The 144,179-nt window shown below is 38.3% G+C and overlaps 1 protein-coding gene and 2 pseudogenes across 2 annotated transcripts; all 3 read left to right on the forward strand.

Moving 5' to 3' along the window:
* The first annotated feature begins 8,717 nt into the window (after nucleotides 1-8,717).
* LOC122118339 (calcium-activated chloride channel regulator 1-like) lies at nucleotides 8,718-47,658 on the forward strand. The gene is made up of 7 exons (XM_042692299.1): nucleotides 8,718-8,810; nucleotides 9,626-9,652; nucleotides 9,866-10,090; nucleotides 10,801-11,062; nucleotides 11,575-11,742; nucleotides 14,263-14,502; nucleotides 47,345-47,658. Exons 1-7 carry the CDS (start codon nucleotides 8,718-8,720, stop codon nucleotides 47,656-47,658), a joined length of 1,329 nt encoding a protein of 442 aa, XP_042548233.1.
* Nucleotides 47,659-49,767: 2,109 nt separating this feature from the next.
* LOC122118340 lies at nucleotides 49,768-80,216 on the forward strand (annotated as a pseudogene).
* Nucleotides 80,217-119,846: 39,630 nt separating this feature from the next.
* On the forward strand, nucleotides 119,847-121,341 carry LOC122118350 (annotated as a pseudogene). Its single transcript, XR_006149335.1, has one exon. The product of XR_006149335.1 is annotated as a tubulin alpha-1B chain-like (transcript).
* Nucleotides 121,342-144,179: the final 22,838 nt, after the last annotated feature.

Consider the following 144,179-nt stretch of genomic DNA (forward strand, 5'->3'; position numbering starts at 1 on the left):
TTTTCTGGTCTCTTTTCATTCCCCTTTCCCTTTCTTCTTTTTCTCTCTCTCTCTACTTACATCCTACCCAACCTATTTCCTGCATTGTGATTAGGACATAGTTAACCCTCCCTGTGCCTCCCCACACCAATCTATTCCTATTTTTTACCCACATCTCTCCCTAACCCTAATAATTTCTGGTTTTCCAAATTCTTCTCTGCGGTTCGAAGTCCTTTAACATATAGTTGTTTGATGTCGAATAGATGTATCTGTTGAACTAGATTGTATCTGTAGACTATTGACTGTACAAATGCAAACTTTGGTTGATGGTTGCCTTAAGATAGTGTTCTAGCACAAAACTGGTGCTATCTTCATCTCAAATGGGCAGAGTAAGCCGGAAAAACACAAGAAAAATGGCAAATTCGGGAATCTCAATTCCCAATCCTGATAATCAGGGGTTAGAACAGATAATGAATAATCCAGAGGAGAGTTCCCAAACAGCTCTACAAACACTGCTGGCAAACATGATAAATGAAAAGTTTGACAACGTACAAAGGACTCTGTATGAGCGTGATAGGGAGAGAGAGGAGGCATCCCAGAAGTTTATACAGGAATATCATAAGCGTGAGGAAGCTACTCAAAAACTGATACAGGATTTGCGTGAACAACTTGAGAATACTCAAAGAGAAAGGGAGGAATGGCGTGAGCAGGCTGAGAACACTCAAAGAGATCTGCAGGAATCCCACGAACGGGAGGAAGCTAATCAAAGAGTAATACAGGAATTGAGAGACCAGGTAGAGAACACACAAAGATCACTAAAGGCATTCATGGAATCCATTAACAAAGAGCTGAAGGAAGTCAGGGAGACCACAAAGGGAATGCTGAATGGAACCCAACAGAAGGAATGGGAGCCCAAAGAAACCATAACCAATCAACTAAGTGATTTGAGGACAAACACTGAACACCAAATTAAGGAAGTAAAGAAATTCATACAAGACCTAAAACAGAGCTTCAACAAAGAACTTGAAGCCATCAAAGCTGACCAACTAGAAGGAAAAGAGATAAAAAACAAAGTAGAGAGTCTTGACAGCAGGTTAGACCATGCAGAAGATCGAATCTCAGGGATTGAAGACAGCCTAGATATTATAGAGAAAGAACATACAACCATCCAAGACAAGTCCAAGAAATATGATAGATCTATCCAACACCTGGAAGACACCATCAGAAGGCCTAATCTAAGGATAATGGGTGTAGAGGAGCACCTAGAAACAGAAGTTAATGGTCTAGGAAATCTGTTTAACAGGATCCTAGCAGAGAACTTCCCAAACATGCAAAAAGATAGGCCTGTCCAGATACAAGAAGCCTTTAGAACCCCAAATAGACCAGACCAGAATAGGACATCCCACCGTCACATTATAATCCACACAGGATCAACTCAGAACAAGGAAAAGATCCTTAAAGCTGTCAGAGAGAAAAGGGTAATCACTTATAAAGGGAAACCAATTAGAATCACCTCAGATTTCTCAGCAGAGACAATCAAAGCAAGAAGAGCCTGGAATGATGTATGCCATGCCCTAAAAACAAACAACTATCAACCAAGAATACTGTACCCAGCTAAACTCTCCTTCATAACTGAAGGCCAAATAAAAACCTTCCATAGCAAAGAAAAATTGAAACAATACATCTCCACCAAACCAGCCCTACAAAAGATTCTTAAAGATGTCCTACACATAGAAAACCAACAAGACCGCAATAAAGGCCAAGAAACTGCACCCAAACTGAGAATCCAAGAACCATAGGAAGAACCCAGTTTTCGCATCCCCCAAGAAGGTAGATAACATGGCAGGAACTCCCAAATACCTCTCAGTCCTATCTCTTAATGTTAACGGACTGAACTCTCCAATTAAGCGACATAGATTGTCTAGTTGGATTAAAAAACAAGACCCTTCTATCTGCTGCCTGCAGGAGTCACATCTTGCCCGTAAAAACAAACACATTTTCAATGTTAAAGGCTGGAACAAAATCTACCAAGCAAACGGACCGCATAAACAGGCGGGAGTTGCAATCCTAATATCAGATAAAATAGATTTCAAATTAAAATTCGTGAAAAGAGATAAAGAAGGTCGCTACATACTAATTAAAGGATCTCTCCTTCAGGAGGATATTACAATTCTAAATATCTATTCGCCAAACAATGGAGCACCCAAATTTATCAAAGAAACACTACTTTCCCTCAAATCCCATATAGATCCAAAGACATTAATCGTTGGGGATTTTAACACACCACTCTCCCCACTAGATAGATCAACTCGGCAAAAACTCAACAGAGAAACCGCAGATCTAAACAGCTGCATAGATCAACTAGACTTAACAGACATTTACCGAACATTTCACCCAGCAGCATCAGAATACACGTTTTTCTCAGCAGCACATGGAACATTTTCTAAAATAGACCACATTTTAGGCCACAAAGCAAACTTGTCTAAATTCAGAAACATTGAAGTTATACCTTGCATTCTCTCTGACCACAAGGGAATAAAGTTAGAACTCAACACCAAAAGCCACCAAAGGAAGTCCGGTATCACATGGAGGCTGAACAACACACTGCTGAATCATGAGTGGGTCATGGAAGAGATTAGAAAGGAAATTCAAATGTTCATGCTATTCAACAAAAATGAACACACAAAATACCAGCTCCTCTGGGACACAGCAAAGGCAGTACTCAGAGGCAAGTTTATAGCTCTGAGCTCCTACATCAACAAATTGGAGAGATCTGAAACTAACAATTTAATGACACATCTAAACCTCCTTGAAAAAGAGCAGCAAGATAAACCCCAATCCAGTAAACGGAAAGAAATAATCAAAATTAAATCAGAATTAAATGAATTAGAATCCAAAAAAACTATAGAAAGAATCAACAAAACAAAGAGTTGGTTCTTTGAAAAACTTAACAAAATTGACAGACCCTTAGCAAATCTTATCAGAAAAAGAAGAGAACACACCCAAATTAATAAACTCAGAGATGAGAATGGAAACATCACCACGGAAACAAGCAAGATTCAGAACATTATAAGGGAATACTTCTCAAAACTTTATGCTAATAAGTTTGAGAACTTGACAGAAATGGACCTCTTCCTAGCAAATATTGACATGCCAAAACTAAACCAAGATGAGGTAAACTATCTTAACAGGCCCATATCAAGCATTGAAATAGAAACAGCAATAAGAGGCCTCCCAGCTAAGAAAAGTCCAGGACCAGATGGTTTTACAGCGGAATTTTACAAGGCCTTCAAAGCAGAGCTCACACCAATTCTCCTCCAACTCTTCAATGAAATTGAAAGAGAAAGCTCACTACCGAACACATTCTATGAAGCCATCATAACCCTCATCCCAAAACCAGGCAGGGACTCATCAAAGAAAGAGAACTATAGACCCATTTCTTTGATGAACATTGATGCAAAACTTCTCAACAAAATTTTGGCCAACCGACTTCAACAATTCATCCAAAAAATCATACACCACGATCAAACAGGATTCATTTCAGGGATGCAAAGCTGGTTCAATATACGCAAATCAATTAATATTATTCATCACATCAACAGGAGCAAGAATAAGAACCACATGGTTATCTCAATAGACGCAGAAAAAGCATTCGACAAGATCCAACACCCCTTTATGATGAAGGTTTTGGAAAAATTAGGAATCCATGGAACATTCCTCAATACAATAAAGGCTGTATATGACAAACCTACAGCCAGCATTATACTCAATGGTGAAAAACTAAAGCCATTTCCTCTTAACTCAGGAACAAGACAAGGATGCCCACTCTCTCCACTTCTCTTCAATCTAGTATTAGAATGCCTAGCTACAGCAATAAGACAAGATGCAGACATAAAGGGGATCCAAGTAGGGAAAGAAGAAATAAAACTCTCCCTCTTTGCAGATGACATGATCTTGTATTTAAAGAATCCCATAGACTCCACTCCCAAATTACTCAAGCTGATTCAAAACTTTGGCAAAGTAGCAGGTTATAAAATTAACCCCCAAAAATCAATGGCTTTTCTGTATGCCAACAATGAGAAAAGTGTGGCTGAAATTAGGAAAGCAACTCCATTTGTAATAGCCCCACAAAAAATAAAATACCTAGGAATTAACTTAACTAAAGAAGTGAAGGACCTCTATGATGAAAACTTTAAAATCTTGAAAAAGGAAATCAACACAGAACTTAAAAAATGGCAAAACCTCCCATGCTCCTGGATTGGAAAGATTAACATCGTGAAAATGGCAATACTTCCCAAGGCTATCTACAAATTCAACGCAATACCTATCAAAATTCCACCCTCATTCTTCAAGGAAATAGAAGAGGCAATCCAAAAATTCATATGGAACAATAAAAGACCCCGAATAGCAAAAACGCTCCTCAACGGAAAGAACACTGCTGGAGGAATATCAATACCAAATTTCAAACTCTACTATAAAGCCATAGTAATCAAAACAGCTTGGTATTGGCATAAGAACAGACCTCAGGACCAATGGAATAGAATTGAAAACCCAGAAATGAACCTACAGACCTATAGCCATCTAATCTTCGATAAGGGAGCTAAAACAATAGAATGGAAGACAGACAGCCTCTTCAGTAAATGGTGCTGGCAAAACTGGTTAACTACATGTAGAAAACTAAAGCTAGATCCTTATATATCACCCTGCACCAGAATCAACTCCAAATGGATCAAAGACCTTGAACTCAAAGCAGACACTCTGAAAACATTACAGGATGGAATAGGAGAAACCCTGGGTCTCCTTGGCTCAGGCCGAAATTTTCTGAATAGAGACCCGGAAACACAACAAATCAAAGAAAGGCTGGACAAATGGGATTGTATAAGGTTGCAGAGCTTCTGCAGGGCAAATGACATAGCTAGCAAGATCAATAGAAAGCCCACGGACTGGGAGAAGATCTTTACTAGCCATACAACGGACAAGGGTCTCATATCTAAAATATACTTGGAACTCAAAAAATTAAACCACCCAACAACAAATCCTCAAAGAAACAACTGCCCAATAAGTAAGTGGGCGAAAGACTTAAAGAGAAGCTTCTCTGAAGAAGAAAGAAGGATGGCCAATAGACACATGAAGAAATGTTCAACATCCCTAGCCATAAAAGAAATGCAAATCAAAACAACATTGAGATATCACTTCACTCCAGTTAGAACAGCAAAAATCAAGAACTCTAACAACAACAGATGCTGGAGGGGATGTGGACAGAAAGGAACCTTACTTCATTGTTGGTGGGAATGTAAACTTGTTCAACCACTTTGGAAAGCAGTATGGAGGTTCCTCAAAAGACTCCACATAGAGCTCCCCAACGACCCAGCAATCCCACTTTTGGGCATTTACCCAAATGATCACAAACAAGGCCACACTAAAGCTACCAGCACAACTATGTTTATTGCAGCATTATTTACCATAGCTAAGACATGGAACCAACCCAGATGCCCCTCAGTAGATGAATGGATCAAGAAGATGTGGTATATATACACAATGGAATTCTATGCCTCCATCAGAAAGAATGACATTTCCCCATTTGTTAGGAAATGGAAAGGCTTGGAAAAAATTATATTAAGTGAAGTAAGCCAGGCCCAAAGAAACATAGGTCCCATGGTTTCCCTTATTTGCAATATCTAGTATAGGTATGAGTCAAGCGGAAAAAGTCAGATAATGTGATGTTAGGAAAACGAAACCTCAAATATGTATTTTAATGTTTTTGTTTCTTTCATGCATGTGTTTCTAACGCATTTATAAGATTATTTCTTTGTTGCTTTGTATGTCCCTCCCCCACAGTGTAACCCCCGCTTTCACTATATTTGATGTCAGTATAACATGTGGAGGAGATGGGGACAAACAAGTCGTTTAAGGATTCAGGTGGACCTGTTGCAACAATGAGAAGTACAAAAAGTCATGTCAAAACCAGCTTTACAATGTCGGTGGGGGGGCAAGGGAGGGTATGATTGGGTGGGAGGGAGGGGGGAGGCTGGGAAGGGAGGTGAAGGGTAAACAAAGGAGGAGGCTGCAATGCTTGGTAAGAAATGTATGCATTATCCTGCCCATGTAATTGTAACCCCTCTGTACAGTATGTTCTCAAATAAAATAAAATAAAATTAAAAAAAAAAGAAATGAATTGAAAAAATTAAAAAAAAAAAAATAAGATGATGCTAAGGGAAATGAACCCCAAGTTAGGGACACAGAAGTTTTATCTTTCTTGCTGTTGTTTTTAATGTATTTATACTGTACAGTGTGATTTTTTTTGTTTCTTTTGTATGTTCTTCCCCCATGGTTTAACCTCTGTATTCACTGTATTTGATTCTGGTGCCCTGCATCTTGTTTGTACATTTTTCTAATTTCGAGAGGGAAAGGGAAATAACAAAATGCTGAAATAAGGATACAGGTTGACCCATTGTAACAATGAGATGTACATGATACTATGGTGAAAACGAACTTTACAACTTGGGGGAGGGGGAGCAGAGAGGAGTTGGGGAAGTGGGGAGGGAAGAAATGGTAGGGGAAAAACAAAGGAGGTAAAAATGCTCGATAGGAAATGTACTCATTACCTTACTCATGTAACTGTAACCCTTCTGTACAGTGTCTTTACAATAAAAATATGTAATTAAAAATGTAAAAAAGGGAGGGTGGATAAATACAGTACTAATATCCAATGTACCTATGTTTTAAAAAAGAGAGAACAGGGAAAATGTAGATAAAAAAAAAAAAGAAACAAGGAAAAGCACTGAACATCTATTTTTATATGCATTTTTATCATCTTTAAATAATTGTACAAAGGAGTTTCCATTCAGCAAAGCAGTTTATGGACACAATGCATATTGATCAGTGTCAGCCTCCTTTCAATGTTCTCACCCTTCCCTCTCAACAGGCCACCTTCCCTCACTTTGCACAAGTTTGGAGAATTTGTTTTGACCCTTGTGACTGTATTCTCCCCCATCCTCTCTTCATTCATCTACCCACCCTTCCATTGAGCCCATCTTACCCCTTTCAAATACAGGTTTCCTGGTTGAACTATGAGTTAGACTTTCTAAGGAATTACACAGTTTGAGTTTTCTCCATACTCAATAAGCATTCATTGTGAGTCTAATATGCACCAGCATTTACAAGTATTTTCCCCATGTTCTTGTATTTAATTTGACCAACAGTCCTTCTAGTTATTATTTCATTTTATAGTTAAAGAATCTAAGATTGAGAAAGATTAAACTCAGAAAAAAAAATTCTCCCTCCAAGAAAGGAAACAAGCTACTATGCATATCAATAATAACAAAAGCAAGACTGGATGCGGGGGCTCGCACCCATAATGATAGCCACACAGGGGGCTGTGGGTAGGAGGACTGCATCCAAGCCTGGCTGGAGTGACATTGTAAGACCCTCTTTGAAAGTTAGCTAAAGCAAAAAGGACTGGGAATATGACTCAAGCAGTAGTTTACGTAGCAGCACAAGGCTCTGAGTTCAATGCCCCAAGTGCTAGTAATAAAATAGTAAATTACAAGAGCAATGCAGATGTTAGGCACAAACAAGTTCAAAGGAAATATATATTACTTTTCATGTGGATGGCTTAGTACATTTTTACAGATGAGGCTGTTCTTAGGCTGGAGCTGCAAGGGCACAGCAAGAAAAAAATGAAAGAGCATTCCAAAAAGCCTATGGTTTCAGTGTGCCAGACAGTTCTACCTCTAGTCTTAGGCATACACGGGCCTTACAATAAAACATTGGGAGTTTGTATTTACATGATGACAAAATAAAAGAATTAAAACAGAAATTTTAATTATCAAAGTGAATAACAAACTTGTATTGATTGTATAAATATAATGCTTACCACCAAAGTAAAATATTTAGACCTTTCATGAAAACCTTGTAGATCTGACCCATAGATTTAGAGCTTCTATAAGTACAAATTATTCTAATAGTCCAACTAAAGAAAAAGCCTAAAAAATGAACTACATAACTCTTACCAAAAAAAAAATCCCATGAGTATTAAGTGACCAAAGCAAGAAAGAGTAGGGTTTGTATTTTTCTAACTGTAGAGCCAGCTCACAATGCCATTGTACAACAAGTTCAAGCTAAGAACCATTTGTGTTTAATCAAAAAAATTTAAAAGAATGAAAGAAAACTTATCTAAAGCATATTAAGTTCCCAAGTTATGAATAAACTTAAGCATTCAATATTATTTGAAAGCTGAAAAAAACAAGTACTAATCACAGAAGATAAAACTTTTCCCACTGAACCTCAGATGTAACCCCTCTATACATCACCTTCACAATAAAATACAATTAAAAATAAATAAAAATCAAGCCCTTAATTCACTACCTCTCCCTGAAGAGCTTTTCTGTAAGGAGATCCTAAGGTCATATTTCATAGTAAGAAGGATAACTCACTTTCTACTATCAGCTTGACTATCCACACAGGGTATGCTAAGGATGTTTAGCATAATCCCTACTGCTACTTCATAACTATATCTTTAGAATGAATAAGGAAGTTCACCTAGACATTTTAGTGTATTTTACCATATCAAATTTATGCAAATAGTTTGGTCTTGATTCAAGTTCCTAAACTAATAGGCAGATACATAAATACTCTCCTTGCATTTCCAAATAATTGTAGCCTTGGCAGAAATGATGTTCAGTCTGAGGGGCATTCTATGCCTAGCTCTGCATCTCTTGGCAGAGGTAAAATGCTCAATGGTAAAGTTACCTGACAATGCATATGAAGGCATTGTCATTTCAATTAACCCCTATGTAACAGAAGATGAAAAACTCATTCAGAACATTCAGGTAAGAGAAAACTTTTATTACTCATGTATTTTTATTTTGAGAACTATTTCCACATATAAATACTCAGACCTTTACAACTTCCCAAAGTCGTTGGACAGTATTCATCATTTGTGTAAAACTGATCCAAACTGCTAGTATTCAATCTGTTTCATTTTATGATTTAGTTATGTATAAGGATTAGTAAACATTCCTTTATTGAATAATTAAAAGGCCAAACTCGTAATATTTTTTCCACTAGGTAAGCTAATAGAAAGAAAGCTATTTCAGGGACTTTAAATAATAATCTACGTTTAAGCCCCAGAGTTTGTCAGTACAATAGAAACTATTTTAATTTTAGCATAGAGTCAAGAGCAAGGAATTTTACGCTTATCCTAGAAATGAAAGAAACAAAATAGTTTGTGCAGTCATATAGTAAGTGCCAAACTTGGAATTGAAGCCAATTAAACATATGTATTAGGCCTGTCATCTTCAGCAGGCTGAGATATGAGGAGCAGAGTCTGAAGCAAGCCAGACCAGAAAATTACATGAGACTCTTTTTTTTTTTTTTGTCAGTTGTGGGGCTTGATCTCTGGACCTGGGTGCTCTCCCTCACTTCTTCAGCTCAAGGCGAGCACTCTACCACTTGAGCTACCGTGCCACTTCTGGTTTTCTAGTGGTTTATTGGAGACAAGAGTCTGACGGTCTTTCCTGCGCGGGCTGGCTTTGAACCACCATCCTCAGATCTCAGCCTCCTGAGTAGCTAGGATTATAGGCGTGAGTCACAGGCACCCGGCTCCATGAGAGTCTTATCAACAATTAACCACCAGAAAACCACAAGTGGCACTGTTTCTCAAAGTGGTAGAGCATCAGCCTTGAGAAGAGCTCAGGGACTGCACCCAGGCCCAGAGTTCAAGCCCCCCCAATACCAACAAACAAAAACAAACAAACAAATACTGGAAGTGTAGTTCAGGGGCAGAGCACCTGCCTAACAAGTTTGTGTCCCTGAGTTCAAGCTGAGGTATTGTCAAAATAAATAACAAATTGGTTTTACATGTTTCCTTTTACTGATATAACAGTTGGAAAGCAAAGCCTTGAATGTCACAGGGAAGACATGGGCCAACGGCACAGTGTCTGTGGACAGCACCACTGGAAATGACACATTGTTTGTTGTTACCTGGACAATGCAAAAACCACTAATTATTCTCCAAGATCCCAAAGGAAAAGAATATGATACCTCAGATTTCAAAGAACATAAGCAAAATAGTCGAACTTCCCATCTTCGAATACCGGGCATTGCAGAGGTAATTCTATTCTTTCATTTTCACTTTGTTTTTATTAATTACTACTTTTTAAATATGATTTTGTCTTGTGTATTGTCAATATTAAAATTAAAATAGGTCATCTGCCATAAAAATGAATGGAATATGTAATAATTCACATTCATGTTATTTACTAGTTTGTAAAATCAACTTTCAAATTGCTACTAGAGCTGAGAGTGTAGTTTGGAAAAAGACAGTTATCTAGTATAGATGAAAACAATTTCCATCCTCAAAATTACACACACTCATATATATACATACAAACTATATGCATACAACAACACATATATATACATGTGTATGTATACTTGTATATATATGCATATACATATATTTGTACATGTGCATGTATATATATAAGCTCTTTGTATTTTTAAATCAGTTTATATACCAAGGAAAGAGAGAGTTTGTTTGTTTTGTTCTTCATTCTTAGGCGCTGCCCCTGAGCTCCTTTTTGCTGAAGACTGGCACTGGTCTACTTGATCCATGGTATCAATCTCCCTTTCTTTCTGATTTAATCAGAAATTAAAATTTATTATAGATTTTCCTGCCCTGGCTGGCTTCAAACTGCAATCCTCACATCTCAGTCTCCGCAGGAGCTAGGATTACAGGTCTGAACCACTGCCACTGGGTGGAAAGAGTAATATTAACAAGGCTTTGAAGGAGGTTTTGTTTTTTCTTTTTTTTTCCAGACAGGTACTTGGACTTATAGACTTTTAAATAATGAAGCCCAACCTCAGTTACTATCAGTCACAATGACCACTGGAGCAAGAAATCCTTCCATACTTCCAGCAATGGCAGCTGCTTACAGGAGTCAAAATACAGCACAAGACATAAACCTAGGAATTTTTCATGCCAAAGTCTGGGAAGAGGATATATGTACGTTCGATATTGAAGTCGATATAACAGTAATCATTGTAGATATTGCAGTTGGACTCTTGGACAATGGTGCAGGTAACTGACATCTGCTTCATATTATGTTGGACTTAAAACATCTCCTAGAGGATCCTATGATGAAGTCATAAGATATATATGATTGTACTACATATTTCAAAGTTAAAATATTTATAACTGTTTTGCTGACTCTGACAAAGTAAAATAAAACTTTTATCTTTCAAACTCTAGAAAAATTTTATTTTTCTCATGGAATAGATGAATACAATCCTCTTCCAGTATTCTTAGTGTTAGTGTTTCAACTATAATTTCCCCAACTAGATATATTTTCTTTTTGATAAGTTTCTTTTATAAAATAATAGCAGCTAATATCAGTTGAATACATAAAATCACAGTTAGACTGTTTTCAATATGAAAAGATTAGCATGTGGCTAAGCCAAGGTTGGAATGGAGTCTAATTCCAGTGTTCATATGTGCTGTGCTATCTCCAAACTGCTGATACCATTACTGTTCCAGGAGAGAAACAGTAGACATTTGTATTTACTGGATAACTATTACATTTGAACCTAAAGGTGCTGATACTGTCAAAAATGATGGTATCTACCCCAGATATTTTAAGGAATACAATGGAAGTTGTAGATACAGTTTAAAAGTTCTTGTCCAGGCAAGAAATCACACCGCTAGACGTAGTTTAAGACGAAAGAACAAGTCTCTGTACATACCTGGCTATGTTGTAAATGGTAAGTAGCATTAAAATTGAAATGGGTCACATGTTTTTGTACATTGCATGTGGCAAACATGGAAAATTTTATGTACTATAGAAGAGTCAAGAATACAATTATGTATTCAACTTCTCTGTTTCCAAATGATATTCATACTACAGTATGAGTATAAAATAGGTTGACACATGTTTTTTTTAATTTAATTTTATTTTTTGTGAACATACTGTACAGAGGGGTTACAATTACATGGGCAAGATAATGAGTACATTTCTTATCAAGCATTGCAGCCTCCTCCTTTGTTTACCCTTCACATCCCTTCCCAGCCTCCCCGCCCACACCCCCAACCCAATCCTCCCACCCCCAACAAAATTGTAAAGTTCGTTTTCGACATGACAACTTGTACTTCTCATTGTTGCAATGGGTCTACCTGTATCCTTAAACGACTTGTTTTTCCCCTTCTCCTCCAGAAATTATACCTACATCAAATATAGTGAAAGCATGGATTATACTGTGGGGGAGGGACATACAAAGCAACAATGGAACCTATGTTTCTTTGGGCTTGGCTTACTTCACTTAATATAATTTTTTCCGAGCCTTTCCATTTCCTAACAAATGGGGCAATGTCATTCTTTCTGATGGAGGCATAGAATTCCATTGTGTATATATACCACATTTTCTTGATCCATTCATCTACTGAGGGGCATCTGGGTTGGTTCCATATCTTAGCTATGGTAAATAATGCTGCAATAAACAAAGTTGTGCTGGTAGCTTTAATGTGGTCTTGTTTGTGAACATTTGGGTAAATGCCCAAAAGTGGGATTGCTGGGTCATAGGGGAGCTCTATGTGGTGTCTTTTGAGGAACCTCCATACTGCTTTCCAAAGTGGTTGAACAAGTTTACACTCTCACCAACAATGAAGTAAGGTTCCCTTCTGTCCACATCCCCTCCAGCATCTGTTGTTATTAGAGTTCTTGATTTTTGCCATTCTAACTGGGGTGAGGTGGTATCTCAATGTCGTTTTGATTTGCATTTCTTTTATGGCTAGGGAGGTTGAGCATTTCTTCATGTGTCTATTGGCCATCCTTCTTTCTTCTTCAGAGAAGTTTCTGTTTAAGTCTTTAGCCCACTTATTTATTGGGCAGTTGTTTCTTTGAGGATTTGTTGTTGTGGGATTTAATTTTTTGAGTTCCAAGTATATTTTAGATATGAGACCCTTGTCTGCTGTATGGCTAGTGAAGATCTTCTCCCAATCCATGGGCTTTCTATTGATCTTGCTAGCTATGTTCTTTGCCATGCAGAAGCTCTGCAGCTTCATGCAATCCCATTTGTCCAACCTTTCTGTGATTTGTTGTGTTTCTGGGTCTCTATTAAGAAAATTTTGGCCTGCGCCAAGGAGACCTAGGGTTTCTCCTATTCCATCCTGTAATGTTTTCAGAGTGTCTGCTTTGACTCCGAGGTCTTTGATCCATTTGGAGTTGATTCTGGAGCAGGGTGATATATAAGGATCTAGCCTTAGTTTTCTACTAAGGTAGTTAACCAATTTTGCCAGCACCATTTACTGAAGAGGCTGTCTTTCTTCCATTCTATCTTTTTAGCTCCCTTATTGAAGATTAGATGGCTATAGGTCTGTAGGTTCATTACTGGGTTTTTGGTTCTATTCCATTGGTCCTGAGGTCTGTTCTTATGCCAGTACCAAGTTATTTTGATTACTATGGCTTTATAGTAGAGTTTGAAATTTGGTATTGATATTCCTCCAGCAGTGTCCTTTCCGTTGAGGAGCGTTTTTGCTATTCGGGGTCTTCCATATGAATTTTTAGATTGCCTCTTCTATTTCCTTGAAGAACGAGGTTGGAATTTTGATAGGTATCACATTGAATTTTTAGATGTCACATGTTTTGTTAACATCTACCATGGTTGATTTCAATTACAATGAAAAATTTTGGACTGAGCATCTGGTATGAGGCCAGCACTATAGCAGATGCTTGCTACAAAAATGCATGACACATAATCCTTGTACCAGGCTCAGGTCTCACACTAGTTATAGTAGCTAGTCTGGAAGAAGAGATGGGCAGGATTGCAATTCCGGGCAAGCTGGGGCAAAAATTTCCTGAGACCTCCCTCACAACAAAACGAAGGGCATGATGGGCATCTGTGGGAGCCTAATTAGGAAGCTGGCAGACCCAGGCTTGCCTGGGTAGAAACCTTGATACCATATCCAGAAAAGAGCATAAGGAAACCCAGAAGCTCTGAAGCATAGCTTAAGTGATACAGTGTCTAGCCAGTAAGAATGGGACCCTGAGATCAAAAGGATCTTTGCCCTCAGAGAATTTCTAGTCAAGCAGTTAATAAAGATCAAAGATGGTTTTATCATACCATAATATCTCCTCATTCATTTCAAAGTTGTATTAAAACAAGAGGGTTGTTTTCACTAAAAATTGTCACTTTTCTGTGTCTGCCATTAAGTTTTAACTTACCCCTCTACAAGATGAAGTATCCACATGACAATATGAAAAGTTACAAAATTACTATTTTGGGTAGGTGCAATTGGACTGAACCCACCCAGACCTGAAGTTAAAGAAGACTTGGCAGAAGCTCAACTGGAAGATGTCAGCAGACTAACTTCAGGAAGGTCATTCACTGTATCAGGAGCTCCTCCTACTGGTGATAATACTCCGTTGTATGGTCCCAGTAAAATCACAGGCTTGGAGGCTGAGGTTCAAGGAGGTGGTGTTCACCTTTCATGGACTGCCCCTGGCAGTACCCTTGATAAAGGCAAAGGTAAGCTTGGCATTAAGCTTTTACATTTTCTGAAAGAATGTCCATTAGCTTTCATTTTCTAATATCTCATTTATAAATAGTTTTTGTGGGTGTCTACCTGGGCCATTATTCATTTGATTTCAGATGTGAAACCTGAAGGACTAAGAGATAGAAATTAGGCCAAGTTGTATCTATAACCCAGAATTCTAACCCATTCTTGCCATGTCCTTTTGTATCAAATTGCTTTTCTGAGTTTCAACCATCCTAAACTTGATTGGGGAGGCCTGAATAACTGCTTCCTGTGCCTGGCAAGGAAAATCATTTTTCTAAGCATTCTCTACTTGTATAACTGTATTCATTAATCATTGAGTTTAAAACTACATGAGATTCCTAGAAACTATCCCTCTTAAGACAATGACCATAAAAGACACATGACCAGACAAGTCATTTCACAGTACTAAAACATGGAATGCTAATGGCATCTCACTTACTAAATAGAATTTTCAAAGCCATATTTGTAGCCAGGCACTGGTGGCTCAGGCCTGTCATCCTAGCTACTCAGGAGGCTAAGATCTGAGGATCTCAATTCAAAGCCAGCCCAGGGAAGAAAGTCTGTGAAACTCTTATCTCCAATAAACCACCAGAAGACCAGAGTGGCACTGTAGCTCAAGTGGTAAAGCACTAGCCTTGATATGAAGAGCTGAAGGACAGTGCTCATGCCGAGAGTTCAAGCACCATGACTCTCTCTCTCTCTCTCTCTCTCTCTCTCTCTCACACACACACACACACACAGAGCCATATTTGTTTGGGCATCCTTGATTTATTTTTATTCTTGGAATGTTTGATTTATTTAAAAATAAAAAAGACTTGTAAGCCAAGAAAAGAATAGAGCATCCACCCATACTTTTGCTACAATGTTGAAAACAATCACTATGACCACTTTGGAAATACATCATTTTCTCATAACTTTTCTGTAGATAGCATAATCAAATCAAATATTAGTATTGCCACTAAAAACACCAAGAAGGAAATCATATAATCAAATATTTAGCTCTAAATTATTTTGGTAAAATTGGAGCATTCAGTAGTACACTGGTCTCTTATAAAATGTCCTTTGTGCTATTACAGAAAGTAAAAGGAGTGATGTGCTACGAGTAGGCACTGGGGAATTATCACCCTGTACTTTCTTCTGAAGGGCAGGAAGGATAATTGTGGCTGGCAAGCATTAGCCTTAAACATCATAAAATACCTTTAGAGCAGAGCAGTATAAAAAATAGTCTGTTCTCAAGAGCAATAGAATCTCATCAGAATGAAAATTTAAGCCAGAAAATTTGGAAAATACCATTCCATGCAGTAGAAGTTCATGGAAGAAAATATCAAGGCTGATAAATTACTTGAGCAAGACTTCATGAGAAAGAAGTCTTGTCTGGGCGGCTGATAAATTAGTTGAGCAAGACTTCATGAGAAAGAAGTCTTGTCTGTGTCTTGAAGAACAAGATTTCCATATAGAGGGCTGGGAAGGTGGTTCAGTGTAGAGTGCATGCATGAAGCCCTGGGTTCAATTCCTCAGTACTACATAAACAGAAAAAGCTGGATGTGGCACTGTGGCTCAAGTGGCAGAGTGCTAGCCTTAAGCTGAGGAGCTCAGGGACAGCGCCCAGGAGCAGAGTTCAGTCCCCACAACCAAGAACAACAACAACAAAAATTCCATATAGAGATAGAGAAAAAGAAGCCATTGAAGGAGTTGAAATCCAATGACATCATCAAGGTCAAGAAAGGAAAAGTAGCTTGTCATAGTGAGCCTTGCCTATACTTCCAGCTAATGAAGAGGTAGGAAGACTGCAGGATGACTACAGCACAAAGAAAAAGTTAAAATTCCCCATCATAACACACCAAAGGAGCTACACATGGGGGAGGTGAGCCTGCAACCTCAGCTGCTCAGGAAGCAAAGGCAGGAGGATTGTGGTGATGCTCCAAGACTGGTGCAAGGCAAAAGTGAGGTCCTGTCTAAACATGAAACTAACAGCAAACACAGGCTGGCAGTGTGTCTCAAGTGGTAGAGTGCTTGCCTAGCACGTGCAAGACCAAGAACTCAAACCCAAGGCCTGCCAAACATTACAATAAAGAAGAAAACCTTCATAATATTTGGGTTAAACTATGGGAGGAAGGAAAGGGAGGGGAAAGGGTGGAGGAGGGAAAGGGAGAAGAAGACTTACCTCAGTGGAACAGAAGGTTATGTGCAGAATGGTAGAGTATGCCAACAAGGCTTTGTATAGAGAAACTACATGTTAATCTTAACTTAGCCTGGTCAGGTGCTGATGGATGACTGCTATAATCCTAGTTACTCAAGAGTCGGAGATCTGAGGATAGTGACTGATCTGAAGCCAGTGTAGTCAGGAAATTCCCTAAGATTCTTATCTCTAGTAAACTCATAAAAGCTGGAGGTGTTGCTGTGGCTCAAGTGGCAGGGCCTTCAGCAAAAGAAGCTCAGGTCCAGAGTTCAAGCCACAAGACCGGCAAAAAAATCAAAATAAATTTAAAAAACAGTCCAAAAGTTACTTACCTCATTCTTAAAATAGTGTCATCCTTTCACAAAACATAAAAAATTAAGTCTTCATCTCAAAAAAGTGCATTCGATGTCCTAACATCCAATTTCTAAACATGAAAAGCTTTTTTGTTTAGTTTTCATTTCTGTTGTTATATTAGGGATAAGGATTCTCTTAAGCATGTGATACAAGCACTCTACTACTTGAGTCTGCCCTTTTGGATTTGGTTCATTTTTAGAAAGTCTTAAACTTCTTGCTTGGACAGGCAGAAAACTGCAATTCTGCTACCTGTACCTTTTGCATAGTATGGATTGCAGGTATGTTCTACCATGTTTGTTAAGATGGGAGTCTTTATGCCCCAGCTGGTCTTGAGCAAAGATTCTTCTGATCTTCCCTTCCCCAGTAGCTGGGATTACAGATGGAAGCCACCATACCTAGCAACAAGATGTTTTTTTCATGTGGATGCCAGCTCCAGGCCTTGAATCCAGAGACTCAGCACTGTGTTTGAGCTTCTTTGTTCAAGGCTTGTACCCTATCCCTAGAGCCACAGCTCAACTTCTAGCTTCTGCTGGTTAGTTAGAGATAAGTCTAATAGATTTTCTTGCCTGAGCTACAAACCTACATGCTCGGCTCTTAGCCTCATGGGTAGCTAGGAAACAACCATGAGCCACTGTTATCATCTAGAATATATTTATATTTCCATATCTCTGGTAGAATTTTAAAAGCAGTCGGGATGAAGCATTTATGTTGGCATCCTTCTACCTTTCTTAACTATTCATAGTAGTGGCTAACATTTCAAATATTCATTCTTAATGTATTTAATTGTGGTAACCACTTCATGTACTATTGTGGAGTAGTAGATACTCAATAAATATTTGATAGAGCTTAATGACTAAATCTATATTTTCCAGGTTTGATAAGCTTCAGATGAGAAATTTGAGATAAAACATTCTATTACTTAGAAAACAGTAATGGAGATCACCAGTCAAGGTCTGCCCTAGGTCCTGAGCTTAGTACAAACTCCAGCTTTTGGGTCTCCTCCCACTCCTCTGTTCCTTGATCATCTCACTTCTTCCCCTCTCATATTACTTTCTTTCAGCTTCATAAGAAAGCACACTTGAGCATTGCTGTGCTCCCTGTTCCAAATCAAAAAGCTCATTCAGCTCTGTATATCTCTCTGCATAAACTAAATTCTGGCAGAGAGGGAGGCTCAGTGCTTCATGACAGTGAATGAAAATTTTCTGTGATCATATAATACATTTTAAAAACCTGGTGTACTTGTTAAGCTAAGGACAATGGTATAACCTGACAAATGCTGTATGTGGCATTCTCTAAACTATAGTGAGCATCTGATCGGTGCCCACCAGGCAACGTGCCTGCAGTGAGCCATCCTGTCTGTCTGTGTTCCAGCTGCCAACTGCACCATAATTAGAAGTAAGTCTTCCCAGGAGCTCCAACATGATTTTGACCATGCTGCTGATCAGACATCTAAGGAGGCTGGCTCTAAAGAAACATTTGGATTTAAAGCAGAACGTTTTAGAGAATGGCGCCAAGATCTTCATTGCAATCAAAGGCAACAATGAATCTCATGTCATCTCAGAAGTTAAACTATCAATTAGGTTCACTGCTCCTCAAGATTCCAGCATCCCTGCTCTGGGGATCAATATTTCTGCAACCAGGTTGGCTATTTGTGGGTTGGCTATGATTTTGTCTGTAATTTAACCTAGAGAATGTATTAGAAAGGAAATTTTGATTTTGTCTGTAATTTAAATAGAGAATGTTTTAGAAAGGAAATTATGATTTTGTCTGTAATATAAACTAGAGAATATATTAGAAAGAAAATTCAGTGCCATAAATATTTAGTAAGCACATTTAATTTAGTACAGAAATAATCATTTTCCTAATCACTTAATATCAATTAGCTTATTAAATGTATATCAAAATATTTTCTGTCTTTAGACAATCTATTCCTTCACTTGGTTATTGTGTTCTTTTTGCCGTTGTTCGGTTTGCTTTTTCTTTCTTACTATTCTGAATTTTAAACCCATGCTTGACAAGAGCTCTACCACTCTTTAATTTTCAACATTAAAGATGTGGACCAAAGAGAACCCTACTGCATTGGTGGTGGCAGCGGAAAGTTGTTCAACCACTTTGGCAAGTAGTGTGGAGTTTCCTCAAAAGACTCCACATAGAGCTCCCCTATGACCCAGCAAATCCGGCTTTTGGGCATTTACTTGAATGATCACAAACAAGACCATACTAAAGCTAGCAGCACAGCTATGTTTATTGCAGCATTATTTACCATAGCTAAGATATAGAAGCAACCCAAATGCCCCTCAGTAGATAATGCATCAAGAAAATGTGGTTAATATCCACAATGGAATTCTATGCTTCCATCAGAGAAAGAATGACATTGCCCCATTTGTTAGGAAATGGAAAGACTTGGAAAAATTATATTAAGTGAAGTAAGCCAAGCCCAAAGAAACGTAGGTTCCATGGTTTCCCTTGTTTGCAATAACTAGTATATGCCTGAGACAAACAGAAAAGGTCAGATAAGATATTAGGTGAAATGAACCCCAAGATAAGGACACGTGTTTTTTTTTCTTGCTACTGTTTCTAATATATTTATAAGGTGATGGATTTGTTGCTTTGTATGTCCCTCCCCCACGGTATAACCCCTGTTTTTATGGTATTTGATGTCAGTATAATTTGGGGAGGGGAAGAAAAAAAAATAGTTTAATTAGGGATACGGTTGACCAATTGCAACAATGAGATGTAAAAAATGCTATAAGGAGGGGAGTGTAGGTGTGGTGATGGGAGGGCAGGGATGGCTGGGAATAAACAGAGGAGGCAGCAACAATGCTTGATAAGAAATGTACTTATTACATTGCTCATGTAATTGTAACTCTTCTGTAGGGAATTTTCACAATAAAAATACTTATTGAAAAAAAATGAGGATGTTTGTTTCTATTCATGGCTTTTTAAGAAAGATTTTTAAAGAATTTCACAAACGTATTTAATTTATGAACCAAGTGATATTTATACAAGGCATTTGAAAAATCTATGTTTATATAGTAATACTATAACATCCCTCATTAGATTATATTATCCCACAATAAATTATGAATGAATTATCCATGTTTACAAAGTGTATAATACAAAGGACTATAAAGAAATTTTCAATACACAATGACCTAATGTGGTAAGAAAAACAAATTTGTTTTTATAATGGAAAGGATCCTCTTCTGTAGAAATAGTCGACTATCACAATAGAGTTCTATATTTCTGCATGGACCATCCTTCGATCAAGAGTATTGTTAGTCTGCCTGAGTGATCAGCCCCCTTCTGCCTGTGTTAGTCCCTGCCAGAAAATCACACAGACATCCAGAAATCTTGCTGTGGCAGACAATGTTTAGGAATATCTGCCTGTTCTCCAGAATTTATGGGTGACTCAGAAAGCACAGGGGTACCCTGGGTGGGAAGGCATCATCAGGGAAAACAATGGAAAGTCCCAGTCTGAAATGAGAGAAGTAAAGTTTGATTGAAAGGACAGTTAAGAAAATATGATGGGGTGGGAAGGTGGCTCAGTGGTAGAGCACTTGCCTTGCATGCATGAGGCCCTGGGTTCGATTCCTCAGCATCACATAAGCAAAAAGAAAAAAACTGGAATTGGCACTGTGGCTCTAGGGGTAGAGTGCTAGCCTTGAGCTGAAGAGCTGAGGGACAGCGCTCAGTCCCAGAGTTCAGGCCCCACGACTAGAACCCCCCCCCCCAAAAAAAAACATAGGTCAAAGGATTGAAAAGTGAGTAAAGAGGTAAATTTCGGGGGGCATGAAATCCACAAAGTCTCCTTTAAAAGTAAATCTGATACAAGGTCTAACAGGTGGGTGAGGTTAATAGGTTCCTCAAAGGAGAGTAATTCCCCCCATAAAGTATAGAGGAGGAGCAATCCAGAAAGGGATTTGTCAGGTCATGGTCCACAAGGTCATGGTCCATGTCACGACCGCCTCGACCCGCAAGGATGACGCAAGGATGACGGGACAACAGGTTCTTCTTTCAGGCGGTTTATTCAGGACCTTGTTTACAGCTTCTTCTCTCCTGCTTCTCCTGCCCGCTTCTTCCTGCTTCTCTTTCCCTCCGCCCCCGCGCTCCGGTTATAAGCCTCCTGGATGGCCAATCCCGAAGCGCCACGTGGCATATACCGATAGGGCTGCAAACAGGGAAGCAAACTAGGAGCCAAGTCATAGCCATATAAAGAGTTGTTTTTTACAGAGAGCACTCATCACCACGGAAGGCGGGAGCCGCGCCATCTTTGGTCGCAGCCATGCCAGCTACAATGTTGCTTTTGTGGTGGCGCCTTAGGGCCACGCCGTCTTTGGGCGCGGCTCCCGCAGCTCTCCACAGGTCCACAAGATCAGTCCAACGGAAGTGGGGGGACATTGTCGGGAAAGAGGTGAAGTTGCACATTGGTCAGTGGAGGGCTGTGGCTGTTCTCTGTGGTCTGTGCTCTGGAATGGACTGATTGATCGCCTCCTGCTGAGGGGTCTGCAATTTCTACACAGATGGGCCAGACAGTTGAAATCTCTCAGTATTTTCCTGGTTGCTTTCTCTGAGTAGACTGGCTTTTGCAGGCTGGTAACCCAGTGATTTAGGCCGTAGCCCCTGAGGAATTTACCAGAGTGTCAACCTCATTAACTAGATCTTTTCCCAATATTTTTCCAATGTTTTAAGCAGACATGGGAGACGTGTGCCTATAACCATCTCTTCCAAAAGTAGTCTCTAACTTGCCTTGGCTAGTATTTGCTATTTAGCCTTTTGGGCCTTTTCATTCTCTCCCATTGTACACCTTGAATGCTGTCTCTAAAGTCTCCACTGGGGGTGTTAAGTGTCCATTATCCAATTTTTTAAGTATGGCCTTAATGTCTGAGGTACACTGGGAGAAAAATCAATCATTAATAATATTTTTATCTATATAAACTTATCTGCAATTGTTTCATTTCTTAGCATTTGACCAATTAAATATTTAGCTAATTAGGGAATAAGCTAATTTGGAAAACCTTTAGCTAAGAAGGTGATAGTATTAGCAATGACTTAGAGAAGGCATACTCCCACTTTAGTGTACAAAAACACAAGACACTGAGTCCTTTCTGGAGGTAAACATCTTCAGATTTATAGTGTTACAAACCTCTTGGCATAGGCCCTTGTTTTAATAGTGTCTGATTTAGACTGTTAACCCTTTAGGACAATGTGTTTTTTAATTTAACAACTGATTCCAATGCTAGTGATACTGAGAAGTATGCTGTTTGTTTGTTTTTGTTGTTTTGCCAGTACAAGGGCTTGAACTCAAAGGTTCATTCTCATTGCGCTTGCTTATTTGCTTGCACAGCTGGATCCCTACCACTTCAGGCTTACATTTAGCCAAACTTTGTGTTGGTTAATTAGAGATGGCATCTTGAGAACTTTTATGACCTGGCTCAGTCCTCCAGATCTCAGTCTCGTGAGGATTAGAGCCACCATGTACCTCTAATTCGAATAGTTTTATTTTATCTGAACATCTCTATTCTAATTGTAGATGGGATGGGTTTTTCTGTCAGAGGAGATATTTAAGTGATCATGAAAGCAAGAGCAAGATAAAGGCAGAAAAGTGGTTCTTGAAGATGAGTCAACCTGTCATTGTTTTTACAATAAAGACAGTTAAATGCTACTCCAAGAAACTTCATTTCTTTTTAGTAGGGTCCCTTTGAGCTAAACAGAGAGATAACATAATATAAAATAAAGTAGGCAGAGAGCAAGTCATTGGGCAGAGAAATAGTAAAAAAAAAAAAAAAAAAAAGGTATTAAAATCTGTTTATAAAATGATAAGATAGAAATGTGAGCTGTAAAATGTTTACTAAGCAAAAACAAATATTAATATGTACATATTTGTTAAACAGATATTTTGGTATGAAAAGAACACAACAGACATCAATTCAATAACATATTTTCCTGGCAGCATATAATGCAAAACATTTTCCAGATGTAAATGTGAAATACTGAGTCATGCTTATAGGACCAAAGCTTATCTTAGAAAAAATATGAATTTTTATTTTAATGTATCAAAACAACAAGAATAACATTTATATCTACAAAAAGGTGTTGATTCTTTCAAGAATGATGGCGTCTACTCCAGTTATGTTACAGCCTATAAAGAAATGGTAGATCTAGCTCAAAAGTGTGGGGTCATGGATGAATGCACTCTGCCAGACAAAGCTTTTGGTATCCAGCAAATAGAGCTGCTGGGTAGTGAATGGTGATTCATAACATATAGAATCAAGTCATAGCTTGAATAGTATTTGCAATTTTGTATAACAAAAGCTTCAAGTATTTTACAATTTAAAAATATTGTAGCCAGGCATGGATGGCTCATGCCTATAATCCTAGCTATTCAGGATACTGAGATATCAGGATCGTAGTTCAAAGCCAGTCTGGGCAGGAAAGTCCTTGAGACTCTTATCTCCAATAAACCACTCAGAAAACCAAAAGTGGCACCATGGCTCAGGTGATAGAATGCTAGCCTTGAGCTGAAGAGCTGAGGGACAGCACCCAGGACCAGAATTCAAGCCTAAGGACTAAGAACAACAAAAAAAGTATTGCTTTTTCTATTTTGACAGTGAAGTTAGGTTAATCTCAACTTTGGAAAACTTCTTGGTATCTAGTAAGAACCAAAACATGTCAGTTAGTATTATGTTAATTTGGAACACCGTAACTATATTAGCAGTAATACGGCCAGTTTTGGGGCAGGACAAAAGAAGAAAATCTACTATGTTATGAGGTGAAGTACACATTGGCAGGATTTACCATTCAGAATACATGGCTATAAGACTGAACATTTATATAGAGGGTTTTTATTAACTCAAAACAAAAAATGACAATAAGCATTAAGGATGCAAACTTTGCTGCCTTTCCTTTGGTCCTTTTCACTTGTGACTTTTCATTAGCAATTGGAAAATAATGAGAAGTATTCCAGAGGTGATCCCAGCTACTCAGGATTCTGAAATCTGAGGATCCAGGTTCAAAGTCAGCCTTGGCAGAAGTCTGTAAAACTTTTATTTCAACACCATTTGCAGGAGGGAACAGGCCTAGTCCAAATAGTTGGAAGAGAATCTGCAATAATTTTCCCAATTATATCCTACTCTAAGAAACAATCTTAGAAGTAAAGCAATACCTTTTTTAAAGGCTCATGTTAAATTAAGTGACATTAGCCGGGCGTCGGTGGCTCAAGCCTGTAATCCTCACTACTCGGAGGTTGAGATCTGAGGATCATGGTTCAAGGCCAGCCTGGGCAGGAAAGAATGTGAGAGTCTTATCTCCAATAAACCATTAGAAAAATGGAAGTGGCACTGTGACTCAAGTGTTAGAGCACTCTCCGTGAGCTGAAGAGCTGAGGGACAGTGACCAAGAGGAGAGTTCAAGGTCCATGATTGACAAAAAAAAAAAAAAAAATGACATTATTCTCATTCAGTACGGTATTCCAATTCAATTTGTTATTCAGTTTTATCCTACACCATTCTGGTAAAGCAGTCTCCCACCAACAAAATGCTATGATTATGTGATAAGGCTTAGTAGAAATGTGACTGTATTATAGTGAAAAATCAAATGATAGAAAGGATGTATTGAGTTCTAGAAATATTAGCACAGTTTTGCCTATTTTGAACTAGTGAATTTTCAGTGCAAGAAAGGTTCAAGCAATTCCACCCAGACCTGACATCAATGAGGATGGTCAGAGAGTCTTGGAGAATTTCAGCAGAACAGCATGTGGAGGTGCATTTGTGATGTCACAAGGGCTAGGGTCCCTTGGCTGGTATGTTTCCTCCAAGTCAAATCATAGACCTTTATGCCACATTTGTAGAAGATAAAATCAGTCTAACATGGACAGCACCAGGAGATGATTTTGTTAATGGAACAGGTAAGAACAAAGTGTCACACAAAGTATCATACAAAGGTACTCATCGGAAAAGCAAGGATATGGATATGTTAGGAAAGAATAAGTTTTGACAGATGAACTTCATAATCTCATACTTTTGAATAAGTCAAATATGGCATATTTTAACATTTTCTTATTATATACAAAGTAGTATATTTGGCAGAGTTTAAAAGCCAGAATTCAATGGAACACAGTGTGGCACACTCTTAATACTAGTAGAATACTTGGGAGGGTGAGGCAGAAGAATCATGGGTTCCAAGCTGGCTTGAGTTACACAGTGATTTCTAGGCCACCTGTGAATCACAGTGATATCCTGTGTTTAAAAAGAGCAACAAATAAGAGAAACCATGGACCTATGTTTCTGTGGGCCTGGCTTACTTCACTTAATATAGTTTTTTCCAAGTCTTTCCATTTCCTAAAAAAAAGGCAATGTCATTCTTTCTGATGGAGGCATAGAATTCCATAGTGTATATATACCACATTTTCCTTTCTTTTTTGGGGGGGGGGGTCTGGTAGTGGGGCCTGAACTTGGCCTGGGCGCTGTCCCTCAGCTCTTCAGCTCAAGGGGAGCGCTCTACCACTTGAGCTACAGCGCCACTTCTGGTTTTCTGGTGGTTTATTGGAGATAGGAGTCTCATGGTCTCTCCTGCCCAGGCTGGCTTTGAACCGCGATCCTCAGATCTCAGCCTCCTGAGTAGCTAGGATTACAGGCGTGAGCCACCAGCGCCCGGCAAGAATATTAATTTTGATAATATATGATTAATCTATAGTATTTTAAGGATCATACTGTTGATACCATATGTCAAATCTTTATATAATAAAAGATGGTAATGATTTAAAAAACAGACCAAATGACAACAATAACAAATATGTTCATTGACTTTAGCAGTCAAAATTCATCATTTTTTTTTTTTTTGGATCCAGTCGTGGGGCCTGAACTCTGGGCTAGGACGCTGTCGCTCATCTCTTCAGCTCAAGGCTAGAGCTCTACCACTTGAGCCACAGCGCCACTTCCGGCTTTTTTCTTTTTGCTTATGTGGTGGTGAGGAATCGAACCCAGGGCCTCATGCATGCAAGGTAAATGCTCTACCACTGAGCCACCTTCCCAGCCCTCAAAATTCATCTTTTATAAAAACTTTCAGGCTGATATAAACATATATTTTGCCTAAACAATATTTTTTAGAATACGTAGAAATAAATTGAATATGTTATTCTAGTTACTAAAACATTGAAAACTCTTTTTTCCTTAGTTGAACAGTAGATCATAAGAATAAGTGGAAATATACTTCACCTGAGACACAATTTTGACAATGCTCTTCAAGTCACACTTCTGACCTGTTTCCAAGTGAAGCCAACTCTGAGGAGACCTTTGCATTTAAGCCAGGAAATATCTCAGAGGACAATGCTGCTCACATATTCATTGCCATTCAAAATGTAGACAAGAGCAGTTTGACATCAAAATTATCCAACATTCCACAACTAGCTTAATTTGTCCCTGATGCAGATCCGGTGCTGGTAATGCCAAGTCTGCAGTCAATGTTACCACTCTGGTGCTGTCAGTGATGGCATCAGTGGTACTTGTGTGTCTTATTGTAGGTGCCACTGCCTTCCTCCCCAAAAGAAAGTCTTCAAGAAGACCTTCAACCACACTTTTAAAAAGCAGAAACAACACAAGAAAGGACTATTCCTCTATTTCTTGTTGCTCCTATCTGGTCATGAACTTATAAAAATAATCTTAAAAGGTCTAGAAAGATTTCTAACTAAATAAAAATAGTTGTTCATGTGAATAACTGGGGATATTACAGTTTTCCATTTTATTCATTCATTTTCTTAACATAGAGATAAAGTTTTTATATTGATTCCTAGATATGTATCATTTTTGATACACATTTTGATACATATTTCATTCTGAAATGAGCTATATATGGTACTCATACCTCTAATTCCACAGTGACTCTAGAGATGGAAATGAGAAAGATCACTGTTCAAGGCCAGCCTCAGCATAAAGTCACACTTCATTACATATAATAAGCTGGGTCATTCCAGTTACAAGAAGGCATGATGATACCCACAAGACAGCATTTTGGAAATGAACTTTACAATTTTGGGTGGGGTGGGAGGGAAAGAGGTGGGGAAGGAAGGAATAGTGGTAGAACAACAAGGGAAGGGGGAACAATGCTCAACAAGAAATGTCCTCATTGCCTTACTCATGCAACTGTAACCCCTCTGCACAGCCTCTTTACAATAAAATAAAATTTAAAAAAAGAGGCCTATGAACAAGACCAGCTGGGACAAAAGCATGAAATGCTATGTAAAATATTAAATGCTGTGTCCCGACCCACAGGATGTCGACGAGGGCAGTAAACCAAAGCAAGAAGGAAAGAAGGGACAAGAGACACAAAAAATGACAGCAAGACAGGGATTCTTATCAAGCTGCAAATTTTTATTTTTCACACAGGGGTATTTATATGCTTGGAATAAGGAAGCTTTTTCATTGGCCGTTAAGGAAGCTTTTTTATTGGCCATAGCAGTGCAGGATGTTTGCTTAGAACAGGGGGAAAGGGTGGTCCTTAGCAGTTGCAGGATGTTTACTTAGGGCAAGATGAGGGTCGGATTCTGTAAACTCAGCCTCAAGATGTTCCAGTGAGATAGTCAAGCCTATTATGTTGAGAGACTCAACTTTTGGCTCCTGACAATGCTGTTAAAATTTTTAAGTGTTTTATTTTTGTAACTAAATTTGAATTCTTATTTTTTCAAGGAGCCTTATTATCAAATGGAAATATATCATTATTACATGGGTGGATTTTGCATCCTCAAATTTGCCACCTTCATTTATCTATTCTCATAGATTTTTTCTTGGTTGTTTGGGGGGGTTGAACTCTGGGCTTGGGTGCTGTCCCTCTACTGATTGAGTCACAGGACCACTTTGGATTTTTTTTTCTAGTGGTTTATTGGAAATAAGAGTCTCAAAGACTTTACTGCCAAGGCTGGCATTGAAGCATGATCCTTAGGTCTCAGCCTCCTGAGTAGCTAGGATTACAGGTGTCAGCCACCAGCGCTTGGCAATTCTCACTATCTTTTTGTTGACATCTGTAAGGTTTATAAACATTAGATATTGTTTTTTGTTCTTCTGCCAATTTAGTAGTTGTTTTTTTTATATTTATTTTATTTATTTATTTATTTTCACTGTGAAAATACTGTACAGAGGGGGTTACAATTACATGGGCAAGACACTGAGTACGTGTCTTATCAAGCATTGTAGCCTCCTCCTTTGTTTCCCCTTCCCATCCCTTCCCACCCTCCCTCCACCCGCGTCCCCCTCATCTAATCCCCCCCCCCCCCCCCCGCAATCCGCACCAAAGTTGTAAAGTTCGTTTTCGACATAACGACTTGTACATCTCATTGTTGAAATGGGTCCACCTGTATCCCTATTTAAACGATTTGTTTTTCCCCTTCCCCTCCACAAATTATACCAACATCAAATACAGTGAAAGCAGGGGTTATACTGTGGGGGAGGGACATACAAAGCAACAAAGAAATAATCTTATAAATGTGTTAGAAACAATCACATGAAAGAAAAAAACATTTGAATACATATCTTACAGTTCATTTCCCTAATATCACCTTATCTGACCTTTTCTGCTTGACTCAGACATATACTAGATATTGCAAATAAGGGAAACCATGGGACCTATGTTCCTTTGCGCCTGGCTTACTTCACTTAATATAATTTTTACCAAACCTTTCCATTTCCTAACAAATGGGGCAATGTCATTCTTTCTGATGGAGGCATACAATTCCATTGTGTATATATACCACATTTTCTTGATCCATTCATCTACTGAGGGGCAATTGGGTTGGTTCCATATCTTAGCTATGGTAAATAATGCTGCAGTAAACATAGTCATGCTGGTAGCTTTAGTGTGGTCTTGTTTGTAAACATTTGGGTAAATGCCCAAAAGTGGGATTGCTGGGTCATAGGGGAGCTCTATGTGGAGTCTTTTGAAGAACCTCCATATTGCTTTCCAAAGTGTTTGAACAAGTTTACACTCCCACCAACAATGCAGTAAGGTTCCCTTCTGTCCACATCCCCTCCAGCATCTGTTGTTATTAGAGTTGTTGATTTTAGCCATTCTAACTGGAGTGGTATCTCAATGTTGTTTGATTTGCATTTCTTTTATGGCCAGGGAGGTGGAGCATTTCTTCATGTGTCTATTGGCCATCCTTCTTTCCTCTTCAGAGAAGCTTCTCTTTAAGTCTTAACCCACTTATTTATTGGGCAGTTGTTTCTTTGAGGATTTGTTGTTGTGAGATTTAATTTTTTGAGTTCCAAGTATATTTTAGATATGAGACCCTTGTCCGTTGTATGGCTAGTAAAGATCTCCCAATCCGTGGGCTTTCTATTGATCTTGCTAGCTATGTCCTTTGCCATGCAGAAGCTCTGCAATTTCATGCAATCCCATTTTCCCAAACTTTCTTTGATTTGTTGTGTTTCTGGGTCTCTATTAAGAAAATGTGGGCCTGTGCCAAGGAGGCCTAGGGTTTCTCCTGTTCCATCCTGTAATGTTTTCAGTGTATCTGCTTCGACTCCGAGGTCTTTGATCCATTTGGAGTTGATTCTGGTACAGGGTGATAGATAAGGATCTAGCTTTAGTTTTCTACAAGCAGTTAACAAATTTTGCCAGCACCATTTACTGAAGAAGCTGTCTTTCTTCCATTCTATTTTTTTAGCTCCCTTATTGAAGATTAGATGGCTATAGGTCTGTAAGTTCATTTCTGGGTTTTCAGTTCTATTCCATTGGTCCTGATGTCTGTTCTTGTGCCAGTACCAAGGTGTTTTGATTACTATGGCTTTATAGTAGAGTTTGAAATTTGGTATTGATATTCCTCCAGCACTGTTCTTTCTGGTGAGGATCGTTTTTGGTATTCGGGGTCTTTTATTGTTCCATATGAATTTTTGGATTGCCTCTTCTATTTCCTTGAAGAATGAGGTTGGAATATTGATAGATAGCACATTGAATTTGTAGATAGCCTTGGGAAGTATTCCATTTTCATGATGTTAATCTTTCCAATCCAGGAGCATGGGAGTTTTTGCCACTTTCTAAGTTCTGTTTTGATTTCCTTTTTCAAATTTTTAAAGTTTTCATCATAGAGGTCCTTCACTTCTTTGGTTAAGTTAATTCCTAGGTATTTTATTTTTTGTGGGTCTATTTCACATAGAATTGCTTTCCTAATTTTAGCCACACTTTCCTCATAAACATTAGATATTGTTAACTAATAGTGATGACTGTAAGGTCCAGGAGCGGACCTTATAATGACTACTTCTTTCCTTGTGTTAAATAGCCATGATGAGTGAATATCTTGCCTTGTTCCAGACTTCAAAAGTCAATACTCTCTCACTGGGCTCTTATCTGATTCTAGCATTCTTAGAAATGGCCTCCCAACTGTGTTTTCTGGTCCCCTTCTGATATTGCTATATGGTATGGACTTCTAGGTTCTAAGGTCAGACAGGCTTGTATTCTAACACTTTTGCTGCTACTTAAAGCTCATTGCAAGTTATCTGCATGCTGATATGTTAAGTGCTTAAAAAGATCAAAGGAGATAATGATATTTGTAACTGGGACAAAAAGTTCTACCATTTGAAGCTTAATATTGTAAGTATATATGTTTTAATCTGGTTCCTGGGTTTAGTCTTCTTTATAATACTGTGACCTTGTCATGCCTAAACTCTCAGTACCTTTGTCATCTCTGCTCTGTGCCAGGATGAGTTATCATCTGAGTATTTGTATACAAGATGAAAAATGACACTGTAAATATCTTTTCTTTTTTTTTTTTTTGTCAGTTGTGGGGCTTGAACTCTGGACATGGGCGCTGTCCCTGGGCTCTTTAGCTCAAGGTGAGCGCTCTATTGCTAGAGCCACAGCGCCACTTCTGGTTTTCTAGTGGTTTATTGGAGATAAGAGTCTCATAGACTTTCCTGTCTGGGCTAGCTAAGAACCGTGATCCTCAGATATCAGCCTACGGAGTAGCTAGGATGACAGGCAAGAGCTACCAGAGCTTTGCACTGTAAATATCTTCACAGTCAAATGTAAACAGTTAGTGATATTAAGCATTCCAATGGAAGAATCAAGATAGGCTTACCTTGGCATTTTACGTATGCATAAGAACCACAGCTCAGATTACATACAAATATAAAAGAAAAAAAAATGGTGGTAGCACAAGTCTTTAAGCTCACAATTCAAGCTCAATATTCACCAAAAAAAGTAAAAAAATGAATAAAAACCACTTTGAAACTTTTTGCCATATCAAACTTCATCAAGCAGTTAAAACTGTCTAAGTAGTAAAAATAAAGTATAAAGTATAAAACAATATTTCAGGGATGACTCTTCTACAAATATAAATTGATAGTCATCCCTGTCTAATATTTCCAATCACACATCAAAATAATTAATGTCACATTTACTGAAATTTGTGGACATGAAATATAACAATTTAAAAAATAAAATGCCACCTTCAAACCTTAGGGACTCCTGACCTCAGTTCAAAATAAATATCTATTTCTTTTCCCTTAGAAAGCCATAACTACCCATGCATTTTCATTTTCATCTTAGGAAAAACTACTGATGGTACTGTCTATTGCCTTTTACAGAAAAAAAAAAAAAAAAAAAAAACCTCCACACATTTTAATTCATTACTCAGCGCCCTAGCCTTGGGGCACAACCATATTGTTAAGACCAATTGACAAGGAGGTGTAGGTTGAGAAGTGCATATTTACTTGAGAGACTAAATTCACAGCTTCTTCTGAATCCAAGTTTACAAGTATATGGCTTTCCTTTACTTCATATTGATTGTTTTCCTACACGGTACACAAAGATTGTTAGGATCACAATTTAGCAAACCAGAGAACTGGAGAAAAACAACACATATGATCACTTACATTCGTATTTCAAGTAGTCTTAACAGGACTTATTTGATGATTTGGAAGTAAGCCCAAATCAAAAACACATAAATGATCCTTGTGGATCCTTTTTAAGTCTTTCAACATAGACTAGACTCTTTGACCTGGCTTTTATAGTTTAAATTGAAAAGAATATCAATAAGAACAAGGGAAGAGGAAGTAAGTATTAGCTTTCTGGTGACTAAGAAGATATGACTTTGTCTCATGACATGCTGACAAAAAGGAGCTATGACTTAGGGTACTGGGACTGTGCTGTTGAAACAGAAGATCTATTGGCATTGCTGGTTCTTCTGGCAGACCCATACATGGTCAGCCAGTTCTAATGCCTTAGAATGGTAGATACAAAGAAAATATAGGGAAAGAGTGAGGGTTGAACACCTGGCCTGTTATGTGTTCAGAGGAGAATGAAGGACTGAAGTTCATTGTTGTCAACAGAAGTGTTTTGCCTGGGTCCTTCTTACCTATTCACCTCATACTTGTAAGGCAAATTCTGCCAATCTGGTTACATCCCTTCCAGATGTTCCAGTGTTCAGGTCAGAAGCATGAGCAGGCTGTTTTTCCCTAGAGCAGGCCTTGATTTAATTCCCTAATGTCTGTGGACATTAAGTACATGGTCATGAATTAGGAAGAATAAGAAAACTAAATGACATACTTGTAGTTAGAACAGGCTATCCAATTTATATTTTCCAATACACAATGAAAATGAGAGGCTTTTGTTTAAACATTAATTAGGGTTTCAAGACAGAAATGACAAAAATTAAACCATCTTCAGAGCTCTTCTCAGCACAGTGCTCTGCACATCAACATATATGGCAGTGCTAGCCCTGTCAGTAAATACTGAAGGAAAACTAGCAATAGCACCTCAAAAGTGAAGTGCTGCCATGAGCATTCAAATTAAGCCACAGGATCTAACAGTCCATCGACTAGGTCAAAAAATACTAGATTTGGGAAAGGAAGCTTAGTTCTATTACCTTTGGCAGCAAATTTAGAAAATAGTAAGTAAGCCATCCTAGGAAGGAAGAAAGGTACCCTGTGTGGAGAGACAACTCTACTCTCTTCAATAATAGTGCCTCAGGCTGACACTAATGCATACTGCTGAAAAATTTAGCCATAGTTGGTTTTTCTGTCTTCAGTGTATCCTTCCCAAGCCAAGTCCCACAATAACTTCAAAGTAATTTGGTAAAAACTACACAATATAGCTCAACTTGACTTAGACTGAACTACTTCAACATATCTCAGTGAAAGAGATATGGCCAGTTCAATTGATCCCTTATATGTCAGGTACCACAGCAGAGTAAACACACAAAAATTTGTGAGATAAATGAGCACATTATCAGGATTTTACCTCTACCTCCTCTTTTCTATGGCATCATTCCCTCTATACCACAGTTGAAATCCGTCACAGACACATGATTTCCCCCAAAGCCCATACTGTTTTATGTGTCGATGCTCTTACTAGGAACATCATGCTCTTTTCTTTCATTTGAGATTCTAACCTTTTGTCTCCCTCCTCTCTCTTCTAAGAACAACATGCTCTCTTAAAATCCTAATCCTCCTGCTCACCTCCATCCCACCTCCACACTCAGATAGAAAGGATGTCCCTCTTGGCATCACTTTTCATATAGTTTCCTGACTCCCAAATGCACTTGTTTACTATTTAACAGAAGTCCCTCTCCAAGTTTCCCTGCAGAATAAGTTATGCAACAAAGAACTGGACCTTGAGGAGAGAAAATAAGGAGAGAAACAAAAGCACTGAATGCTGAATATACTAACACATTCATAAAATGACACAGACTTTCCTATTCTTGTCACTTTATTCTCTAAACCCCATCAGTTACCAAGTCCAGACCATTCTTAATATCTTAAAACACCCGCAGTATGTCTGCCTCCCCAGTTCACACCCATCATTTCTAACCTGGATTCTCCATAAAACAACTCCCCAAAAAGTTCAACTATGAACTCCTGTTTGAGGTATGTCCTACCTGGAGGCTCTTGAGTACAAAGAGTAGAGTCTAATATCCAGTCTTAACTCAGTTTTTAGGACCCTAGATGGGTACTGTTTAACAACTTGTGTGCCAAAAAAAAAAAAAAAATCAGTGCTAAAAATCCAGTTCTGCTTGTGACCACTATTGACCTTATAGTCCAAGTCTTTTCTAAAATTCAATCTAGTTCTGTCCTTTTCCTCTCTAAAAATCAGTGACTCTCCTTTGCACTCTGACCATGTCTAAGTAACTGATAATCCCCTTAAAGTATTTCTTCCAGTTCAGCCCTCCAGTTTCAGGTCTCTCAATTCCTGATGCCATCTGTAGCTCCACCCTTCCTGAATGCCCCTAGTGCTCTGAATATATAACAGGAGCTTGGAGCCTGGGAGGCTCTTCTCATTCTCCATGAGGCCTCTCCTCAATTATGCCTCCATTTCCACAGCCTACACTTGTCTGGATAATGCATGCTTATTCTCACGTTTTAGTATAGGTGACACCCGACACCACTACCACCATCTCTTGCCTCCACTAAGTTACATTAATCTAACCTCATCTAACAACTAGTTCTTACTCCTGGTGCACACGAAACTCCTCACATCCTTGACATTTATTTGTCTTTGTTTATCTCTAGAGGGTAGGATTCTTAACAATCAGAAGTAATCTCCTATGTATCATGATAGCCCCAATGCCTGTCACCAGGCTCAATAAATATTTACCTTCCCAAGTACCAGCTGTAATGAATCAGTCCCACAACTGACCAGATGACCACAAAATGGGACCAGTAACAACCTGATAGTCAAAGCACAAGTAACAAGGAGGAAATACAGTATCTTTAGTCAGAAACACCTGAGTCACTCTGAAGACAAGGACCTGAATCATATCTTACTTTGCACTGATATTACAAACTTTGATCTCCTTCTCCTCTTCATTAATCCTCAAATTTAACAGCTGCTGAAGTGATAGGAAAAAACAAACAAACATTGATTTTTGGACTAGAATCCTGAATTAAGCCCTAGCAGACCAAATCTAACAGAAAGTCACATGATAAGCAAAACAAGTAAAATTCCCAACAGAACAGTTTCTCCTAAAATCCAAAATCATCAGAAGTGTAATCATGGGGTTACAGGCGTGACTTAGTTGGTAGAGTATTAATCAAAGAGCAAAAGAATCAGGTACTGCGTTTGAGTTCCACTCTCAGTCATAAAAATAAAGAGAATTGTTTTAAAATGTGTAGGCTACAGGGAAGTCTCTGCTTTTACCCTTAGGAGAAATATGACTTGAACTAACCAGCTATTGCTCAATCTCATTTTTTTAGTTTGGTATTTCCTTGATCTAGCATTACTAAACCCATTCTGTCAAACTGGGTGAAATATTCTTTTTATTGATACCAACTAGAAGGATGGATTTGTTTCCTATACCCACTAAAGAATTAAAAGGCAGAAAAATGTGTAAGGTAAACAGAGTAAATTTATTAGAAGTGGAAATAAAAGCCATAAAACAAGGCCCATCTTAGCCAAAAGCAAAGGACCTTATAAAACCAATAGCATGCAGTGGGGGGATTGGGAAGGAGGCTAAAAGGGAGAAAAATTCAGGAGAGGGTAACAAGTTAGACAAGAAATGTACTCTCTACCTATATAACAGTAACCCCTCTCTACATTACCTTGTCAATAAAATCAAAGCAAAATAAAATAAACCCCAAAAGCAAAGAAGACTAGAGGTCTGGCTCTATTTGTAGACTGCTTGCCTAGCAAACATGAAGTCCTTAGTTGAAACCCCTGTATAGCAACAATAAAAGTTGAGTATAGTATTATGAGAATTGAAATAATGCTTAAGCATGTTTAAAGAGTAGCAGAAAAATCAATGAAGATAATTACTACTTGCAAGGTCATTTATCAGTACCTTGAAGAAAGTTACAACTGTAACATCATCAGAGTATTTGACACAGGGCTAATGTTTATTACAGTATTTTTGTGAATGAGTAACTAAATAGATAAGAAAACTGAAGACAATATTATCAAATTTGGGGCTTGTTGACTGGCAGCAAATATAGTGACTTTCCAAAGTTATGAGATAAAAAGCAGCAGTAAGAAAGAAATCATAGGTGAAAAATTTATATGTTATGAAACGACACCAGAAGACCAACCAGGGCTGCAATGTATCTAGTGGCAATGGCTTGCCTAGCAAGTGCAGTGTCCTAGGTTGGATGCCAGTAGCAAAACAGAAAAGATAAAGAAACAAAAGAAAAAAGAGAGAAGTAATAAAGAGAATTCTAAGAGAGTGTCAACAAGGAAATGAAGATGCCATGACAGTCCACTGTTTTTGTTAGTTGCAAGATTATGTAATTGATAGTTCCAGAATAATCTCTACAGGAATTAACTATGACATTTAAGGATGCTTGTATCAGTGGGTGTGTTAGCTCATAAATCTCTGAATTAGTGAACCATATCCACAGGTAAGCCTTGAATATTTCCTTGTTTAGATCACATGCTTGTATTTTGCTTTTCTGAAGACAATTTAACTATATAAACCAATGGGCTGTTGCTACAATACTTGCATGCTTGTCATATTATATCTTTTCATCTAGTAAATCTTTTCATCATTCAGGAAGATGATCCAGGGAGAAATGAAGGAATCATGTCAATAAGAACCACTTAAATCCCAGTACTAGTGGCTTGTACCTGTAATCCTTGCTACTTGGGAGGCTGAGATTTTGGGTGTCTGTTGGAGGGCAGCCTGAGCAGAAAACTACCTGTGAGATTCTTACCTCCAATTAACCACTCAAAAACTGGAAGTGGAGCTGTGGCTCAAAGTGGTGGAGATCCAGCCTTGAGGAAAAGAGCTCGGGTATAGCACCCTGAGTTAAAGCTCCACAAGTGCAAGGAACGAAGGAAGGAAGGGAGGAGGGAAGAAAAAAAGGAAGGAAGATTGGAAGCAAGCAAGCAAAAAAATTGAAAAAAAGAAAAGAAAAGAAAAGGACACACATACATGTAAGACAACTTAGTTGAAGACTACATTCTAGAATATTGTGACAATATGATTTTTACAGCTTTTGTCCACTTCAATTTAAAATGACTCATCTTGAAACAAGATAGAAATTCTTTTGTCTGATACAAAATTAATGGTAATAGTCTAGAAGCCTGGCTCAAGTGTTAAATCACTTGTTTAGTAAGTGCAAGGCCATGTGTTCCTATCCTAAATCTCAACAATTCACTTTCTCTAGACTCTTCTATTGATGACTACTGTTTATCAAAGAAGCTACTTTCCAAATATTTTTCAAGCCTATACTCTCTCATCATCCTTTTCAAAAGTACTATAAATGGTATATATTTGAAAACAGACTGAGGGCTGGGGTATGGCTCAGGGGAAGTACTTATCTAGCATGCATAAGGCTCTGGAATTGATTACTAGCATTGCTAAGAAGAAAAAAAGAAAAAGGGTGGAAAAAGAGTATGCTTAAAAAAATGTAAGCTCTTTCTGCCTGGCAAAGGACATAGCTAGCAAGATCAATAGAAAGCCCTCGAATTGGGAGAAGATCTTCACTAGCCATACAGCGGACAAGGGTCTCATATCTAAAATATACTTGGAACTCAAAACATTAAATCCCCCAACAACAATTCCTCAAAGAAACAACTGCCTAATAAATAAGTAGGCTAATGACTTAAACAGAAACTTCTTTGAAGAAGAAAGAAGGATGGCCAATAGACACATGAAGAAATGCTCAACCTCCCTAGCCATAAAAGAAATGCAAATCAAAACACCATTGAGATACCACCTCACCCCAGTTAGAATGGCAAAAATCAAGAACTCTAACAACAACAGATGGTGGAGGGGATGTGGACAGAAGGGAACCTTACTTCATTGTTGGTGGGAGTGTAAACTTGTTCAACCACTTTGGAAAGCAGTATGGAGGTTCCTCAAAAGACTTCACATAGAGCTCCCCTATGACCTAGCAATCCCACTTTTGGGCATTTACCCAAATGTTCACAAACAAGACCACACTAAAGCTACCAGCACAACTTTGTTTACTGCAGCATTATTTACCATAGCTAAGATATGGAACCAACCCAGATGCCCCTCAGTAGATGAATGCATCAAGAAAATGTGGTATATATACACAATGAAATTCTATGGCTCCATCAGAAAGAATGACATTGCCCCATTTGTTAGGAAAAGGAAAGGCTTGGAAAAAATTATATTAAGTGAAGTAAGCCAGGCCCAAAGAAACATAGGTCCCATTGTTTCCCTTATTTGCAATATCTAGTATATGTCTGAGTCAAGCAGAAAAGGTCAGATAAGGTGATGTTAGGAAAATGAACCCTTAGATATGTATTTAAATGTTTTTTCCTTTCATGCATTTGTTTCTAACACATTTATAAGATTATTTCTTTGTTGCTTTGTATGTCCCTCCCCCACAGTATAATCCATGCTTTCACTATATTTGATGTCGGTATAATTTCTGGAGGAGAAGGGGAAAAACACCCTCCCCACCAAAGTTGTAAAGTTCGATTTTGACATAAGGACTTGTACATCTCATTGTTGCAATGGGTCCACTTGTATCCCTATTTAAGTGATTTGTTTTTCCCCTTTCCCTCAACAAATTATAACGACATCAAATACAGTGAAAGCAGGGCTTATACTGTGGGAGAGGGACATACAAAGCAACAAAGAAATAATCTTATAAATGTGTTAGAAACAATCCCATGAAAGAAAAAAAAATTGAATACATATCTTAGGGTTCATTTCCCTAAGATCACCTTATCTCACCTTTTCTGCTTGACTCAGGTATATACTAGATATTGCAAATAAGGGAAACCATGGGACCTATGTTTCTTTGGGCCTGGCTTACTTCACTTAATATAATTTTTTCCAAGCCTTTCCATTTCCTAACAAATGGGGCAATGTCATTATTTTTGATGGAGGCATAGAATTCCATTGTGGGTATATACCACATTTTCTTGATCCATTCATCTACTGAAGGGCATCTTAGCTATAGTAAATAATGCTGCAATAAACATAGTCATGCTGGTATCTTTAGTGTGGTCTTGTTTGTAAACATTTGGGTAAATGCCCAAAAGTGGGATTACTGGGTCATAGGGGCGCTCTATGTGGAGTCTTTTGAGGAACCTCCATACTGCTTTCCAAAGTGTTTGAACAAGTTTACACTCCCACCAACAATGTAGTAAGGTTCCCTTCTGTCCACATCCCCTCCAGCATCTGTTGTTTAATTAGAGTTCTTGATTTTAGCCATTCTAACTGGAGTGAGATGGTATCTCAATGTTGTTTTGATTTGCATTTCTTTTATAGTTGGCTTTCTACTGATCTTGCTAGCTATGTCCTTTGCCATGCAGAAGTTCTGCAATTCCATGCAATCCCATTTGTCCAATCTTTCTTTGCTTTGTTGTGTCTGGGTCTCTATTAAGAAAATTTCGGCCTGTGCCAAGGAGGCCTAAGATTTCTCCTATTCCGTCTTGTAATGTTTTCAGAGTGTCTGCTTTGAATGAGTACATTTTTTTTTAAAAACACTGTTACCCCTTTCCTTATTTTCCCCTGCTTATAACTTCTCACTTCGATTCCCACCCTCCCAGTTGTGAAGTTCATTTCCAACATAGTGCCTAGTGACTACATTGTTGCATTAGTTCTTCCTTTGTCCTGCTGTTTCTATGATTCCCTTTCCCTTCCACAAATTAGATAAGCAACATCCCTGGCCAGAAAAGAAATGCAACTCAAAACCACACTGAGATTCCCCCTTACCCCAGTCAGAATGTCCTGAGATTCAATACCAAAGGTTTCCTTTTTGGAAAGTATAAGCTCTCCATTCCTCAATCTCCCAAAGAATGACCTGCTCCCAAAACCTTCCGGAATCCCTTCACCATAAATTGTTACCTAAGTTTGGCTCTCTACTGATGAGATTTTAACTTTCCTATCAAATTGTTCTTGCCCTATCTTGTGTTGTTGGGTTTTTCTTCTTTTTTTCAACAATTCTAATCTACAGAAGTGATTTTAATTTCTCCATCAGTAATGTTATATGTAATCATCCTGTATTTGCTCAAGAGTAGAGCATTGGATGGGGCACCTAAATGCTTTCATATTTTTTTCATATAAAAGAAACAAGGAAAAGCATCTATTTTAATATGCATTTTTATCATCTTTAAATAATTGTACAAAGGAGTTTCCATTCAGCAAAGCAGTTTATGGACACAATGCATATTGATCAGTGTCAGCCTCCTTTCAATGTTCTCACCCTTCCCTCTCAACAGGCCACCTTCCCTCACTTTGCACAAGTTTGGAGGATTTGTTTTGACCCTTGTGACTGTATTCTCCCCCATCCTCTCTTCATTCATCTACCCACCCTTCCATTGAGCCCATCTTACCCCTTTCAAATACAGGTTTCCTGCTTGAACTGTGAGTTAGACTTTCTAAGGAATTACACAGTTTGAGTTTTCTCCAATCTCAGTAAGCATTCATTGTGAGTCTCATATGCACCAGCATTTACAAGTATTTTCCCCATGTTCTTGTATTTAAACTGCCCAACAGTCCTTCTAGTTTTTATTTCATTTCATAGTTAAAGAAGCTAAGATTGAGAAAGATTAAACTCAGAAAAAAAATTCTCCCTCCAAGAAAGGAAACAAGCTACTATGCATATGAATTATAACAAAAGCAAGACTGGATGTGGGGGCTCACACCAATAATGATAGCGACACAGGACTGCAGTCCAAGCCTGGGTGGAATGAAATTGAAAGACTCTCTCTGAAAGATAGCTAAAGTAAAAAGGACTGGGAGGATGAGTCAAGCAGTAGTTTACCTAGCAGCACAAGGCTCCCAAGTACTAGTAATGAAATAGTAAATTACAAGAGCAATGCAGATGTTAGGCACAAACAAGTTCAAAGGAAATATATACTACTTTTCATGTGGATGGCTTAGTACATTTTTACAGATGAGGCTGCTCTTAGGCTGGAGCTGCAAGGGCACAGCAAGAAAAAATGAAAGAGCATTCCAAAAAGCCTATGGTTTCAGTGTGCCAGACAGTTCTACCTCTAGTCTTAAGCATACAGGGGGACTTGCCATAAAACATTGGGAGATTGTATTTACATGATGACAAAATAAAAGAATTAAAACAGAAATTTTAATTATCAAAGTGAATAACAAGCTTGTATTGATTTTATACATATAATGCTTACCACTAACGTATAATATTAAGACCTTGTATGAAAACCTTGTAGATCTGATCCATAGATTTAGAGCTACTATAAGTACAAATTATTCTAAGAGCAAAACTAAAGAAAAAGCCTAAAGAATGAACTACATAACTCTTCCCAAAAATAATCCCCTTAGTATTAAGTGACCAAAGCAAGAAAGAGTAGGGTTTATATTTTTCTAACTTTTGAACCAGCTCACAATGCCATTGTACAACAAGTTCAAGCTAAGGACCATTTGTGTTCAATCAAAAAAAATTTAAAAGAATGAAAGGAAACTTATCTGAAGCATATTAATTTCCTAAGTTATGAATAAACTTAAGCACTCGGTGTTATTTAACTGAAAAAAAAAACAAGTACTAATCACAGAAGGTAAATCTTTTCCTACTGAACCTCAGCTGTAACCCCTCAATACATCACCTTCACAATAAACTAAAATTAAAAATAAAATCAAGCCCTTAATTCACTACCACTTCTTGCCTCTCCCTGAAGAGCTTTTCTGTAAGGAGATCCTGAGGTCACATTTGATAGTAACAAGGATAACCACTCACTACTATGAGCTTGACTATCTATACAGAGTATGCTAAGGATGTTTAGCATAATCCCTGCTGCTAGTTCATAACTACAACTTTTTTTTTTTTTTTGGTCCACTCGTGGGTCCTGAACTTTGGGCCTGGGCACTGTCCCTCAGTTCTTCAGCTCAAGGCTAGTGCTCTACCACTTGAGCCACAGCGCCACTCGACACTTTTTTCTTTTTGCTTATGTGGTGCTGAGGAATCGAACCCAGGGCCTCAGGCATGCAAGGCAAGCTCTCTACCACTGAGCCACCTTCCCAGCCCCCTCAAAACTACATCTTTAGAATGAATAAGGAAGTTCAACTACACATTTTAGTGTATTTTACCATGTCAAGTTTATGCAAATAGTTTGGTCTTGATTCAAGTGCCTAAACTAATAGGCAGATATATAAATACCCTCCTTGCATTTCTGTCTGTAGCCTGGGCAGAAATGATGTTCAGTCTGAGGGGCATTCTATGCCTAGCTCTGCATCTCTTGGCAGAGGTAAAATGCTCAATGGTAAAGTTACCTGACAATGCATATGAAGGCATTGTCATTTCAATTAACCCCTATGTAACAGAAGATGAAAAACTCATTCAGAACATTAAGGTAAGAGAAAACTTTTAACTCAAATATTTTTATTTTTATAACTATATCCACATATAAAATACTCAGACCATTACAACTTCCTAAATTTGTTTGGACAGTATTCATCATTTGTGTTAAACTGATCCAAACTGCCAGTATTCAATCTGTTTTGTTTTATGATTTAATTATGCATTATTAGTAATCATTCCTTTATTGAATAATTAAAAGGCCAAACTCTTAATATTTTTTCCACTAGTTAAGCTAATAGAAAGAAAGCTTTTCTCAGGGACTTTAATTAGTATCTATGTTTAAGCCTCAGAGTTTGTCAGTACAATAGAAACTATTTTAATTTTAGCATATAGTCAAGAGCAAGGATTTTTACTCTTATCCTAGAAATGAAAGAAACAAAATGGTTTGTGCAGTCATATAGTAAGTGCCAAACATGGAATTGAAGCCAATTAGACATATGCATTATGCCTGTCATCTTCATCAGGCTGAGATATGAGGACCAGAGTCCAAAGCAAGCCAGACCAGGAAATTACATGAGACTCTTTTTTTTCTTTCTTTCTTTCTTTTTTATTTTTGTCAGTTGTGGGGCTTGATCTCTGGGCCTGGGTGCTGTCCCTCACCTCTTCAGCTCAAGGTGAGCATTCTATCACTTGAGTTACCGTGCCACTTCTGGTTTTCTAGTGGTTTATTGGAGATAAGAGTCTCATGGTCTTTCCTGCCCGGGCTGGCTTTGAACCACAATCCTCAGATCTCAGCCTCCTGAGTAGTTAGGATTACAGGCGTGAGCCACCAGCACCTGGTTCCATGAGACCCTTATCGATAATTAACCACCAGAAAACCACAAGTGGCACTGTGTCTCAAAATGGTAGAGCATAAGCCTTGAGAAGAGCTCAGGAATAGCACCCAGGCCCAGAATTCCCCAATCCCAACAGACAAAAACAAACAAACAAATACTGGAAGTGTAGTTCAGGGGCAGAGCACCAGCCTAACAAGTTTGTGTCCCTCAGTACAAGCCCACACATTGTCAAAATTAATAACAAATTGGTTTTACGTGTTTCCTTTTACTGATGTAACAGTTGGAAAGCAAAGCCTTGAATGTCACAGGGAAGACATGGGCCAATGGCACAGTGTCTGTGGACAGCACCACTGGAAATGACACATTGTTTGTTGTTACCTGGACAATGCAAAAACCACTAATTATTCTCCAAGATCCCAAAGGAAAAGAATATGATACCTCAGATTTCAAAGAACATAAGCAAAATAGTCGAACTTCCCATCTTCGAATACCGGGCATTGCAGAGGTAATTCTATTCTTTCATTTTCACTTTGTTTTTATTAATTACTACTTTATAAATATGATTTTGTCTTGTGTATTGTCAATATTAAAATTAAAACAGCTCATCTGCCATAAAAATGAATGGAATATGTAATAATTCACATTCATGTTATTTACTACTTTGTAAAATCAGCTTTCCAATAGCTATTAGAGCTGGGTGGTGTAGTTTGGAAAAAGAAAGTTATCTAGTATAGATGAAAACAATTTCTATCCTCAAAATTATACACACTTATATATATACATATAAATTACATGCATACAACAACATATATATGTACATGTATATGTATACTTGCACATATATGCATATACATATATATGTACATATGTATGTATATATATATATATATATATATATATATATATATAAGCTCTTTGTATTTTTAAATCAGTTTATATCCCAAGGAGAGAGAGAGTTTGTTGCTCATTCTTAGGCGCTGCCCCTGAGCTCTTTTTTGCCCAAGACTGGCACTGTTCTACTTGGTCCATGGTATCAATCCTCTCTTTCTTTCTGATACAATCAGAAATTAAAATTTATTATAGCTATTCCTGCCCTGGCTGGCTTCAAACTGCAATCCTCACATCTCAGTCTCCGCAGGAGCTAGGATTACGGGTCTGAACCACTTCCACTGGGAGGAAAGAGTAATATTAATAAGGCTTTGAAGGAAGTTTTGTTTTTTCTTTTTTTTTCCAGAGAGGTACTTGGACTTACGGACTTTTAAATAATCAAGCCCAACCTCAATTACTATCAGTCACAATGATCACTGGAGCAAGAAATCCTTCCATACTTCCAGCAATGGGAGCTGCTTACAGGAGTCAAAATACAGCACAATACATAAACCTTGGAATTTGTCATGCCAAAGTCTGGGAAGAGGATGTATTTATGTTTGATGTCGAAGTAATAATCATTGTAGAGATTGCAGATGGACTCTGGAACAATGGTGCAGGTAACTGGCATCTGCTTCAAATTACATTGGACTTAAAACATCTCGTAGAGGATCCTATGATGAAGTCATAAGATATATATGCTTGTACTACATATTTCAAAGTTATAATGTTTATAACTGTTTTACTGACTCTGACAAAGTAAAATAAAACACTATTATCTTTCAAACTCTAGAAAAATTTTATTTTTCTCATGGAATAGATGAATACAATCCTACTCCAGTATTCTAAGTGTTAGTGTTTCAACTATAATTTCCCCAACCAAATATATTTTCATTATGATAAGTTTCTTTTATAAAATAATAGCAGCTAATATCAGTTGAATACATGCAATCACAGTTAGACTGTTTTCAATATCGAAAGATTAGCATGTAGCTAAGCCAAGGTTGGAATGGAGTCTAATTCTAGTGTTCATATGTGCTGTGCTATCTCCTAAACTGCTGATATCATTACTGTTCCAGGGAGAAACAGTCGCCATTTGTATTTACTGGGTAACTATTACATTTGAACCTAAAGATGCTGATACTGTCAAAAATGATGGTATCTACCCCAGATATTTTATAGAATACAATGGAAGTGGTAGATAGAGTTTAAAAGTTCTTGTCCAGGCAAGAAATCACACTGCCAGATAGATTTTTAGATGTTGTAAATGGTAAGTAGCATTAAAATTGAAATGAGTCACATGTTTTTGTACATTGCATGTGGCAAACATGGAAAATTTTATGTACTATGGAAGAGTCAAGTATATAATTATGTATTCAACTTCTCTGTTTCCAAATTATATTCATACTATTGGGTTGAGTATAAAATAGGTTGTCACATGTTTTGTTAACATCTACACTGGTTCATTTCAATTACAATGAAAAATTTTGGACGGATCATCTGGTGTGAGGCCAGAACTATAGAAGATGCTTGCTACAAAGATGAATGAAAGATAATCCTTGTACCAGGCTCATGTCTCACACTAGTCATAATATTTGGGTTAAGCTAGGGGAGGAAGGAGAGGAAGGGGAAAGGATAGAGCAGGGAAAGGGGGAAGAAGACTTCCCTCAGTGGAACACAAGGTTTATGTGCAGAATGGTAGAGTATGCCACCAAGGCTATGTATAGAGAAACTACATGTTAATCTTAACTTAGCCAGGCCAGGTGCTGATGGATGACTACTATAATCCTAGATGCTCAAGAGGCAGAGATCTAGGATAGGGACTGATCTGAAGCCAGCACAGTCAGGAATGTCTCTAAGACATTCATAAAAGCTCATAAAACACATAAAAGCTGGAGGTGGTGCTGTGGCTCAAGTGGTAGTACCTTCAGCAAAAAGAAGCTCAGGTCCAGAGTTCAAGCCACAAGACTGGCAAAAAATCAAAATAAAAAAAAACAGTCCAAAAGTTACTTAACTTGTTTTTAAAAAATAGTGTCATCGTTTCACAAAACATAAAAAATTGTCTTCATCTCAAAGAAGGGCATTCGATGTCCTAACATTCAATTTCTAAACATGAAAAGCTTTTTTGTTTAGTTTTCATTTCTGTTGCTATATTAGGGATAAGGATTGTCTTAAGCATACGAGGCAAGCACTCTACCAATTGAGTCTGCCCTTTTGGATTTGGTTAATTTTTAGACAGTCTTAAACTTCTTGCTTGGACTGGCAGAAGACTACAATTCTGCTACCTGTACCTTTTGCATAATATGGATCGCAGGTATGTTCTACCATGTTTGTTAAGATGGGAGTCTTTATGCCCCAGCTGGTCTTGAGCAAAGATTCTTCTGATCTTCCCTTCCCAAGTAGCTGGGATTACAGATGGAAGCCACCATACTTAGCTTCAGGATATTTTTTTTCATAGTGGATGCCAGCTCCGGGCCTTGAATCTAGAGATTCAGCACTGTTTGAGCTTCTTTGATCAAGGCTTGTACCCTATCCCTAGAGCCACAGCTCAACTTCTAGCTTCTGCTGGTTAGTAGAGATAAGTCTCATAGACTTTCCTGCCTGAGCTTCAAACCAACATGCTCAGCTCTTAGCCTCATGGGTAGCTAGGAAACAACCATGAGCCACTGGTATCTCTAGAATATACTTACATGTCCATATCTCTGGTAGAGTTTTAAAAGCAGTCGGGATGAGCCATTTATGTAGACATCCTTCTTTCTTTCTTAACTATTCATAGTTGTAGCTAACATTTCAAACATTCATTCTTAATGTATTTAATTGTGTAACTACTTCATGTATTACTGTTTATAATTCTCACCAGTGGAGTAGTAGATACTCAATAAATATTTGATAGAGCTGAATGACTTAATCTATGTTTTCCAGGTTTGATAAGCTTCAGATGAGAAAGTTGAGGTAAAACGTTCTATTACTTAGAAAACCAGTAATGGAGATCACCAGTCAAGGTCTGCCCTAGGTCCTGAGCTTAGTACAAACTCCAGCTTTTGGGTCTCCTCCCACTCCTCTGTTCCTTCATCATATCACTTCTTCCCCTCTCATATTACTTTCTTTCACCTTCACAAGAAAGCACACTTGAGCATTCCTGTGCTCCCTGTTCCAAATCAAAAAGCTCATTCAGCTCTGTATAAATTAAATTCTGGCAGGGAGGGAGGTTCAATGCTTCATGACAGTGAATGAAAATTTTCTGTGATCATATAATACATTTTAAAAACCTGGTGTACTTGTTAAAATAAGAACAATGGTATAACCAGACAAATGCTGTCTCTGGCATTCTCTAAAAAATAGTGAGCATCTGATTGGTACCCACCAGGCAACGTGCCTGCAGTGACCCATCCTTTCTGTGTTTCAGCTGCCAACTATACCATAAGAAGTAAGTCTTCCCAGGAGCTCCAACATGATTTTTACCATGCTGCTGATCTGACATCTAAGGAGGCTGGCTCTGAAGAAACATTTGGATTTAAAGCAGAATGTTTTAAAGTAGAGAATGGCATCGAGATCTTCATTGCAACCAAAGGCAACAATGAATCTCATCTCATCTCAGAAGTTAAACTATCAATTAGGTTCACTGCTCCCCAAGATTCCAGCATCCCTGCTCTGGGGATCAATATTTCTGCATCCAGTTTGGCTATTTGGGGGTTGGCTATGATTTTGTCTGTAATTTAACCTAGAGAATGTTTTACAAAGAAATTATGATTTTATTTGTAATGTAAACTAGAGAGTGTTTTAGAAAGGAAATTATGATTTTATCTGTAATTTAAACTAGAGAATAATTTAGAATGGAAATTCAGTGTCATAAATATTTAGTAAGTACATTTAATTTAGTACAAAAATTCCATTTCCTATTCACTTAATATCAATTAGTTTATTAAATGTATATCAAAATATTTTCTGTCTTTACACAATCTATTCCTTCACTTGGTTGATTGTGTTCTTTTTGCCATTGTTCGGTTTGCTTTCTTTTCTTACTATTCTGAGTGTTAAACCCAAGTTTGGCAAGAGCTCTACCACTCTTTGATTTTCAACATTAAAGATGTGGACGGAAGGGAACTTTACTGCATTGTTGGTGGGAGCGTAAACTTGTTCAACTACTTTGGAAAGTAGTGTGGAGGTTCCTCAAAAGACTCCACATGGAGCTCTCCTATGACCCAGCAATCCCACTTTTGGGCATTTACTCGAATGATCACAAACAAGACCATACTAAAGCTAGCAGCACAGCTATGTTTATTGTAGCATTATTTACCATCGCTAAGATATGGAACCAACCCGGATGCCCCTCAGTAGATAATGCATCAAGAAAATGTGGTTAATATCCACAATGGAATTCTATGCTTCCATCAGAGAAAGAATGACATTGCCCCATTTGTTAGGAAATGGAAAGACTTGGAAAAATTATATTAAGTGAAGTAAGCCAGGCCCAAAGAAACATAGGTCCCAGGGTTTCCCTTATTTGCAATAACTAGTATATGCCTGAGACAAACAGAAAAGGTCAGATAAGATGGTATTAGGTGAAATGAACCCCAAGATAAGGACACAAGCGGTTATTTTTCTTTCTACTCTTTCTAATATATTTAGAAAGTGATGGTTTTGTTGCTTTTTATGACCCTCCCCCACGGTATAATCCTTGTTTTAACGGTATTTGATGTTAGTATAATTTGGGGAGGAGAAGGGAAAAAACCAAATTGTTTAATTAGTGATACAGTTGACCGATTGAAACAATGAGATGTCCAAAATGCTATAATAAGGCGATAGTAGGCGTGGTGATGGGAGGGCAGGGATGGTTGGAGAAAGAGGAGGCAGCAACAATGCTTGATAAGAAATGTACTTATTACATGTAATTGTAACCCCTCTGTATGATATTTTCACAATAAAAAAACTTATTGAAAAAAATGAGGATGTTTGTTTCTATTTATGGGCTTTTTAAGAAACATTTTTAGAGGATTCCACAAACTTATTTAATATATGAACCGAGTGAAATTTATACAAGGCATTTGAAAAATCTATGTTTAGACAGTAAAACTATAACATCCCTCATTAGATTATATTATCCCACAATAAATTATGAATGAATTATCCATGTTTACAAAGTGTATAATACAAAGAACTATAAAGAAATTTTCAATACACAATGACCTAATGTGGTAAGAAAAACAAATTTGTTTTTATAATGGAAAGGATCCTCTTCTGTAGAAATAGTCGACTATCACAATAGAGTTCTATATTTCTGCATGGACCATCCTTCAATCAAGAGTATTGTTAGTCTGCCTGAGTGATCAGCCCCCTTCTGCCTGTGTTAGTCCCTGCCAGAAAATCATATAGACATCCAGAAATCTTGCTGTGGCAGACAATGTTTAGGAAGATCTGCCTGTTCTCCAGAATTTATGGGTGACTCAGAAAGCAGAGGGGTACCCTGGGAGGGAGGGCATCATCAGGGAAGACAAAGGGAAGTCCCTGTCTGAAATGAGAGAAGTAAAGGTTGATTTAAAGGACAGTTAAAATATGATGGGATGAGGTGGTGGCTCAGTGGTAGAGCGCTTGCCTTGCATGCATGAGGCCCTGGGTTTGATTCCTCAGCACCACATAAGCAAAAAGAAAAAAAGCCAGAATTGGCAATGTGGCTCAAGTGGTAGAGTGCTAGCCTTGAGCTGAAGAGCTGAGGGACAGCGCTCAGGCCCTGAGTTCAGGCCCCATGACCGGACCCCCCACCAAAAAAAAATATGTGAAAGGAGTGAAAAGTGAGTAAAGAGATAAATTTCAGGGGGCATGAAATCCACAATGACTCCTTGTAAATGTAAGTCCTGTTCCAGGTCTAACAGGTGGGTGAGGTTAATAGGTTCCTCAAAGGAGAGTAATTCCCCCCATAAAGTATAGAGGAGGAGCTAGAAGTAATCCAGAAAGGGATTTGTCAGGTCATGCACAAGATCAGTCAATGGAAGTGGGGGGGGGGGGAAATTGTCGGGAAAGAGGTGAAGTTACACATTGGTCAATGGAGGGCTGTGGCTGTTCTCTGTGGTCTGTGCTCTGGAATGGACTGATTGATCGCCTCCTGCTGAGGGGTCTGCAATTTCTACACAGATGGGTCAGACGGTTGAAATCTCTCAGTATTTTCCTGGCTGCTTTCTTTGAGTAGACTGGCTTTTGCAGGCTGGTGCCCCACGGATTTAGGCCGTAGCCCCTGAGTAATTTACCAGAGTGTCAACCTCATTAACTAGATCTTTTCCCAATATTTTTCCAATGTTTTAAGCAGACATGGGAGACGTGTGCCTATAACCATCTCTTCCAAGTGCAGTCTCTAACTTGCCTTGGCTAGTATTTGCTATTTAACCTTTTGGGCTTTTTCATTCTCTCCCATTGTACACCTTGAATGCTGTCTCTAAAGTCTCCACTGGGGTGTGAGGTGTCCCTTATCCAGTTTTTTTTTTTTTAATTTTTATTTTATTTTAATTGAGAACATACTGTACAGAGGGGTTACAATTACATGGGCAGGAAAATGCATACATTTCTTACCAAGCATTGCAGCCTCCTCCTTTGTTTACCCTTCACCTCCCTTCCCAGCCTCCCCCCTCCCCCCCTCCCAATCATACCCCTGCTCCCCCCCCCCCCACACCGACATTGTAAAGCTGGTTTTGACATGACATTTTGTACTTCTCATTGTTGCAACAGGTCCACCTGAATACTTAAACGACTTGTTTGTCCCCATCTCCTCCACAAGTTATACTGACATCAAATATAGTGAAAGCGGGGGTTACACTGTGGGGGAGGGACATACAAAGCAACAAAGAAATAATTTTATAAATGCGTTAGAAACACATGCATGAAAGAAACAAAAACATTAAAATACATATTTAAGGGTTCGTTTTCCTAACATCACATTATCTGACCTTTTCCGCTTGACTCATACCTATAGTAGATCTTATCCAGTTTTTTAAGGGTGGCCTTAATGTCTGAGGTACACTGGGAGAAAAATCAATCATTAATAATATTTTTATCTATATAAACTTATCTGCAATTGTTTCATTTCTTAGCATTTGACCAAATAAATATTGAGACAATTAGGGAATAAGCTACTTTGTAATACCTTTACCTAAGAAGGTGATAGTATTAGCAATGACTTAGAGAAGGCATACTCCCACTTTAGTGTACAAAAACACAAGACACTAAGTCCTTTCTCTAGGTGATCTGGGAAATTTGTACAGGTAAACATCTTCAGATTTATAGTGTTACAAACCTCTTCGCATAGGCCCTTGTTTTAATAGTGTCTCATTTATACTGTTAACCCTTTAGGGCAATGTGTTTTCTAATTTAACAACTGATTCTAGTGCTGGTGATGCTGAGAAGTATGCTGTTTGTTTGTTTTTGTTGTTTTGCCAGTACAGGGGCTTGAACTCAGAGGTTCATTCTCATTGTGTTTGCTTATTTGCTTGCTCAGCTGGATCCCTACAACTTCAGGCTTACATTTAGCCCAACTTTGTGTTGGTTAATTGGAGATGGCATTTTTTATGCGCTTGCTCAATCCTCCAGATCTCAGTCTCTTGAGGATTATAGCCACTATGTACTCTAATTTTTATACAGGTTTATTTTATTTTGAGCATCTCTATTCTAAAAGTAGATTGGATGGGGTTTTCTGTTAGAGGAGATATTTAAGTCATCATGAAAGCAAGAGCAAGATAAAGGGAGAAAAGGGATTCTTTTTTTTTTTGGTCGGCTGTGGGGCTTGAACTCTGGGCCTGGGCGCTGTCCCTCAGCTCTTCAGCTCAAGGCGAGCGCTCTACCACTGGAGCTACAGCGCCACTTCCGGTTTTCTGGTGGTTTATTGGAGATAGGAGTCTCACGGTCTCTCCTGCCCGGGCTGGCTTTGAACCACGATCCTCAGATCTCAGCCTCCTGAGTAGCTAGGATTACAGGCTTGAGCCACCAGCGCCTGGCAAGAAAAGAGATTCTTAAAGATCAGATACCCTGTCCTTTTTTTTTTTTACAATAAACATGGTTAAATGCTACCCCAAGAAACTTCATTTGTTTCTAGTAGGGACCCTTTGACCTAAACAGAGAGCTTACATAATATAAAATCGAGTAGGCAGAGAGCAATTCATTGCGCAGAGAAATAGTAAAAAATGGGTATTAAATTCTGTTTATAAAATGATAAGATAGAAATGTGAGGTGTTAAAATGTTTATTAAGCAAAAACAAATATCAATATGTACATATTTGTTAAATAGATACTTTGGTATCAAAACAATACAACAGACAGCAATTCAATAACATATTGTCCTGGCAGGATATAATGCGAGATATATTCTAGACACAAATGTGAAATACTGAGTCATGCTTATAGGAGCAAATGCTTATCTTAGAAAATATATGAATTTGTCTTTTAGTGTATCAAAACAACAAGAATAACATTTATTTCTACAAAAAGGTGTTGATTCTTTCAAGACTGATAGTGTCTACTACAGTTATGTTCCAGCCTATAACCCAAGAAATGGTAGATCTAGCTCAAAAGTATGGGCTCATGGACAAATGCACTCTGCCAGCAGAAACAACAAAAGAAAGAACTATTCCTCTATTTCTTATTCCTCCTATCTGGTCATGAACTCATAAAAATAATCTTAAAAGGTCCAGAAAGTTTTCTTACTAAAAAAAAATAGTTGTTCATCTGAATAACTGGGGATATTACAGTTTTCCATTTTATTCATTCATTTCCTTAACATAGAGATAAAGGTGTTTATATTGATTCCTAGGTGTGTATCACTTTTCATACACATTTTGATACATATTTCATTCTGAAATGAGCTATATATGGTGACTCATACCTCTGATTCCACAGTGACTCTAGAGATGGAAATGAGAAAGATCACTATTCAAGGCCAGCCTCAGCATAAAGTCACACTTCATTACATATAATAAGCTGGGTCATTCCAGTTACAAGAAGGCATGATGATACCCACAAGACAGCATTTTGGAAATGAACTTTACAATTTTGGATGGGGGTGGGAGGGAAAGAGGTGGGGAAGGAAGGAATAGTGGTAGAACAACAAGGGAAGGGGGAACAATGCTCAACAAGAAATGTCCTCATTGCCTTACTCATGCAACTGTAACCCCTCTGCACAGCCTCTTTACAATAAAATAAAATTTAAAAAAAGAGGCCTATGATCAAGACCAGCTGGGACAAAAGCATGAAATGCTATGTAAAATATTAAATGCTGTTAAATTTATTCGTCAATGTTTTATTTTTGTAACTAAATTTGAATTCTTATTTTTTTTTATTTTTATTTATTTTTTTTATTGTAAAGCTACTATACAGAGGGTTACAGTTACATGAGTGAGGTTATGAGTACACTTCCTCTTGAACATTGTTACCCCCTCCATTGTTTTCCCCCTACCATCCCCTCCCTCCCTCCCTTCCCCGAGGTTCTTTTTTTTTTTTTTTTGATTGTGATTAAATGATTACATAATTTCAAAGTCACAAGTTCATTCTAACTTCCCTGGAGCAGATTGTCTACCACAGTCTGTAATATATAACAGTGTTCACATGTTATATACCATATTTGTGATCAGCAGCATGAGGATATTTAGTAGTGGTTCAACCAGATGAGCGGGAGTTCTTTGTTTCTTAAGTCCTGTTAGTTTTGTCGTATCACCTAACCTTTTGGATTTAGCATCCACTTATCAGGGAGACCATGTACCGTTTGTCTCTTCGTTCTTGGCTTACCTCGCTCAACATGATTCCTTCTAGCTCCATCCATTTCCCTGCAAATGCCATTATTTTGTCATTTCTAATGGCTGCATAATATTCCATTGTGTATAGATACCACAATTTTTGGATCCATTCATCTGTGGTGGGGCATCTAGGTTGTTTCCATATCCTGGCTATTGCGAACAGTGCTGCAATAAACATGGAGGTGCACGTGTCCTTGTATATTGGTTCCTGTTGTTCAGGGTAGATGCCTAGAAGTGGTATGACTGGGTCGTAAGGGAGGTCAATCTTTAGCTTTCTAAGGACCCTCCAGACTGCTTTCCAAAGTGGTTGTATAAGTGTACATTCCCACCAGCAGTGTAACAGGGTTCCTCTTTCTCCACATCCCCTCCAGCATTTGTCATTGGCTGATTTGTGGATGTGGGACATTCTGACTGGGGTAAGGTGGTATCTCAGGGTTGTCTTTATTTGCATTTCCTTCACCACCAGGGATGATGAACATTTCCTCATGTGTTTCTTTGCCATTTTTATTTCTTCATTTGAGAAGTCCCTCTTTAGTTCCCTTGCCCATTTAGTAATTGGTTTGTTAGGTTTGGGAGGGATTAGTTTCTTGAGTTCCCTGTATATACAGGATGTTAACCCCTTGTCTGATATATTGCTGGTAAATATTTTTTCCCAATTAGTTGGTTGTCTTTCTAGCTTAGTTGCAATAGATTTAGCTGTGCAGAAGCTTTTTATTTTAAGGTAGTCCCATTTGTCGAGTCTCTCTCCAACTTGTTGTGACCCTGGGACTCTGTTCAGGAAGTTCCTTCCTGTGCCTATTAGTTCAAGTGTCTCTCCTACTCTGTCCTGTAGTAGTTTCAGAGATTCAGGTTTAATGTTAAGGTCTTTAATCCATTTTGAGTTGATGTTGGTGCATGGTGATAGGCTGGGGTCCACTTTTAGTTTTCTGCATGTGGCTGCCCAGTTTTCCCAGCACGAGCGGTTGAAGAGGCTGTGTTTCTTCCATTGTATGTCTTTGGCTCCTTTGTCGAATATCAGCTGGCTGTAGGCCTGTGGATTTATATCTGGATCTTCTATTCTGTTCCATTGGTCTTCGGGTCTGTTTTTGTGCCAGTACCATGCTGTCTTTGTGATTATAGCTCTGTAGTAGAGTTTGAAGTTCGGCATGGATAGCCCTCCCATATTGTCTTTATCCCCTAGAATTGTTTTGGCTATTCTAGGTCTTTTGTTGTTCCATATAAATTTTTGGACTGTTTTCTGTATTTCAGTGATGTACGTCATTGGGATTTTAATAGGAATTGCATTGAATTTGTATATTAGTTTTGGAAGTATCACCATCTTTACTATATTAAGTCGGCCTATCCAGGAGCATGGGAGGTCTTTCCATTTCCTAGTGTCTTCTGCAATTTCTTTCTTTAACTTTTTATAGTTCTCATTAAATAGTTCTTTTACATCTTTGGTTAGGTTAATTCCTAAATATTTTATTTTTTGGGAGGTTATTGTGAATGGGGTTGCTCCCTTTATTTCCCTCTCTTCCTGTACGTTATCAGTGTATAGGAAGGCAACTGATTTTTGTGGGTTTATTTTGTATCCTGCTATTTTGCCGAAGTGACTTATGATTTCTAAAAGTTTGGGGATGGATTTTTGGGATCGTGGAGGTATAGTATCATGTCGTCTGCAAAAAGGGATAGTTTCACTTCTTCTTTCCCTATGCGGATCCCTTTAATGTCTTTTTCTTGCCTTATTGCCCTGGCTAAGGGTTCTAAGACTATGTTGAAGAGGAGTGGAGACAGTGGACATCCTTGCCTTGTTCCTGTTTTTAGGAGAATTGGTTGTAGCTTTTCCCCATTAAGTATAATATTGGCTATTGGTCTGTCATAAATGGCTTTTATTGTTTTAAGAAATGTTCCTTCTATTCCTATTTTCTCCAGAGCTTTTAGCATGAATGAATGTTGAATTTTATCAAAGGCCTTTTCTGCATCTGTGGCGATAATCATGTGATTCTTGACCTTGGCTCTGTTGATATGCTGGATTACATTTATTGACTTACGTATGTTAAACCATCCCTGTGTCTCTGGGATGAAGCCTACCTGATCATAGTGTATTATTTTTTTAATGTGTTTCTGGGTTCTGTTAGCTAGAATCTTGTTAAGGATCTTTGCATCTGTGTTCATCAAGGAGATTGGCCTGTAATTCTCCTTTTTGGTTGGGTCTTTGCCTGGTTTGGGGATGAGTGTGATATTGGCTTCGTAGAATGAGTTTGGGATAGCTCCCTCCTTCTCTGTTTCTCTGAAGAGCTTGAGGAGTATGGGTATTAGTTCTTCTTTAAAGGTCTTATAGAATTCTGCTGTGAATCCATCTGGTCCTGGGCTTTTTTTTGTTGGAAGACTTTTGATAGCTTCCTGTATCTCATTATAGGATATTGGCTTATTTAATTGGTTAACTTCTTCTTTGCTCAGTTTGGGTAACTTGTATTTCTCTAAAAATGCATCCATTTCCGCCAGATTTTCTTCCTTTAGAGAGTATAGCTTTTGAAAGTAGTCTGTTAGAATTGTTTGGATATCTTGGGTACGTGTTGTGATGTTTCCCGTGGCATCCCTAATCCTATTAATATGGGTTTCCTCTCTTCTTTTTTTAATTAATCTTGCCAACGGGCCATCAATTTTGTTTATTTTTTCAAAGAACCAGCTTTTTGTTTGGTTTATTTTGGTTATGGTTTTCTGATTTTCTAATTGGTTAATCTCTGCTCTCAATTTGGTTATCTGGCTTCGTCTAGTAGCTTTAGGTCCCATTTTTTCTTGTTTTTCTAGCTGTTTTAGTTGCAACATGAGATTATTTACTTGGTCTGCCTCCATTCTCTTGATGTGGGCACTGAGGGCAATAAATTTGCCCCTCAGGACTGCTTTTGCTGTGTCCCACAAGTTTCTTTGTGAGGTGTTTTCATTTTCATTGAGTTGTAGGAAATGCTTTATTTCTTCTCTGATCTCTTCTGTTACCCAGGCCTTGTTAAGGAGTGTGCTGTTCAATTTCCATGTATTAGAGAAATTTCTGCGGTATGCTTTGTTATTGAGAGCTAGCTTGATTCCACTGTGGTCAGATAGGATACAGGGGATTATGTCGATCCCTTTGTATTTGCTTAAGTTCCTTGCATGAACTATGATATGGTCTATTTTGGAGAAAGTTCCATGAGCTGCTGAGAAGAATGTGTACTGTGTTGTTTTAGGGTGAAATACTCGGTAGATGTCGGTTAATTCCGCTTGAAATATGGCCTCACTTAATTCGGTAGCTTCTTTGCCAATCCTCTGGTTGGTAGACCTGTCCTTTGGTGAGAGTGGCGTGTTAAAGTCTCCTAGTATTATCGTATTGGGATCTATTTTATTCTGTAAGTTTGAGAGCATTTGTTTAACATATCTGGGTGCACCGATATTTCGGGCATATAAGTTGATGATGGTTATATCCTCCTCTTGGATTGTTCCCTTTATTAATATGTAGTGTCCGTCCTTGTCTTTCTGTACTGATTTTAATGAAAAGTTTATTTTGTCAGATATCAGGATAGCTACACCTGCTTTCTTATTGGGGGAATTTGATTGGTAGATCCTTTTCTACCCCTTCACTCTGAGTTTGTTTGTATGTTTGGCTGAGAGGTGGGTCTCCTGAAGGCAACAGATGGGTGGGTCTTGTTTTCTGATCCAGTCCTCCATTCGTTTTCTTTTAATTGGCAAATTCAGCCCATTTATATTAAGAGAAAGTGTAGAGAGATGCATTGTTGTCCCTGCCATTCCGTTTTCCTAAGTTTTTCTTCTTTCCTTTCCTCCTGTGCTTGCTCAGTTAGACTTTGAGTAATGCCTGTTTGGGGCAGGTCCCAGTTCCTGGTTGCTTTCTTCAGATTGTGTCCCCCCTCTTAGAATTCCTTGTAATGCTGGCTTAATGTTTATGTATTCATTTAGTTTTTCTTTGCTATTAAAAGTTTTCAGTTCTCCATCGAATGTGAATGCTAGCTTTGCCGGGTGTATCAGTCTGGCTTGGCAGTTATTGGCTCTCAGGGCTCGTATGGTGCTTTCCCAGGCTTTTCTTGCATTCATTGTTTGTGTGGAGAGATCTGCAGTGATTCTAATTTTTTTCCCTTTGTAGTATAGCTCCTTCTTCATTTTTGCTGCATGCAGGATTGTTTCCTTATTATTCAGATCCATCATTTTTACTATAATGTGCCTAGAAGTGTTTCTCCTGGGATCTTGCTTGTTGGGTGTTCGATAAGCTTTTGTGATGTAGTTAAGATGGTCGTTTTTGAGGTGGGGAAAATTTTCATTGACTATCTTGTTAAATAGGTGTTGCATTCCCTTGCTCTGGAATTCCTCACCTTCGTCCACTCCGATTATGCGAAGGTTAAATTTTTTAGCATTATCTGCTTGCTCTTGAATTTCCCTTTGGTTTAATTTGAGTGATTTTTCCATATCTGTCACTTTTTGGTCCAGTTGGTGTATTCTGTCTTCTGTATCTGACACTCTACCTTCCATTTCATTCACTCTGTTGACCGTGGCTTCTATTGTGGTTTGCATGGTGGAAATGGATCCCTTTATGGATTCAATGTTGGTTCTCAGAGTACTGATCTCACCTCTCAATGAGGTGAGATCAGTATGCATTACCTCTAATTTGGCGTTTATCTCACTTCTTACTGAGGTTTGTGCAGCTTCTATTTTTGCATCCAACTTTTGTTTGATGTCCTGTATATCTTTTGATAGTTCATCCTTGTGCTTTTTCCATTTCTGATCCATTTCTCGCTTTATTTCTTGAGTCATTGCCTCCAGCAACCCTTGGATGTAGTTTTTGTCTTCCATTCCTGCTTTGCTCCCACTGGGGCTCTCCCCTGCGTGGCTGCTGGCTTTTGAGGTGAGCTTGCTGTCCTGGGTAGTGGTAAACCTTGTGATTTTTCTCTGTGATTTTCGCATGGGGGTTCAGGAGACTGCTCTTCAATCTTGTTTTGGTGTGTCTGTCTTTGCTTGGTTGCTGATTCTGTATTGGTAGAGAGAGTCTGTGCCTGATCTGGATTCTGTTGGGAGCCTATTTCCAGCTGCTATTCTGACTTACTTAGGATTCTCAGCTCTCTGCTGTAGCAATTCCCGCCTTTGGAAGGGTTGAGCAGCCTAGCCTGCTTGTGTTTGCTCCTGCGGGTGCTCTTGGGAAGATCAGATGCTCTGGATGCACTCTCCCAAATACTGGAGTCTGCTATGGGCTCCTGATGTGTTTTTGTTTGTTTGTTTGGGGCTGGTTGTGGGCTTGAACTCTAGGTTTGGGTGCTGTCCCTCAGCTCTTCAGCTCAGGGCTGGCACCCTACCATTTGAGCCACAGCCCCACTTCTGACCCTTTTTGCTTTGTTCAGGCGCCGGTCCCCGGGCCTGGTTCCAGCCCCAGCCTGGAGCGCGCTCGTTAGACCTGTGCTAATGTGTATACCACCTAGGTTATGCAGCCTGGAGGACACAGTTCAAATTTCTTCTACTGTTGGTAGTCTTGACCCAGGGGCGCTGTTCCTGGCTTGGGCATTTAAGCTCCCTTCCAGGGGCGCTCTTGCTCTGGCCTGGCCAGCAGAGTGTGCTCCACCGGCTGGTGGAGCTCTCGAACAGTTCCCAGTTTTAGTGGGTCCTGTGGTCCGGGTGTTGGGGTAGGGAGTCTAGGTCAGGGTCTGGGGATTCCCTCCAGCTCTGGTCTCCCTTGAGGGATTCACTGTCCCCTGTTGGGTACTCACCCTGTAGGTCGTCAGTTGTTGTTGCAGTCCGAGTTCAGTTGGGGTGGTTGCGGGCTGGGTTGGGCGGCCCCCCGCCGGGTAGTTGAGATCGCGATTGGGCGGGTGGTCTGCCGACAGGTCCCTTTGTCGCGCTGCTGGTGCGGGGCGGCTTTGGCGGGATGGAGCCTCTCCGCTTCGGTGGAGAGTGAGGGGTGGGGGTGGGATCCTCGTGGAGACTCCTGGCTGTTAGGTTTCTCTGTTCCTGGCGATCCGCTGTTCTGCAATCCGGTACCTGGTGATCTGCAAGCAGCCCCCTGTGTCTCTGTGGCTCGGGCAGCCCCCGCCGGGCCGGCTGGCCGGCGGCTTGGCGCACTGCCGCGCGGCCAGTAAAGGTTGGGGGAGGGGTCTTCGCTCTTCTCTGTTCTGAAATTCTTCTTTTCCTCTCTTTCTTTTTTTGTTATTTTCCACCTCTGGTTTTTCTCTGAGTGTTCGTCTTTTTGTTGTTGTCGGTCTCTTGGGGAGATTAAGCGTTGGAACTCGAACTCTCTTTTTGGTTGGAGAGAGCTGTGGCGTTTCCCTACTGCCCCGTCGCCATCTTGGTCCCCCCTCCCTGAATTCTTATTTTTTAAAGTGCCTTGTTATCAAATGGAAATATATTTAGTACATGGGTGGATTTTGCATCCTCAAATTTGCCACCTTCATTTATCTATTCTCATATTTTTTTTTTTTTTGGTTGGTTGTGGGGCTTGAGCTCTGGGCTTGGGTGCTGTCCCTCTACTGCTTGAGCTACGGGGCCACTTCTGATTTTTTTTTCTAGTGGTTTATTAGAGATAAGAGTCTCAAAGACTATCCTCCCCAGGCTGTCTTTGAACCGAGATCCTCAGGTCTCAGCCTCCTGAGAAGCTAGGATTACAGATGTGAGCCTCCAGTGCCTGGCATTCCCACTAGCTTTTTGTTGATATCTGTAAGGTTTATAAACATTAGATATTGGTAACTAATAGTGAGATTGTTAACTAATAGTTCTTTCCTTGTGGTGAATAGGCAAGATAAGAGTGAATATCTTGCCTTGTTCCAGACTTCAAAAGTTAACACTCTCTCACTGGGCTCTCATCTGATTCCAGCATTCTTAGAAATGGCCCCCACCTTTGTTTTCTGCTCCTCTTCTGATTTTGCTATATGGTATGGACTTCTAGGGTCTAAGGTCAGACAGGCTTGTATTCTTACACTTTTGGTGCCACTTCAAGCTCATTGCAAGTTACCTGTTAATATCTGCATGCTGATATGTTAGTGCTTAAAAAGATCAAATGAGATAATGGTATTTGTAACTGGGACATAAAAAGTTCTACCATTTGAAGCTTAATATTGTGAATATATATTTTTTAATCTGGTTCCTGGGTTTAGTCCTCTTTATAATGCTGTGACCTGGTCATGATGCCAAACTCACAGTACCTTTTTCATCTCTGCTGTATGCCAGGATGAGTTATCATCTGAGTATTTGTATACAAGATGAAAAATGACACTGTAAATATCTTTTTGTTGTTGTTGGTTGTGGGGCTTGAACTCTTTGTTTGGGTGCTTTCCTTGCGCTCTTCAGCTCAACGTGAGCGCTCTACCACTTGAGCCACAGTGCCACTTCTGGTTTTCTAGTGGTTTATTGGAGATAAGAGTCTCAGAGACTTTCCTGCCCCTGCTGGCTTTGAACCATGATCCTCAGATCTCAGTCTCCTGAGTAGCTAGGATTATAGGCTTGAGCCACTGGCTCCCAGCACTGTAAATATTTTCACACTCAAATGTAAACAGTTAGTGATATTAGGCATTCCAATGAAAAAATCAAGATAAGCTTACCTTGGCATTTGATGTATGCACAAGAACCACAGCTCAGATTACATACAAATATAAAAGAAAAAAAAAATAAATGGTGGTAGCACAAGTCTTTAAGCTCACAATTCACCAAAAAAATAAAACGAAAAGAATAAATAAAAACCACTTTGAAACATTTTGCCATTTCAAGCTTCATCAAGAAGTAAAAACTGTCTAAGCGGTCAAAATAAAGTATAAAGTATAAAATCAAATAAACAATATTTGAGGGATGACATTGCTACAAGTATAAATTGATAGTCTTCTATACCTATCTAATATTTCAAATTAGATATCATAATAACTAATGTCACATTTACTGAAATTCGTGGACATCAAAGATAACAATTTAAAAAATAAAATGCCACCTTCAAACCTTAGGGACTCCTGACTTCAGTTTAATAGAAATATGTATCTATTTCTTTTCCCATAGGAAACCATAACTAACCATGTGCTTTTACTTTCATCTTAGGAAAAATCTACTGCTGGTATTGTCTATTGTCTTTAACAGAAAAAAAAAAAACTCCACACATTTTAATTCATTACTCAGAGCTCTAGACTTTGGGCACAACCATATTAATAAGACCAATTGACAGGGAGATGCAGGCTGAGAAGAGCATATTTACTTGAGAGGCTAAATTCACAGCTTCTTCTCAGTCCAAGTTTACAAGTATATGGCTTTCCTTTACTTCATATTGGTTGTTTCCCTACACTTTACAGAAAGATTGTTAGGATCACAACTTAGCAAACCAGAGAACTGAAGAAAAACAACACATATGATCACTTACATCCAAATGTCAAGTAGTCTTAACAGGACTTATTTGCTGATTTGGAAGTCAAAATCAAAGACACATAAATGATTTTTGTGGATCCTTTTTAAGTCTTTCAACATAGACTAGACTCTTTGACCTGGCTTTTATAGTTTAAATTGAAAAGAATATCAGTAAGAACAAGGGAAGAGGAAGTCAAGTATTAGCTTTCTGGTGACTAAGAAGATATGACTTTGTCTCATGACTTGCTGACACAAAGGATCTATGCCTTAGGGTACTGGGACTGTGCTGTTGAAACAGAAGATCTATTGGCATTGCTAGTTCTTCTGGCAGACCCATACTTGGTCAGCCAGTTCTAGTGGATACAAAGAAAATATAGGGAAAGAGTAAGGATTGAACACCTGGCCTGTTATCTGGTGAGTGGAGAATACAAGACAAAAGTTCTTTGTTGTCAACAGAGGTGTTTTCCCTGGGTCTTTCCTATCTATTTACCTCATAACAATAGGCAAAGCCTAACTATCTGGTTACATCTCTTCCAGATGTCCCAGTATTCAGGTCAGTACCAGGAGTGGGCTATTTTCTCCTAGAGCAGCCTTGATTTAATTCCCTAATGTCTGTGGACATTAAGTACATGGTCATGAATTAGGAAGAAAAAGAAAACTAAATGATTGCTATACTTGTAGTCAGGACAGGCTATCCAATTTATATTTTACAGTGCACAATGAAAATGAGAGGCTTTTGTTTAAACATTAATCAGGATTTGAAGACAGAAATGACAAAGAATTAAACCATCTTCAGAGGTCTTCTAAGCACAGTGCTCTGGACATCAACATAGATGGCAGTGCTAGCCCTGACAATAAATACTGAAGGAAAAACTAGCAATAACACCTCCAAAGTGAAGTGCTGCCATGAGCATTCAAATTAAGCTAGAGGGTCTAACAGTCCATCTACTAGGTCAAAAAATACTAGATTTGGGAAAAAGATTAGTGCTATTGCTTCTGGCAGGAAATCTACAAAATAGTAAGTAAGCCATCCTGCTAACGAAGAAAGGTATCCTATGTGGAGACACAACTCTACTCTCTTCAATAATATTGCCTCAGGCTGTTACTAATGCATACTGCTGGAAAATTTAGCCATAGTTGGTTCTTCTGTCTTCAGTGTATCCTCCCCAAGCCAAGTCCCACAATAATTTCAAAGTATATTTGGTAAAAACTACACAATATAGCTCAACTTGACTTAGATTGAACTACCTCAACATATCTCAGGGGAAGAGATGTGGCCAGTTTAATTGATCCCTTATTTGTCAGGTGCCACAGCAGAGTAAACACAAATATTTGTGAGATAAATGAGCACATTATCAGGATTTCACCTCTACCACCTCTTTTCTATGGCATCATTCCCTCTACACCACAATTGAAATCAGTCAGAGACACATGATTTCCCCAAAGCCCATACTGTTTTATGTGTCCATGCTCTTACTAAGAACATCATGGTCTTTTCTTCCATCTGAGATTCTAACCTTCAGTCTCCCTCCTCTGTCTTCTAAGAACAACATGCTCTCTTAAAATTCTAATCCCTCTCTTCTCTCTGCTCTCTCTCTGTTCTTTTCTAGCTCTTCTCTCTCTCTTTCCCAGCTCTCCCAGCTCTCTTTCCCAGACCTTTCCCCACCACTTGGAAGACCAAGATGGCCTGGTGCCAGTCAGAATGATGAATAACCCTACCCCTTACCTAAAACAAACAAACAAACAAACAAAATCCTAATCCTACTGCTCACCTCTCCTCCCCCTCCACATTCATACAGAAAGGATGTCTCCTCTTGGCATCACTTTTCATATAGTTTCCTGACTCCCAAATGCACTTGTTTACCATTTAACAGAAGTCCCTCTCCAAGCTTCCCTGAAGAATAAGTTATTTGAAGCAACGAATTGGACGTTAATGAGAGAAAATAAAAGAGAAAAACAAAAGTACAGAATGCTGAATATACTAACACATTCATGAAATGACAGATTTTCCTATTTTTGTTACTTTATTCTCGAAACCCCATCAGTTCCCATGTCTAGACAATTCTTAATATCTTAAAATGCCCACAGTGTGTCTGTCTCTGTAGTTCACACCTATCATTTCTAACCTGGATTCTCCACAAAACAATTCCCAAAAAAATTAAACTATGAACTCCTGTTTGAGTTCTGTCCTGCCTGGAGGCTCCTGAGTACAAGGAGTAGAGTCTAATATCCAGTCTAACTTAGTTCCTAGGATCCTACATGGGTACTATTTCACAACCTGTGTGCCAAAAAAAATCAGTGCTAGAAATCCAGGTCTGCTTGTGACCACTATTCTACCTTATAGTCCAAGTCTTTTCTAAAATTCAATCTAGTTCTGTCCTTTTCCTCTCTGAAAATCAGTGACTCTCCTTTGTACTTTGACCAGGTCTAAGTAACTGATAATCCCCTTAAAGTCTTTCATCCAGCTCAGTTCTCCAGTTTCAGGTCTCTCAATTCCTGATGCCATCTGTAGACCCACCCTTCCTACCTGCCCCTAGTGCTCTGAATATATAATAGGAGCTTGAGCCTGGGAGGCTCTTCTCATTCTCCATGAGGCCTCGCCTCCATTATGCCTCCATTTCCACATTGTACAGTTGTCTTGATAATGCATGCTTACTCTCACGTTTTAGAATAGGTGACACCAGACACCACTACCACCATCTCTTGCCTCCACTAAGTTACATTAATCTAACCTCATCTAACAGTTACTTCTTACATTAATCTAACCTGAACAACTACTTCTTACACACTAAACTCTTCACATCCTTGCCATTTATTTATCTTTGTTTATCTCTAGAGGGTAGGATTCTTAACAATAAGAAGAAATAATCTACGTACCATGATAGCCCCAATGCCTGTCACCAGGCTCAATAAATATTTGCCTTCCCAAGTATCAGCTGTAATGAATCAGTCCCACAACTCACCAGATGACCACAAAATGGGACCAGTAAAAACCTGATAGTCAAAGCACAAGTAACAAGGAGGAAATAAGGTATCTTTAGTCAGAAACACCTGAGTCACTCTGAAGACAAGGACCTGAATCATATCTTACTTTGCGCTGATATTACAAACTATGATCTCTTGTCTCCTCTTCACTAATCCTCTAATTTAATAGCTGATAAAGTGATAGGAAAAACAAACCAACATTGATTTGGACTAGAATCCTGAATTAAGCCCCAGTAGACCAGATCTAACAAAAAGTCACATGATAAACAAAGCAAGTAAATCTCCCAACAGAACAGTTTCTCCTAAAACCCCAATTCATCAGGAGTGTAATCATGGGGTTACAGGCATGACTTAGTTGGTAGAGCATTAATCAAAGAGCAAAAGCATCAGGTACTGAGTTTGAGTCACAGTCTCAGTCATAAAAAATAAAAAGAGAATTGTTTAAAAAAGTGTAGGCTATAGAGAAGTCTCTGCTTTTACCCTTAGGAGAAATATAACTTGAACTAACCAGCTATTACCCAATCTCATTTTTTTATTTTGGTATTTCCTTGATCTAGCCTTACTAGACAGAAATCAATTCTGTCAAACTGGGTGAAATATTCTTTTTATTGATACCAACTAGAAGGATTAATTTGTTTCCTATACCCACTACAGAATTAAAAGGCAGAAAAATGTGTAAGGTAAACAGAGTAAATTTATCTGAAAGTAAAAAAAAGCAGCCATGAAAGAAGGCCCACCAAGGCCAAAAGCAAGGGACCTTTTAAATGCAAAAGCATGGAGTGGGGGGATTGGGAGGGAGGGAAAGAGAGAGAAATATGAAGGGTAACAAGTTAGACAAGAAATGTACTCACTGGGGCTGGGAAGGTGGCTCAGTGGTAAAACGCTTGCCTTGCATGCTCAAGGCCCTGGGTTCGATTCCTCAGCACCACATAAGCAAAAAGAAAAAGCCGGAAGTGGAGCTGTGGCTCAAGTGGTAGAGCGCTAGCCTTCAGCTGAAGAGCTGAGGGACAGCGCCCAGGCCCAGAGTTCAGGCCCCACGACCGGACCCAAAAAAAAAAAAAAAGAAATGTACTCACTGCCTACATAACTATAACACCTCTCTACATCACCTTGACAATAAAATAAAAACAAAATAAAATAAACCCCCAAAGGAAAGAAGGCTAGAGGTCTGGCTCATGTTGTAGATTGCTTGCCTAGCAAACATGAAGTACTTAGTTGAAACCCCAGTACAGCAAGAATAAAAGGTTGAGGATAGCATTATGTGAATTGAAATAATGTTTAAGGATGTGTAAAGAGCAACAGAAAAATCAATTAAGATAATTACTAACATACAAGGTCATTTATCAGTACCTTGAAGAAAGTTAGAACTGTAACATCATCAGAGCATTTGACACAGTGCTAATGTTTATTACAGTATTTTTGTGAATGAGTAACTAAATAGATGAGAAAACTGAAGACAGTATTTTCAAATTTGGGGCTTGTTTACTGGCAGCAAATACAGTGACCTTCCAAAGATTATGAGATAAAAAGGAGCAGTAAGAAAGAAATCATAGGTGAAAGATTAATATGGCATGAAGAGACACCAGAAGACAAACCAGGGCTGCAATGTATCTCAGTGGCAATGGCTTGCCTAGCAAGTGCAGTGTCTTAGGTTGGATTCCCCCTACCAAAAAAGAAAAGACAAAGAAAACAAAGAAAGAAAAGAGAGAAGTAATAAGGAGAATTCTAAGAGGGTACCCACAAGGAAATGAAGATGCCATGACAGTTCACTGTTTTTGTTAGTTGCAAGTTTGTGTAATAAATAGTTTTGGTATAATCTCTACAGGAATTAACTATGACATTTAAGGATGATTGTATCAGTGGGTGTGTTAGCTCATAAATCTCTGAATTAATGAACCATATCCACAGGTAAGCTCTTCATGTTTCTTTGTTTAGATCACATGGTTTTATTTTGCTTTTCAGAAGATAATTTAATTATGTACACTAATGGACTGTTGCTACAATACTTGCATGCTTCTAATAATATATCTTTTCATCTAGTAACAACTTTTGGGAAAATGATCCAGGGAGAAATGAAGAAATGATTTCAATAAGAACCACTTAAATCCCAGTATTAGTGGCTTGTGCCTGTAATCCTTGCTACTTGGGAGACTGAGATCTTTGGGTGGCTGTTGGAAGGCAGTCTGAGCAGAAAACTGCCTGTGAGATTCTTATCTCCAATTAACCATTCTAAAAATGGTAGTGGAGCTGTGTCTCAAGGTGGTGGAGCTCCAGCCTTGAGCAAAAGAGCTCAGATATAGCACCCTGAGTTAAAGCTCCAGAAGTGGAAAGAAGGAAGGAAGATTGGAAGAAAGACAGAAATGAAACAGAAAAGAAAAGAAAAGAATATGAATAAGAAAGAAAAGACAAGGGCACACATACGTGTAAGGGAACTTAGTTGAAGCCTACATTCTAGAACATTGTGACAGTATGATTTTTACAGTTGTTGTCCACTTCAATTTAAGATTCAATTTAAAATGACTCATCTTGAAACAAGATAGAGATTCTTTTGAGTAATACAAAATTAATGGTAGTAGTCTAGAAGCCTGGCACAAGTGTTAAATCACTTGTTTAGTAAGTGCAAGGCCATGTGTTCCTATCCTAAATCTCAACAATTCACTCTCTCTAGACTCTTCTATTGATGACTCCTGTTTATCAAAGAAGCTACTTTCCAAGTATTTTTCAAGCCTATACTCTCTGATCATCCTTTTCAGAAGTACTATATGTGACATATGTTTGAAAACAGCCTGAAGGCTGGGGGATGGCTTAGGGAAAGTACTTATCTAGCATGCATAAGGCTCTGGGATTGATTCCTGGCATTGCTCAGAAGAGAAAAAGGGAAAGGGGAGAAATAGAGTATACTTAAAAAAAATGTGAGCTCTGAAGCCGAATGTTCTCTGAGGTTTTTTAAAATTTTAATTATTTTAATTTAAATTTATTGTAAAAGTGATGAACAGGAGTTACAGTTACATAGGAAAGGTAATGAGTACATTATTTATTTTTATTTATTTATTCATTTATTGTTTGGGTCCTGTTGTGGGCCCTGAACTCTGGGCCTGGGTGCTGTCCCTCAGGTATTCAGCTAAGGATAGCGCTCAACCACTTGAGGCACAGCACTACTTCCGGCTATTTTCTTTTTGTTTATGTGGTGCTGAGGAATCGAACCCAGGGCCTTATGCATGCAAGGCAAGTGCTCTACCTCACTGAGCCACCTTCCCAGTCCCCATGAGTACTTTTTTTTTTAAACACTGTCACCCTGTCCCTTATTTTCCCCTGCTTATAACTACTCACTTCCCATCCCACCCTCCCAGTTGTGAAGTTCATCTCCAACATAGTGCCTAGTGACTACATTGTTACATTAGTTCTTCCTTTGTCCTGCTGTTTCTATGATTCCCTTTCCCTTCCACAAATTAGATAAGCAACAGCCCTGGCCAGAAAAGAAATGCAACTCAAAACCACACTGAGATTCCCCTTACCCCAGTCAGAATGTCCTGAGTTTCTTTCTTTCTTGCTTGCTTTTTTTTTTTTTTTTTTGGGTCCGGTCTTGGGGCCTGAACTCTGGGCCTGGGCACTGTCCCTCAGCTCTTCAGCTCAAGGCTAGTGTTCTACCACTTGAGCCACAGTGCCACTTCCAGCTTTTTTCTTTTTGCTTATGTGGTGCTGAGGAATCGAACCCACGGCTTCAGGAATGCAAGGCAAGCGCTGTAAAACTGAGCCACCTTCCAGCCCAGGTCCTGAGTTTCAATACCAAAGTTTTCCTTTTTGTAAAGTATAAGCTCCATTCCTCAATCTCCTAAAGAATGGCCTTCTCCTAACGCCTTCCTGAATCTCTTCACCATAAACTATTACCCAAATTTTGGCTCTCTAGTGAAGAGATTATAACTTTCCTATCTAATTGTTCGTGCCCTATCTTGTGTTGTTTTTTTCTTTTCTTTCTACAATTCTAATCTACAGAAGTGATTTTAATTTCTTCATCAGTAATGTTATATGTAATCATAATGTACTTGCTCAAGAGGAGAGCATTGGATGAGGCACCTAAATGCATTCATATTTTTTTCATATAAAAGAAACAAGGGAAAAGCACTGAACATCTATTTTAATATGCATCTTTATCATCTTTAAATAATTGTACAAAGGAGTTTCCATTCAGCAAAGCAGTTTATGGACACAATGCATATTGATCAGTGGCAGCCTCCTTTCAATGTTCTCACCCTTCCCTCTCAACAGGCCACCTTCCCTCACTTTGCACAAGTTTGGAGGATTTGTTTTGACCCTTGTGACTGTATTCTCCCCCATCCTCTCTTCATTCATCTACCCACCCTTCCATTGAGCCCATCTTACCCCTTTCAAATACAGGTTTCCTGGCTGAACTGTGAGTTAGACTTTCTAAGGAATTACACAGTTTGAGTTTTCTCCAATCTCAGTAAGCAATCACTGTGAGTCTAATATGCAACAGCATTTACAAGTATTTTCCCATGTTCTAGTATTTAATCTGCCCAACAATCCTTCTATTTATTATTTCCTCATTTTATAGTCAAAGAAACTAAGATTGAGAAAGATTAAACTCAGAAAAAAAATTCTCCCTCCAAGAAAGGAAGCAAGATACTATGCATATCAATAATAACAAAATCGAGACTGGACATGGGGGCTCACACACATAATGATAGCAAGAGAGAATTTCAGTCCAAGCCTGGCTGGAATGAAATTGTTAAGCCCTTCTCTGCAAGATACCTAAAGTAAAACGGACTGGGAATATGATTCAAGCAGTAGTTTACCTAGAAGTACAAGGCTCTGAGTTCAATGCCCCAAGTACTAGTAATAAAATAGTAAATTACAAGAGCAAAGCGGATGTTAGGCATGAACAAGTTCAAAGGATATATATATATATATATATATATATATATATATATATTATATAATATACATATTGTTATATAATATATGATATAATATTATATAATGTTATATTATATAATATATATATATATTATATATTATATATATATATTACTTTTCATGTGGATGGCTTAGTACATTTTTACAGATGAGGCTGTTCTTAGGCTGGAGCTCCAAGGGCACAGCAAGAAAAAATGGAAGAGCATTCCAAAAAGCTTTTGGTTTCAGTGTGCCAGACAGTTCTACCTCTTTGTCTAGGCATACTCGGGCCTTACAATAAAACGTTGGGAGTTTGTATTTACGTGATGACAAAATAAAAGAATTAAAAACAAATTTTAATTATCAAAGTGAATGACAACCTTGTATTGATTGTGTACATATAATGTTTACTACTAAAGTATGATATTAAGAGATTGTATGAAAACCTTGTATATCTGATCCATTGATTTAGAGCTTCTATAAGTACAAATTATTCTAATAGCAGAACTAAAGAAAAAGCCTACAAAATGAACTACATAACTCTTACAAAAAAAAAATCCCATGAGTATTAAGTGACCAAAGCAAGAAAGAGTAAGGTTTGTATTTTTCTAACTTTTGAACCAGCTCACAATGCCATTATACAACAAGTTCAAGATAAGGACCATTTGTATTCAATCAAAAAAATTTTAAAGAATGAAAGAGAACTCATCTGAAGCATATTAAGTACCCAAGTTATGAAAGAACTTAAGCATTCAATGTTATTTGAAAGCTGAAATAAACAAGTACTAATCAGAGAAGATAAAACTTTTCCAACTGAACCTCAGCTGTAACCCTCTGTACATCACCTTTACTATAAAATAAAATTAAAAACAAATAAAAATCAAGCCCTTAATTCACTACCACTTCTTGCCTCTCCCTGAAGAGCTTTTCTGTTAGGAGATCCTGAGGTCACATTTGATAGTAACAAGGATAACTCACTCACTACTATGAGCTTGACTATCTACACAGAGTATGCTAAGGATGTTTAGCATAATCCCTACTGCTACTTCGTAACTACATTTTTAGAATGAATAAGGAAGTTCACCTAGACATTTTAGTGTATTTTACCATATCAAATTTGTGCAAATAGTTTGGTCTTGATTCAAGTTCCTAAACTAATAGGCAGATATATAAATACCCTCCTTGCATTTCTATATAATTGTAGCCTGCATTTCCAAATAATTGTAGCCTTGGCAGAAATGATGTTCAGTCTGAGGGGCATTCTATGCCTAGCTCTGCATCTCTTGGCAGAGGTAAAATGCTCAATGGTAAAGTTACCTGACAATGAATATGAAGGCATTGTCATTTCAGTTAACCCCTATGTAACAGAAGATGAAAAACTCATTCAGAACATTCAGGTAAGAGGAAACTTTTAATACTCATGTATTTTTATTTTGAGAACTATTTCCACATATAAATACTCAGACCATTACAACTTCCCAAAGTCCTTTAGCCAGTATTCATCATTTGTGTAAAACTGATCCAAACTGCCAGTATTCAATCTGTTTCATTTTATGATTTAATTATTCATTAATATTAGTAATCATTCCATTATTGAATAATTAAAATGTCAAACTCTTAATATTTTTTCCACTAGTTAAGCTAATAGAAAGAAAGCTATTGTCAGGGACCTTAAATAATAATCTATATTGAAGCCTCAGAGTTTGTCAGTACAATAGAAACTATTTTAATTTTAGCATATAGTCAAGAGCAAGGAATTTTACTCTTATCCTAGAAATGAAAGAAACAAAATGGTTTGTGCAGTCATATAGTAAGTGTCAACCTTGGAATTGAAGCCAATTAGACGTATGTATTAGGCCTGTCATCTTCAGTAGGCTGAGATATGAGGAGCAGAGTCCAAATCAAGCCAGACCAGGAAATTACATGAGACTCTTTTTTTTTTTTTTTGTCAGTTGTGGGGCTTGATCTCTGGGCCTGGGCGCTGTCCCTCACCTCTTCAGCTCAAGGCGAGCACTCTACCACTTGAGCTACAGCGCCATTTCTGGTTTTCTAGTGGTTTATTGGAGATAAGTGTCTCACGGTCTTTCCTGCCCCAGCTGGCTTTGAACAATGAACCTCAGATCTCAACCTCCTAAGTAGCTAGGAATACAGGCGTGAGCCACCAGCACCTGGCTCCGTGACACTCTTATCGACAATTAACCATCAGAAAGCCACAAGAGGCACTGTGTCTCAAAGTGGTAGAGCATCAGCCTTGAGAAGAGCTCAGGGACAGCACCCAGGCCCAAAGTCCCCCAATCCCAACAAACAAAAACAAACAAACAAGTAATGGAAGTGTAGTTCAGGGGCAGAGCACTTGCCTAATAAGTTTGTGTCCCTCAGTTCAAGACCGCGTATTGTCAAAATAAATAACAAATTGGTTTTACGTGTTTCCTTTTACTGATGTAACAGTTGGAAAGCAAAGCCTGGAATGTCACAGGAAAGACATGGGCCAATGGCACAGTGTCTGTGGACAGCACCACTGGAAATGACACATTGTTTGTTGTTACCTGGACAATGCAAAAACCACTAATTATTCTCCAAGATCCCAAAGGAAAAGAATATGATACCTCAGATTTCAAAGAGCATAAGCAAAATAGTCGAACTTCCCATCTTCGAATACCAGGCATTGCAGAGGTAATTCTATTCTCTTATTTTCACTTTGTTTTTATTAATTACTACTTTATAAATATGATTTTGTCTTGTGTATTGTCAATATTAAAATTAAAACAGGTCATCTGCTATAAAAATGAATGGAATATGTAATAATTCACATTCATGTTATTTACTAGTTTGTAAAATCAGCTTTCCAATCTCTATTAGAGCTGGGTGGTGTAGTTTGGAAAAAGAAAGTTATCTAGTATAGGGGAAAACAATTTCTGTCCTCAAAATTATACGCACTCATATATATACATATAAATTACATGCATACAACAACACATATATGTACATGTATATGTATACTTACACATATATGCATATACATATATATGTACATATGTATGTATATATATATATATATATATATATAAGCTGTTTGTATTTTTAAATCAGTTTATATCCCAAGAAGAGGGTTTGTTTGTTTTGTTGCTCATTCTTATGCGCTGCCCCTAAGCTCCTTTTTGCTGATGACTGGCACTGTTCTACTTGATCCATGGTATCAATCCTCCCTTTCTTTCTGATTTAATCAGAAAATAAAATTTATTACAGATTTTCCTGCCCTGGCTGGCTTCAAACTGCAATCCTCACATCTCAGTCTCCTTAGGAGCTAGGATTACAGGTCTGAACCACTGCCACTGGGTGGAAATAGTAATATTAACAAGGCTTTGAAGGAGGTTTTTTTTTTTTTTTTTTTGTCCAGACAGGTACTTGGACTTACAGACTTTTAAATAATCAAGCCCAACCACAATTGCTATCAGTCACAATGACCACTGGAGCAAGAAATCCTTCCATACTTCCAGCAATGGCAGCTGCTTACGGGAGTCAAAATACAGCACAACACATAAACCTAGGAATTTTTCATGCCAAAGTCTGGGAAGAGGATGTATTTATGTTTGATGTCAAAGTAATAATCATTGTAGAGATTGCAGATGGACTCTTGGACAATGGTGCAGGTAATTGGCATCTCTTTCAAATTACATTGGACTTAAAACATCTCCTAGAGGATCCTATGATGAAGTCATAAGATATATATGCTTGTACTACATATTTCAAAGTTATAATGTTTATAACTGTTTTACTGAGTCTGACAAAGTAAAATAAAACACTTCTATCTTTCAACCTCTAGAAAAATTTTATTTTTCTCATGGAATAGATGAGTACAATCTTCTTCCAGTATTCTTAGTGTTAGTGTTTCAACTATAATTTCCCCAACTAGATATATTTTCTTTTTGATAAGTTTCTTTTATAAAATAATAGCAGCTAATATCAGTTGAATACATACAATCACAATTAGACTGTTTTCAATATGAAAAGATTAGCATGTAGCTAAGCCAAGGTTGTTATGGAGTCTAATTCCAGTGTTCATATGTGCTGTGCTATCTCCCAAACTGCTGATATCATTACTGTTCCAGGAGAGAAACAGTCGCCATTTGTATTTACTGGATAACTATCACATTTGAACCTAAAGATGCTGATACTGTCAAAAATGATGGTATCTACCCCAGATATTTTATGGAATACAATGGAAGTGGTAGATACAGTTTTAAAGTTCTTGTCCAGGCAAGAAATCACACTGCTAGACAGATTTTTAGATGACAGAACAAGTCTCTGTACATACCCGGGTATGCTGTAAATGGTAAGTAGCATTAAAATTGAAATGAGTCACATGTTTTTGTACATTGCATGTGGCAAACATGGAAAATTATATGTACTATGGAAGAGTCAAGTATATAATTATGTATTCAACTTCTTTGTTTCCAAATTATATTCATACTATTGGGTTGAGTATAAAATAGGTTGTCACATGTTTTGTTAACATCTACCCTGGCTCATTTCAATTACAATGAAAAATTTTGGACTGAGCATCTGGTATGAGGCCAGCACTATAGAAGATGCTTGCTACAAAAATGCATGACACATAATCCTTGTACCAGGCTCATGTCTCACACGTCATACCAGCTACTCTGGAAGAGGAGATTGGCAAGATTGCAATTCCAAGCAAGCTGGGGCAAAAAATTCCTGAGACCTCCATCACAACAAAATGAAGGGCATGATGGACATCTGTGGGAGCCTCAATCGGAAGCTTGCAGACCCAGGCTTGCCTGGGTAGAAACCTTGATACCATATTCAGAAAAGAACATAAGGAAACCCAGAAGCTCTGAAGCATAGCTTAAGAGATACAGTGTCTAGCCAGTAAGAATGGGACCCTGAGTTCAAAAGGATCTTTGCCCTCAAAGAATTTCTAGTCAAGCAGTTAATAAAGATCAAAGATGGTTTTAACATAGCATAATATCTCCTCATTCATTTCAAAGTTATACTAAAACAAGAGGGTTGTTTCACTAAAAATTGTCACTTTTCTGTGTCTGCCATTAAGTTTTAACTTAACCCTCTACAAGATGAAGTATCCACATGACAATATGAATAGTTACATAATTACTCTTTTGTGGTAGGTGCAATTGTACTGAACCCACCCAGACCTGAAGTTAAAGAAGACTTGGCAGAAGCTCAACTGGAACATTTCAGCAGACCAACTTCAGGAGGGTCATTCACTGTATCAGGAGCTCCTCCTGCTGGTGACAATGATCTCTTGTTCAGTCCCAGTAAAATCACAGGCTTGGAGGCTGAGTTTAAAGGAGGTCGTGTTCACCTTTCATGGACTGGCCCTGGCAGTACCCTTGATAAAGGCAAAGGTAGGCTTGGCATTAAGCTTTTACATTTTCTAGACAATGTCCATTAGCTTTCATTTTCCAATGTCTCATTTATAAATAATGTTTGAGGGGTATCTACCTGAGCCATTATTCATTTTTTTTCAGATATGAAAACAGAAGGACTAAGAGATAGAAATTGGGGGAAGTTATATCTATAGCCTAGAAATCTACCCCATTCTTGCCATGTTCTTTTGTACCAAACTGCTTTTCTGAGTTTGAACCATCTTCAACTTAATTGGGGAGGCCTGAATAACTGCTTCCTTTCCCTGGCAAGGAAAATCATATTTCTAAGCATTCTGTACTTGTATAACTTTATTCATTAATCATTGAATTTCAAACTGCATGAGATTCCTAGAAACTATCCCTATTAAATCAATGAGCATAAAAGACACATGACCAGACAAGTCATTTCACAGTAGTAAAACGTGGAATGCTAATGGCATCTCACTTACTAAATAGAATTTTCAAAGCCATATTTGTAGCCGGGCACTGGTGGCTAATGACTGTCATCCTAGCTATTCAGGAGGCTGAGATCTTAGGATAGCAGTTCAAATCCAGCCCGGGGAGGAAAGTCTGTGAAATCCCTGTCTTCAATAAACCACGAGAAGACCAAAGTGGCGCTGTAGATCAAGTGGTAATCTGTGAAATCCCTATTTCCAATAAACCACCAGAAGACCAGAGTGGCGCTGTAGATCAAGTGGTAAAGCACTAGCCTTGATCTGAAGAGCTGAGGGACAGTGCTCATGCCTAATGTTCAAGCCCCATCACACACACACACACACACACACACACACACACAAACACACACACACACACACACAGAGCCATATTTGTTTGGGCATGCTTGTTTTATTATTTATCTTGGCATGTTTGCTTTTTTAAAAAAATAAAAACAGAGGTTTTTATAAGCCAAAAGAAGTATAGAACATCCACCCATATGTTTGCTTCAATGTTGAAAACAATCACTATGACTACTTTGGAAATACATAATTTCTCATGACTTTTCAATAGATAGCAGAATCAAATCAAATATTAGTATTGCCACTAAAACACCAAGAAGGAAATCATATAATCAAATATTTAAGTCTAAATTAATTTGGTAAAGGTGGAGCCTTCAGTAGAAGACTGGTCTCTTATGAAATGTGCTTTGTGCTGATTACAGAAAGTAAAAGGAGTGATGTGCTACTTGTAGGCACTGGGGAATTATCACCCTGTACTTTCTTCTGAAGGGCAGGAAGGATAATTGTGGCTGGCAAGCATTAGCCTTAAACATCATAAAATATCTTAAGAGCAGGGCAGTGGTGGATCACACCTGCAAGCCTAGTTACTCAGAAAGCTGAGATCTGAGAATCATCATTCAAAACTAGCCCTTGCAGGAATGTCCATGAGTCTTTTATCTCCAATTGACTGCCCAAAAGAACAAAAGTAAGAAGTAGAGCTGTGGCCTCAAGTGGTAGAGTGCTAGCCTTGAGCAAACAAGCTCAGTGTCCAGGCCCTGAATTCAAGGCCCAAAGATGAGCAAATGATAAAGAAAGATATCTCAAAGAGGAAATGAGCATTTCCATAATCTTGAGTGAAGCACTTATATTTTTCCAGTCATACTTTCCATGCCTGGATGCAGATTTACCTAGATACCAGTGGCTCAACCTTGTAACTGGACCAACGTAGGAAGCTGAGACGTGGAAAATCACATTTTGGGCAAAAGTCCGTGAGGAGCCATATCCACTTAACCAGAAAAAAAGCAATCATGAGACCTTGAGTTTAATCCCCTATTATAGCAAGAAGAGAAATACAGATTTAGAATTACCAAAATAATTACATAAGATTCCAATATTTCAAACTTCTCTACTTGTATCATTTGGGGTATCAATTTAACAAGTATATCATTAGCCAACAACTAGCTAAGGAAAACAAATATAAACAATATCATGAACTCTAGATCGTAGTATAAAAAAGTCTATTCTTAAGAGCAAGAGAATCTCATCAGAATGAAAATTTAAGCCAGAAAAATTTGGAAAACACCATTCCATACAGTGGAAGTTCAAGGAAGAAAATATCAAGGCTGATGAATTACTTGAGCAAGACTTCATGAGAAAGAGATCTTGTCTGGGCCTTGAAGAATAAGATTTCCATATAGAGGGCTGGGAAGACGGTTCAGTGTAGATTGCATGCATGAAGCCCTGGGTTCAATTCCTCAGCACCACATGAGCAGAAAAAACTGGAAGTGGCGCTGTGGCTCAAGTGGCAGAGTGCTAGCCTTGAGTTGAGGAGCTCAGGGACAGCGCTCAGGAGCAGAGTTCAGTCCCCACAACTGATTAAAAAAAAAAATTCCATATAGAGATAGAGAAAATGAAGCCATTGAAGGAGTTCAAATCCAATGACATCATCAAGGTCAAGAAAGGAAAAGTAGCTTGTCATAGTGGCTCTTGCCTATAATTCCAGCCAGTGAAGAGGTAGGAAGACTGCAGGAAGACTACAGCTCAGAGAAAAAGTTAAAATTCCCCATCATAACACACCAAAGGAGCTACACATGGGGGAGGTGAGCCTGCAACCTCAGCTGTTCAGGAAGCAAAGGCAGGAGGATTGTGGTGATGCTCTAAGACTGGTGCAAGGCAAAAGTGAGGTCCTGTCTAAACATGAAGCTAACAGCAAACACAGGCTGGCAATGTGTCTCAAGTGGTAGAGTGCTTGCCTAGCACGTGCAAGACCAAGAACTCAAACTCAAGGCCTGTCAAACATTAAAATTAAAGATGAAAACCATCATAATATTTGAGTTAAACAGGGGAGGAAGGAGAGGGAGGGAAAAGGGAGGAGGAGGGAAAGGGAGAAGAAGACTTACCTCAGTGGAACACAAGGTTTATGTGCAGAATGGTAGAGTATGCCAACAAGGCTATGTATAAAGAAACTACATGTTAATCTTAGCTTAGCCAGGCCAGGTGCTGATGGATGACTGCTATAATCCTAGCTACTCAAGAGGAGAGATCTAGGTTAGTGACTGATCTGAAGCCAGCACAGTCAGGAATGTCCCTAATACATTCATAAAAGCTCATAAAACTCATAAAAGCTGGAGGTGGTGCTGTGGCTCAAGTGGTAGTACCTTCAGCAAAAAGAAGCTCAGGTCCAGAGTTCAAGCCACAGGAACCGCACCATAAAAAAAAAAGGCAAAAGTTACTTACCTCATTCTTAAAACTGTCATCCTTCCACAAAACATAACAAATAAAGTCTTCATCTCAAAGAGGGTCACTCAATGTTCTACCATCAAATTTGAAACATGAAAAGCCTTTTTGTTTAGTTTTCATTTCTGTTGTTATATTAGGGATAGGGATTGTCTTAAGCATGTAAGGCAAGCACTCTACCACTTGAGTCTGCTCTTTTGGATTTGGTGAATTTTTAGACAGTCTTAAACTTCTTGCTTGGACTGGCAGAAAACTGCAATTCTGATACCTGTACCTTTTGCATAGTATGGATTGCAGGTATGGCCTACCATGTTTGTTAAGATGGGAGTCTTTATGCCCCAGCTGGTCTTCTGATCTTCCCTTCCCAAGTATCTGGGATTACATATGGAAGCCACCATACCTAGCTACAGGATATGTTTTTTAAATGTGAATGCCAGCCCCCATCCTTGAATCCAGAGACTCAGCACTGTGTCTGATCTTCTTTGTTCAAGGCTTGTACCCTATCCCTAGAGTCACGGCTCAACTTCTAGCTTCTGCTGGTTAGTTAGAGATATGTCTCATAGACTTTCCTGCCTGAGTTTCCAACCAACAAGCTCAGCTCTTAGCCTTATGGATAGCTAGGATTATAAGCATGAGCCACTGGTACCACCAAGAACATCACTCTGTTAGAATTTTAAAAGCAGTCAGGATGAAGTATTTATGTAGACATCCTTCTTCCTTTCTTAACTATTCATAGTTGTAGCTAACATTTCAAACATTCATTCTTAATGTATTTAATTGTGCTAACCACTTCATGTAACATTGTTTATAATTCTCTCCAGTGGAGTAGGAGATACTCAGTAAATATTTGATAGAGCTGAATGACTAAATCTATGTTTTCCAGGTTTGGTAAGCTTCAGATGAGAAAGTTGAGGTAAAACGTTCTATTACTTAGAAAACCAGTAATGGAGATCACCAGTCAAGGTCTGCCCTAGGTCCTGAGCTTAGTACAAACTCCAGCTTTTGGGTCTCCTCCCACTCCTCTGTTCCTTGATCATCTCACTTCTTCCCCTTTCATATTACTTTCTTTCAGCTTCATAAGAAAGCACACTTGAGCATTGCTGTGCTCCCTGTTCCAAATCAAAAAGCTCATTCAGCTCTGTAAATCTCTCTGTATAAACTAAATTCTGGCAGAGAGGGAGGCTCAGTGCTTCATGACAGTGAATGAAAATTTTCTGTGATCGTATAATACATTTTAGAAACCTGGTGTACTTGTTAAACTAAGAACAATGGTATAACCAGACAAACGCTGTAACTGGCGTTCTCTAAACTATAGTGAGCATCTGATCAGTGCCCACCAGGCAGCGTGTCTGCAGTGAGCCATCCTGTCTGTCTGTGTTTCAGCTGCCAACTACACCATAAGAAGAAGTAAGTCTTGCCAGGAGCTCCAACATGATTTTGACCGTGCTGCTGATCTGACATCTAAGGCGGCTGGCTCTAAAGAAACATTTGGATTTAAAGCAGAATGTTTTAAAGTAGAGAATGGCACCAAGATCTTCATTGCATTGAAAGGCAACAATGAATCTCATCTCATCTCAGAAGTTAAACTAGCAATTAGGTTCACTGCTCCACAAGATTCCAGCATCCCCGCTCTGGGCATCAATATTTCTGCAACCAGTTTGGCTATTTGGGGGTTGGTCATGATTTTGTCTGTAATTTAAGCTTGGCAATGTATTAGAAAGAAATTATGATTTTATTTGTACTGTAAACTAGAGGATGTATTAAAAAGGAAATTATGATTTTATCTGTAATTTAAACTAGAGAATATATTAGAATGGAAATTCAGTGTCATAAATATTTAGTAAGCACATTTAATTTAGTACAAAAAATCAATTTCCTAATCAGTTAATACCAATTAGTTTATTAAATGTATATCAAAATATTTTCTGTCTTCAGACAATCTATTGCTTCACTTGGTTGATTGTGTTCTTTTTGCCATTGTTCGGTTTGCTTTTTTTTCTTACTATTCTGAGTATTAAACCCATGCTTGACAAGAGCTCTACCACTCTTCAATATTCAACATTAAAGATGTGGACAGAAGGGAACCCTACTGCATTGTTGGTGGGAGCATAAACTTGTTCAACCACTTTGGAAAGTAGTGTGGAGGTTCCTCAAAAGACTCCACACAGAGCTCCTCTATGACCCAGCAGTCCAACTTTTGGGCATTTACTAGAATGATGACAAACAAACCATACCAGAACTAGCAACACAGCTATGTGTATTGCAGTATTATTTACCATAGCTAAGATATGGAACCAACCCAGATGCCCCTGAGTAGATAATGCATCAAGAAAATGTGGTATATATCCACAATGGAATTCTATGCTTCCATCAGAAAGAATGGCATTGCCCCATTTGTTAGGAAATGGAAAGACTTGGAAAAATTATATTAAGTGAAGTAAGCCAGGCCCAAAGACACATAGGTCCCATGCTTTCCCTTGTTTGTAATAACTAGTATATGCCTGAGACAAACAGAAAACTTCAGATAAGATGATATTAGGTGAAATGAAGGACACAAGTGGAATTTTTTCTTGCTACTGTTTCTAATATATCTATTAAGTGATAGTTTTGCTGCTTTGTATGTCCCTCCCCCCACAGTATAACTCCTGTTTTCACTGTATTTCATGTGGGTATAATTGGGGAGGGGAAGGGAAAAAAACAAAATGTTTAATTAGAGATACAGGTTGACCCATTGCAACAATGGGATGTAGAAATGCTATGGTGAAAACAAACTTTACAACTTTGGTGGGAGGGGGGAGTGGGGGCGGTGGGTAGTGTAGGTGTGGTGATGGGAGGGCAGGGATGGTTGGGGATAAACAGAGGAGGCAGAAACAACGCTTGATAAGAAATATACTTATTACATTGCTCAGGTAATTGTAACCCCTCTGTATGGTATTTTCACAATAAAAAAAACTTATTGAAAAAAAAAGGATGTTTGTTTCTATTTATGGGCTTTTTAAGAAACATTTTCAGAAGCTTCCACAAACTCATTTAATATATGAACCAAGTCAAAATTTATACAAGGCATTTGAAAAATCTATGTTTATATAATAATATTATAACATCCCTCATTAGATCATAATCTCCCACAAAAATTATGAATGAAGTATTCATGTTTACAAAGTGCATAATAAAAAGGACTATAAAGAAATTTTCAATACAAAATGACCTAATGTGGTAAGAAAAACAAATTTGTTTTTATAATGGAAAGTCCTCTTCTGTAGAAATAGTCGACTATCACAATAGAGTTCTATATTTATGCATGGAGCATCTTTCAATCAAGAGTATTGTTAGTCTGCCTGAGTGAACAGCCCCCTTCTGCCTGTGTTAGTCCCTGCCAGAAAATTACACAGACATCCAGAAATCTTGCTGTGGCAGACAATGTTTAGGAATATCTGCCTGTTCTCCAGAATTTATGGGTGACTCAGAGAGCAGAGGGGTACCCTGGGAGGCAGGGCATCATCAGGGAAGACAAAGAAGAGTCCCCATGTGAAATGAGAGAGGCAAAGGTTGATTGAAAGCACAAGTTAAGAAAATATGATGGTCTGGGAAGGTGGCTCAGTGGTAGAGCACTTGCCTTGCATGCATGAGGCCCTGGGCTGGATTCCTCAGCACCACATAAGAAAAAAGAAAAAGAAACGGAATTGGCGCTGTGGCTCAAGTGTTAGAGAACTAGCCTTGAGCTGAAGAGCTGAGGTACGGCGCCCAGGCCCAGAGTTCAGGCCCCACGACTGGACCCCCCCAAAAATAAAAATACGTGAAAGGAGTGAAAAGTGAGTAAAGAGGTGAATTTCAGGGGGCATGAAGTCCACAATAACTCCTTTTAATGTAAATCCTGTTCCAGGTCTAACAGGTGGGTGAGGTTAATAGGTTCCTCAAAGGAGAGTAATTCCCCCCATAAAGTATAGAGGAGGAGCTAAAAGCAATCCAGAAAGGGATTTGTCAGGTCATGGTCCACAAGATCAGTCAATGGAAGTGGGGGGGGGGGGGGGAATATTGTCGGGAAAGAGGTGAAGTTACACATTGGTCAATGGAGGGCTGTGGCTGTTTGTTCTCTGTGGTCTGTGCTCTGGAATGGACTGATTGAACGCCTCCTGCTGAGGGGTCTGCAATTTCTACACAGATGGGTCAGACAGTTGAAATCTCTCAGTATTTTCCTGGCTGCTTTCTCTGAGTAGACTGGCTTTTGCAGGCTTGTGCCCCACTGGCCCCTAGGAATTTACCAGAGTGTCAATCTCATTAAGTAGATCTTTTCCCAATATTTTTCCATTTTTTTTAAGCAGACATGAGAGACGTGTGCCTATAACCATCTCTTCCAAGTGCAGTCTCTAACTTTCCTTGGCTAGTATTTGTTATTTAGCCTTTTGGGGCTTTTCATTCTCTCCCATTGTACACCTTGAATGCTGTCTCTAAAGTCTCCACTGGGGGGTGTGAGGTGTCCCTTATCCAGTTTTTTAAGTGTGGCCTTAATGTCTGAGGTACACTGGGAGAAAAATCAATCATTAATAATATTTTTATTTATATAAACTTATCTGCAATTGTTTCATTTCTTAGCATTTGACCAAATAAATATTTAGCTAATTAGAGATTAAGCTACTTTTTAACACCTTTACCTAAGAAGGTGATAGTATTAGCAATTACTTAGAGAAGGCATACTCCCACTTTAGTATACAAAAACACAAGACACTAAGTCCTTTCTCTAGGTGATCTGGGAAATTTGTACAGGTAAACATCTTCAGATTTATAGTGTTACAAACCTCTTGGTATAGGCCCTTGTTTTAATAGTGTCTGATTTAGACTGTTAACCTTTTAGGGCAATGTGTTTTGTAATTTAACAACTGATTCAGCTGGTGATGCTGAGAAGTATGCTGTTTGTTTGTTTTTGTTGTTTTGCCAGTACAGGGGCTTGAACTCAGAGGTTCATTCTCATTCTGCTTGCTTATTTGCTTGTGCAGCTGGATTCCTATCACTTCAGGCTTACATATAGTCCAACTTTGTGTTGGTTAATTGGAGATGGCATCTTGAGAACTTTTATGCCCTGGCTCAATCCTCCAGATCTCAGTCTCATGAGGATTATAGCCACCATGAATCTCTACTTCAAATGCAGGTTTATTTTATTCTGAGCATATCTACTTTAATGGTAGATGGGATGGGGTTTTCTGTCAGAAGAGATATTTAAGTGATCATGAAAGCAAGAGCAAGATAAAGGGAGGAAAGGGATTATTGCAGATGAGACAACCTGTCTTTTTTTTTTTTTTTGCAAGAGAACAATTAAATGCTATCCCAAGAAACTTCATTTGTTTTTAGTAGGGACCCTTTGACCTAAACAGAAAGATTATATAATTAATATAAATTAAAGTAGACAGACAGCAATCCATTGGGCAGAGAAATAGTAAAAAGGGCACTAAAATTTCTTTATAAAATGATAAGATAGAAATGTGAGGTGTTAAAATGTTTATTAAGCAAAAACACATATCAATATGTACATATTTGTTAAATAGATATTTTGGTATCAAAAGAACACAACAGACCTCAGTTCAATAACATATTGTCTTGACAGCATATAACGCGAAATATTTTCCAGACATAAATTTGAAATACTGAGTCATGATTATAGGAGCAAATGCTTATCTTAGAAAAAATATGAATTTGTATTTTAATGTATCAAAACAACATGAATAACATTTATTTCTACAAAAAGGTGTTGATTCTTTCAAGAATGATAGTGTCTACTCCAGTTATGTTACAGCCTATACAAGAAATGGTAGATATAGCTCAAAAGTGTGGGCTCATGGAGGATGCACTCTGCAGACAAAGCTTTTGGTATCCAGCAAATAGAGCTGCTGGGTAGTGAATGGTGATTCATAATATATAGAATCCAGTCATAGCTTGAATAGTATTTGAAATTTCATATAACAAAAGCTTCAAATATTTTACAATTTAAAAATATTGTAGCCAGGCATGGATGGTTCATGCCTATAATCCGAGCTATTCAGGACACTGAGATATGAGGATCATAGTTCCAAGCCAGCCTGGGCAGGAAAGTCCATGAGACTCTTATATCCAACAAATCACTCAGAAAACCAGAAGTGGCACTGTGGCTCAGATGGTAGAATGCTAGCCTTGAGCTGAAGAGCTTATGGACAGTGCCCAGGCCCAAGTTCAAGCCCCAGGACTAACAACAAAATAAAAGTATTGCTTTTTCTATTTTTTCAGTGAAATTTACAGATCATTACTTTTAGGTTAATCTCAACTTTGGAAAACTACTTGACATCTAGTAAGAACACATAACAATTCAGTTAGTATTATGTTAGTTGGGACCACCTTAACAGTATTACAGTAATACAGCCAGTTTTGGGGCAGGACAAAAGAAGAAAATCTACATTATGAGGTGAAGTACACAGTGGCAGGATTTACAATTCACAACACATGGCTATAAGACAATATTTATGTAGAGGGTCTTTTATGAACTCAAAACAAAAAAAAATGATGACAATAAGCATTAAGGATGCAAACTTTGCTGCCTTTCCTTTAGTTTTTTTCTCTTGTGATGGTCATTAGCAATTGGAAAATAATGCGAAGTATTCCAGAGGTGATCCCAGCTACTCAGGATTCTGAAATCTGAGGATCCAGGTTCAAAGTCAGCCTTGGCAGAAGAGTCTGTAAAGCTTTTATTTCAACACCATTTGCAGGAGGGAACATGCCTAGTCCAAGTGGTTAGAGGTGAATCGGCAATAATTTTCCCAAGCATATCCTTCTCTAAGAAACAATGTTAGAAGTAAAGCAATATCTTTTTAAAAGGCTCATGTTAAATTAAGTGACATTAGCCGGGCGACTGTGCCTCACACCTATAATCCTAGCTACTCTGGAGGCTAAGATCTGAGGATCATGGTACAAAGCCAGCCTGGGCAGGAAAGTCTGTGAGACTCTTATCTCCAATAACACAAAAGCAAACTAGAAGTGGCGCTGTGGCCCAGGGGGTAGAGCACTTGCATTGAGCTGATCTTGCCTTGTTCCAGACTTCAAAAGTTAACACTCTCTCACTGGGCTCTCATCTGATTCCAGCATTCTTAGAAATGGCCCCCAACTGTGTTTTCTGGTCCCCTTCTGATATTGCTATATGGAATGGACTTCTAGGTTCTAAGGTCAGACAAGTTTGTATTCTTACACTTTTGCTGCTACTTAAAGCTCATTGCAAGTTATCTGTTAATATCTGCTTGCAGATATGTTAAGTGCTTAAAATGATCAAATGAGATAATGGTATTTGTAACTGGGACATAAAAACTTCTACCTTTTGAAGCTTAATATTGTAAATATATATTTTTTAATCTGGTTCCTGGGTTTACTCCTCTTTTTAATGCAGTGACCTGGTCATAATGCCTAAACACACAGTACCTTTGTCATCGCTGCTCTATGCCAGGATGAGTTATCATCTGAGTATTTGTATACAAGATGAAAAATGACATTGTAAATATCTTTTTTTTTTGTTGGTTGTGAGGCTTGAACTATGGGCTTGGGTGATCTCCCTGCGTTCTTCAGCTCAAGGCAAGTGCTCTACCGTTTGAGCCACAGTACCACTTCCGGTTTTCTAGTGGTTTACTGGAGATAAGAGTCTCACAGACTTTCCTGCCTGGGCTGGCTTTGAACCGTGATCCTCAGATCTCAGTCTCCTAGGTAGCTAGGATTATAAGCCTGAGCCACTGGCTCCCAGCACTGTAAATATCTTTACAGTCAAATGTAAACAGTTAGTTATATTAGGCATTCCAATGGAAGAATCAAGATAGGCTTACCTTGGCATTTTATGTATGCACAAGAATCACAGCTCAGATTACATACAAAGAAAAAAGAAAATAGGTAAATGGTGGGAGCAAAGTCCTTAAGCTCACAATTCACCTAAAAAATAAAAGCAAAAATATCAATAAAAACAACTTTGAAACATTTTGCCATTTCAAACTTCATCAAGAAGTAAAAACTGTCTAAGTGGTCAAAATAAAGTATAAAATCAAACAAACAATATTTGAGGGATGACATTGCTACAAGTATAAATTGATAGTCTTTTATACATATCTAATATTTCCAATTAGATATCATAATAACTAATTTAATAATTACTGAAATTCATGGACATGAAAGATAACCATTTAAAAAATAAAATGCCACCTTCAAACCTTAGGGACTCCTGACTTCAGTTTAATAGAAGTATGTATCTATTTCTTTTCCCTTAGAAAGCCATAACTACCCATGTGTTTTTACTTTCATCTTAGGAAAATCTACTGATGGTACTGTCTATTGCCTTTAACAGAAAAAAAAAAACTCCACACATTTTAATTCATTACTCAGAGCTCTAGAGTTGGGGCACAACCATATTAATAAGACCAATTGACAAGGAGATGTAGGTTGAGAAGTGCATATTTACTTGAGAGGCTAAATTAACAGCTTCTTCTGAGTCCAAGTTTACAAGCATATGGCTTTCCTTTACTTCATATTGGTTGTTTCCCTACATTTACACAAAGATTTTAAGAATCACAACTTAGCAAACCAGAGAACTGGAGAAAAACAACACATATGATCACTTATATCCATATGTCAAGTAGTCTTAACAGGACTTATTCCTGATTTGGAAGTAAGTCAAAATCAAAGAAACATAAATAATCCTTGTGGATCCTATTTAAGTCTTTCAACATAGACTAGACTCTTTGACCTGGATTTTATAGTTTAAATTGAAAAGAATATCAGAGGAAGTAAGTATTAGCTTCCTGGTAACTAGGAAGATATGACTTTGTCTCATGACATGCTGACAAAAAGGATCTATTCCTTAGGGTATCTGGGACTGTGCTGTTGAAACAGAAGATCTATTGGCATTGCTAGCTCTTCTGGCAGGCCCTTACTTGTTCAGCCAGTTCTAATGGCTTAGAATAGTGGATACAAAGAAAAAATAGGGAAAGAGTGAGGGTTGAACACCTGGCCTGTTATCTGTTGAGAGTAGAATGGAGGCCTGAAGTTCTTTGTTGTCAACAGAGGTGTTTTCCCTGGGTCCTTCCTACCTATTTACCTCATACCTGTAAGACAAAGCCTACCAATCTGGTTACATCCCTTCCAGATGTTCCAGTGTTCAGGTCAGCGGCTATTTTCTCCTAGAGCAGGCCTTGATTTAATTCCTTAATGTCTGTGGGCATTAATGGTCATGAATTAGGAAGAATAAGAAAACTAAATGATTGCTATACTTGTATTCAGGACAGGCAATCCAATTTATATTTTCCAGTGCACAATGAGAGGCTTTTGTTTAAGCATTAATCAGGGTTTCAAAACATAAATGATAAAGAATTAAACCATCTTCAGAGCCCTTCTAAGCACAGTGCTCTGCACATCAACATAGATGGCAGTGCTAGCCCTGAGAATAAATACTAAAGGAAAAACTAGCAATAACACCTCCAAAGTGAAGTGCAGGCATGAGCATTCAAATTAAGTCACGGGGTCTAACAGTCCATCTACTAGGTCAAAAAATACTAGATTTGGGAAAGGAAGCTTAGTTCTATTGCCTCTGGCAGCAACTCTAGAAAATAGTAAGTAAGCCATCCTACTGAGGAAGAGAGGCATCCTGTGTGGAGACACAACTCTACTCTCTTCAATAATAGTGCCTCAGGCTGTTACTAATGCATACTGCTGCAAAATTTAGCCCTAGTTGGTTCTTCTGTCTTCACTGTATCCTCCCCAAGCCAAGTCCCACAATAATTTCAAAGTAATTTGGTAAAAACTACACAATATAGCTCAACTTGACTTAGATTGAACTACCTCAACATATCTCTGTGGAAGAGATGTGGCCAGTTTACTTGATCCCTTATTTGTCAGGTGCCACAGCAGAGTAAACACACAAATATTTGTGAGATAAATGAGCACATTATCAGGATTTCACCTCTACCTCCTCTTTTCTATGGCATCATTCCCTCTATACCACAATTGAAATCAATCAGAGACACATGATTTCCCCTAAAGCCCACACTGTTTTATGTGTCGATGCTCTTACTAGGAACAACATGCTCTTTTCTTCCATATGAGATGCTAACATTTTGTCTCCCTCCTCTGTCTTCTAAGAACAACATGCTCTCTTACAATCCTAATCCTCCTGCTCACCTTCGCTCCCCATCCATACTCAGACAGAAAGGAGGTCCCCTCTTGGCATCACTTTTCATATAGTTTCCTGACTCCCAAATTCATTTGTTTACTATTTAACAGAAATACCTCTCCAAGCTTCCCTGAAGAATAAGTTTTTTGCAACAAAGAACTGGACCTTGAGGAGAGAAAATAAAGGAGAGAAACAAGAGCACAGAATGCTGAATATACTAACACATTCATGAAATGACAGATTTTCCTATTTTTGTTACTTTATTCTCGAAACCCCATCAGTTCCCATGTCTAGACAATTCTTAATATCTTAAAATGCCCACAGTGTGTCTGCCTTCCTAGTTCACACCTATCATTTCTAACCTGAATTCTCCACAAAACAATTCCCCAAAAAGTTCAACTATGAACTCCTGTTTGAGTTCTGTCCTGCGTGGAGGCTCCTGAGTACAAGGAGTAGAGTCTAATATCCAGTCTAACTCAGTTCCTAGCATCCTAGAAGGGTACTATTTCACAACATGTGTGCCAAAAAAAATCAGTGCTAGAAATCCAGGTCTGCTTGTGACCACCATTCACTTTATAGTTCAAGTCTTTTCTAAAATTCAATCTAATTCTGTCCTTTTCCTCTCTAAAAATCAGTGACTCTCCTTTGTACTCTGACCACATCTATGTAAATGATTATCCCCTTAAAGTCTTTGTTCCAGCTCAGTCCTCCAGTTTCAGGTCTCTCAATTCCTGATGCCATCTGTGGCTCCACCCTTCCTGCCTGCCCCTAGTGCTCTGAATATGTAACAGGAACTTGAGCCTGGGAGGCTCTTCTCATTCTCCATGAGGCCTCTCTTCCATTATGCCTCCATTCCCACAGCTTACGGTTGTCTGGATAATGCATGCTTATTCTCACGTTTTAGAATAGGTGACACCCGACACAATTACCACCATCTCTTTCCTCCACTAAGTTACATTAATCTAACCTCATCTAACAACTACTTCTTACTCCTGGTGCACACTAAACTCCTCACATCCTTGCCATTTATTTGTCTTTGTTTATCTCTAGAGGGTAGGATTCTTAACAATCAGAAGTAATCTCCTATGTATCATGATAGCCCCAATGCCTGTCACCAGGCTCAATAAATATTTGCCTTCCCAAGTATCAGCTGTAATGAATCAGTCCCACAACCGACCAGATGACCACAAAATGGGACCAGTAACAACCTGATAGTCAAAGCACAGGTAACAAGGAGGAAATATGGTATCTTTAGTCAGAAACACCTGAGTCACAAGGTCCTGAATCATATCTTACTTTGCGCTGATATTACAAACTATGACCTCTTGTGTCCTCTTCACTAATCCTCTAATTTAATAGCTGAAAAAGTGATAGGAAAAACAAACAAACTTTGATTTTGGACTAGAATCCTGAATTAAGCCCCAGTAAACCAGATCTAACAAAAAGTCACATGATAAACAAAGCAAATAAAATTCCCAACAGAACAGTTTCTCCTAAAACCCCAAAATCATCGGAGTGTAAACATGGGGTTACAGGCATGAGTTAGTTGGTAGAGTATTAATCAAAGAGCAAAAGCATCAGATCCTGAGGTTGAGTCCCAGTCTCAGTCATAAAAATAAAGAGAATTGTTTTAAAAAGGGTAGACTATAGGAAAGTCTCTGCTTTTACCCTTAGGAGAAACATGACTTGAACTAACCAGCTATTGCCCAATCTCATTTTTCTATTTTGGTATTTCCTTGATCTAGCTTTACTAAACCCATTCTGCCAAACTGGGTGAAATATTCTTTTTATTGATACCAACTAGAAGGATGAATTTGTTTCCTATACCCAATAAGAATTAAAAGGCAGAAAAATGTGTAAGTGAAACAGAGTAAATTTATTAGAAATGAAAAAAACAGCCATGAAACAAGGCCCATGTTGACCAAAAGCAAAGGACCTATTAAAATCAATAGCATGCAGTAGGGGGATTTTGAGGGAGGCCAAAAGGGAGAAAAATACAGGAGAGTGTAACAAGTTAGACAAGAAATGTACTCACTACCTATATAACAGTAACCCCTCTCTACATCACCTTGTCAATAAAATCAAAACAAAATAAAATAAACCCCAAAAGCAAAGAAGACTAGAGGTCTGGCTCTAGTTGTAGACTGCTTGCCTAGCAAACAGGAATTTCTTAATTGAAACCCCAGTATAGCAACAATAAAAGTTGAGTATAGTATTATGAGAATTGAAATAATGCTTAAGCATGTGTAAAGAGCAACAGAAAAATCAATGAAGATAATTACTACTTGCAAGGTCATGTATCAGTACCTTGAAGAAAGTTAGAACTGTAACATCATCAGAGCATTTGACACAGGGCTAATGTTTATTACAGTATTTTTGTGAATGAGTAACTAAATAGATAAGAAAACTGAAGACAATATTATCAAATTTGGGGCTTGTTGACTGGCAGCAAATACAGTGACCTTCCAAAGGTTATGAGATAAAAAGCAGCAGTAAGAAAGAAATCATAGGTGAAAGATTAAAATGGCATGAAGAGACACCAGAAGACCAACCAGGGCTGCAATGTATCTCAGTGGCAATGGCTTGCCTAGCAAGTGCAGTGTCCTAGGTTGGAACCCCAGTAGCAAAATAGAAAAGACAAAGAAACAAAAGAAAAAAGAAAGAAGTAATAAAGAGAATTCTAAGAGAGTGCTAACAAGGAAATGAAGATGCCATGACAGTTCACTGTTTTTGTTAGTTGCAAGTTTATGTAATAGATAGTTCCAGAATAATCTCTACAGGAATTAACTATGACATTTAAGGATGATTGTTTCAGTGGGTGTGTTAGCTCATAAATCTCTGAATTAGTGAACCATATCCACAGGTAAGGTTTGAATATTTCCTTGTTTAGATCACATGCTTGTATTTTGCTTTTCAGAACACAATTTAACTATATAAACCAATGGGCTGTTGCTAAAATACTTGCATGCTTGTAATATTGTATCTTTTCATCTATTAAATCTTTTCATCTTTCAGGAAGATGATCCAGGGAGAAATGAAGAAATCATGTCAATAAGCACCACTTAAATCCCAGTATTAGTGGCTTGTAAAAATACTGTACAGAGGTGTTACAATTACATGGGCAAGATAATGAGTACATTTCTTATCAAGCATTGTAGCCTCCTCCTTTGTTTCCCCTTCCCATCCCTTCCCAGCCTCCTCCCAACCCCCCACAAAATCCTCCCCCCACCACCAAAGTTGTAAAGTTCGATTTTGACATAAGGACATGTACATCTCATTGTTGCAATGGGTCCACCTTTATCCCTATTTAAACCATTTGTTTTTCCCCTTCCCCTTCACAAATTATACCGACATCAAATAAAGTGAAAGCAGGCTTATACTGTGGGAGGGGGACATACAAAGCAACAGAGAAATAATCTTATAAATGTGTTAGAAATAGTTTCATGAAAGAAAAAAATATTTGAATACATATCTTAGGGTTCATTTCCCTAAGATCACCTTATCTCACCTTTTCTGCTTGACTCAGGTATATACTAGATATTGCAAATAAGGGAAACCATGGGACCTATGTTTCTTTGGGCCTGGCTTACTTCACTTAATATAATTTTTTCCAAGCCTTTCCAGTTCCTAACAAATGGGGCAATGTCATTCTTTCTGATGGAGGCATAGAATTCCATTGTGTATATATACCACATTTTCTTGATCCATTCATCTACTGAGGGGTATCTTAGCTATAGTAAATAATGCTGCAATAAACATAGTCGTGCTGGTATCTTTAGTGTGGTCTTGTTTGTAAACATTTGGGTAAATGCCGAAAAGTGGGATTGCTGGGTCATAGGGGAGCTCTATGTGGAATCTTGAGGAACCTCCATACTGCTTTCCAAAGTGGTTGAACAAGTTTACACTCCCACCAATAATGTAGTAAGGTTCCTTTCTGTCCACATCCCCTCCAGCATCTGTTGTTGTTAGAGTTCTTGATTTTTGCCGTTCTAACTGGGGTGAGGTGATATCTCAATGTTGTTTTGATTTGCATTTCTTTTATGGCTAGGGAGGTTGAGCATTTCTTCATGTGTCTATTGACCATCCTTCTTTCCTCTTCAGAGAAGTTTCTCTTTAAGTCTTTAGTCCACTTATTTATTGGGCAGTTGTTTCTTTGAAGAGTTGTTGTTGGGGGATTTAATTTTTTGAGTTCTAGGTATATTTTAGATATGAGACCCTTGTCCGTTGTATGGCTAGTGAAGATCTTCTCCCAATCTGTGGGCTTTCTATTGATCTTGCTAGCTATGTCCTTTGCCATGCAGAAGCTCTGCAATTTCATGCAATCACATTTGTCCAATCTTTCTTTGATTTGTTGTGTCTGGGTCTCTATTAAGAAAATTTCGGCCTGTGCCAAGGAGGCCTAGGGTTTCTCCTATTCCATCCTGTAATGTTTTCAGAGTGTCTGCTTTGAATGAGTACATTTTTTTAAAACACTGTTACCCTGTCCCTTATTTTCCCCTGCTTATAACTACTCACTAACCATCCCACCCTCCCAGTTGTAAAGTTCATTTCCAACATAGTGCCTAGTGACTACATTGTTGCATTAGTTCTTCCTTTGTCCTGCTGTTTCTATGATTCCCTTTCCCTTCCACAAATTAGATAAGCAACATCCCTGGCCATAAAAGAAATGCAAATCAAAACCACACTGAGATTCCACCTTACCCCAGTCAGAATGTCCTGAGTTTCAATACCAAAACTTCCTCTTTGGACAGTATAAACTCTCCATTCCACAATCTCCTAAAGAATGACCTTCTCCTAAAGCCTTCCTGAATCTCTTCACCATAAACTATTACCCAAATTTTGGCTCTCTAGTGTTCAGATTGTAACTTTCCTACTGAATTGTTTTAGCCCTATCTTGTGCTGTTGTCTTTTTTCTTTTTTTCTACAATTCTAATCTACAGAAGTGATTTTAATTTCTCCATCAGTAGTGTTAAATGTAATCATAATGTACTTGCTAAAGAGTAGAGCATTGGATGGAGCATTCATATTTTTTTCATATAAATGAAACAAGGAAAAGCACTAAACATCTATTTTAATATGCATCTTTATCATCTTTAAATAATTGTACAAAGGAGTTTCCATTCAGCAAAGCAGTTTATGGACACAATGCATATTGATCAGTGTCAGCCTCCTTTCAATGTTCTCACCCTTCCCTCTCACCAGGCCACCTTCCCTCACTTTGCACAAGTTTGGAGGATTTGTTTTGACACTTGTGACTGTATTCTCCCCATCCTCTCTTCATTCATCTGCCCACCCTTCCATTGAGCCCTCTTACCCCTTTCAAATACAGGTTTCCTGCTTGAACTGTGAGTTAGACTTTCTTTTTTTGGGGGGGGGGGTCCAGTCGTGGGGCCTGAACTCTGGGCCTGGGCACTGTCCCTCAGCTCTTCAGCTCAAGGCTAGTGCTCTACCACTTGAGCCACAGCGCCACTTCCGGCTTTTTTCTTTTTGCTTATGTGGTGCTGAGGAATCAAACCCAGGGCCTCAGGCATGCAAGGCAAGCACTCTACTACTGAGCCACTTTCCCAGCCCCGTGAGTTAGACTTTCTAAGGAATTACACAGTTTGAGTTTTCTCCATCCTCAATAAGCATTCATTGTGAGTCTAATATGCACCAGCATTTACAAGTATTTTCCCCTTGTTCTTGTATTTAATCTGCCCAACAATCCTTCTAGTTTTTATTTCCTCATTTTATAGTTAAAGAATCTAAGATTGAGAAAGATTAAACTCAGAAAAAAATTCTCCCTCCAAGAAAGGAAACAAGCTACTATGCATATCAATAATAACAAAAGCAAGACTGGATGCGGGGGGCTCACACCCATAATGATAGCAACATAGGACTGCAATCCAAGCCTGGCTGGAGTGACATTGTAAGACCCTCTCTGAAAGATAGCTAAAGAAAAAAGGACTGGGAGAATGACTCAAGCAGTAGTTTACCTAGCAGCACAAGGCTCTGGGTTCAATGCCCCAAGTACTAGTAATAAAACAGTAAATTACAAGAGCAATGCAGATGTTGGGCACAAACAAGTTCAAAGGAAATATATATTGCTTTTCATGTGAATGGTTTAGTACATTTTTACAAATGAGGTTGGTCTTAGGCTGGAGCTGCAAGGGCACAGCAAGAAAAAATGAAAGAGCATTCCCAAAAGTCTATGGTTTCAGTGTGCCAGACAGTTCTACCTCTAGTCTTAGGCATACACGGGGACTTGCCATAAAACATTGAGAGTTTGTATTTACTTGATTACAAAACAAAAGAATTAAAATAGAAATATTAATTATCAAAGTGAATAACAAGCTTGTATTGTTTGTATACATATAATGCTTACTACTAAGGTATAATATTAATTAAGAGCTTGTATGAAAACCTTGTAGATCTGATCCATAGATTTAGAGCTTCTATAAGTACAAATTATTCTAATTGCACAACAAAAGTAAAAGCCTAAAAAATGAACTGCATAATTATTACAAATATAAAAATCCCGTGAGTATTAAGTGACCAAAGCAAGAGAGAATAGGGTTTGTATTTTTCTAACTTTAGAGCCAGTTCACAATGCCATTGTACAAGAAGTTAAGCTAAGGACCATTTGTGTTCAGTCAAAAAAAAATTAAAGGAATGAAAGGAAACTTATCTGAAACATATTAAGTTCCCAAGTTATGAAAGAACTTAAGCTGAAATAAACAAATATTATTCACAGAAGGTAAAACTTCTCCCACTGACCTTAGCTCTAACCCCTTTATACATCACCTTCACAATAAAATTAAATTAAAAAATATATAAATAAAATTAAGCCCTGAATTCACTACCACTTCTTGCCTCTCCCTGAAGAGCTTTTCTGTTAGGAGATCCTGAGGTCACATTTGATAGTAACAAGGAGAACCACTCACTACTATGAGCTTGACTATCTACACAGAGTATGCTAAGGATGTTTAGCATAATCCCTACTGCTACTTCATAGCTACATGTTTAGAATGAATAAGGAAGTTCACCTAGACATTTTAGTGTATTTTGCCATATCAAACTTATGCACATAGTTTGGTCTTGATTCAAATTCCTAAACTAATAGGCAGATATATAAATACTCTCCTTGCATTTCTATATAATTGTAGCCTGGGCAGAAATGATGTTCTGTCTGAGGGGAATTCTATGCCTAGCTCTGCATCTCTTGTCAGAGGTAAAATGCTCAATGGTAAAGTTACCTGACAATGCATATGAAGGCATTGTCATTTCAATTAACCTCTATGTAACAGAAGATGAAAACCTCATTCAGAACATCCAGGTAAGAGTAAACTTTTATTACTCATATATTCTTATTTTGATAACTATTTCCACCTTTGTACATATAAATACTCAGACCATTATAATTTCCAAAAGTCGTTTGGACAGTATACATCATTTGTGTAAAACTGATCCAAACAGTCAATATTCAATCTGTTTCATTTTTTTTATTTAATTATGCAGTAGTATTAGTAATCACTCCTTTATTGAATAATTAAAAGGCCAACCTCATAATATTTTTTTGACTAGTTAAGCTAATAAAAAGAAAGCTATTCTCAGGGACTTTAAATAATAATCTACATTTAAGTCCCAGACTTTGTCAGTACAATAAAAACAATTTTAATTTTAGCATATACTTAAGAGCAAGGAATTTTACTCTTATCCTAGAAATGAAAGAAACAAAATGGTTTGTGCAGTCATATAGTAAGTGCCAAACTTGGAATAGAAGCCAATTAGACATATGTATTATGCCTGTCATCCTCAGGAGGCTGAGATAGGAGGATCAGAATTCAAATCAAGCCAGGGCAGGAAATTACATGAGAGTCTTATCGACAATTAACCACCAGAAAACCAAAAGTGGCACTGTGTCTCAAAGTGGTAGAGCATCAGCCTTGAGAAGAGCTCAGGGACAGCCCCCGGACCCAGAGTTCAAGCCCCCCAATCCCAACAAACAAAAACAAACAAACACTGGTGGTGTAGTTCAGGGCACCTGCCTAACAAGTTTGTGTCCCTGAGTTCAAGCTCACGTATTGTCAAAATAAATAACAAATTGGTTTTACGTGTTTCCTTTTACTGATATAACAGTTGGAAAGCAAAGCCTTGAATGTCACAGGGAAGACATGGGCCAATGGCACAGTGTCTGTGCACAGCACCACTGGAAATGACACATTGTTTGTTGTTACCTGGACAATGCAAAAACCACTAATTATTCTCCAAGATCCCAAAGGAAAAGAATATGATACCTCAGATTTCAAAGAGCATAAGCAAATTAGTCGAACTTCCCATCTTCGAATACCGGGCATTGCAGAGGTAATTCTATTCTTTCATTTTCACTTTGTTTTTATTAATTACTACTTTATAAATGTGATTTTGTCTTGTATATTGTCTATATTAAAATTAAAACACGTCATCTGCCATAAAAATGAATGGCATATGTAATAATTCACATTCATGTTATTTACTGGTTTGTAAAATCAGCTTTCAAATCTCTATTAGAGCTGGGGGTATAGTTTGGAAAAAGACAATTATCTAGTATAAATGAAAACAATTCTCATCCTCAAAATTACACACACTCATATATATACATATAAACTACATGCATACAACAACACATATATGTACACATATATGTATACTTAAGCATACATACATATACATTTATATGTACATGTGTATGAATATATATATGTATATATATATACATATATAAGCTCTTGATATTTTCAAATTAGTTTATATCCCAAGGAGAGACTTTGTTTGTTTTGGTACTGATCCTGAGACACTGCCCCTGAGCTCTTTTTTGCTCAAGACTGGCACTGTTCTACTTGATCCATGGTATCAATCCTCCCTTTCTTTCTGATTTAATCAGAAATTAAAATTTATTACAGATTTTCCTGACCTGGCTGGCTTCAAACTGCAATCATCACATCTCAGTCTCCTCAGGAGTTAGGATTACAGGTCTGAACCACTGCCACTGTGTGGAAAGAGTAATATTAGCAAGGCTTTGAAGCAGGTTTTGTTTTTTCTTTTTTTTCCAGACAGGTACTTGGACTTACAGATTTTTTAAATAATCAAGCCCAACCTCAATTGCTATCAGTCACAATGATCACTGGAGCAAGAAATCCTTCCATACTTCCAGCAATGGCAGCTGCTTACAGGAGTCAAAATACAGCACAACACATAAACCCAGGAACTGTTCATGCAAATGTCAGGGAAGAGGAAATACTTATAGTGGACATCAAGCTAATAGTCATCTTAGTATTGAAAGATGGGCAGCAAGTAGGATCAGAACTCTTGGACAATGGTGAAAGTAACTAACATCCTCCTCAAATTACACTTAAAACATCTCCTAGAAGATTCTATGATGAAGTCATAAGATATATATGCTTGTACTACATATTTCAAAGTTATAATGTTTATAAAGGTTTTACTGAGTCTGACAAAGTAAAATAAAACACATTTATCTTTCAACCTCAAGAAAATTTTTTTTCATGGAATAGATGAATACAATCCTCCTCCAGTATTCTTAGTGTTAGTGTTTTAACTATAATTTCCCCAACTAGATAAATTTTCTTTTTGATATGTTTCTTTTATAAAATAATAGCAGCTAATATCAGTTGAATACATATAATCACCATTAGACTGTTTTCAATATCAAAAGATTAGCATGTGGCTAAGCCAAGGTTGGAATGGTCTAATTCTAATGTTCATATGTACTGTGCTGTCTCCCAAACTGCTGATATCATTACTGTTCCAGGAGAGAAACAGTAGCCGTTTGTATTTACTGGATAACTTACATTTGAACTTAAAGGTGCTGATACTGTCAAAAATGATGGTATCTACTCCAGATATTTTATGGAATGCAATGGAGGTGATAGATACTGTTTAATAGTTCTTGTCCAGGCAAGAAATTACACAGCTAGATGGAGTTTACGACGACAGAACAAGTCTCTGTACATACCTGGCTATGTTGTAAATGGTAAGTAGGATTAAAATTGAAATGAGTCACATATTTGTGTACATTGCATGTGGCAAACATGGAAAATTTTATGAACCATGGAAGAGTCAAATATATAATTACTTATTCACCTTCTATGTTTCCAAACTATATTCATACTATTGGGTTGAGTATAAAATAGGTTGTCACATGCTTTGTTAACATCTACCCTGGTTCATTTCAATTACAATGAAAAATTTAGGACTGAGCATCTGGTATGAGGCCAGCACTATAGAAGATGCTTGCTACAAAGATGAATGACACATAATACTTGTACCAGGCTCATGTCTCACACGTCATACCAGCTACTCTGGAAGAAGAGATTGGCAGGATTGCAATTCCGGGCAGGCTGGGGAAAAAAATTCCTGAGACCTCCGTCACAACAAATCAAAGGGCATGATGGACATCTGTGGGAGCCTCAATAGGAAGCTTGCAGGCCCAGGCTTGCCTGGGTAGAAACCTTGATACCATATTCAGAAAAGAACATAAGGAAGCCCAGAAGCTCTGAAGCATAGCTTAAGTGATACAGTGCGTAGCCAGTAAGAATGGGACCCTGAGTTCAAAAGGATCTTTGCCCTCAAAGAATTTCTAGTCAAGAAGTTAATAAAGATCAAAGATGGTTTTAACATATCTCCTCATTCATTTCAAAGTTATACTAAAACAAGAGGGTTGTTTTCACTAAAAATTGTTACTTTTCTGTGTCTGCCATTAAGTTTCAACTTACCCCTCTACAAGATGAAGTATCCACATGACAATATGAAAGGTTACATAATTACTCTTTTGGGGTAGGTGCAGTTGGACTGAACCCACCTAGACCTGAAGTTAAAGAAGAGTTGGCAGATGGGCTGGGATGTAGCTCCCAACCCAGATACCCCTCAGTAGATGAATGGATCAAGAAAATGTGGTGTTTATACACAATGGAATTCTATGCCTCCATCAGAAAGAATGGCATTGCCCCATTTGTTAGGAAATGGAAAGACTTGGAAAAAATCATATTAAGTGAAGTAAGTCAAGCCCAAAGAAACATTGGTCTCATGGTTTCCCTTATTTGCAATATCTAGTATATGTATGAGACAAATAGAAAAGGTCAGATAAGGTGATGTTAGGAAAATGAACCCTAAGATATGTATTCAAATGTTTTTTTTCTTTCATGCATTTGTTTCTAACGCATTTCTAAGATTATTTCTTTGTTGCTTTGTATGTCCCTCACCCACAGTATAACCCCTGCTTTCACTGTATCTGATGTCGGTATAATTTGTGGAGGGGAAGGGGAAAAACAAGTCATTTAAATAAGGATATAGGTGGACACATTGCAACAATGAGAAGTACAAGTTGTCATGTCGAAAACGAACTTTACAACTTTGGTGGGAGGGGAGGATTGAGTGGGGGGACGGGGGAGGCTGGGAAGGGATGGGAAGGGGAAACAAAGGAGGAGGCTACAATGCTTGATAAGAAATGTACTCATTATCTTGCCCATGTAATTGTAACCCCTCTGTACAGTATGTTCACAATAAAAAAATAATTAAAAATTTTTAAAAAAGAAAAAAAAAAAAAAGAAGACTTGGCAGAAGCTCAACTGCAAGATTTCAGCAGACCAACTTCAGGAGGGTCATTCACTGTATCAGGAGCTCCTCCTGCTGGTGACAATACTCCCTTGTTCCCGCCCAGTAAAATCAGGCTTAGAGGCTTAAGTTAAAGGAGGTCCTGTTCACCTTTCATGGATTGCCCCTGGCAGTACCCTGGATAAAGGTAAAGGTAGGCTTGACATTAAGCTTTTACATTTTGTGAAAGAATGTCCATTAGCTTTCATTTTCTAATGTCTCATTTATAAATAGTATTTGTGGGTGTCTACCTGAGCCATTATTAATTTGTTTTCATATATGAAAACTGAAGGACTAAGAGATAGAAATTGGGACAAGTTATATCTCTAACCGAGAATTCTAACCCATTCTTGCCATGTTCTTTTGTACCAAACTGCTTTTCTGAGTTTGAACCAACCTCAACTTAATTGGGGAGGCCTGAATAACTGCTTTCTGTCCCTGGCAAGGAAAATTATTTTTCTAAGCCTTCTCTACTTGTATAACTTTATTCATTAATCATTGAGTTTCAAATTGCATGAGATTCCTAGAAACTTTCCCTGTTAAGTCAATGACCTTAAAAGACACATGACCAGACAAGTCATTTCACAGTACTAAGACATGGAATGCTAATGGCATCTCACTTACTAAACAGAATTTTCAAAGCCATATTTGTACCTGGCCTGTCATCCTAGCTACTCAGGAGGCTGAGATCTCAGGATCTCAGGATCTCAGTTCAAAGTCAGCCCAGGGACGAAAGACTGTGAAATTCTTATCTCCAATAAACCACCTGAAGACCAGAATGGAACTATAGATCAAGTGGTAAAGCACTAGCCTTGATCTGAAGAGCTGAGGGACAGTGCTCAGGCCTAGATTTCAAGCTCCATGACTGACACAGACAGACAGACAGACTGACAGACACACACACACAAACACACACACACACAGAGAGAGCCATATTTGTTTGGGCATGCTTGTTTTATTATTTATCTTTTCTTTTAAAAAATAGAAAAGAGGCTTTCATAAGCCAAAAGAAGTATAGAGCATCACCCATACTTTTGCTTCAATGTTGAAAACAATCACTAAGACCACTTTGGAAATACATCATTTTCTCATGACTTTTCAATAGATAGCAGAATCAAATCAAATATTAGTATTGCCACTAAAAACACCAACAAGGAAATCATATAATCAAATACTTAGGTCTAAATTAATTTGGTAAAGGTGGAGCCTACAGTAGAAGACTGGTTTCTTATGAAATGTCCTTTGTGCTGAATACAGAAACTAAAAGGAGTGATGTGCTACTTGTAGGCACTGGGGAATTATCACCCTGTACTTTCTTCTGAAGGGCAGGAAGGATAATTGTGGCTGGCAAGCATTAGCCTTAAACATCATAAAATACCTTAAGAGCAGGGCACTGGTGATTCACACCTGCAAGCCTAGCTACTCAGAAAGCTGACATCTGAGAATCATCATTCAAAACTAGCCCATGGAGGAATGTCCATGAGGCTTTTATCTCCAATTGACTGCCCAAAAGAACAAAAGTAAGAAGTAGAGCTGTGGCCTCAAGTGGTAGAGTGCTAGCCTTGAGCAAACAAGCTGTGTCCAGGCCCTGAATTCAAGGCCCAAAGGCCAGCAAAGGATAAAGAAAGATATCTCAAAGAGGAAATGAGCATTTCCATAATCTTGAGTGAAGCCCTTATATTTTCCCAGTCATACATTCCATGCCTCTTTTCCATACCTGGTAAATCTGCTGATTTACCAAGATGCCAGTGGCTCATCCATGTAACTGGACCAACTTAGGAAGCTGAGACGTGGAAAATCACATTTTGGGCAGAAGTCCATGAGGTTCCATATCCAGTTAACCAGAAAAAAAATCATGAGGCCTTGAATTCAATCCTCTATTATAGCAAGAAGAGAAATACAGATTTAGAATTACCAAAATAATTACATAAGATTCCAATATTTTATACTTCTGTACTTGTATCATTTGGGGTATCAATTTAACAAGTATACCATTGGCCAACTAGTAACTAAGGAAAACAAATATATACCCAGTACAATATTGTGATCTCTAGATGGTAGTATAAAAATATAGTGTATTCTCAAGAGCAATAGAATCTCATCAGAATGAAAAGTGAAGCCAGAAAAATCTCGAAAACACCATTCCATGCAGTAGAAGTTCATGGAAGAAAATATCAAGGCCAATGAATTACTTGAGCAAGACTTCATGAGAAAGAGGTCTTGTCTGGGCCTTGAAGAATAAGATTTCCATATAGAGGACTGGGAAGGTGGTTCAGTGTAGAGTGAATGCATGAAGCCCTGGGTTCAATTCCTCAGTGCCTCATAAGCAGAAAAAACTAGAAGTGGTGCTGTGGCTCAAGTGGCAGAGGAGCTCAGGGACAGCGTCCAGGAGCAGAGTTGAGTCCTCACAACTGATAAAAAAAAATCCATATAGAGATAGAGAAAATGAAGCCATTGAAGGAGTTCAAATCCAATGACATCATCAAGGTCAAGAAAGGAAAAGTAGCTTGTCATAGTGGCTCTTGCCTATAATTCCAGCCAGTGAAGAGGTAGGAAGACTGCAGGAAGACTACAGCTCAGAGAAAAAGTTAAAATTCCCCATCATAACACACCAAAGGAGCTACACATGGGGGAGGTGAGCCTGCAACCTCAGCTGTTCAGGAAGCAAAGGCAGGAGGATTGTGGTGATGCTCCAAGACTGGTGCAAGGCAAAAGTGAGGTTCTGTCTAAACATGAAGCTAACAGCAAACACAGGCTGGCAGTGTGTCTCAAGTGGTAGAGTGCTTGCCTAGCACGTGCAAGACCAAGAACTCAAACCCAAGGCCTGTCAAACATTAAAATTAAAGAAGAAAACCTTCATAATATTTGAGTTAAACAGGGGAGGAAGGAGAGGGAGGGAAAAGGGTGGAGGAGGGAAAGGGAGAAGACTTACCTCAGTGAAACACAAGGTTATGTGCAGAATGGTAGAGTATGCCAACAAGGCTTTGTATAGAGAAACTACATGTTAATCTTAACTTAGCCAGGCCAGGTGCTGATGGATGACTGCTATAATCCTAGCTGCTCAAGAGGCAGAGATCTAGGATAGTGACTGATCTGAAGCCAGCACAGTCAGGAAAGTCCCTAAGATTCTTATCTCCAGTAAACTCATAAAAGCTGGAGGTGGGGCTGTGGCTCAAGGGGCAGTGCCTTCAGCAAAAAGAAGCTCAGGTCCAGAGTTCAAGCCACAAGACCGGCAAAAAAATCAAAAAAATAAAAAACAGTCCAAAAGTTACTTACCTCATATTTAAAAAAATGTCATCTGTTCACAAAATATAAAAAAATAGTCTTCATCTCAAAGAAGGGCATTCGATGTCCTAATATCCAATTTCTAAGCATGAAAAGCTTTTTTGTTTAGTGTTCATTTCTTTGTTATATTATGGGTAAGGATTGTCTTAAGCATGTCATACAAGCACTGTACCTCTTCCGTCTGCCCTTTTTGATTTGGTTAAATTTTAGAAAGTCTTAAAGTTCTTGCTTGGACTGGCAGAAGACTGCAATTCTGCTACCTGTACCTTTTGCATAGTATGGACTGTAGGTTTGTTCTAAATTTTTTGCTAAGATGGGAGTTTTTATGCCCCAGCTGGTCTTGAGCAAAGATTCTTCTGATCTTCCCTTCCCAAGTAGCTGGGATTACAGATGGAAGCCACCATACCTAGCTACAGGATATATTTTTTTTAAGTGTGGATGCCAGCCCCGGGCCTTGAATCCAGAGACTCAGCACTGTTTTTGAGATTCTTTGATCAAGGCTTGTACCCAATCCTTAGAGCCACAGCTCAACTTCTAGCTTCTGCTGGTTAGTTAGAGATAAGTCTCGTAGACATTCCTGCCTGAGCTTCAAACCAACATGCTCAGCTTTTATCTCATGGGTAGCTAGGAAACAACCATGAGCCACTGGTATCATCTAGAACATATTTATATGTCCATAGCTCTGGTAGAATTTTGAAAGCAGTTGGGATGAAGCATTTATGTAGACATCCTTCTTCCTATCTTAAGTATTCATAGTTGTAGATAACATTTCAAACATTTATTCTTTACGTATTTAATTGTGCTAACCACTTCACGTATTATTGTTTATAATTTTCACCAGTGGAGTAGTAGATAATAATTATTTGATAGAGCTGAATGACTAAATGTATGTTTTCCAGGTTTGATAAGCTTCAGATGAGAAAGTTGAGGTAAAACGTTCTATTACTTAGAAAACCAGTAATGGAGATCACCAGTCAAGGTCTGCCCTAGGTCCTGAGCTTAGTACAAACTCCAGCTTTTGGGTTTCCTCCCACTCCTCTGTTCCTTGATCATCTCACTTCTTCCCCTCTCATATTACTTTCTTTCAGCTTCATAAGAAAGCACACTTGAGCATTGCTGTGCTCCCTGTTCCAAATCAAAAAGCTCATTCAGCTCTGTAAATCTCTCTGTATAAACTAAATTCTGGCAGGGAGGGAGGCTCAGTGCTTCATGGCAGTGAATGAAAATTTTCTGTGATCATATAATACATTTTAAAGACCTCATGAACTTGTTAAACTAAGAACTATGGTATAACCAGACAAACGCTGTATGTAGCGTTCTCTAAACTATAGTGAGCATCTGATCAGTGCCCACCAGGCAACGTGCCTGCAGTGAGCCATCCTGTCTGTCTGTGTTCCAGCTGCCAACTACACCATAAGAATAAGTAAGTCTTCCCAGGAGCTCCAACATGATTTTGACCATGCTGCTGATCTGACATCTAAGGAGGCTGGCTCTAAAGAAATATTTGGATTTAAAGCAGAACGTTTTAGAGTAGAGAATGGCACCAAGATCTTCATTGTAATGAAAGGCAACGATGAATCTCATCTCATCTCAGAAGTTAAACTAGCAATTAAGTTCACTGCTCCACAAGATTCCAGCATCCCTGCTCTGGGCATCAATATTTCTGCAACCAGTTTGGCTATTTGGGGGTTGGCTATGATTTTGTCTGTAACTTAACCTAGAGAATGTATTAGAAAGGAAATTTTGAGTTTGTCTGTAATTTAAACTAGAGAATGTATTAGAAAGAAAATTATTAGTTTGTCTGTAATTTAAACTAGAGAATATATTAGAAAGGAAATTCAGTGTCATAAATATTTAGTAAGCACATTTAATTTAGTACAAAAATAATCAATTTCCTAATCACTTAATATCAATTAGCTTATTAAATGTATATCAAAATATTGTCAGTCTTTAGACAATCTATTCCTTCACTTGGTTATTGTGTTCTTTCTGCCATTGTCTGGTTTGCTTTATTTTTCTTAATATACTGAGTATTAAACCCATGCTTGGCAAGAGCTCTACCACTCTTTAATTTTCAACATTAAAAATGTGGACAGAAGGGAACCTTAATGCATTGTTGGTGGGAGCGTAAACTTGTTCAACCATTTTGGAAAGTAGTGTGGAATTTCCTCAGAAGACCCCACATAGAGCTCCCCTATGACCCAGCAATCCCACTTTTGGGCATTACGTGAATGATCACAAACAAGACCATACTAAAGCTAGCAGCACAGGTATGTTTATTGCAGCATTATTTGCCATAACTAAGACATGGAACCAACCCAGATGCCCCTCAGTAGATAATGCATCAAGAAAATGTGGTTAATATCCACAATGGAATTCTATGCTCCCATCAGAAAGAATGACATTGCCCCATTTGTTAGGAAATAGAAAGACTTGGAAAAATTATATTAAGTGAAGTAAGCCAGGCCCAAAGAAACATAGGTTCCATGGTTTTCCTTATTTGCAATAACTAGTATATGCCTGAGACAAACAGAAAAGGTCTGATAAGATGATATTATGTGAAATGAACCCCAAAATAAGGACACAGTGGTTTTTTTTTCTTGCTAGTGTTTCTAAGATATTTATAAGGTGATGGTTTTGTTGCTTTGTATGTCCCTCCCCCACCATAGTACCCCTGTTTTTACGGTATTTGATGTTGGTATATTTCCGGGAGGGGAAGGGGAAAAACCAATTTGTTTAATTAGGGATACAGTTGACCCATTGCAACAATGAGATGTACAAAATACTATGGTGAAAACAAACTTTACAACTTTGGCAGGGGCCAGGGAGGCGAGTGTAGGCGTGGTGTTGGGAGGGCAGGGATGGTTGGGGAAAAACAGAGGAGGCAGCAACAATGCTTGATAAGAAATGTGCTTATTACATTGCTCATGTAATTGTAACCCCTCTTATGATATTTTCACAATTAAAAAAACTTTGAAATAAATGAGGATGTTTGTTTCTATTTATGGGCTTTTAAAGAAACATTTTCAGAAGATTCCACAAACTCATTTAATATATGAACCAAGTCAAAATTCATACAAGGTATTTGAAAAATCTATGTTTATATAGTAATATTATAACATCCCTCATTAGATCATAATCTCCCACAAAAATTATGAATTATCCATGTTTACAAAGTGTATAATAAAAAGGACTATAAAGAAATTTTCAATACAAAATGACCTAATGTGGTAAGAAAAACAAATTTGTTTTTATAATGGAAAGGATCCTCTTCTGTAGAAATAGTGACTATCACAATAGAGTTCTATATTTATGTATAGACCATCCTTCGATCAAGAGTATTGTTAGTCTGCCTGAGTGAACAGCCCCCTTCTGCCTGTGTTAGTCCCTGCCAGAAAATCGCACAGACATCCAGAAATCTTGCTGTGGCAGACAATGTTTAGGAATATCTGCCTGTTCTCCAGAATTTATGGGTGACTCAGAAAGCAGAGGGGTACCCTGGGAGGCAGGGCATCATCAGGGAAGACAAAGAAGAGTCCCCATGTGAAATGAGAGAGGCAAAGGCTGATTGAAAGCACAAGTTAAGAAAATATGATGGGCTGGGAAGGTGGCTCAGTGGTAGAGCACTTGCCTTGCATGCATGAGGCCCTGGGTTCGATTCCTCAGCACCACATAAGCAAAAAGAAAAAAAGCTGGAAGTGGGGCTGTGGCTCAAGTGGTAGAGTGCTAGCCTTGAGCTGAAGAGCTGAGAGACAGTGTCCAGGCCTAGAGTTCAGGCCCCATGACCGGATCCCCCACCCAAAAAAATATGTGAAAAGAGTGAAAAGTGAGTAAAGAGGTAAATTTCAGGGGGCATAAAGTCCACAAAGACTCCTTGCAAATGTAAGTCCTGTACCAGGTCTAACAGGTGGTGAGATTAATAGGTTCCTCAAAGGAGAGTAATTACCCCCCATAAAGTATAGAGGAGAAACTAAAAGTAATCCAGAAAGGGATTTGTCAGGTCATGGTCCACAAGATCAGTCAATGGAAGTGGGGGGAGGGGGAATATTGTCGGGAAAGAGGTGAAGTTACACATTGGTCAGTGGAGGGCTGTGGCTGTTCTCTGTGGTCTGTGCTCTGGAATAGGCTGATTGATCGCCTCCTGCTGAGGGGTCTGCAATTTCTACACAGATGGGCCAGACAGTTGAAATCTCTCAGTATTTTCCTGGCTGCTTTCTCTGAGTAGACTGGCTTTTGCAGGCTGGTGCCCCACTAATTTAGGCCGTGGCCCGTGAGGAATTTACCAGAGTGTCAACTTCATTAACTAAATCTTTTCCCAATATTTTTCCAATGTTTTAAGCAGACATGGGAGACATGTGCCTATAACCATCTCTTCCTAGTGCAGTCTCTAACTTGCCTTGGCTAGTATTTGCTATTTAGCCTTTTGGGCTCTTTCATTCTCTCCCATTGTACACCTTGAATGCTGTCTCTAAAGTCTCCACTGGGGTGTGAGGTGTCCCTTATCCAGTTTTTTAAGTATGGCCTTAATGTCTGAGGTACACTGGGAGAAAAATCAATCATTAGTAATATTTTTATCTATATAAACGTATCTGCAATTGTTTCATTTCTTAGCATTTGACCAAATAAATATTTAGCTAATTAGGGAATAAGCTACTTTGGAATACCTTTACCTAAGAAGGTGATAGTATTAGCAATGACTTAGAGAAGGCATACTCCCACTTTAGTGTACAAAGACACAAGACACTGAGTCCTTTCTCTAGGTAACCTGGGAAATTTGTACAGGTAAACATCTTCACATTTATAGTGTTACAAACCTCTTGGTATAGGCCCTTGTTTCAATAGTATCTGATTTACACTGTTAACCCTTTAGGGCCATGTGTTTTGTAATTTAACAACTGATTCTAATGCTGGTGATGCTGAGAAGTATGCTGTTTGTTTGCTTTTCTTGTTTTGCCAGTACAGGGGCTTGAACTCAGAGGTTCATTCTCATTCTGCTTGCTTATTTGCTTGCGCAGCTGGATCCCTACCACTTCAGGCTTACATTTAGCCCAACTTTGTGTTGGTTAATTGGAGATGGCATTTTGAGAACTTTTATGCCCTGGCTCAATCCTCCAGATCTCAGTCTCTTGAGGATTATAGCCACCATGAACCTCTAGTTTTAATACAGGTTTATTTTTTTCTGAGCATCTCTATTCTAATAGTAGATGAGATGGGGTTTTCCATCAGAGGAGATATTTAAGTAATCATGAAAGCAAGATCAAGATAAAGGGAGAAAAGGGGCTCTTAAAGATGAGGCAACCTGCCATTTTTTACAATGAAGACAGTTAAATGCTACCCCAAGAAACTTCATTTGTTTTACTGAATGTTTCTTTTCTTTTCTTTCTTTTTTTTTTTTTTTTGTGTACGGTCGTCGGGCCTGAATTCTGGGCCTGGGCACTGTCCCTCAGCTATTCAGCTCAAGGCTAGTGCTCTACTACTTGAGCCACAGCACCACTTCTGGCTTTTTTTTCTTTTTGCTTATGTAGTGCTAAGGAATCGAACCCAGGGCTTCATACATGCAAGGCAAATGCTCTACCACTGAGTTCATGGAGGAATGCACTCTGCCAGACAAAGCTTTCGGTATCCACCATATAGAGTTGCTGGGTAGTAAATGGTGATTCATAATATATAGAATGCAGTCATACCTTGAATAGTTTTTGCAATTTCATATAACAAAAGCTTCAAATATTTTACAATTTAAAAATATTGTAGCCAGGCATGGATGGCTCATGCATATAATCCTCCCTATTCTGGACACTGAGATATGAGGATCGTAGTTCAAAGCCAGCCTGGGAAGGAAAGTTCATGAGACTCTTATCTCCAATAAACCACTCAGAAAACCAGAATTGGCATCATGGCTCAGGTGGTAGAATGCTAGCCTTGAGCTGAAGAGCTGAGGGACAGCGCCCAGGCCCAGAGTTCAAGCTCCAGGACTAACAACAAAATAAAAGTATTGTTTTTCTATTTTTATAGTGAAGTTTCTTACTTGGCATCAAGAAAGAATGCAAAACATGTCAGTTAGTATTATGTTAGTTTGGAACACCTTAACTATATTAGCAGTAATAAAGCCAGTTTTGGGGCAGGACAAAAGAAGAAAATCTACTATGTTATGAGGTAAATTATACAGTGGCAGGATTTACCATTCAGAATACATGGCTATAAGACTGAACATTTATGTAGAGTGTTTTTATTAACTCAAAACAAAAAAAATGATGACAATAAGCATTAAGGATGAAATCTTTGCTGCCTTTCCTTTGGTCCTTTTAACTTGTGACTTTTCATTAGCAATTGGAAAATAATGAGAAGTATTCCAGAGGTGATCCCAGCTACTCAGGATTCTGAAATCTGAGGATCCAGGCTCAAAGTCAGCCTTGGCAGAAGAGTCTGTAAAACTTTTATTTCAACACCATTTGCAGCAGAGTTGGAAGGGAATCTGCAATAATTTTCCCAAGTATATCCTTCTCTAAGAAACAAAGTTAGAAGTAAGGTAATACCTTTTTAAGGCTCATGTTAAATTAAGTGACATTAGCCGGGTGTTGGTGGCTCACACCTATAATCCTAGCTACTCAGAAGGCTGAGATCTGAGGATCATGGTTCAAAGCCAGCCTGGGCAGGAAAGTCTGTGAGACTCTTATCTCCAATAAACCAATAGAAAACCGGAAATGGCGCTGAGGCTCAAGTAGTAGAGCACTTGCCTTAAGCTGAAGTGCATAGGGACAGCGCCCAAGCCCAGAGTTCAAGGTCCATGACTGACAAAAAACAAAAAAACAAAACAAAAAACAAAAAAAAATGACATTATTCTCATTCAGTACAGTATTCCAAATCAATTTGTTATTCAGTTTTATCCTACACCATTCTGGTAAAGCAGTCTCCCACCAACAGAAAGATATGATTAGGTCATAAGGCTTAGTAGAAATGTGACTCTGTTATAGTGAAAAATCAAATGATATAAAGGCTGTATTGAATTATAGAAATACTAGCACAGTTTTTCCCATTTTGAACTAGTGAATTTTCAATGTAAGAAAGGTTCAAGCAATTCCAACCAGACCTGACATCAATGAGGATAGTCAGAGAGTCTTGGAGAATTTCAGCATAACAGCACGTGGAGGTGCATTTGTGATGTCACAAGGGCTAGGGTCCCTTGGTTGGTATGTTTCCTCCAAGTCAAATCATAGACCTTTATGCCACATTTGAAGAAGATAAAATCAGTCTAACATGGACAGCACCAGGAAATGATTTTGTTAATGGAACAGGCAAAGTGAACATGTCACACACCATGTATCATACAAAGGTACTCATTGGAAAAGCAAGATTTCATGGATGTGGTAAGAAAGAATGAATTCTGACAGATGAACTTCATAATGTCATACTTTTGAATAAGTCAAATATGACATATCTTAACATTTTCTTATTATACATAAAGTTGTACATTTGGCAGAGTTTAAAAGCCAGAATTCAATAAACACAGTGTGGAACACTTTTAATACTAGTACTTGGGAGGGTGAGGCAGAGGAATCATGAGTTCCAAGCTGGCTTGAGTTACACAGTGATTTCTAGGCCACCTGTGAATCACAGTGATATCCTGTGTTTAAAAAGAGCAACAAATAAGGGAAATCATGGACCTATGTTTCTTTGGGCCTGGCTTACTTCACTATAAATTTTTTCAAAGTCTTTCCATTTCTTAACAAATGGGCAATGTCATTCTTTCTGATGGAGGCATAAATTCCATTGTGGATATATACCACATTTTCTTGATGCATTTATCTACTGATGAGCATCTGGGTTGGTTCCATATTTTAGCTATAGTAAATAATGCTGCAATAAACATAGATGTGCTGGTAGCTTTAGTATGGCCTTATTTGTGATCATTGAGTTAAATACCCAACTGCAATAACTACTGTATGTCTGAGATAAGCAGAAAAAGTCAGACAACTGGATGTCAGGTGATACGATCCCCAAGGTAAGGACTCAAGTGGTTTTTCATTCTTGCTATTGTTTCTAACATATTTAGAAGGTGATTTTTTTTGTTGATTTGTATGTCCCTCCCCCACAATATAACCCCTGTTTTCACTGTATTTGATGTTGGTATAATTTGGGGAGGGAAAGGGAAAAACATATGGCTTTCCTTTACTTCATATTGGTTGTTTCCCTACACTTTACACAAAGTGTAGGATCACAACTTAGCAAACCAGAGAATTGAAGAAAAACAACACATATGATCACTTACATCCATATGTCAAGTAGTCTTACCAGGACTTATTTGCTGATTTGGAAGTAAGCTAAAATCAAAGACACATAAATGATCTTTGTGGATTCTTTTTAAGTCTTTCAACATAGACTAGACTCTTTGACCTGGATTTTATAGTTTAAATTGAAGAGAATATCAGTAAGAACAAGGGAAGAGGAGTAGGTATTAGCTTTCTCGTTACTAGGAAGATATGACTTTCTCTCATGACATGCTGACAAAAAAGAGCTATGCCTTAGGGTATCTGGGACTGTGCTGTTGAAACAGAAGATCTATTGGCATTGCTAGTTCTTCTGGCAGACCCATACTTGTTCAGCCAGTTCTAATGGCTTAGAATGGTGGATACAAAGAAACTATAGGAAGAGAGTAAGGATTGAACACCTGGCTTGTTATCTGGTGAGAAGAGAATGAAGGCCTGAAGTTCTTTGTTGTCAACAGAGGTGTTTTCCCTGGCTCGTGCCTATGTATTCATCTCATTCCTGTAAGACAAAGCCTATCAATCTGGTTACATCCCTTCCAGATGCTCCAGTGTTCAGGTCAGAAACACGAGCGGCTATTTTCTCCTAGAGCAGCCTTGATTTAATTCCTTAATGTCTGTGGGCATTAAGTACATGGTCATGAATTAGGAAGAAAAAGAAAACTAAATGATTGCTATACTTGTAGTCAGGACAGGCTATCTAATTTATATTTTACAGTGCACAATGAAAACGAGAGGCTTTTGTTTAAACATTAGTCAGGGTTTCAAGACAGAAATGACAAAGAATTAAACCATCTTCAGAGCTCTGCTAAGCACAGTGCTCTGGACATCAACATAGATGGCAGTGCTAGCCTTGACAATAAATACTAGCAATAAAACCTCCAAAGTGAAGTGTAGGCATGAGCATTCAAATTAAGCTAGAGGGTTTAACAGTCCATCTACTAGGTTAAAAAATACTAGATTTGGGAAAGGCAGTTTAGTTCTATTGCCTCTGGCAGGAAATCTAGAAAAATAGTAAGTAAGCCATCCTACTAAGGAAGAAAGGCATCCTGTATGGAGATACAACTCTACTCTCTTCAATAATATTGCCTCAGGCTGACACTAATGCATACTGCTGGAAAATTTAGCCATAGTTGGCTTTTATGTCTTCAGTGTATCCTCCCCAAGCCAAGTCCCAAATTAACTTCAAAGTAATTTGGTAAAAACTATACAATATAGCTCAACTTGACTTAGATTGAACTACCTGAACTAATCTCAGGAGAAGAGATGTGGCCAGTTTAATTGATCCCTTATTTGTCAGGTGCCACAGCAGAGTAAACACACAAATATTTGTGAGATAAATGAGTACATTATCAGGATTTCACTTCTACCTCCTCTTTTCTATGGCATCATTCCCTCTATACCACAATTGAAATCAGTCAGAGACACATGATTTCCCCCAAAGCCCATACTGTTTTATGTGTCCATGCTCTTACTAGGAAAATCATGGTCTTTTCTTCCATCTGAAATTCTAATCTTCAGTCTCTCTCCTCTGTCTTCTAAGTACAACATGGTCTCTTAAAATCCTAATCTTCCTGCTTACCTCCCACCTCCTCCACACTCAGATAGAAAGGATGTCCGCTCTGGGCATCACTTGTCATATAGTTTCCTGACTCCCAAATGCACTTGTTTACTATTTAACAGAAGTCCCTCTCCAAGCTTCCCTGAAGAATAAGTTATTTGCAACAAAGAACTGGACCTTGAGGAGAGAAAATAAAGGAGAGAAACAAAAGCACTGAATGTCATAAAATGACAGAGACTTTCCTATTCTTGTTACTTTATTCTCTAAACCCCATCAGTTACCAAGTCCAGACGATTCTTAATATCTTAAAACGCCTGCAGTGTGTCTGCCTCCCTAGTTCACACCTATCATTTCTAACCCGGATTCTCCACAAAACAATTCCCAAAAAAGTTCAACTATGAACTCCTGTTTGAGTTATGTCCTACCTGGACGCTATTGAGTACAAGCAGTAGAGTCTAATATACAATCTAACTCAGTTCTTAGGATCCTAGATGGGTACTGTTTAACAACTTGTGTGCCAAAAAAAAAAAAAAAGTGCTAAAAATCCAGTTCTGCTTGTGACCACTATTCACCTTATAGTCCAAGTCTTTTCTAAAATTCAATCTAGTTCTGTCCTTTTCATCTCTAAAAATCAGTGACTCTCCTTTGTACTCTGACCATGTCTATGTAACTGATAATCCCCTTAAAGTCTTTCTTCCAGCTCAACCCTCCAGTTTCAGGTCTCAATTCTTGATGCCATCTGTGGCTCCACCCTTCCTGAATGCCCCTAGTGCTCTGAATATATAACAGGAGCTTGAGCCTGGGAGGCTCTTCTCATTCCCCATAAGGCCTCTCCTCCATTATGCCTCCATTTCCACAGCTTACAGTTGTCTGGATAATGCATGCTTATTCTCATGTTTTAGAATAGGTGACACCTGACACCACTACCACCATCTCTTGCCTCCACTAAGTTACATTAATCTAAACTCATCTAACAACTACTTCTTACTCCTGGTGCACACTAAACTCACATTCTTGCCATTTATTTGTCTTTGTTTATCTCTATAGGGTGGGATTCTTAGCAATAAGGAGAAATCATCTATGTATCATGATAGCCCCAATGCCTGTCACCAGGCTCAATAAATATTTGCCTTCCCCAAATATCAGCTGTAATGAATCAGTCCCACAACTGACCAGATGACCGCAAAATGGGACCAGTAACAACCTGATAGTCAAAGCACAAGGAACAAGGAGGAAATATGGTATCTTTAGTCAGAAACACCTGAGTCACTCTGAAGAAAAGGACTTGAACCGTATCCTATTTTGCACTGAAATAATAAACTCTGATCTCATGTCTCCTCTTTATTTATCCTCCAATTTAACAGCTGCTAAAGTGATAAAACAAGAAAAAACAATGTGTTTGGACTAGAATCCTGAATTAAGCCCCAGTAGACCAGATCTAACAAAAAGTCACATGATAAACAAAGCAAATAAAATTCCCACCAGAACAGTTTCTCCTAAAACCCCAATTCATCAGGAATGTAATCATGGGGTTAGAGGCATGACTTATTTGGTAGAGCATTAATCAAAGAGCAAAAGCATCAGGTACTGAGTTGGAGTCCCAGTCTCAGTCATAAAAATAAAAGAGAATTGTTTAAAAAAGTGTAGGCTACAGGGAAGTCTCTGCTTTTACCCTTAGGAGAAATATGACTTGAACTAACCAGCTATTGCCCAATCTCATTTTTTTATTTTGGTATTTCCTTGATCTAGCCTTACTAAACCTATTCTGTCAAACTAGGTGAAATATTCTTTTTATTAATACCAACTAGAAGGATGGGTTTGTTTCCTATACCCACTAAAGAATTAAAAGGCAGAAAAATGTGTAAGGTAAACAGAGTAAATTTATCTGAAAGTAAAAAAAAAAAATCAGCCATGAAAGAAGGCCCACCGAGGCCAAAAGCAAGGGATCTTTTAAATCCAAAACCTTGGAGTGGGGGGCTTGGGAGGGAGGGAAAGAGAGAGAAATATGAAGGTTAACAAGAAATGTACTCACTGCCTACATAACTGTAACCCCTCTCTACAGCACCTTGACAATAAAATAAAAACAAAATAAAATAAACCCCCCAAAGAAAGAAGGCTAGAGGTCTGGCTCATGTAGATTGCTTGCCTAGAAAACATGAAGTACTTAGTTGAAACCCCAGTACAGCATGAATAAAAGGTTGAACATAGCATTATGTGAATTGAAAGAATGTTTAAGGATGTGTAAATAGCAACAGAAAAATCAATTTAGATAATTACTAACATACAAGGTCATTTATCAGTACCTTGAAGAAAGTTAGAACTGTAACATCATCAGAGCATTTGACACAGGGCTAATGTTTATTACAGTTTGAGAATGAGTAAATAGATAAGAAAACTGAAGGCAGTATTTTCAAATTTGGGGCTTGTTTACTGGCAGCAAATACAGTGACCTTCCAAAGGTTATGAGATAAAAAGCAGCAGTAAGAAAGAAATCATAGGTGAAAGATTTATATGGTATGAAGAGACACCAGAAGACAAACCAGGGCTGCAATGTATCTCAGTGGCAATGGCTTGCCTAGCAAGTGCAGTGTCTTAGGTTGGATTCCCCCTACCAAAAAAGAAAAGACAAAGAAAACAAAGAAAGAAAAGAGAGAAGTAATAAAGAGAATTCTAAGAGGGTACCTACAAGGAAATGAAGATGCCATGACAGTTCACTGTTTTTGTTAGTTGCAAGTTTGTGTAATAAATAGTTTTGGTATAATCTCTACAGGAATTAACTATGACATTTAAGGATGATTGTATAAGTGGGTGTATTAGCTCATAAATCTCTGAATTAATGAACCATATCCACAGGTAAGCTCTGAATATTTCCTTGTTTAGATCATATGGTTTTATTTTGCTTTTCAGAAGATAATTTAATTATGTACACTAATGGACTGTTGCTACAATACTTGCATGCTTCTAATATTATATCTTTTCATCTAGTAACATCTTTTGGGGAAATGATCCAGGGAGAAATGAAGAAATGATTTCAATAAGAACCACTTAAAACCCAGTACTAGTGGCTTGTGCCTGTAATTCTTGCTACTTGGGAGACTGAGATCTTTGGGTGGCTGTTGGAAGGCAGCCTGAGCAGAAAACTGCCTGTGAGATTCTTATCTCCAATTAACCATTCTAAAAATGGAAGTGGAGCTGTGGTTCAAAGTGGTGGAGCTCCAGCCTTGAGCAAAAGAGCTCAGGTATAACACCCTGAGTTAAAGCTCCACAAGTGAAAGGAAGGAAGATAGGAAGAAAGAAAACAGAAAAGAAAAGATGAGAAAAGAAAAGAGTAGAAAAGAAAAGACAAGGACACACATACAGATAAGTGAACTTAGTTGAAACTTACATTCTAGAACATTTTGACAGTATGATTTTTACAGTTGTTGTCCACCTCAATTCAAGATTCAATTTAAAATGACTTATCTTGAAACAAGATAGAGATTCTTTTGAGTAATACAAAATTAATGGTAATAGTCTACAAGCATGGCTCAAGTGTTAAATCAATGTTTAGTAATGCAAGGCCATGTGTTCCTATCCTAAATCTCAACAATTCACTTTCTCTAGACTCTTCTATTGATGACTCCTGTTTATCAAAGAAGCTAATTTCCAAGTATTTTTAAGCCTATACTCTCTGATCATCCTTTTCAAAAGTATTATATGTGACATATGTTTGAAAACAGCCTGAAGGCTGGGTATGGCTTAGGGAAAGTACTTATCTAGCATGCCTAAGGCTCTGGGATTGATTCCTGGCTTTGCTAAGAAGAAAAAAAGGGAAATGGTGGAAATAGAGTATACTTAAAAAAAAATGTAAGCTCTGAAGCAGAATGTTCTCTGAGGTTTTTAAATTTTTAATTATTTTAATTTTAATTTATTGTAAAGGTGATGAACAGGGGTTTACAATTACATAAGAAAGGTAATGAGTACATTATTTATTTTTATTTATTTATTAATTTATTTTTTGGGTCCTGTCAAGGGCACTGAACTCTGGGGCTGGGCGCTGTCCCTCAGGTCTTCAGCTCAAGGATAGCATTCTACCACTTGAGCCACAGCACCACTTCCGGCTATTTTCTTTTTGCTTATGTGGTGCTAAGGAATGGAACCCAGAGCCTCATGCATGCAAAGCAAGTGCTCTACCACTGAGCCACCTTCCCAGCCCCCATGAGTACATTTTTTAAAACACTGATATTCCCTCCCTTATTTTCCCCTGCTTATAACAACTCACTTCCCATCCCATCCTCCCAATTGTAAAGTTCATTTCCAACATAGTGCCTAGTGACTACATTGTTGCATTAGTTCTTCCTTTGTCCTGCTGTTCCTATGATTCCCTTTCCCTTCCACAAATTAGATAAGCAACATCCCTGGCCATAAAAGAAATGCAAATCAAAACCACACTGAGATTCCACCTTACCCCAGTCAGAATGTCCTGAGTTTCAATACCAAAGGTTTCCTATTTGGAAAGTATAAGTTCTCCATACCTCAATCTCCTAAAGAATGGCCTTCTGCTAGAGCCTTCCTGAATCTCTTCACCATAAACTATTACCCAAATTATGGCACTCTAGTGAAGAGATTATAACTTTCCTATTGAATTGTTTTAGCCCTATCTTGTGTTGTTGGTTTTTTTCTCCTTTTTTTCAACAATTCTAATCTACAGAAGTGATTTTAATTTCTCCAACAGTAATGTTATATGTAATCATCCTGTACTTGCTCAACAGTAGAGCATTGGATGGGGCACCTAAATGCATTCATATTTTTTCCATATAAAAGAAACAAGGAAAAGCACTGAACATCTATTTTAATATGCATCTTTATCATCTTTAAATAATTGTACAAAGGAGTTTCCATTCAGCAAAGCAGTTTATGGACACAATGCATATTGATCAGTGTCAGCCTCCTTTCAATGTTCTCACCCTTCCCTCTCAACAGGCCACCTTCCCTGACTTTGCACAAGTCTGGAGGATTTGTTTTGACACTTGTGACTGTATTCTCCCCCATCCTCTCTTCATTCTTCTACCCACCCTTCCATTGAGCCCATTTTACCCTTTCAAATACAGGTTTCCTGCTTGAACTGTGAGTTGGACTTTCTAAGGAATTACACAGTTTGAGTTTTCTCCATCCTCAGTAAGCATTCATTGTGAGCCTAATATGCACTAGCATTTACAAGTATTTTCCCCCATGTTCTTGTATTTAATCTGCCCAACAGTCCTTCTAGTTTTTATTTCCTCATTTTATAGTTAAAGAATCTAAGATTGAGAAAGATTAAACTCAAAAAAAAATTCTCCCTCCAAGACAAGGAGACACGTTAATATGCATATCAATAATAACAAAAGCAAGACTGGATGCCGGGGTTCACACCCATAATGATAGAACACAGGACTGCAGTCCAAGCTGGCTGGAGTGACATTGTAAGACCCTTTCTGAAAGATAGCTAAAGAAAAAAGGACTGGGAGGATGACTCAAGCAGTAGTTTACCTAGCAGCACAAGGCTCTGAGTTCAATGCCCCAAGTACTAGTAATAAAATAGTAAATTGCAAGAGCAATGCAGATGTTAGACACAAACAAGTTCAAAGGAAATATATATTACTTTTCATGTGGATGGCTTAGTCCATTTTTACAGATGAGGCTGTTCTTAAGCTGGAGCTGCAAAGGCACAGAAAGAAAAAATGAAAGAGCATTCCAAAAAGCCTATGGTTTCAGTGTGCCAGACAGTTCTACCTCTAGTCTTAGGCATACAGGGGGACTTGCCATAAAACATTGGGAGTTTGTATTTACATGATGACAAAATAAAAGAATTAAAATGGAAACTTTAATTATCAAAGTGAATAATAAGGTTTTATTGATTGTATACATATAATGCTTACTACTGAGGTATAATATTGAGCTTGTATGAAAACCTTGTAGATCTGATCCATAGATTTAGAGCTTCTATAAGTACAAATTATTCTAATAGCACAACTAAAGAAAAAGCCTAAAAAATGAACTATATAACTCTTACCAAAAGAAAATCCCATGAATATTAAGTGACCAAAGCAAGAAAGAGTAAGGTTTATATTTTTCTAACTTTAGAGCCAGCTCACAATGCCATTGTACAACAAGTTCAAGCTAAGAACCATTTGTGTTCAATCAAAAAAAATTAAAAGAATGAAAGAAAACTTATCTGAAGTATATTAAGTTGCCAAGTTATGAAAGAACTTAAGCATTCAATGTTATTTGAAAGCTGAAAAAAACAAGTACTAATCACAGAAGGAAAAACTTTTCCCACTGAACCTCAGCTGTAATCCCTCTATACATCACTTTCACAATAAAATAAAATTAAAAATAAATAGAGTGCGTTACTTATCTCGACTCTTAGCTTGTCAGTGACGGTAACCGGAACTCGGGGTGCCTGCTCCTGCTCCTGTTACCTTTGCCACCAAATCCACAGTCATCATGGGTGAGTGTATCTCCATCCACATTGGCCAGACTGGTGTCCAGATTGGCAATGCCTGCTGGGACCTCTACTGGCTGGAACACGGCATCCAGCCTGATGGCCAGATGTCAAGTGACAAGACCATTGTGGGAGGAGATGACTCCTTCAACACCTTCTTCAGTGAGACAGGCACTGGCAAGCATGTGCCCAGGGCAGTGCTTGTAGACCTGGGACCCACAGTCATTGATGAAGTTTGAACTGGCACCTACCGTCAACTTTTCCACCCTGAGCAGCTCATCACAGGCAAAGAAGATGCTGTCCGTGGTCACTACACCATTGGCAAGAAGATCATTGACCTCGTATTAAACTGGATCAGAGAATTGGCTGACCAGTGCACAGGTCTTCAGGGCTTTCTTGTCTTCCACAGCTTTGGTGGGGGAACTGGCTCTGGCTACACCTCCCTGCTGATGGAGCGTCTCTCTGTGAACTATGGCAAGAAGTCCTAGCTGGAGTTCTCCATTTACCCTGCCCCCAGGTGTCCACAGCTGTAGTTGAGCCCTACAACCCTATCCTAACCACTCACACCACCCTGGAGCACTCTGATTGTGCCTTCATGGTGGACAATGAGGCCATCTATGACATCTGTCATAGAAACCTAGATATTGAGCGCCCAACCTACACTAACCTGACCGCCTTATTAGCCAGATTGTGTCTTCCATCACAACTTCCCTGAGGTTTGATGGGGCCCTGAATGTTGACCTGACAGAATTCCAGACCAATCTGGTGCCCTATCCCCTCATCCACTTCCCCCTGGCCACATATGCCCCTGTCATCTCTGCTGAGAAAGCCTATCATGAACAGCTTTCTGTAGCAGAGATCACCAATGCCTGCTTTGAGCCAGCCAACCAGATGGTGAAATGTGACCTCACCATGGTAAATACGTGGCCTGCTGCTTGTTGTACCGTAGTGATGTGGTTCCCAAAGATGTCAATGCTGCCATTGCCACTGTCAAGACCAAGCGCAGCATCCAGTTTGTGGATTGGTGTCCCACTGGTTTCAAGGTTGGCATCAATTACCAGCCTCCCACTGTGGTTCCTGGTGGAGACCTGGCCAAGGTGCAGCGTGCTGTGTGCATGCTGAGCAACACCACAGCCATTGCTGAGGCCTGGGCTCGCCTGGACCACAAGTTTGACCTGATGTATGCCAAGCGTGCCTTTGTCCACTGGTATGTGGGTGAGGGGATGGAGGGAGGAGAGTTTTCTGAGGCCCGTGAGGACATGGCTGCCCTAGAGAAGGATTATGAAGAGGTTGGTGTGGATTCTGTGGAAGGAGAGGGTGAGGAAGGAGAGGAGTACTAATCACTCATTCCTTTGGTCCTGCAGCATGTCGTGCTCCCAGAACTTCAGATTCACCATTAGCTGGCAGTCACTAAAATGTTTCTGACTAGATTCTGTTCAACTGTGATCATGTCTGTCTTTTTCCATGTGTGAAAGGTTTCAATCCATTATGTCTCAAAAGTAAAGGCTTTAAAAAATTTTTTAAAAATTAAAAATAAATAAAAATCAAGCCCTTAATTCACTACCACTTCTTGCCTTTCCCTGAAGAGCTTTTCTGTAAGGAGATCCTGAGGTCCCATTTGATAGTAACAAGGATAACTCACTCACTACTATGAGCTTGACTATCCACATAGAGTATGCTAAGGATGTTTAGCATAATCCCTGCTGCTACTTCATAACTACATCTTTAGAATGAATAAGGAAGTTCACCTAGACATTTTAGTGTATTTTACAATATCAAATTTATGCAAATAGTTTGGTCTTGATTCAAATTCCTAAACTAATAGGCAGATATATAAATACCTTCCTTGCATTTCCATCTAATTGTAGCCTGGGCAGAAATGATGTTCAGTCTGAGGAGCATTCTATGCCTAGCTCTGCATCTCTTGTCAGAGGTAAAATGCTCAATGGTAAAGTTACCTGACAATGCATATGAAGGCATTGTCATTTCAATTAACCCCTATGTAACAGAAGATGAAAAACTCATTCAGAACATTCAGGTAAGAGAAAACTTTTATTACTCATGTATTTTTATTTTGAGAACTATTTCCACATATAAATACTCAGACCATTACAACTTCCCAAAGTCCTTTGGACAGTATTCATCATTTGTGTAAAACTGATCCAAACTGCCAGTATTCAATCTGTTTCATTTTATGATTTAATTATGTATTAGTAATCATTCCTTTATTGAATAATTAAAAGGGCAAACTCGTAATATTTTTTCCAAAAGTTAAGCTAATAGAAAGAAAGCTATTGTCAGGGACTTTAAATAATAATCTACGTTTAAGCCCCAGAGTTTGTCAGTACAATAGAAAATATTTTAATTTTAGCATATAGTCAAGAGCAAAGAATTTTATTCTTATCCTAGAAATGAAAGAAACAAAATGGTTTGTGCAGTCATATAGTAAGTGCCAAACTTGGAATAGAAGCCAATTAGACGTATGTATTAGGCCTGTCATCCTCAGGAGGCTGAGATATGAGGAGCAGAGTCCAAAGCAAGTCAGACCAGAAAATTACATGAGACTTTTTTTTTCTGTCAGTTGTGGGGCTTGATCTCTGGACCTGGGTGCTGTCAATCACCTCTTCAGCTCAAGGCGAGCACTCTACCACTTGAGCTACAGCTTCAATTCCGGTTTTCTAGTGGTTTATTGGAGATAAGACTCTCATGGTCTTTCCTGCCTGGGCTGGCTTTGAACCACCATCTTCAGATCTCAGCCTCCTGAGTAGCTAGGATTACAGGCGTGAGTCACCAGCCCCAAGCTACATGAGGGTCTTATCAACAATTAACCACCAGAGAACCACAAGTGGCACTGTGTCTCAAAGTGGTAGAGCATCAGCCTTGAGAAGAGCTCAGGGACAGCCCCCAAGCCCAGAGTTCCCCAATCCTAACAAACAAATACTAGAAGTGTAGTTCAGGGGCAGAGCACCTGCCTAACAAGTTTGTGTCCCTGAGTTCAAGCTGACGTATTGTCAAAATAAATAACAAATTGGTTTTACGTGTTTCCTTTTACTGATGTAACAGTTGGAAAGCAAAGCCTGGAATGTCACAGGGAAGACATGGGCCAATGGCACAGTGTCTGTGGACAGCACCACTGGAAATGACACATTGTTTGTTGTTACCTGGACAATGCAAAAACCACTAATTATTCTCCAAGATCCCAAAGGAAAAGAATATGATACCTCAGATTTCAAAGAGCATAAGCAAATTAGTCGAACTTCCCATCTTTGAATACCGGGCATTGCAGAGGTAATTCTATTCGTTCATTTTCACTGTTTTTTTATTAAGTACTACTTTATAAATACGATTTTTTTCTTGTATATTTTCATTATTAAAATTAAAACAGGTCATCTGCCATAAAAATGAATGGAATATGTAATAATTCACATTCATATTATTTACTAGTTTGTAAAATCAGCTTTCAAATTGCTACTAGAGCTGAGAGTGTAGTTTGGAAAAAGACAATTATCTAGTATAGATGAAAACAATTTCCATTCTCAAAATTACACACACATATATATACATACAAACTATGTGCATACAACAATACATATATATACATGTGTATGTATACTTGCATATATATGCATATACATATATTTGTACATGTATATATGTATATGCATATATATATATATATATATATATATATATATATATATATATATAAGCTCTTTTTTTTTTTTTTGTCAGTCACGGGCCTGAACTCTGGGCCTGCGAGCTATCCCTCAACTCTTCAGCTCAAGGCTATTGCTCGAGCACTTGAAGCTCTTTGTATTTTTAAATTAGTTTATATCCCAAGGAGAGAGTTTGTTTGTTTTGTTGCTCATTCTTAGGTGCTGCCCCGGAGCTCCTTTTTGCTGAAGACGCACTGTTCTACTTGATCCATGGTATCAATCCTCCTTTTCTTTCTGATTGAATCAGAAATTAAAATTCATTACAGATTTTCCTGCCCTGGCTGACTTCAAACTGCAATCCTCACATCTCAGTCTCCTCAGGAGCTAGGATTACAGGTCTGAACCTCTGCCACAGGGTGGAAAGAGTAATAGTAACAAGGCTTTGAAGGAGGTTTTGTTTTTTCTTTTTTTTCCAGACAGGTACTTGGACGTACAGACTTTTAAATAATCAAGTCCAACTGCAATTGCTATCAGATACAATGACCACTGGAGCAAGAAATCCTTCCATACTTCCAGCAATGGCAGCTGCTTACAGGAGTCAAAATACAGCACAACACATACACCCAGGAACTGTTCATGCAAAAGTTAGGGAAGAGGATATATGTACGTTTGATGTCAATGTAATAATCATTGTAGAGATTGCAGATGGACTCTGGAACAATGGTGCAGGTAACTGGCATTTGCTTCAAATTACATTGGACTTAAAACATCTCCAAGAGGATCCTATGATGAAGTTATAAGATATATATGCTTGTACTACATATTTCAAAGTTATAATGTTTATAACTGTTTTACTGACTCTGACAAAGTACAATAAAACACTTCTATCTTTCAACCGCTAGAAAAATTTTATTTTTCTCATTGAATAGATGAATACAATCCTCCTTCAGTATTCTTAGTGTTAGTGTTTCAACTATAATTTCCCCAACTAGATATATTTTCTTTTTGATAAGTTTCTTTTATAAAATAATAGAAGTTAATATCAGTTGAATACATAAAATCACAATTAGACTGTTTTCAATATCAAAAGATTAGCATGTTGCTAAACTGAGGTTGGAAGGGAGTCTAATTCTAGTGTAAATATGTGCTGTGCTATCTCCCAAATTGCTGATATCATTTACTGTTCCAGGAAAGAAACAGTAGCCATTTGTATTTACTGGATAACTATTACATTTGAACCTAAAGGTGCTGATACTGTCAAAAATGATGGTATCTATCCAGATAGTTTATGGAATACAATGGAAGTGGTAGAATTTAAAAGTTCTTGTCCAGGCAAGAAATCACAGTGCTAGATGGATTTTAAGATGACAGAACAGCTCTCTGTACATACCTGGCTATGTTTTAAATGGTAAGTAGCATTAAAATTAAAATGAATCACATGTTTTTGTACATTGCATGTGGCAAACATGGAAAATTTTATGTACTATGGAAGAGTCAGGTATATAATTATGTATTCAACTTCTCTGTTTCCAAATTATATTCATACTATTGGGTTGAGTATAAAATAGGTTGTCACATGTTTTGTTAACATCTACCCTGGCTCATTTCAATTACAATGAAAAATTTTGGACTGAGCATCTGGTATGAGGCCAGCACTATAGAAGATGCTTGCTACAAAGATGAAGGATACATAATCCTTGTACTAGGCTCATGAATCACACTAGTCATAGTAGCTACTCTGGAAGAAGAGATTGGCAAGATTGCAATTCTGGGCAAGCTGGGGCAAAAAATTCCTGATGGGAATCTGTGGGAGCCTCAATAGGAAGCTTGCAAGCCCAGGCTTGCCTGGGTAGAAACCTTGGAAACATAGCCAGAAAAGAACATAAGGAAGCCCAGAAGCTCTGAAGCATAGCTTAAGTGATACAGTGTCTAGCCAGTAAGAATGGGACCCTGAGTTCAAAAGGATCTTTGCCCTCAAATAATTTCTAGTCAAGCAGTTAATAAAGATCAAAGATTGTTTTAACATAGCATAGTATCTCCTCATTCATTTCAAAGTTATACTAAAACAAGAGGGTTGTTTCACTAAAAATTGTCACTTTTCTGTGTCTGCCATTAAATTTTAACTTACCCCTCTACAAGATGAAGTATCCACATGGCAATATGAAAAGTTACAAAATTACCCTTTGGGGTAGGTGCAATTGTACTGAACCCACCCAGACCTGAAGTTAAAGAAGACTTGGCAGAAGCTCAACTGGAAGATGTCAGCAGACCAACTTCAGGAGGGTCATTCACTGTATCAGAAGCTCCTCTTACTGGTGATAATACTCCCTTGTTCCGTCCCACTAAAATCACAGGCTTGGAGGCTGAGGTTCAAGGAGGTCCTGTTCACCTTTCATGGACTGCCCCTGGCAGTACCCTTGACAAAGGCAAAGGTAGGCTTGGCATTAAGCTTTTACATTTTCTGAAAGAATGTCCATTAGCTTTCACTTTCTAATGTCTCATTTATAAATAGTTTTTGTGGGTGTCTACCTGGGCCATTATTCATTTGATTTCAGATGTGAAACCTGAAGGACTAAGAGATAGAAATTGGGCCAAGTTATATCTATAACCCAGAATTCTAACCCATTCCTGCCATGTTCTTTTGTACCAAACTGCTTTTCTGAGTTTGAACCAACCTAAACTTAATTGGGGAGGCCTGAATAACTGCTTTCTGTCCCTGGCAAGGAAAATCATTTCTAAGCATTCTCTACTTGTATAACTTTATTCATTAATCATTGAGTTTCAAACTGCATGAGATTCCTAGAAACTATCCCTATTAAGTCAATGACCATAAAAGACACATGACCAGACAAGTCATTTCACAGTACTAAAACATGGACTGCTAATGGCATCAAACTTACTAAATAGAATTTTCAAAGCCATATTTGTAGCCAGGCACTGGTGGCTCAGGCCTGTCATCGTAGCTATTCAGGAGGCTAAGATGTGAGGATCTCAGTTCAAAGCCAGCCCAGGGAGGAAAGTCTGTGAAACTCTTATCTCCAATAAACCACCAGAAGACCAGAGTGGCGCTGTAGCTCAGGTCGTAAAGCACTAGCCTTGATATGAAGAGTTGAAGGACAGTGCTCATGCCAAGAGTTTAAGCCCCATGACTCACAAACACACACACACACACACACACACACACACACACACACAGAGCCATATTTGTTTGGGCATGCTTGTTTTACTTTTTATCTTGGAATGTTTGATTTATTTAAAAATAAAAAAGACTTTTATAAGCCAAGAAAAGAATAGAGCATCCACCCATACTTTTGCTACAATGTTGAAAACAATCACTATGACCACTTTGAAAATACATCATTTTCTCATAACTTTTCTGTAGATAGCATAATCAAATCAAATATTAGTATTGCCATTAAAAACACCAAGAAGGAAATCATATAATCAAATATTTAGCTCAAAATTACTTTGGTAAAGGAGAGGCATACAGTACTAGACTGGTCTCTTATAAAATGTCCTTTGTGATATTACACAAACTAAAAGGAATGATGTGCTACTTGTAGGCACTGGGGAATTATCACCCTGTACTTTCTTCTGAAGGGCAGGAAGGATAATTGTGGCTGGCAAGCATTCGCCATAAACATCATAAAATACCATAAGAGCAGGGCAGTATAAAAAATAGTCTATTCTCAAGAGCAATAGAATCTCATCAGAATGAAAATTTAAGGCAGAAAAATTGGAAAATACCATTCCATGCAGTAGAAGTTCATGGAAGAAAATATCAAGGCTGATAAATTACTTGAGCAAGACTTCATGAGAAAGAAGTCTTGTCTGGGCAGCTGATAAATTAGTTGAGCAAGACTTCATGAGAAAAAGTCTTGTCTGGGTCTTGAAGAACAAGATTTCCATATAGAGGGCTGGGAAGGTAGCTCAGTATAGAGTGCATGCATGAAGCCCTGGGTTCAATTCCTCAGTACTACATAAACAGAAAAAGCTTGATGTGGCACTGTGGCTCAAGTGGCAGAGTGCTAGCCTTGAGCTGAGGAGCTCAGGGACAGCGCCCAGGAGCAGAGTTCAGTCCCCACAACCAACAACAACAACAACAACAAAAATTCCATATAGAGATAGAGAAAAAGAAGCCATTGAAGGAGTTGAAATCCAATGACATCATCAAGGTCAAGAAAGGAAAAGTAGCTTGTCATAGTGAGCCTTGCCTATACTTCCAGCTAATGAAGAGGTAGGAAGACTGCAGGATGACTACAGCACAAAGAAAAAGTTAAAATTCCCCATCATAACACACCAAAGGAGCTACACATGGGGGAGGTGAGCCTGTAACCTCAGCTGTTCAGGAAGCAAAGGCAGGAGGATTGTGGTGATGCTCCAAGACTGGTGCAAGGCAAAAGTGAGGTCCTGTCTAAACATGAAGCTAACAGCAAACACAGGCTGGCAGTGTGTCTCAAGTGCTAGAGTGCTTGCCTAGCACGTGCAAGACCAAGAACTCAAACCCAAGGCCTGCCAAACATTACAATAAAGAAGAAAACCTTCATAATATTTGAGTTAAACTATGGGATGAAGGAAAGGCAGGGGAAAGGTTGGAGGAGGGAAAGGGAGAAGAAGACTTACCTCAGTGAAATACAAGGTTATGTGCAGAATGGTAGAGTATGCCAACAAGGCTTTGTATAGAGAAACTACATGTTAATCTTAACTTAGCCTGGTCAGGTGTTGATGGGTGACTGCTATCATCCTAGCTACACAAGAGTCGGAGATCTGAGGATAGTGACTGATCTGAAACCAGCACAGTCAGGAAAGTCCCTAAGATTCTTATCTCCAGTAAACTCATAAAAGCTGGAGGTTGGGCTGTGGCTCAAGTGGCAGTGCCTTCAGCACAAAGAGGCTCAGGTCCAGAGTTAAAGCCACAAGACCGGCAAAAAAATCAAAATAAAAATAAAAAGCAGTCCAAAATTTACTTACCTCATTCTTAAAACAGTGTCATCCTTTCACAAAACATAAAAAATAAAGTCTTCATCTCAAAAAAGGGCATTCGATGTCCTAACATCCAATTTCTAAACATGAAAAGCTTTTTTGTTTAGTTTTCATTTCTGTTGTTATATTATGGATAAGGATTGTCTTAAGCATGCGAGGCAAGCACTCTACCCCTTGAGTCTGCCCTTTTGGACTTGGTTAATTTTAAGAAAGTCTTAAAGTTCTTGCTTGGACCGGCAGAAGACTGCAATTCTGCTAACTGTACCTTTTGCATAGTATGGATTGCTGGTATGGCCTACCATGTTTGTTAAGATGGGAGTCTTTATGCCCCAGCCGGTCTTGAGCAAAGATTCTTCTGATCTCCCCTTCCCAAGTAGCTGGGATTACAGATGGAAGTCACCATACCTAGCTACAAGATATTTTTTTTTCCTGTGGATGCCAGCCCCAGGCCTTGAATCCAGAGACTCAGCACTGTGTTTGAGATTCTTTGTTCAAGGCTTGTACCCTATCCCTAGAGCCACAGCTCAACTTCTAGCTTCTGCTGGTTAGTTAGAGTTAAGTCTTGTAGACATTCCTGCCTGAGCTTCAAACCAACATGCTCAGCTCTTAGTCTCATGGGCAGCTAGGAAACAACCATGAGCCACTGGTATCATCTAGAAAATATTTATATTTCCATATCTCTGGTAGAATTTTAAAAGCAGTCAGGATGAAGCATTTATGTAGACATCCTTCTTTCTTTCTTAACTATTCATAGTTGTAGCTAACATTTCAAACATTCATTCTTACTGTATTTAATTGTGCTAACCACTTCATGTACTATTGTGTATAATTCTCACCAGTGGAGTAGGAGATACTCAATAAATATTTGATAGAGCTGAATGACTAAATCTATGTTTTCCAGGTTTGATAAGCTTCAGATGAGAAAGTTGAGGTAAAACGTTCTATTACTTAGAAAACCAGTAATGGAGATCACCAGTCAAGGTCTGCCCTAGGTCCTGAGCTTAGTACAAACTCCAGCTTTTGGGTCTCCTCCCACTCCTCTGTTCCTTGATCATCTCACTTCTTCCCCTTTCATATTACTTTCTTTCAGCTTCATAAGAAAGCACACTTGAGCATTCCTGTGCTCCCTGTTCCAAATCAAAAAGCTCATCCAGCTCTGTATATCTCTCTGCATAAACTAAATTCTGGCAGGGAGGGAGGCTCAGTGCTTCATGACACTGAATGAAAATTTTCTGTGATCACATAATACATTTCAGAATCCTGGTGTACTTGTTAAACTAAGAACAATGGTATAACCAGACAAACACTGTATCTGGCATTCTCTGAACTACAGTGAGCATCTGATCAGTGCCCACCAGGCAGCATGCCTGCAGTGAGCCATCCTGTCTGTCTGTGTTCCAGCTGCCAACTGCACCATAATTAGAAGTAAGTCTTCCCAGGAGCTCCAACATGATTTTGACAGTGCTGCTGATCTGACATCTAAGGAGGCTGGCTCTAAAGAAACATTTGGATTTAAAGCAGAATGTTTTAAAGTAGAGAATGGCACCAAGATCTTCATTACAATCAAAGGCAACAATGAATCTCATCTCATCTCAGAAGTTAAACTAGCAATTAGGTTCACTGTTCCACAGATTCCAGAATCCCTGCTCTGGGCATCAATATTTCTGCAACTAGTTTGGCTATTTGGGTGTCGGCTATGATTTTGTCTGTAATTTAACCTAGACAATGTATTAGAAAGGAAATTATGATTTTGTCAGTAATTTAAATTAGAGAATGTTTTAGAAGGGAAATTATGATTTTGTCGGTAATTTAAACTAGAGAATAGATATTCCTTGAAGAATGAGGTTGGAATTTTGATAGGTATCGCATTGAATTTGTAGATGTCACATGTTTTGTTACCATCTATCCTGGTTCATTTCCAATACAATGAAAAACTTTGGACTGAGCATCTGGTATGCGGCCAGCACTATAGAAGATGCTTGCTACAAAGATGAATGAAAGATAATCCTTGTACCAGGCTCATGTCTCATACCAGCTACTCTGGAAGAGGAGATTGGCAGGATTTCAATTCCAGGCAAGCTGGGGCAAAAAATTCCTGAGAACTCTATCACAACAAAACGAAGGGCATGATGGGCATCTGTGGGAGCCTCAATAGGAAGCTTGCAGGCCCAGGCTTGCCTGGGTAGAAACCTTGATATGATATCCAGAAAAGAACATAAGGAGGCCAGAAGCTCTGATGCATAGCTTAAGAGATACAGTGCCTAGTCAGTAAGAATGGGACCCTGAGTTCAAAAGGATCTTTTCCCTGAAAGAATTTCTAGTCAAGCAGTTAATAAAGATCAAAGATAGTTTTAACATAGCATAATATCTCATTCATTTCAAAGTTACTAAAACAAGAGGGTTGTTTCACTAAAAATTGTCACTTTTCTGTGTCTGCCATTAAGTTTTAACTTACCCCTCTACAAGATGAAGTATCCACATGACAATATGAAAAATTACAAAATTACTCTTTTGGGTAGGTGCAATTGTACTGAACCCACCCAGACCTGAAGTTAAAGAAGACTTGGCAGAAGCTCAACTGGAAGATGTCAGCAGACTAACTTCAGGAGGGTCATTCACTCTATCAGGAGCTCCTCTTGCTGGTGACAATGCTCCGTTGTTAGGTCCCAGTAAAATCACAGGCCTGGAGGCTGAGGTTCAAGGAGGTCGTGTTCACCTTTCATGGACTGCCCCTGGCAGTACCCTTGATAAAGGCAAAAGTAAGTTTGACATTAAAAAGCAGTCTGAACCAAACTGCTTTTCTGAGTTTGAACCATCCTAAACTTAATTGGGGAGGCCTGAATAACGGCTTTCTATCCCTGTCAAGGAAAATCATTTTTCTAAGCATTCTGTACTTTTGTAATTTTATTCATTAATCATTGAGTTTCAAACTACATGAGATTCATAGAAACTATCCCCCCCAAAAAATATGTGAAAGGACTGAAAAATGATTAAAGAGATAAATTTCAGGGGGCATGAAATCCACAAAGAGTCCTTGTAAATGTAAATCCGGTACAAGTTCTAACAGGAGGCTGAGGTTAATAGGTTGTTCAAAGGAGAGTAATTCCCCCAATAAAGTATAGAGGAGGAGCTAAAACCAATCCAGAAAGGGATTTGTCAGGTCATGGTCCACAAGATCAGTCAACGGAAGTGGGGGGCATTGTTACTAAAGAGGGGATGTACCACATTGGTCAATGGAGGGCTGTGGCTGTTTGTTCTCTGTGGTCTGTCCTCTGGAATGGGCTGATTGATCGCCTCCTGCTGAGGTGTCTGCAATTTCTACACAGATGGGTCAGACAGTTGAAATCTCTCAGTATTTTCCTGTCTGCTTTCTCTGAGTAGACTGGCTTTTGCAGGCTGGTGCCCCACGGATTTAGGCCGTGGCCCCTGAGGAATTTACCAGAGTGTCAACTTCATTAACTAGATATTTTTCCCAATATTTTTCCAATGTTTTAAGCAGACATGGGAGACTTGTGCCTATAAACATCTCTTCCAATGCAGTCTCTAACTTGCCTTGGCTAGTATTTGCTATTTAGCCTTTTGGGCTCTTTCATTCTCTCCCATTGTACACCTTGAATGCTGTCTCTAAAGTCTCCACTGGGGGTGTGAGGTGTCCCTTATCCAGTTTTTTAAGTGTGGCCTTAATGTCTGAGGTACACTGGGAGAAAAATCAATCATTAATAATATTTTTATCTATATAAACTTACCTGAAGGTGCTAGGAAGGTGGCTCAGTGGTAGAGCGCTTGCCTTGCATGCCTGAGGCCCTGGGTTTGATTCCTCAGCACCACATAAGCAAAAAGAAAAAAGCTGGAAGTGGCGCTGTGGCTCAGGTGGTAGAGCGTTAGCCTTGAGCTAAAGAGCTGAGGGACAGTGCCCAAGCCCAGAGTTCAGGCCCCACGACCGGACCCAAAGAAAAAAACCCTAAACTTATCTGCAATTGTTTCATTTCTTAGCATTTGATCAAATAAATACTTAGCTAATTAGGCAATAAACTACTTTGGAATACCTTTACCTAAGAAGGTGATAGTATTAGCAATGACTTAGAGAAGGCATACTCCCACTTTAGTGTACAAAGACACAAGACACTGAGTCCTTTCTCTAGGTAATCTGGGAAATTTGTACAGGTAAACATCTTCACATTTATAGTGTTACAAACCTCTTGGTATAGGCCCTTGTTTTAATAGTATCTGATTTACACTGTTAACCCTTTAGGGCCATGTGTTTTGTAATTTAACAACTGATTCTAATGCTGGTGATGCTGAGAAGTATGCTGTTTGTTTGCTTTTCTTGTTTTGCCAGTACAGGGGCTTGAACTCAGAGGTTCATTCTCATTCTGCTTGCTTATTTGCTTGCGCAGCTGGATCCCTACCACTTCAGGCTTACATTTAGCCCAACTTTGTGTTGGTTAATTGGAGATGGCATTTTGAGAATTTTTATGCCCTGGCTCAATCCTCCAGATCTCAATGTCGTGAAAATTATAGCCACCATGTACTCTAATTCTAATACAGATTTTACTCTGAGCATCTCTATTCTAATAGTAGATGAGATGGGGTTTTCTGTCAGAGGAGATATTTAAGTGATCATGAAAGCAAGAGCAAGATAAAGGGAGAAAAGAGGTTCTTGAAGATGAGACACACTGTCATTTTTTTTTTTTACAATGAAGACAGTTAAATGCTACCCCAAGAATCTTCATTTGTTTGTAGTAGGGACCCTTTGACCTAAACAGACAGATTACATAATATAAAGTAGGCAGAGAGCAATTCATTGGGCAGAGAAATAATTTTAAAAAAAGGTTATTAAAATCTGTTTTGAAAATGGTAAGATAGAAACGTGAGGTGTAAAATGTTTATTAAGCAAAAACAAATATCAATATGTACATATTTGTTAAACAGATATTTTGGTATGAAAAGAACACAACAGACATCAATTCAATAACATAATGTCCTGGCAGCATATAATGCAAAATATTTTCCAGACATATATGTGAAATACTGAGTCATGCTTATAGGACCAAAGCTTATCTTAGAAAAAATATGAATTTGTATTTTAATGTATCAAAACAACAAGAATAACATTTATTTCTACAAAAAGGTGTTGATTCTTTCAAGAATGATGGCGTCTACTCCAGTTATGTTACAGCCTATAAAGAAATGGTAGATATAGCTCAAAAGTGTGGGCTCATGGAGGAATGCACTCTGCAGACAAAGCTTTTGGTATCCAGCAAATAGAGCTGCTGGGTAGTGAATGGTGATTCATAATATATAGAATCCAGTCATAGCTTGAATAGTATTTGCAATTTCATGCAACAAAAGCTTCAAGTATTTTACAATTTAAAAATATTTTACAATTAAAAAAAATTATAGGTATGGATAGCTCATGCCTATAATCCTAGCTATTCAGGACACTGAGATATGAGGATCGTAGTTCAAAGCCAGCCTGGGCAGGAAAGTCCTTGTCTCCAATAAACCACTCAGAAAACCAAAAGTGGCACCGTGGCTCAGGTGGTAGAATGCTAGCCTTGAGCTGAAGAGCTGAGGGACAGCACCCAGGCCCAGAGTTCAAGCCCAAGGACTAACAACAAAAAACAAAAGTATTGCTTTTTCTATTTTTACAGTGAAGTTTGCAGATCATTTCCTTTAGGTTAATCTCAACTTTGGAAAACTACTTGGCACCTAGTAAGAACCAAAACATTTCAGTTAGTATTATGTTAGTTTGGAACACCTTAACTATATTAGCAGTAATACAGCCAGTTTGGGGGCAGGACAAAAGAAGAAAATCTACTATGTTATGAGGTGAAGTACACAGTGGCAGGATTTACCATTCAGAATACATGGCTATAAGACTGAACATTTATGTAGAGGGTTTTTATTAACTCAAAACAAAAAAATGATGACAATAAGCATTAAGGATGCAAACTTTGCTGCCTTTCCTTTGGTCCTTTTAACTTGTGACTTTTCATTAGCAATTGGAAAATAATGAGAAGTATTCCAGAGGTGATCCCAGCTACTCAGGATTCTGAAATCTGAGGATCCAGGTTCAAAGTCAGCATTGGCAGAAGAGTCTGTAAAGCTTTTATTTCAACACCATTTGCAGGAGGGAACAGGCCGAGACCAAGTGGTTGGAAGGGAATCTGCAGTAATTTTCCCAACTATATCCTTCTCTAAGAAACAATGTTAGAAGTAAAGCAATACCTTTTTTAAAGGCTCATGTTAAATTAAGTGACATTAGCCGGACTTTGGTAGTTCAAGCCTGTAATCCTCACTACTCAGGAGGCTGAGATCTGATAATCATGGTTCAAGGCCAGCCTGGGCAGGGAAGTCTGTGAGACTCTTCTCTCCAATAAACCATTAGAAAAATGGAAATGGCGCTGTGACTCAAATGGTAGAGCACTGGCCGTGAGCTGAAGAGTTGAGGGACAGTGCCCAAGACCAGAGTTCAAGGTCCATGATTGACAAAAACCAACAACAAAATGACATTATTCTCATTCAGTACAGTATTCCAATTCAATTTGTTATTCAGTTTTATCCTACACCATTCTGGTAAAGCAGTCTCCCACCAACAGAAAGCTATGATTAGGTCATAAGGCTTAGGAAAATTGTGACTCTATTATAGTGAAAAAGCAAATGATATAAAGGCTGTATTGAGTCCTAGAAATATTAGCACAGTTTTGCCTATTTTGAACTAGTGAATTTTCAATGCAAGAAAGGTTCAAGCAATTCCACCCAGACCTGACATCAATGAGGATGGTCAGAGAGTCTTGGAGAATTTCAGCAGAACAGCATGTGGAGGTGCATTTGTGATGTCACAAGGGCTAGGGTCCCTTGGCTGATATGTTTCCTCCAAGTCAAATCATAGACCTTTATGCCACATTTGAAGAAGATAAAATCAGTCTAACATGGACAGCACCAGGAAATGATTTTGTTAATGGAACATGTAAGAACAAAGTGTCACACAAAGTATCATACAAAGGTACTCATCGGAAAAGCAAGGTTTCATGGATATGTTAGGAAAGAATGAATTCTGACAGATGAACTTCATAATGTCATACTTTTGAATAAGTCAAATATGGCATATTTTAACATTTCCTTATTATATATAAAGTCATACATTTGGCAGAGTTTAAAAGCCAGAATTCAATGGAACACAGTGTGGCACACTTTTAATACTAGTACTTGGGAGGGTGAGGCAGAAGAATCATGGGTTCCAAGCTGGCTTGAGTTACACAGTGATTTCTAGGCCACCTGTGAATCACAGTGATATCCTGTGTTTAAAAAGAGCAACACATAAGGGAAATCATGGACCTATGTTTCTTTGGGCCTGGCTTACTTCACTTAATATAGTTTTTTCCTAGTCTTTCCATTTCTTAACAAATGGGCAATGTCATTCTTTCTGATGGAGGCATAGAATTCCATTGTGGATATATACCATATTTTCTTGATGCATTCATCTACTGAGGGGCATCTGGGTTGGTTCCATATCTTAGCTATGGTAAATAATGCTGCAATAAACATAGTTGTGCTGGTGGCTTTAGTATGGCCTTGTTTGTGATCATTGAGGAAAATGCCAAACTGCAATAAAAAGTATATGTCTAAGACAAGCAGAAAAGGTCAGACAAGTTGATGTCAAGTAGAACAAACCCCAAGATAAGGACTCAAGTGGTTTTTCATTCTTGCTATTGTTTCTAACATATTTATAAGGTGATTTTTTTTGTTGATTTGTATGTCCCTCCCCCACAGTATAACCCCTGTTTTCACTGTATTTGATGTTGGTATAAGTTGGGGAGGGAAAGGGAAAAAACAAATTGTTTAAATAGGTATACAGTTGGACCCATTGCAACAATGAAATATACAAGATGCCATGTTGAAAAACAAACTTTAGAACTTTGGTGGCAGACAAGAGGAATGGGAGGGTAGAGTTGGAAATGGGAAACAAAGGAGGAGGCAACAATTCTTGATGAGAAATGTACTCATTACCTTCCTCATGTAATTGTAACCTCTCTGTGTGGTATTTTCACATTAAAAAATTTTATTAATAATTAAAAATATAAATCCTTCTAGCATTTTGACTTTCAATTCATTGATATGTTTATTTAGCAGTGTTCTTGAAATTGTTACTTAAATATTTTGATCATTATTTTTCTTATTTTCTAATGAGTCATAAAAATATGAAATTTTGTGGATTTAAGTCTATCATCAGAAGTGTGATTTGTAAATATTTTTCCTGGTTTGCGATAATATTTTCTCTTTATGAGGACTTTGAACCATAAAGAATTTTAATTTTGATAATATATTATTAATCTACAGTCATTTAAGGATCATACTGTTGATACCATATGTCAGAAAACTTTATATAATAAAAGATGGTAATGATTTAAAAAACAGAGCAAATGACAACAACAATAACCAATATATTCATTACTTTAGCAGTCAAAATTCATCTTTTTTTGGGGGGGGGGGATCTAGTCGTGGGGCCTCAACTCTGGGATAGGGCGCTGTCCCTCATCTCTTCAACTCAAGGCTAGAGCTCTACCACTTGAGCCACAGCGCCACTTCCGGCTTCTTTCTTTTTGCTTATGTGGTGGTGAGGAATTGAACCCAAAACCTCATGCATGCAAGGCAAATGCTCTACCACTGCGCCACCTTCCCAGCCCTCAAAATTCATCTTTTATAAAAACTTTCAGGCTGATATAAACATTTATTTTTCCTAAACAATATATTTTAGAATATGTAGAAAGAAATTGAATATGGTATTCTAGTTACTAAAATATTGACAACTCTTTTTTCCTTAGTTCAACAGTAGATCCTAAGAATAAGTGGAAATATACTTCACCTGAGACACAATTTTGACAATGTTCTTCAAGTTCACACTTCTAACCTGTTTCCAAGTGAAGCCAACTCTGAGGAGACCTTTGCATTTAAGCCAGGAAATATCTCAGAGGAAAATGCTGCTCACATATTCATTGCCATTCAAAGTAGAGACAAGAGCAGTTTGACATCAAAATTATCCAACATTGCACAAGTAGCTTAGTTTGTCCCTGATGCAGATCCGGTGCTGGTAATGCCAAGTCTGCAGTCAATGTTACCACTCTGGTGCTGTCAGTGATGGCATCAGTGGTACTTGTGTGTCTTATTGTAGGTGCCACTGCTTTCCTCCCAGAAAGAAAATCTTCAAGAAGACCTTCAACAACACTTTTAAAAAGCAGAAACAACAATAGAAAAGACTATTCCTCTATTTCTTATTGCTCCTATCTGGTCATGAACTTATAAAAATAATCTTAAAAGGTCTAGAAAGATTTCTAACTAAATAAAAATAGTTCTTCATGTGAATAACAGGATATTACAGTTTTCCATTTTATTCATTCATTTTTTTAACATAGAGATAAAGTTTTTATATTGATTCCTAGGTATGTATCATTTTTGATACACATTTTGATACACATTTCATTCTGAAATGAGCTGCATATGGTGACTCATGCCTCTAACTCCACAGTGACTCTAGAGATGGAAATGAGAAAGATCACTATTCAAGGCCAGCCTCAGCATAAAGTCACACTTCATTACATATAATAAGCTGGGTCATTCCAGTTACAAGAAGGCATGATGATACCCACAAGACAGTATTTTGGAAATGAACTTTACAATTTTGGGTGGGGTGGGAGGGAAAGAGGTGGGGAAGGAAGGAATAGTGGTAGAACAACAAGGGAAGGGGGAACAATGCTCAACAAGAAATGTCCTCATTGCCTTCCTCATGCAACTGTAACCCCTCTGTGCAGCCTCTTTACAATAAAATAAAATTTAAAAAAAGAGGCCTATGATCAACACCAGCTGGGACAAAAGCATGAAATGCTATGTAAAATATTAAATGCTGTTAAATTTATTCTTAAGTGTTTTATTTTTGTAACATTGAATTCTTACTTTTTCAAAGTGCCTTGTTATCAAATGGAAATATATTTAGTACATGGGTTGATTTTGCATCCTTAAATTTGCTATCTTTATTTATCAATTTTTAGATTTTTTTTTTTTTGGTTGGTTGTGGGGCTTGAACTCTGGGCTTGGGTGCTGTCCCTGTGCTCTTCAGCTCAAGGTGAGAATGTTCTATGGCTTGAGCCGCAGGTCCACATCTGATTTTTTTTTCCTAGTGGTTTATTGGAGATACGAGTCTCAAAGACTTTCCTGCCCAAGCTGGCTTTGAACCGTGATCCTCAGGTCTCAGCCTCCTGAGTAGATAGGATTACAGGCGTGGGCCACCAGCGCCTGGCAATTCTCACTAGCTTTTTTGTGGACATCTGTAAGATTTATATACAGTAGATATTGTTAACTAATAGTGACATTGTTAACTAATAGTTCTTTCTTTGTGTTGAATAGGCATGATGAGTGAATATCTTGCTTTATTCCAGACTTCAAAAGTTAACACACTCTCACTGGGCTCTCATCTGATTCCAGCATTCTTAGAAATGGCCCCCCCCAACTGTGTTTCCTTCTCCCCTTCTGATATTGCTATATGGTATGGACTTCTAGGTTCTAAGCTCAGACAGGCTTGTATTCTTACACTTTTGCTGCTACTTAAAGCTCATTGCAAGTTACCTGTTAATATCTGCATGCAGATATATTAAGTGCTTAAAAAGATCAAATGAGATAGTGATATTTGTAACTGGGACATAAAGAGTTCTATCATTTGAAGCTTAATATTGTAAATATATATTTTTTAATCTGGTTCCTGGGTTTACTCCTCTTTATAATGCTGTGACCTGGTCATGATGCCTAAACTCACAGTACCTTTGGCATCTCTGCTCTATGCTAGGATGAGTTCATCTGACTATTTGTATACAAGATGAAAAATGACATTGTAAATTTTTTATTGTTGTTGTCATGGGGCTTGAATTCTGGGCTTGGGAGCTGTCCCTGAGCTCTTCAGCTAAAGGTGAGCACTCTACCTCTTGAGCCCAGTGCCACTTCCGGTTTTCTAGGGGTTTATTGGAGATAAGAGTCTCACAGACTTTCCTGCCTTGGCTGGCTTTGAACCGTGATCCTCAGATCTCAGTCTCCTGAGTGGCTAGGATTACAGGCTTGAGTCACTGGCTCCCATCACTGTAAATATCTTCACAGTCAAATGTAAACAGTTAGTGATATTAGGCATTCCAATGGAAGAATCAAGATAGGTTTACTTTGACATTTTATGTATGCACAAGCCACCACAGCTCAGATTACATACAAAGAAAAAAGAAAAAAATAAATGGTGGGATCACAAGTCCTTAAGCTCATAAGTCACCAAAAAATGAAAGCAAAAGTATAAATAAAAGCCACTTTGAAACATTTTGCCATTTCAAACTTCATCAAGAAGTTAAAACTGTCTAAGTGGTCAAAATAAAGTATAAAGTATAAAATCAAATAAACAATATTTGAGGGATGACATTGCTGCAAGTATAAATTGATAGTCATCTATACCTATCTAATATTTCAAATTAGATATCATAATGACTAATGTCACATTTACTGAAATTCATGGACATGAAAGATAACAATTTAAAAAATAAAATGCCACCTTCAAACCTTAGGGATTCCTGACTTCAGTTTAATAGAAATATGTATCTATTTCTTTTCCCTTAGAAAGCCATAACTACCCATGTGCTTTCACTTTCATCTTAGGAAAATCTACTGATGGTACTGTCTATTGCTTTTTACAGAAAAAAAAAAAAATACACATTTTAATTCATTACTCAGAGCTCTAGATGTGGGGCACAGCAATGTTGATAAGACCAATTGACAAGGAGATGTAGGTTGAGAAGTGCATATTTACTTGAGAGGCTAAATTCACAGCTTCTCCTGAGTCCAAGTTTACAAGCATATGGCTTTCCTTTACTTCATATTGGTTGTTTCCCTACACTTTACACAAAGATTGTTAGGCTCACAACTTAGCAAACTAGAGAATTGAAGAAAAACAACACATATGATCAGTTACATCCAAATGTCAAGTAGTCTTACCAGTACTTATTTGCTGATTTGGAAGTAAGTCAAAATCAAAGACACAGAAATGATCCTTGTAGATCCTTTTTAAGTCTTTCAACATAGACTTGACTCTTTGACCTGGATTTTATAGTTTAAATTGAAAAGAATATCAGTAAGAACAAGGGAAGAGGAAGTTAAGTATTAGCTTTCTGGTGACTAAGAAGATATGACTTTGTCTCATGACATGCTGACACAAAGGATCTATGCCTTAGGGTACTGGGACTGTGCTGTTGAAATAGAAGATCTATTGGCATTGCTGGTTCTTCTGGCAGACCCATACTTGTTCAGCCAGTTCTAATGGCTTAAAATGGTGGATACAAAGAAAATATAGGGAAAGAGTGAGCGTTGAACACCTGGCCTGTTATCTGTTGAGAGGAGAATGAAGGCCTGAAGTTCTTTGTTGTCAACAGAGGTGTTTTCCCTGGGTCTTTCTTACCTATTTAACTCATACCTATAGGCAAAGCCTATCTATCTGGTTACATCCCTTACAGATGTTACAGTGTTCAGGTCAGTACCAGGAGCGGGCTATTTTCTCCTAGAGCAGGCCTTGATTTAATTCCCTGATGTCTGTGGACATTAAGTACATGGTCATGAATTAGGAAGAGTAAGAAAACTAAATGATTGCTATACTTGTAGTCAGGACTGGCTATCCAATTTATATTTTCCAGTGCACAATGAAAATGAGAGGCTTTTGTTTAAATATTAATCAGGGTTTCAAGACAAATGATAAAGAATTAAACCATCTTCAGAGCTCTTCTAAGCACAGTGATCTAGACATCAACATAGATGGATGTGCTAGCCCTGACAATAAATACTAAAGGAAAAACTAGCAATAACAACTCCAAAGTGAAGTGCAGGCATGAGCATTCAAATTAAGCCATGGGGTCTAACAGTCCATCTACTAGGTCAAAAAATAATAGATTTGGGAAAGGAAGCTTAGTTCTATTGCTTCTGGCAGGAAATCTACAAAATAGTAAGTAAGCCATCCTACTAAGGAAGAAAGGCATCCTATGTGGAGACACAACTCTACTCTCTTCAATAATAGTGCCTCAGGCTGTCACTAATGCATACTGCTGAAAAATTTAGCCCTAGTTGGTTTTTCTATCTTCAGTGTATCCTCCCCAAGCCAAGTCCCACAATAATTTCAAAGTAATATGGTAAAGCCACACAAAGTAATATGGTACAAAGTTCAAATTGACTTAGAATGAACTACCTCAACATATCTCAGTGGAAGAGATGTGGCCAGTTTACTTGATCCCTTATTTGTCAGGTGCCACAGCAGAGTAAACACACAAATATTTGTGAGATAAATGAGCACATTACCAGGATTTCACCTCTACCACCTCTTTTCTGTGGTGGTATTCCCTCTATACCAAAATTGAAATCAGTCAGAGACACATGATTTCCCCCATATCACCTACTGTTTTACGTGTCCATTCTCTTACTAAGAACAACATGCTCTTTTCTTTCATTTGAGATTCTAACCTTCAGTCTCCCTCCTCTGTCTTCTAAGAACAACATGCTCTCTTAAAAGCCTAATCCTCCTGCTCACCTTCCCATCCCATCCACACTCAGATAGAAAGATGTTCCCTCTTGGCATCACTTTTCACAAAGTTTCCTGACTCCCAAATGCACTTGTTTACTATTTAACAGAAGTCCCTCTCCAAGCTTCCCTGAAGAATAAGTTATTTGAAGCAAAGAACTGGACCTTGAGGAGAGAAAGTAAAAGAGACAAACAAAAGCACAGAATGCTGACTATTCTAACACATTCATGAAATGACAAAGATTTTCCTATTTTTGTTACTGTATTCTCTAAACTTCATCAGTTACCAAGTCCGGACAATTCTTAATATCTTATAACTCCCGCAGTGTGTCTGTCTCCCTAGTTCACACCTATCATTTCTAACCTGAATTCTCCATAAAACAATTCCCCAAAAAGTTCAACTATGCACTCCTGTTTGAGTTCTGTCCTGCCTGGAGGCTCCTGAGTACAAGGAGTAGAGTCTAATATCCAGTCTAACTCAATTCCTAGCATCCTAGAAGGGTACTATTTCACACAGTGTGTTCCAAAAAAAATCAGTGCTAGAAATCCAGGTCTGCTTCTGACTACTATTGACCTTATAGTCCAAGTCTTTTCTAAAATTCTATCTAGCTCTCTCCTTTTCCTCTCTAAAAATCAGTCTCTTTCCTTGGTACTCTGACTGTGTCTATGTAACTGATTATCCCCTTAAAGTCTTTCTTCTAACTCAGCCCTCCAGTTTCAGGTCTCTCAATTCCTGATGCCATCTGTGGCTCCACCCTTCCTGCCTGCCCCTAGTGCTCTGAATATATAACAGGAGCTTGAGCCTTGGAGGCTCTTCTCATTCTCCATGAGGCCTCTCCTCCATTATGCCTCCATTTCCACAGCCTACACTTGTCTGGATAACGCATGCTTATTCTCACGTTTTAGAATAGATGACACCCGACACTACTACCACCATCTCTTGCCTCCACTAAGTTACATTAATCTAACCTCATCTAACAATTACTTCTTACTCCTGGTGCACACTACACTCCTCACATTCTTGTCATTTATTTTTCTTTGTTTATCTCTGTAGGGTGGGATTCTTAGCAATCAGAAGTAATCTCCTATGTATCATGATAGCCCCAATGCCTGTCACCAGGCTCAATAAATAATGTGCCTTCCCCAAGTATTAGCTGTAATGAATCAGTCCCACAACTGACCAGATGACCACAAAATGGGACCAGTAACAACCTGATAGTCAAAGCACAAGCAACAAGGAGGAAATACGTTATCTTTAGTCAGAAACACCTGAGTTACTCTGAAGACATGGACCTGAACCGTATCCTACTTTGCACTGAAATTAAAAACTTTGATCTAAATTCTCCACTTCTTTAATCCTTGAATTTAACAGCTGCTAAAGTGATAGGAAAAAAAAAAAACACATTTTTTTGAACTTTAATCCTGAATTAAGCCCCAGTAAACCATATCTAACAAAAAGTCACATGATAAGCAAAGCAAGTAAAAATCCCAACAGAACAGTTTCTCCTAAAACCCAAAATCATCGGAGTGTAATCATGGGGTTACAGGCATGACTTAGTTAATAGAGTAATAATCAAAGAGCAAAAGCATCAGGTCCTGAGGTTGAGTCCCAGTCTCAGTGATAAAAATAAAAAGAGAATCGTTTTAAAATGTGTAGGCTACAGGGAAGTCTCTGCTTTTACCCTTAGGAAAAATATGACTTGAACTAACCAGCTATTGCCCAATCTCATTTTTTTATTTTGGTATTTTCTTGATCTAGCATTACTAAACCTATTCTACCAAACTGGGTGAAATATTCTTTTTATTGATACCTACTAGAAGGATGAATTTGTATCCTATACCCACTAAAGAATTAAAAGGTAGAAAAATGTGTAAGGGAAACAGAGTAAATTTATTAGAAGTGAAAAAAACAGCCATGAAAAAAGGCCCATCTTGGCCAAAAACAAGGGACCTTATAAAACCAAGCATGGAATGGGGGTGGGGGGTGGTGGGGGGAAGGAAAGAGGGAGAAAAATGAAGGAGAAGGTAACAAGTTAGACAAGAATTGTACTCATTACCTATATAACTGTAACC

This window comes from Dipodomys spectabilis, unplaced genomic scaffold (genome assembly GCF_019054845.1).
Source record: "Dipodomys spectabilis isolate Male_0828 unplaced genomic scaffold, ASM1905484v1 ptg000148l, whole genome shotgun sequence".
Classification (NCBI taxonomy): Eukaryota; Metazoa; Chordata; class Mammalia; order Rodentia; family Heteromyidae; genus Dipodomys; species Dipodomys spectabilis.

Coding starts and splice junctions, on each gene's coding strand:
- LOC122118339 (XM_042692299.1), top strand. CDS start 8,718: ATGGTAAAGTTACCTGACAATGCATATGAAGGCATTGTCATTTCAATT. Junction 10,091..10,800: donor GAATACCGGGCATTGCAGAG/GTAATTCTATTC, acceptor TTTTTTTTCCAG/ACAGGTACTTGGACTTATAG. Junction 11,743..14,262: donor ACCTGGCTATGTTGTAAATG/GTAAGTAGCATT, acceptor TATTTTGGGTAG/GTGCAATTGGACTGAACCCA.